The 144,179-nt window shown below is 39.8% G+C and overlaps 1 protein-coding gene across 1 annotated transcript; it reads right to left on the minus strand.

Annotated features, from left to right (window-relative positions):
- Positions 1–4,235: 4,235 nt before the first annotated feature.
- On the minus strand, positions 4,236–68,349 carry TRPA1 (transient receptor potential cation channel subfamily A member 1). Its single transcript, XM_066264688.1, has 29 exons — positions 68,243–68,349; positions 59,786–59,906; positions 56,277–56,434; positions 47,169–47,328; positions 43,970–44,145; positions 39,422–39,529; positions 36,492–36,600; positions 36,161–36,306; positions 34,306–34,442; positions 31,085–31,133; positions 29,949–30,048; positions 29,207–29,307; positions 27,933–28,102; positions 27,679–27,843; positions 26,014–26,131; positions 24,940–25,106; positions 23,312–23,405; positions 19,207–19,266; positions 18,369–18,464; positions 17,654–17,724; positions 16,779–16,941; positions 15,905–15,994; positions 14,114–14,283; positions 12,445–12,574; positions 11,847–12,029; positions 7,827–7,895; positions 7,261–7,374; positions 5,672–5,769; positions 4,236–5,088 (listed from the first exon to the last, which is right to left on the minus strand). The coding sequence occupies exons 2-29, from the start codon at positions 59,805–59,807 to the stop codon at positions 4,884–4,886; spliced, it is 3,429 nt and encodes a 1,142-aa protein (XP_066120785.1). The 5' UTR covers positions 59,808–59,906; positions 68,243–68,349; the 3' UTR covers positions 4,236–4,883.
- Between the last annotated feature and the right edge of the window lie 75,830 nt (positions 68,350–144,179).

The following is a 144,179-nucleotide window of genomic DNA, read 5'->3' on the forward strand; positions in this document are numbered from 1 at the left end:
ATGGAATTGTCACATATGTCAAATGGTGCTCATTAGGGTGAAAAATGAAACAGAAGAAATCCATGGGGGCTCCAGAAGGACAGAGTTTGCCTTTTTCTAACTTGTTTGAAAAGTACAGTGCAGGCAGCCCAAATCTAGCCGGGAGCTCTGCGGGTCACAAGTGTGGCAGTGTGGACTCGGAGCTTCTGTCCAGAGCTGGCTTTTTAGAATACTTACATGGTAAAGTTATGTTGGAGGTGTATTTTTTATTGTGTTGCCTTAAATCTTTTCTGTTTAAGGTTATGCTAGCTGCTTAGTGACTAAGGGGTTGTTTTCTTTACCTGTGATACATTTCTTCTTTAGTTCAAAAAGTGTCTGATATTGCTTTCCTTATCAAAAATTGCAATTACACACAAACCTCCAGATATGAACATGACAGAGCCAAAACGTGCAGCCTAGTTTGGTGTTTACCTATCCAATTTGTGTGACCAATATTAAACGGTCCTTTGAAATCTTATGTCTACATCCTTGTGAACTTAAATTCTGCAGCTAATGTTTTTGATACTTTGTGTGTATGTTCATGTAATATTTTTCTATGATAATATTTTCTCAAAATATTTAAAGAAAATAGTAACAATAAATAAAAATATTTTAAATTGTACTTATTTTCTCAGCTACCTTGCAAAATGTTTTCATCAAAATACCCATCCTTTTTTCCTCTCACTTATTCTGAGCAGAAAGGGACCTGAATCTTGGGGAAAATTCTACTCCAGCAATAAAGCTATGCCCAGCCCAAAAGTCCTATTAGCTCTGTAGCATGCTTTTCAAGTTAAACACTAAAAGTAGAACAGAATAACTAAGCAATTCAGCAATGTTGGACCCATTTTATTGTTTTCAAAGTGAATTATGTTAATTGCATTCCAACCTTGGAAAAACTCAAAGCAGCAATTCAGCTTTTACAGATACTCCTGTTGGCTGAGTCTCCATGTATAAAGCCTGTCTCTGAAGCCCTTGTGGTATTACCTTAACCACAAGGAAAATTGCCACATTTCAGTTGTTCTTATACATGCTAGAACTTAAAATGGCAGTATCACACATATCTCAAAATATTTTTACAGAATTTAGCTTTTTCTCTCACTGGTTGTTCTTTGTAGTTATAATAAATATATTAAAACTACTAAAAAATTAAAATTTTGAAAATTTGACCTGTCACAAAGGCAGAATACTTCCTATTATGAATTTAATGTATTCCACATTTCAAAGTTCTGTGGACTGCCATTCACCAGTTTATAGAAAGTTTCAAAATCCTTGATATAGTTGGTTGTCTCCTGGCAATATCATTGACCAGCTTGGGGTCAAATTCATTTCAAGACAAGATGTGGAAGAGGAGGAGCAACAGCCAGAAAAATAGTGGAAGCAGCAGGAGAATGCAGTGTTGGTGTTAAGAGGAGGAGAGAGTCCCTGCCAATTGGCTCAGTAGCAGAGCATCGGCCTGGTGTGTGTGGAAGTCCTGGCTTCGATTCCCAGTCAGGGCACACAAGAGAAGCACCCATCTGCTTCTCCACCCCTCCCCCTCTCGCTTCTCTCTCTCTCTCTCTATCTCTCTCTCTCTCTCTCCCCTCCTGCAACCATGGCTCCATTGGAGCGAGTTGGCTCTGCATGCTGAGGATGGCTTCATGGTCTCTGACTCAAGTGCTAAGAAGAGCTTGGTTGCTGGGCAATGAAGCAATGCCCCATATGAGCAGAATATTGCTCCCTAGTGGGCTTGCCAGTTGGATCCCAGTTGGGGCACATGTGGGAGTCTGTCTCTGCCTCCCTTCCTCTCACTGAATAAAAAAAAGAAAAAGAAAATAAGAGGGGGGGAGAGAATGTCAATGCTAGGCCCTTGTTGGGTAGCCCAGTTGGTTAGAATGTTGTCCTGACATGCCAAGGTTGCAAGTTAGATCCCTAGTCAAGGCACATACAAGAATCAACCAATGAATGCATGAATGGGTGAAACAACACATCAATGTTCTTCTCTCTTTTTCTGTCTCTCTCTCTTCCTCCCTCTCTCTAAAAATCAAATCATTAGAATAATATTTTTAATTGTTAAATGATAGCTCACTAAATTGTAAGATCCTTGAGAGAAGGTAAGATAGCTTATTTATATCAGTATTCCCCACAACAGGTGGTGCGCTATGTTTCACACATTCTTGGTGGTTGAATAAAGGTTTATCTTGTACGATGGCACCCAAGGTGTGAAGAATGTGAAGACTGTGAAAAGACATTTCATTGTCATGACATTCCTGGTTATTGCTCCTCCATTGTAAGTTTCCAAGTTTCCAGGCTTTCTATTTTGAAGAAATAAAGGACAAAGATCTTCCTAGTATCCAAGATGTAAGGCACATACAACATTGCCTCGAGGCCATATGCTCTGTGGGACCACAGATTAAAAAAAAGTCTGGTTTTCTTATGTTGCATGTACTCAACTCAGCAGTCTGCCTGTTTGTGCATGTTTGAGAATGTGTGTGACAGTAGGAGATGGAAGCCACCAAGGTGTCTGTCTTTGGAGAGATGATTCCACAGTGGGGTGTCCACATAATAGTAAGCAGTTGTTGGAAGCTTTATACTAGATGGGTGCTGCAGTCGTATCTTGTAGACCTAATGTCCATTGTAAAATGGTAAGAACAAGAATCATAGCTTAATAGCAACTACATTAACAAAAACACATGCAAAACAACATTGTTCAACATAACACAAGGATACATACATGGCCAAAGAGGTTTATGAGTGTGGTTGTCCTGGAGGTCATGAGGGAATCAACATGAGAACTGGGACACAGGGGAAAATAAATCAAGAGAAGCACCTTGAGTGGAATGAATGTAGGACACATCAGTTCCCCCACCCCTTATCCGTGGATCACAGTTCTGCCTGCCTTTTGGCCCAAATCAGTTGTTTCATATATCAATAGTTTGTCCAGCTTTGTAGTTGTACAATGGGGGGGGGGGCAGGGGGATTAAGTTAGCCCAAAGTTCATTATCATAGCTAGAGAAAGAAATGCCTTTTATCTTTTAAAAATTATTTCAATAAGTTTAACTTTTTTTTCATCTGTTTCTGTTGCAGTGTTTTATAGTTTTATCATTGTGACAGTTGGCTTATAAATGACAGGCAAGGGTCATAATCACAGAGAATGAAAAGGTAAATACCTTTTTCAAACTATTTATAACTTATTTGTCATTTTCTATTGCCTGAATATTTATGTCTTCCTAAAATTCATTGTTAAAATTCTAACGGTTGGCCCTGGCCGGTTGGCTCAGTGGTAGAGCGTCGGCCTGGCATGCAGGAGTCCCAGGTTCAATTCCCGGCCAGGGCACACAGGAGAAGCGCTCATCTGCTTCTCCACCCCTCCCCCCTCCTTCCTCTCTGTCTCTCTCTTCCCCTCCCGCAGCCAAGGCTCCATTGGAGCAAAGTTGGCCCCGGCGCTGAGGATGGCTCTATGGCCTCTGCCTCAGGTGCTAGAATGGCTCTGGTTGCTGCAGAGCGGCACCCAGATGGGCAGAGCATCGCCCCCTGGTGGGCATGCTGGGTGGATCCCGGTCGGGCACATGCAGGAGTCTGTCTGACTGCTTCCCTGTTTCCAACTTCAGAAAAATACAACAACAAAAAAAATACTAATGGTTAATAACCCCTAAAAATGACTATATTAAAAGGTGGGGTCTTTGGAAGGTAATTAGACCTTCACGTCTCTAGGGCAGCTGTGTTGGGCTTGCTCGCTGGTTTACCGGCTGCAAGCCCTTTGCCTGATTAATGCATGAGCACGTGGGAGTGCCACTGTGTATGGCCTATATAAGGCTATCGGTGCTTGTGCTCAGGGGTTGCAGATGTGCAGATTGTCTGCCCGCCACTGTGAGGGACCATTCTTGCTGTTTGTTTGCCTGAGAGGTGGTTTCCCCTGCCTGTGTGCTTGTCCGCCATTGTGAGACTTTATTAAACAGAATGGCCCAACCCTTTCTGGATCCACAGTTGTTCTACTGTCTGCTCAAATCCGATGTGAACCTACCTGGCCTTGGACACTCCCTTCCTGTCTGTCTGTTTCTCTCTCCCTCTCTCTCTTGCAAAATACAATAATAAAAAGTAAAAAAAATAAAAAGAGAGAGAAGTACCTTGAAAAGATGAAGAGGCATGTGACACACTAGTAGGCGATGGAGGCATTTTTGCAAATCTCACAAAACTAAATACAATGAACACTCTCACAATAATCACTGGACTGTCTATATAGGTTTTACATTTATTATGATGATTGGCAAACAAAAAGATAAAAATAGCACATGCTATCAGTAGTAGAATCATGCATATCATAAGGTCTGTTGATTTGAGCCTCCACTCAAAGTGACATGAGGTGTGCTGGGCACAGACGGGTGGGGCCACTTACTATGATTGGAACAGAGTACAAAGGTTCTGCCCACTGGATTCCCCAACACAAAAAGCATACCAAATGACAGAACCCAATGCAATTCTTTACCCTTCAAGGCATTGCATATTATATCATTATCAATCAGGAATCCAGTACTGACTTGGGCATTCTAGTTCAAGTTACATTTACTACTCCTTATCAAAAGTGTGTTCTGGCAAACTACTTTCTACCCATTCAAATATTGAGAGGTAAAGTCCAACTTGAACATAACAGCAAGGATATCACCGATACAGAGTGAACTGACAGACAATATAACTAGAAAGAGATAGTTTACTTTGACCTAGGATGCAGGAACTATGGTTTCAAATGGAGGGAAACAGAATCAATCAGCTTTCTGCTTTTTCTTTACTCCTGACAAATGGAAAATCAGATGCAATGTGCCTGTTTGGGTTGTGAGTGGGCTATACAAGAATACATAGACGAGAAGCCCTGCCACGTCCGGCGGCTGCCGCTAAGGGCTCTGTGCTTGGGCCCTGACTGCGCTCAGCACAGAATTCCACTTGCTACTCCTTTGTTCTAACTGCTCTCTTTTGTACTTGTCTTGAAAAGAACTGTGGTTATCTTCATCCTCCGTCTCTGAGATGATCTCCATCTTCTGAATGATGAGTTTAATAAGCTCATGCTGCTTCTCCAGAAGAGAAGTCACGTCCTTCAGCCTAAAAGAACACACAGCTTTCATGAATTGATGTCAGCCCTTTGAGTGCACAGAGGCCTCGGCGCTAGAGTTGTCCTGGGTCAGATTACCTGTGCTCAGGTTACAGCCTCACGGCAGTCAGAACACATCCAAGGAGTACAGATTTTTAAAGTTTAAGTGATTTTTCCTATGGCTACAGCATTGGTTCATGGCTTATTTAATTTCTGTTCCCATTTTAAAGATGAAAACACTATTGCACAGAAAAGGTTAAGTGGCTTGAACTCAGGTAATGAACCTTAAAATTCTCACACGCCACCACTGTACACTATATAACTTTTCTGGGGATCCTCAAAATCTTTCAGAACTTGGATGTGTGGATTCAGATGGCTCATGAGGAATGATCTCAAGATACTGATTGCCGAAGTGTAACAAATAAATTGGTGAGTCTAGAAACTCACGCTTCTCAATCTACTAGCAACTTCAGTAAGTTATGGCATGCCTTAGCACCAGGAGATAAGCACCAGTATACAGTATAACCTTATACTGTGCATCATTATTTAAGAGTTTTAGGTTTTCCAAATAAAGATAAAAGGAAAAATACATACCGGTATTTCTGCTTCAATATTTCTACTTCTAAAGATGTGTCGACATTTGGTATTTCTTGTCTTGCTTCTTGGGTGCAAAAGACAGAACGAAAAATACACTGTGGAATAAAAGATTAATAGTTAGTTATTCAAGTTAACCTCGATTCAGGAACTGTGTCTTGAAAGTGTGCCACAATTCAGCTACTGAACAGCGGCTGGCTTGCAGAGATGTCTGAGAGAGAGCCAGGCCCTCAATGAGCTCACAGGCTGTCAAGAGACACAGACCTGCAGAAGGCTATATAACAAAACCATACACATTGTGACAGACGGAAGTACAAGATGTATGCATATACAGAAGGAGGAGGACACTGGAGTGGAGGATTGCTCAGGAAGAGGTTTAAGTGAGTCATTTTGATAAGGAAATTCTCATGAAAAATGTCCATTGTAAAGTGGTATTTTGTACCGGGTTGGTTGTTATTCCTCTCACGCTACTCTGCACTCTTATCTGACACAACTGAATTAATATATTTTTTGAATTTAGAGTCTTTAAACCATTGGTGGACTGGAGAGGATTGAGGGCAGGTGTGAAATGACCAGAAAGGAGGTCACGGTAGGAGTCCAGGCCAGAGGGGAGGCCACTTGCATAGACCACCCAGAAAGTCAGATGGCCTACACAGGCGATGGAGGGGTCTGAGGGGACAGGAGGAGGGAGGGGGCGTGTCAAGGCTGACATCCTGCACAGGTGGATGAAGGGTGGGTACACTGATTGATAAAGGAATTATGTAGAAGGATGGGTTTTTCACCCTTTTCCTGTAGGGAATGTCGGGAGGGAGTGATACAGGGGAGGAGTGAAGGTCATGGGCTCTCTTTGCACAAGTTTCTTTTGAACTTTAAACATGACCTTTGAGACACACCAGGGCATCAAGTAGACAGTCAGAGATAGGAGCTCAGAAAGCAAAGGAGAGCTCTAGGCCAGAAAAATCAATTGCTTAACTTCTGTGTTAGGTGGTAACTGCAACTGTGGATATGAGTGAAATCAAACAGGGAGAGAATAGTCAGAAGAAAGCCTCAGCTGAGACTCAGGATGGCTTTATCATTGTTACACTATGCAATGGAAAATTAATCTACAAAGAACTCAAAGAATATTCGCAGAGTAGAAGCCCAGAGATAGAACTTCCATTACAATGCAACGGCCTGGCTTAATCTTCATGTATTTGTGCGTACCTGTGAATATGTACATGTGCACTCTACATATGCACACAAACACACACATCTGCACATATATGTAAGTGACATGGGATTTGGAAAAGCAAAGTGTGCCTACACCATTTAAAGGATGCTTAAATGGTCCACCCACCCGGTGCTCTCACGGGGACATGGCACACATTTAATACTGAAGCTGTGGCTGAGCCACTTGGAAACGGACAGAGGTGCCTCCCTCTGCACTGCCCATCACTTTCTCAACCTGCACATTTTTTAAAAAAAAGCACAATTATTTGTTTATCGCCGACAGAGCCAAAGTGTGTCAAAAGGCAGCCTAAGGGATAAACACTGAATGAACATCAAGCAGGGTCACGTTGTTAATGTCGATGTTTGTTACATATACTTACTAACAGCCCTCTCCTGTATCTGGGCTTGTTGGGGTACACGGTGGTGAATTTCTGATCCACTTTGCGTAGGAACCAGAGTGGCAGCTTCTTCTCTAAGTTGGTGTGAAGTTCCACCTAGAGTGCATTTGGATTTATTAATAGGGATCATTCGTTAGTGCCTGGAATTCTGACACTGCACCGAAGCAATTGTTAGTTCCACCAACTAAAAACTGACCGTGTCCTGCCTGACCTACACACGAGCAGCTCGGCGGGCCATGTCCCCTGGGCCCCCAGCAGCCAGTCACCCGCCCCTGTTTTCCACCTCATCCACTGACAGGATGGGCCAGCTACCCGGTTCAACACATGCTGACATAAAAAGAGGCTCAGGCAACTTCTCAATTTCTCTGCTGAAACTGCTGTAAAATTTTTTTGTTTTCATTTTTGATTCCTTGACTACCGCAGGTACATCAGGCACAGGATGGTGTTTCTCAGTGCTGAGAAAATTCCAATAGCTGTTCTCAAAACTCAGCTGTTCTCATGTGTGCATAGTTAGGATGGTGCTGATTTCAAATAAATATGACACTTACCTGCATAGCAATCCTCTTCAACAGTGCATGCTTCTGGACCTCGGCAATGTCACCAACTGCCAGGCCAATCTGGAGCACAACACAGTGTCGAGTTACTACCTGCTTACTGGCTCACGTAAAAATGCACATAAGCCTCTGGGGACTGTGGGAGTTGGCATGACATTTACTAGTACCCTTGAAACACTTTGCTTACACTCCTTACAGAAAACTGCAAAGCCTATGTAACTCCCTAACAATGATGGCCATGTTGGTGGGTCTGCTGATCTCAAGTGTTACTGTGAGAAGTCAAGACAGACAAATTAATCTAAAATACATTTTAACTTAAAGTAACAACACTATGTTCTTTTTTGGAGAGCACAGGAGTGACAGGATCTCAAATGTGGTCCAGCCACACAGCATGGCTGGAAAGACCAGGAGAAGCTTCTTTTATTTTTTTATTTTTTTGTATTTTTCTGAAGCTAGAAACGGGGAGAGACAGTCAGACAGACTCCCACATGCGCCCGACCAGGATCCACCCGGCACGCCCACCAGAGGGCGACACTCTGCCCACCAGGGGGCAATGCTCTGCCCCTCCGGGGCATCACTCTGTTGCGACCAGAGCCACTCTAGTGCCTGGGGCGGAGGCCAAGGAGCCATCCCCAGCACCCGGGCCATCTTTGCTCCAGTGGAGCCTCGGCTGCGGGAGGGGAAGAGAGAGACAGAGAGGAAGGAGAGAGGGAGGGGTGAAGAAGCAGATGGGCGCTTCTCCTGTGTGCCCTGGCCGGGAATCGAACCCGGGGCCTCTACACGCCAGGCCGACGCTCTACCACTGAGCCAACCAGCCAGGGCCCAGGAGTAGCTTCTAAGGTGAACAAGAGTGAGTGGACATAGGAATGTTAAAGCATTGAATTGAGGGAATGAAGGAATTTATCTCATATATGTTTGGCGGATACATGTTAGGAGGCTGCAATGCTCTGTGAGCAAATAACCATCTAGATTCCATGGCTGGATAAAATTAGGTGAGGAGATGGTGTCGGCTCCCTCCCACCCGGTGCAAATTAATGACTTCCATTCACTCTTTCACTGCTAGACACTCGGTACCTGTCTATGCTGAGCCAGCCCCCTGCTTGCTGTGGCCAGAGAGGAAAAGCCAGTCCCTGCTCTCATGGGGCTCAACATCAAGGAGATTCCAGAAAAGAAGGGCTCTGTCTGTCCAGGTCCCCACCATATGCCCAGTGCTTAGAATAGTGCAGGGCAGCCCTGGCCAGATAGCTCGGTCGGTTAGAGCATCGTCTGAGGTGCAGAGCTTGCCGGTTTGATCCTCAGGTCAGGGTACATACAGGAACAGATCGATGTTTCTCTCTCTCTCCCTCTCCCCCCTTCCTCTCTCACTAAAATAACTTAAAAAAATGGTGCAGGGCACAGAGTAGGCACACAAAATAGCCACTGAATGAATGAACAGTGGAAATATACTCCAGAGTGTGTGAGCTAGCATTGAGAATCTAATAGAACCAAATAGAGTCAGCAAATAGGTTTTATTTGACAAGACAATGTTTTTGTTTTGTTTTATTTTTAAAGGGAGATTTAAAAAAAATTATTTTTACAGATTTTAGCGAGAGAAGAGGAGTGGGTGGGTGGGAGAATATCGATCTGTTCCTGTATGTGCCCTGACTATCGATCTGTTCCTGTATGTGCCCTGACTAGTAATCGAATCGGCAATCTCTGTGCTTCAAGACAATGCTCTAACCAAACGAGCTATCCAGCCAGGGCTTTTTTTTGTTATTTAACTTGCAGATTTTGAGTGGGCATTCTCTCTGGTTTAGATCAGCCCCCATCAAAACCAACTGCCTCATAACTGCTCTTTCCTTAATATTTAATAATAGCTAACATTTACTGAATGAATATCATGTTTTAAATGCTTTGTGTTAGCTCACTTCATCATCACAATAACCTAGGAAGTAGGTTGTTTGTATTTTTATCTTTCACTGAGTTGTGTCCTCAAAACTAGGATAACACAAGGAAGGGGGACCCAATTCAGATTAGAGTTACTGGGTGGGGGAGTTGGTTAAGAAAGTCTGCCCAGGGCTCTGGCTGGGTAGCTCAGTTGGTTAGAGCATCATCCCAGTGTGCCAAGGTTGTGAGTTCAATCCCTGGTCAAGGCACATACAAGAATCAACCAATGAATGCATAAATAAGTGGAACAAAGTGTCAACGTTCCTCTCTCTCTTTACAATCAAGAAGGAAGGAAGGAAGAAAGGAAGAAAGAAAGAAAGGAGGAAAAAAAGAAAAAAAGGAAGGAAGGAAAGAAGGAAGGAGTGGAGGAGGGAGGGAGGGATGGAGTGAAGGGGAGAGGGAGGGAGGGAGGGGGAGAAGGAGGGAAGAAGGGAGGGAAGAAGGAGGGAAGGAGAGAGGGAGGGAGGGAGGGAAAGTCTGCCCAGGACAGCTGATCTGGAGCTGAATGTTGAAAACTTGGAAAGAGTTAACCTCAGGTGGGAAGTTTTCCAGGAAAAGGAAGAGCCAAGCCCCGAGGCAGAACAGAGAGCCTCTCACATCCACTGAACATGTGTGTGGTGCAGGTCTGGCTGAAACCGGTGAGCAGAGAGAAGCTGGGTAAGACTTGGGTAGGATCTAGAGCACGAGGACTGTCGCGTGTTATGCTCATGGGTTTAGACTAGATTGAAGCTTTAGAAGAGTCAGAGAAAAAAATCTGAAAGAGTCACTGACAGGCCCAGCTTTTCATGATCAGAACATCACTGTAGTGATAGATAATTTGAGGGAAGGACTGCACAGAAAAAATGAGATAAGACGGAGAAACTTCAGCGTGCTGCAGCGGTGCGGCTGAAGAACCATGAGGGTGCAAGCTGGCAGGAAGTAGGCACGAGAGGCAAACATTTCCTGGAAGAACTGAGGAAAGGGGGGTGGGTGGATGAAGACTATCTTCCAGTGATCCAAGTCAGTTTGAAGGAAGGGAAGAGCATTGGCAATCTGGGCTGTGCTGGGTGGATTTTGCTCTGGGATGTGTGGGGAGAGAAGTACAGTGGGTGCTGGCACGTGGGTCCTGAGTATGTCTTTGCCGGTGCTGCTGCTAAGCAGTTCCCTTCCAGATAATGACCTTCCTAAATCCAAGGGAGTCCAAGAGAAGAGCGTGGGCTCTATATCCTTCTTTATTATTCTTTTATCTTTCCAGGTCACCAAAATAAAACTCTGAGTTGTATCAAGTATTTGAATTGAAAACATTGAGTAGTTTGTATTATTTTTTCTTTCTAGGAACACTGCCTTGCACAGTCCGTAGTGCAGAGTCAGACTCAAAAAAAAAAAAAAGTGTGTTGAATGTGTGCATACCGGAGTGAATGAATAAGGGAAAAACATATGCTGTCATGTGGCTACAGCTGAACACGGGCCGGGGATATAGTCCTGCCTATATCGGCCAGAATGCTCGTGGCTTGACAGGTTCTCTGTGAAAGAGCATGGCCATGTTGGCTAGGGGTGGCCAGCCTTTGACTGCTGTAGTCGGGGCACCTGAACACTGCAGATGCCCTTCCCACTTAAGTCTCTGGTCTGTGAGAGATTGAAGAGATGAGTTCTTCCTCCTTTACTCCATGAAGGTCTCTGCCTAACCTCTGCCCCCCTCCCCGACTACCACAAAGCGGCACCCACCATTCACCTTTACTTCCTTATTCTGCCCTATAGTTCTTTATAGCACTTACCACACCAACAAGACATCATGCTGCAGATTTTTTTATTTACTAATTTATAATCATGTGGGGACTGGCTATTAACCTGTTTGGTCCACCACTGTTTCCCAGCATGTGGATCAGTGTCTGGCATGTAGAAGATTCTTGGTAAGTATTTGCCAAGTGAGTACATCTTTGCAACTCCTGGGCCCTTGCTGTGCTGGGCACACTCCAGGCACTAAATGAATGTTGAACAAATGAATTTCATATGTGTCTCCTTTTCCCTTCATGGAGGGAGATTAAGGCCAATTATTATTAAATGCCCCAAATGATCAACAAACAGGAAATGCAAGGATAGATTACTTACAAGTAAATTCATCAGGACAATTGGGACGAACATTGTGAAGGTAATAAGTTGTAAAAAGGACAGAAGTGGATATGCCAGTTCATTTCTCAAGAACGGCTCCAGGAAGGCATCGTGGTAATTAATGTCTCCTAGCATCATGCTGAAGGTCTGGACTATGGACAGCAGGGGCGAGCTGAAAGCATCCTGAGGAAAGACGGGCGGGTAAAAATGAAATGCAAAACTTATGCAGTGAAAAACTGTTTCCTGGAGAGTAAAATGATACAAATCATATTTAAAATATTTTTGAAGTTAGAAGACTACAGCTACTAAAATACAGTGATAAACACTACTAATAAAGTGGTGATAACATCATTAAAATGATCTTTTCTGAACATTTACAAATCGTCAGGCATTACACAGAGAGTGTTTGGCAATAGAAGGAGGCATTGAATAAAACTAGGCTTTGTCTTGCAATGAAGATCATCTGAATGCCAGTATATCAGATCAAATGAAAGTATCCCACTATTGTTATTGATTTTATGTACCATTAAGACTTAAGTATAAATATATACTCCCAATATTTACAGCAATAAAACAAATCACAGGCACAGCCCCTCACCTGCACACTCAGGAGAACATAAAAGCTGAGTCCAAAGGCCAGAAGCAGGAAGATAAACACGACTGTGGACCGCAACAGAGTCTTCATAATCACCTCCAGCATGACGATGAAAATGCCACAGTTTTCAAATCTAGAAAAATTTGAAGAATTATTCACTTTTCCGGTCCAATGTATTCTGCACACTGTCAGTTCTTATCATGCATTGGCACTAGTTTTCACAGATGAGATAACGAGGTCAGTTTCAACAAGGAGACATAAGAATTCATGAACAAGCCCTGGCTGGTTGGCTCAGTGGTAGAGCGTCGGCCTGGTGTGCAAGAGTCCCAGGTTCGATTCCCGGCCAGGGCACACAGGAGAAGCGCCCATCTGCTTCTCCACCCCTCCCCCTCTCCTTCCTCTCTGTCTCTCTCTTCCCCTCCCACAGCCAAGGCTCCATTGGAGCAGAGTTGGCCCGGGTGCCGGGAATGGCTCTGTGGCCTCTGCCTCAGGGGCTAGAATGGCTCTGGATGCAACAGAGCGACGCCCCAGAGGGGCAGAACATTGCCCCCTGGTGGGCATGCCAGGTGGTTCCCGGTCGGGAGCATGTGGGAGTCTGACTGCCTCCCCGTTTCCAACTTCGGGAAAAAAAAAAATTCATGAACAGTCAAGTCTTATTTTCAAGCTATTCATTCAACCTCCTTTGTTACTTCTTTTTTTCCTTATTGTTAATGTTTATCTTTCATTGTTTTACCACCTGACCAGAATAGGAGAGAGCAATCATAGTTCCTCAGTATCAAAGGTAGTGCTAGCAGACGATAAGGAGATTAAGAGGTGGGAGCCTGGTGCATCAGTGGGGAGAGCTGAAATGAGCTCATGCCTCTGAAGGCCCCATCACAGGGCACATGCACGTGCTACACATGGCCACCTTTCAGCTCCCTGAGCTGTCCTGTGGCTCCCCCAGCAACTTTCACTGTGAAATGTTTGCATAGATAAAGAGCGTCATCTGGTCACTAACTTGTACGTTCCGTTTGGCAAAGACACCTGTTAAAAGGGGAGTCACAAGATTTTTAAAGCTGAAAGGGACCTCAGAGATCTTAGAAACTTAAGTTCCCAGAGACATCCAATAACCTGCTTAGGTCACTGATTTTGACAAAGCCAAAGGAGAGGCACTGCCTGGACCTGTCTTGAAGCCTCCTGCCTTCCAGGCCATGGTTCTTCTCACCTGATCATGTTCCTTGCAGGGGGCGGGGCTCAGCCCTATGGTAGGCACTATAGTCCTGACAACAATGCAGACCATGTGGTGGGGAAAGCCTGTCCCCAAGGGTGGAAAGCCTTTGGTAAAATGCTGACATCTGACTAACCAGCTGAGGTCTTTGGCAAGTTACTAACTCAGTGCCTCAGTTTCTTCTTTTATAAACTGTGAGTAATAATATTTACCTGTTATTATCAGAAGAGTATGAGAAATAACATATTTAACTCAATGTTAGCAATTGTGAGAGGTAGCGAAGCTTAGCCCTGAACTCCAAACCTCCCTCCCCTAATTCCTTAATAAGTATATAAAAGACATCTTCACAGCCTACAATAATTGGAAAAGGAATAAGCCAGTTACACATTTATGGGACTGATAATAGTTCTTCTTTTGATATTAAACACACCTAAACGATGTAGAAATCATTCAAGCCAGTTTTACCTCTGAAGATACATTAAGAAGTTCATCCAAGAGAAGTAAATAGCAATTGCTCCACATTGCCACTGCACATGAGCTGGTATACCAACAAACAAAGGCAACACAAAAATGATGCTTGTTGTATAGATAACCCATTCAATTGCATTGCTGTTATCCAAAAAGTAATTTCTTTTCTGGGGTTGAAAAAAAATGAAGAATTACAACATGCAGAGATCAAGACCTGACATTTTACAGATGGTTACATATGTGTAACCAGTCACAACAGTTTTCTGGCTGCAGCTGGGGAGTTCAGGACCAAGGAGCCAGCTCCTGCCACCCGGGATTGAACTCAGAGTCCTGGGTACACATCATTGTTTGAGGTGGCCCAGCCTTTTCTGTTGACCTGGCACTTAGGGAGTCAGACATGTAAGGAGAGGCTACAAGTTTCTGGACTTCCCCCAAAGAGTTCATTCCATCTTAAGGAAAAATGCAGGGGGACTGTGGGTTGGTTTAGTAATTCCTTTTTGCCTGTATCTGAACAAGCACGTGGAGCTCTCAGGATGCAAAGCAACTAACACTACTTCTGAGGAGGTTTGAGATTGGTGCTGACTCAATCACCATAACTATATATTTGGTGTATTTTCTTAATGACGTCATGGAGAGTAAACCACTTAAATATCAAGAAGAAAATGTGGAGACCACATCTTTCATTCTCTCGTTTCAACAATAAAAATGACAAGAGATCGCATTTCCACAATGAAAATGATAGAAAGATACTAAATAATATGCCCTAAATCATTTAACATACAATGGAACAATACAGTCTTAACTTTCAGAACTGTGACAATTTACTGAAAGTATATACATAGAAAAGTACTTGCCATGTATATTGTAAGACAAATGCAAAGCACTATTATCATGCAAATACCCAAAGCTTATATTATGTAACAAGGTAAAGTATTACAGACAATGAGGTATTGTGGATAAGGCATTTAACATAAAAAATAACATTGACAAAAAGTATACCCCAAACATGAGTAATAGAAGACTTAGAAATTAAAGATTTGATGCCATTTATCAACCAAAGCAAGGATCTGCAGATAATTTATATCATTCCTGCATCTGATTTGAACTTGGTTCATCCATTTTAAAAAGGAAAGTAGTAAGTAACAGTTACGCTTTAAAAAGTTCACAAATGTTATTATAACTTGAAATTTTATCCAATAAAAAATATTTGTTTTAGGAAAGGAATTCAAAGAAAAACACATTTGAAATGGTGTCTTGGCCCAATTAAGTTCTTTATAAACATGTTCAAAAATATCAAATTCAAAATCTAATTTTTTTGCCTTTTTATTGAATTTATTGGGGTGACATTGGTTAGCAAAATTATACAGGCTTCAGGCGCACAGTTCTACAGCAGATCTCTGTACACTGTACTGTGTGTCCACGCCCCCCCCAAGTCAGGTCTCTGCTCATCACTATCTATCCCCCTACACCTACCTCCACCTTCCCTCGCCTCTTTCCCCCTTACAATGGCAAGTTCTTTGTAGCCAGACAGACCCACATGAACTTTGTCAGTCTGGAACATTTCTGCTTCAGGTGTGCCAGACAGGCCCATCCAGTGCAGGGAGTGTATCTAAAACCATATGATTTCTACAGTTTGAAAAGTTTAAGCTTGGTATTTCCCATCTATACATTTGTCAAGGTATGTGATTTTATTCTGACATACCCTGTTTCCATAATAGTCTAGCAATTCATTTATGTTCTAGATATTAAAATATTTTCAACTTTAGAGATATAAAATGCATTGTTTACCTGTTGGCAAATTTGGCCCACTTCTTTGCAATATCCAAATAAACTTGATAAAAAAACTAAAATCATACAAACTTTTATAGCATATGAATTCTGAAACAAAAAATAATGTGAGACAAGCACTTATAAGGATATACATTAAAACAACACTAATTTCTTAATAATTCCCACGATTAAGTATTTTCTTTTGCTCCACTTCTATATACTGTCCATATTTGCTTCAAACAGAATATTGTGATGCCAATGTAAAGATGGCATATATAAATTTCATAATGTCCTAATTAAGAGAGGTTCAAAAATTGCCAATTGAAAACTAAAGGCATATGAACCTAAAGACCTATATAAAAAATTATTATACTCTGGTAAAATACACATGCTATGAAATTTACCATTTTAAGAGTTTTACATTTTATATGTATATTATATTTACATTTTTAAGTGTACAACTCTGTGGGTTGAGTACATTCACAGGGTTATACACCATCACTGCCATCTAGTTCCATAACTTTTCATCACCCCAGATGGAAACCCTGTATCCACTAACGAACACTCCCCACAGTCCCTGGCGGCTACAAATCTGCTTTCTTGTACACCAAATTTAAAGTTTTGTACTTCAGCATTTAAGCTAGCATCTCATACATGTCAATCCCTTTAATTTCCAAACTCATTTACTGACCTATTTATTTATATTTGCTCTCATTCCACAAAGGATTTTAGGAGAAATTGCTACCCTATATGAATTTTATAGGCTATTTATAATCATCAAACTCCTGGTATTTCAAACTTATTATGGGGTTAGTATTTCTAAGGAATAAAACACACTTTTTATAATCTTTTCTTTTAAAAAGTTGAAATATGAAAAGCAGTGGAAAAATACCTTGGTGTCTAATATTTCTAAATGATCACTGGTTTCATTGATGATTCCGGTTGAGTTGAAAGCTGTGCCTGGCTTTATATTGACGACCAGAAAGGTCATAGGCAGGAGACCGAGGCAGTAAGATCCTAGGTTCAAAATATGGGCTCTGAACCCATAAGCCATCCTACAAAAAAATAGGTAAACCATAATTGAGATATTTCAACAAAAAATATTTCCTTAGGATACCTGTGGACAAGTAGTTATGATCCCTGTCAGAAGTCTACTTGATAAATCCACTGTACTTTGGAACCAAGAAGATCTTTGAATTCATCTTTATTTCTAAAAAAAAATGAATGTTAACTACTCAGTAAATAATGACTTACTTAAAATCTCCCCAATTAGTGGAAAAGCGGAGGCATTAGCTCATCTCTCTGACTATATGCTGATGGCTCTGCCAGGGACACACCTCTCACTTCATTCATGTCCTCTGAACCGAAGGGCCCAGGAACACCTCTCATTGTCTCATAAAATATATCATTTCATGTCAAATTAAACAATATCATCATTAAAATTTTTTCCATTGATGTGAGAGAGAGGTACAGGGGGAGAGAGAGAGAGAGAGAGAGAGAGAGAGAGAGAGAGAAGCATCAACTCATTGTTCCACTTAGTTGTTCCAAACCTGCCACCTCAGCACGCCGTGATGACATTCTATCCAGTGAGCCACTCAGCCAGAGCCAATATCATTTTAATACCAAAATATGCCTTCAACACATCTTCTTCAAAGTATAAAATATTAAAAATATGTAACATTAATATACCAGTAAAACATTTATTTAGAAGACTTTTAATAAATTTAATGGGCATATCATTAAAAAGAAATACTACCTAATACCCACCATTTCATAAGTAAATATTCTTTACACACAGGATGGTTGAGCAGCTCTATGCGGTTATGTTGTACCATTACCTGAGAAATAAGAAAAGATCAATAAAAATGCAATCATATTAAGCTATCAAGTATAAACTAAGCTTTTTGTTGGCTAGCTTTACAACTTTTTTTGATATTATACAAGTAACAATGGTTTGTTTTAGAAAAATTTGAGCCTGAAGTGTGGTGGTACTCTGGATAAAGTGTTGACCTGGAATGCTGAGATCTCTGGTTCAAAATCCCGGACTTGCCCGGTCAAGGCACATATGAGAAGCAACTACCATGAGATAATGCTTTCTGTTCCCCCTTCTCCTATCTCTAAAATCAATAAATAAAATATTTTTTAAAAAGAAAAGGAAATAAATTTTAAAAACCAAAAATTATATCAAGAATGTATTTAAAAGAAAAAAACAACACAAGCTAGAGAGAACCATTTTATAGTGATGCAAGTATTTGATCCAGTTTGTCTCCTTCAATTTCTCACTAGTTGAACTACCATAAGATTTTCAATCTTACACAAATTATAACAAGAAAGGGAATTAAAGATAAATATGCAAGAGCTACACCCTTGGTCTTTTCTTGAAGAAAGGTTAACTTTCTAGAAGGATTTTAAAGTACACATAATAGTGCGGGCACCCAGAGCCCTTGTAGAAACTAGCTGATAAGGAAAACACTGGACTTACATTGATGGTTGTGAGAGGCTCATATGTGATATCCTGCGTAGGGGACTTTTTTGTGAACTCTAGTGGACACTGAAGATATCTGAAATTATAGTCGATCTGTAGATGATATATTTTTTAAAATTGCAGTTTAGTATAGACCCCCAAACTGTTCTTGACAAATCACATACTCAAGCCTATAATTCTGCTGAAAATTTAGTGATTCAGGTAAGGTTGAATCATTTTATGCAAACAAAAGTAAATTAAGTTCTTGCATATTAGCCTGGCCTGTGTTGGTACAATGTATAGAATTTCAACCTGAACACTGAGGTGGCGGGTTCAAAACCCTGGGCACGCCCATTCAAAGCACATATAAGCAAGTGATCCATGAACAACTAAAGTGAAGCAACTATGAGTTGATTCTTTTCATTCCCCACCTCTCTCCCACTTCTCTCTATAAAATTAATAAATAAAATCTCTTTAAAAAGTTACTGCATATTAGTTTAAAAATATCAGTATTCTAGAAGGCTGTTATTCGATTGATTTTTAACTCATAGTCATGGAAAAAGATGAAATCTCAAAAGATCACTTAGACCTTTTAGAACTTCATTCTTCAGCAATACTATGTAAGAAAATAAAGACTAGAAGTAACCCTAAATAACGCTATTAGAAACAATTAAAACATGGAGGGGCCGAATAGCTAAGGGAGACATTGTCTCATAAATAGGTAATATAGTAATATGACAAAGGAAGACAATAATTACCATTGTTTGAGACTGTGGAACTTTACTAACATTTTTTAATATTCTTTAAAGAATTATAATAAAATAAACTTAAATTTATTATGATAAAATAAGCTTACGTGGTAGTCTAGGCGGGACTTGTCTTCCGTTGAGGGCGTCATGCAGCAATCTAAAAGTACCTTTGAGAGGAAAGACGGTTAAAACATTAGGCCGGAGAGGAGACGGGGGACAGGATTTGATCCCATTTCTAAGAACACCTGAGACATTCCCTTTCACTCCTCTACTTCCTGCACCTCCAAGATATGTTATTCAGAAACAAGTTTAGAAAATAAAATGTTGCATCTGCCACTGCAATGCCTCAGAAATACAAGAGGTTCAGAAAAATAACCATGTACTTGAGAAGCAAATCGCATTACTAAGATTTGAGTAAGAAATATTCCACTAGCTTTGCCTAAGATTTTATGTCTTTCTGGGCTTCTAGAGAATATACAGAGACCATTTAAGGATTCTTTTGCTCAACATCTTGTAGAGATAATTTATTGTCCCCAGTCAGCTTTCAACTGAGCCCTGGGGTCTTTCTTTGGCCAGTGTTCCATCTGCATTGCCCGAGCCTAAAGTACCTGTTGGCTTCCGAACCTCACTGCTGCGCAGCACTGGCCAAGTACCAGCCTAGAGCAGCACGGACAGGCTAGTGGGGGAAAGAAATTATGGGGAGAAGTACTGCAGGCCCTCCAGATGCTTTACAGAGGAAGAGACAATGCTTAAGGGGTCATTAGAGTCTCCCCTAGGGTGTGTGGGAATAAACTTTTTTGTGGGGTCCTTGGCTATATAAACTATTTAAGGCACTCCAAATCTGTTTGCTGGTACATTTCTGGTGTCCTAAGTTCACATCTCAAGAAAGAAATACTACCCAGTCAGGCTGCCCTCCTGACCTCATATTTGGACACAGGACCCCAGATGACCCCATCAGTGTGTCGCCCAGAACTCCTGAGGCATCTGGTTAACCCCACCTGAAGGACACAAGGGTGAAGGATTGGACAGCAGCCTGCAGAGGAAAGTCAGGGAGCCAGGCCCACTGGGCCTTAAGAAATTGCAAGGACATCTCCATTGGTGATGAAGTAGTGGTACTAGAGGTCATAACAGGCATCATAAAAAATAAAGACAAAACTAGTCAACAGTTCTGTGTAAGCCAGACTCAGAGAAGCAGGTCCAGCTGTTACGGTTTGAGAGCTTTGGGGAAATCAGCACAGGCACAGTAAAGGTGGGGCAGCCTGGGGAGGGGGGAGCACAAGGAGAGGTTGTGTAAGTTACTCAAATGTGTGCTGTGAGGCCAAACTAAAACACCTGGAAGTTTTCTTATTTAAAAAAAAATTTAGCCCTGGCCAGTTGGCTCAGTAGTGGAGCATCAGGCTGGCATCTGGATGTCCTGGGTTTGATTCCCAATCAGGGCACACAGAAGAAGCACCCATCTGCTTCTCCACCCCTCCCCTCCCCCTCTCGCTTCTCTCTCTCTCTCTCTCTCTCTCTCTCTCTCTCCCCTCCTGCAGCCATGGTTCCATTGGAACGAATTGGCTCTGTGTGCTGAGGATGGCTCCATGGCCTCCGCCTCAGGCACTAAGAAGAGCTCAGTTGCAGAGCAATGCAACAACGCCCCAGAAAGGCAAATCATTGCCCTCTAGCGAACTTGCCAGGTGGATCCAGGTCGGGATGCATGTGGAAGTCTGTCTCTCTGCCTCCCCTTCTCTCAATAAAAAAAAATTTACAATTCTAAAATACTACAAAGTCATTATAGAAAACTAACTAAAAAATATATGGGAGTATAAAGAAGAGAAAAAAAGCCAATAACCCCCAATCTGTAATAATTTTAAATATTTTAATATATTTTTTCAATTCTTTTCTATGTTTTCTATATGTGAATATTTCTAATACTTTATTATTAATAATACTGCAGAAAACATCATTATATATAAAACTGTCTGTCCCTCTTATTATTTATTGGGACAGATTCCAACAACTGGAATTACTGAGCAAGAAAGTCTGAGATCATTTTTAATCCCGAATATTTATATGCTATGCCCTTTGATGAAATTTATAAAACTAAAATGCTAATCTATGAACTGGACCTGCTCTCATATCCGTTGTATATTATGAAGAAAAAATGCACATGAGACACTCAGCAAATACTAAGAGCATACTGAATAAACAAACACAGTGTTAGTAGTGAGAGTACTAATAACCGCTAAGCAGTGTAAGAATAATAGAATGTGTAATATAGACTAAGCACTATCCCAAATACATTAACTATTTTACCTCTAACTTCTGTAATCACTTTGCAAGATCAGTGTCAGCACCATTGCTTTAGAGCTAACAAAAATAAAATCAAAACGAAGCTCAAAGAGGTGAAATATCTTGCCTAGAGCAGCACAGCAAGAGGCAAAGTCAGGACTAAACTCTAGGGCCACGGAGCTCTAAATCTACTTTGCTGACTCCTCTAGTATTTGAATTTATTTTCCCCAGTGGGTGACATTCAAAGTCGCTCCTCTTTTCTTAATTATTATCCGTCTGTTCCAGTTCTCAAGTCTCAGCTTTGCCAGGAGGTCTTATATATCTGCATCCTTTAACAGTCAGTGCTCAGCATTTGCAGGTGTTGCTCTCATAGTGGGCACCCAGCCATGTGCCGGGCCGAACCCAGCACCGCAGTCCCACATTCCCAGGCCCGTAGAGGCCAGGCTAGCAGTGTAAACAAAGGACTATGCCAGCCTCAGCGCTCTTTCCTATTGTTCTTGAAATGTTGGCTCTCCTTGGGCTGGCTTTTGTCTTCATGGTTTGGGTTTTTTTGTAATTTTATTTTTTTATTGAATTTATTGGGGTTATATTGATTATAAAATTATATAGGTTTCAGGTGTGCAGTTCTATAACCCATCATCTGTGTATTGCATTGTGTGTTCACCACCCCAAGCCAAGTATCCTTCCATCACCATCTATCCCCCTGGACCTTCTCCGACCTCCCATCTCTCAGACCCCCCTTTCCCTCTGGTAATCACCATACTGCTGTCTCTGGGTATAGTTGGTATTTTTTTTATTTTGCTTAATCCCTTCATCTTTTTTTTTTCTTTCAAGTTTTGTTTTTTTATTTTTTAGATTTTATTTATTCATTTCTTAGAGAGAGGAGACAGAGAGAGAAAGAGAGAGAGAGAGAGAGAGAGAGAGAAAGAGAAAAGGGGGGGGAGGAGCAGAAAGCATCAACTCCACATGTGCCTTGACCAGGCGAGCCCGGGGTTTCGAACTGGCGACCTCAGCGTTCCAGGTCGATGCTCTTACCCACTGCGCCACCGCAGGTCAGGCCCCCTTCACCTTTTTACCCAGCCTTCCAACTCCCAACCCCTCTAACAGCTGTGAGCCTGTTCTCTGTATTTATGAGTCTGTTTCTATTTCATGTTAGTTTGTTTTGTTCATTAGATTCCACATATAAGTGAAATCATATGGTACTTGTCTTTCTCTGACTGGCTTATTTCACTTAGCATAATACTCTCCAAGTTCATCTGTGCTGTTGCCAAAGGTAAGATTTCCTTCTTTTTCACTCTCCACAGCTTGGGTAGAGGCACATATAGAGAAATATCACTCTACTGCAAGGAAAGCAATTGCAGAAGAAAGACAATAATGGCAACCAACACCTGGTATTAGAGCTGCAATACAAAAGGAGGAAGCGGGGTGTGAGCGATGGGAGGGTGCTTGACCATCTGAAGGAAGCAGCTGCTACTCACTGCTCAGCAGTTTGTGCTGTGCACAGATAGGCAAAGTCACCAGATGTTCTGATTTGTACAGGATGCTAGATATCTGGATCCTTAAGGGAAGCCTCCTAGTTTTAAATGTTAGCAACTGATGCAAATTTGAAACAATTTAAACATGCATTTCGTTAAAAACACATCTAGAAGATCTGTGCAGCTAGCAACCACCATTTGTAGCCTCTGCTCTGACTTGGATTATTTGAGTAAAAAAATTGTTGCCTATACTTTCCATATTCCACATAACAACTAACAGGATTCTTTACTCCAAGTTGATTCTTAAATACTTGTTGGCTAACTTCTTTTATAGTGTATGGAAAACTAGAAACTAAAGATGGAAACTACTATTATTTAGGTTGTGATTACAATAATAAATCCTCACATTATATTCTATGCCAAGATATACCCAGAAGTTTTGTTTATTGTTTAGAGAGCTTACTTTCATGCATTCAGGGAGGTATTCTACCATTTCCATGACTGGACATTTATAACTTGGAGAATTATGACTAAAAACTGCAAGACAGTCTTCCCATCTGGAAAAAAATAAAATAACACAAATATTTATTCTTCTGTTCTTCACAACTACAAAGCTACCAGTTAATATATTCAAGATCCTATCTTTATGAGAAACCTAAGTTGGTTCCAGTGGAACCAATATTTGAAGCAAGATGAATCCATGAATAAAGCCCTTGTCCACTAATGGAAATTAGAAATGTGGGCAAATTCCAGGATGGCTGTTATCATTGCTGTTCTCTTTCTCTAAATGCCTTCTAAAGGAAGTAGACTTTTGTCTTCTTTTCCTTCAGAGCTCATAAGCTGGTCATGTTGGGTAGAGATATTCACACACATACAATAGGAACACAATACAATTCTGGGCATAGAATATTTTATTTTTAATCCATGTATACATCATGTATTGAACTGAACTACAAAATAAAGTGTCAAGTGTATGAACAAGCATGGGTTCTGCCAGAATACTGCAATCTGCCCCTTTCTTCATTTCTGTCTTATCATAAAGATAACAAGATACTTGTAATAGCAAGGAGGAAACAGATCTACAACAGGAAGTAAAGAAGAGCCTATTTTCCTCCAAGAGCCTATCTCTGTTATAGGAGACTATTTCTAAAAACTACTAAAATTTTCTGTTAACCCTATCAGTAAAATCCATCTATTGTAGAATATCTGCGTAATCAGTAGAAAACTTCTGACTGCACATGTGCACCAATGATGCTTCAGAAGAAAGATCAGCAGGGAATCTGCAGCCTGTCTGATGCTCAAATGCTAAAAAACACAGGCCTTGTGTGCCTTGAGCATGAGATCAGTCACCTCTGTGTCCACGACTGGGTGACATTGCACCCTTGCATATATCTGTCTGTGATTTACATAGAAAAACTTATGCCCAAGAAGTGGGACAGACTTCATCGTTACAACTTGTGGGAATCTGGTTCAAAAACCCACCACCGCAAATGATCACCCGTTAATGGAAATTTCCTTAAATGACACTGGTAACAACAACCATCTTGGAAAGTATTTTCACCAACATCCAGGTTGGGCGTTTCTGTTGGCAAGAGAGCATTGGGGAAGTTCAGATAGGGCAGGGCACTGTCATCTGCTTGACCATGACCATGGTGCCAGACACTAGACATGCCTGAACCCCCGAGTCTCCCAAGGCAGCATGAGGGCAGTCAAGCTCCCATGACTTAGAAATGGAAACTGGCGACCAGAAAGGTCAAGTAAAATGTCTGCTGTCACCCAAAGAGTTCATTACAAATTTTATGTAAACAACTGACATTTAAAAAATGTTGAGCCCTAGTCAGATAGCTCTGCTGGTTAGTGTCATCCCAAAATGCATCATTTATGGGTTCGATTCCTGGTCAGGGCACATACATGAACAGATTGATGTTTCTGTCTCTCTCTTCCTCTTCCTAAAATCAATAAATACATTTTTTTTAAAATGTTGATTAACAGCTGAAATATATTCTCTTTCTCCTTCTGTTTCCTCTCAGGTTGGGAACCATCCCTCATGAGAGCAGACACTTAATGACAGTGGACAGGAGGACAGCGTACCTTTTGTTTCTGATGGTCGTAAGAACCACGTCCTTCCTCTTGTTGTGAATGGCAACATGCAGAAAGGAGGCGTGCTGCTTGTTCAGGACAATGTCAGCGTCGTAGCTCAGAAGGAGGGCGACAGCTTTCGCGTGGCCTTCCCTCGCAGCAAAGTGAAGTGCTGTGTTCTTTTAGAGAAAACAGAACAGGGAAACCAGTACCAATGGTGAGTCATCCCTTGGCTATTTTAGTGCCAGGTTTCAACATTTAACTGCTTAAAAGAAATTACTAACAAAACTAACCATTTAATATCAATATACATAAAAATTAAAACTGGTGTTCAGAGTCAAGTTTCAAAATACAGTAAGGATTTTATAGTTCAGATACAGCGCTGTTTGTGAGCTGGGGGTGGGGTCTGTGTATGGAGGTGAATTCCAGGTGGTGGTTTTGCTTTGTTTTTGCAGTGGGATGAGTCTATGAGGTCAAAGGACAAGCTGTCAGGGTGAGGGTGCTGGGATGAACGCAGGAGAGAACACTTCCAGGAAATCTATCATTTTGTAGAGCAGCGGTTCCCAGATTTTACGTTTTTACAGATTTTTTTTTAATCAGAGCTTCTATAAAGTTGCCAATCTTTTGTTTTGCTATAATTTTAAAAAGCAATGACAGTCTTCTATCTCCAACATTTTGTGAAAGAATTTACATTTCACTACTTGCCCTCCAAAAAAAGGAGGAAGACCCTCACAGCATAAAGGACAATCCTTCAAATCAAATACACTGTGTTTTTTGAAGACTTTCCCTGCCCTCTTCATTTTTCTCAGTTCACCAGAGTGGTGGAAATTGCATCATCAATCTATACTGGCCCGTGAACCAGTGTCTGCGAGACTTAAGAGGTGTCCTCAACACGCCCCCAACCCTTCCTGTTCTCTGCATTCTGTTCCCCTGTCACACCTTCCACTCTGCATAGTAAGAACCCAATAAGAGCCTATGAACGGGGCAAAGAAGAAAAAAGGGTGGCAAAGAAAATGGTTTTCTTGCAATTTTAAAAGTTTCTTATATGCCAAGATTTGGGGTAGGTATTAGAAACAAAGTACGTACCCCTTCTTCATCTAGGTGATCTGTTGTGCACCTCAAATTAGTGTCAAGAATGACCTTCATGGTCTGAGTGTACCCGCCCAAGGAAGCGTGGTGCAAAGCAGTCCAGCCATTGTGGTCACTGTTAAAGAGTTAGGAAAAGACGTTGCAGATGAAACAAGGGATGGTGTGCCATCCATTTGAAAGGTAGGTCTTAGGACCCAAAAAAATGCAATCTAAGTTCTACCAACTAAATATTTATTTTGTATTTATAACAAATAAGCTAATTTCAAATCTAATGGTCTTAAATGATCTACCTATATTGTATTTCACACATATTTTTTAATTTAGCAGATTAAAATATAAAAGTATATAAATACAATACCACAAACTTGGGGATGAATGAAACTAAAGTTAGCATGCCTATGTCATGCATCTTTTTCCCACGCTATAAAGTACTTAACGCACACTTTTCTAGTCTTGTTTTGTTTTTTCATTGAGCGTTGTATCAAACATTTCTATGATGGTGGTATTAGTGTTCATGTTCACTAGTTATTACTAATAGTGATGATAATAATGATATCATCATTTTATAATATATGCATGACTATAGGCTACTTAGCTTAGTGCCACTTCATCTTCTACAAGTGCAGGTCCAAAGAGATCTTTCTTCTGTGCTGTCAAAGACCTTACTTAATCCCTTTGGAATATGTTGTTTTTTTCTCAGAGAAATTTAGTATTAAATACAAGGAAGGCTTGACATTTTCCCAAATTATATATAGAAAAAAAAAGTGTGAGATCCTAACACAATTTAATTTCAATGCTGGTGAGCAACTGTGTTAGGGTGCAAGAGTCACCTCGCTATTTCAGTTACAATGTAATTAAGTAAGAACTCTCTGGCCTAGGTCCACTGGGATCCCTCTGCAGGTGGCTGCCTGGTGTCCTCATGGGAGCAGGAAGGAAATGAACTGAGCATGCTGGGACTGGCAGCCTGATAAAGAAACGTGGTTTTGAGCATACGTCTAATGAGCTCTGCTCATTCACCCGGGTGACATTAGAACATAGCTCATTGTACATCTATAAAAATTTTCTGGGTTTTTATTTTCCTTTTACAAAGATATCACTTAATTATTCTTTTTATTAATTATCACTCTTTATTATGCATAATTATTTTAATTGGGTTTACTCCTTGTGTTAAGAGTTAAGTACAGTGAATTTCAGGAATATTTTATATTTCATGTTGTGGTTTAAAGGGCGCTTTTTGTGTCTACCTTTCATGAGATGGAATGGAAAGTGGAGTCTTTGCCTGTGTGTGGAGTATGTGTACACAGGCACACATAGTTCTGCACCTGCATTAAAAGATGGTAGTATGATGAAGTAAAATATAAGGAGCTGTACAAGCTATATTTCAAAGCTCCTGGGAGTTACACTGAACAAAACCATTTATCTGTGACCCTGAGCAAGGCCTTCAGTTTTCTAGACCTCCATGTCTTCATTCGTCAGTTGGAAATAACACTGACTTCTCTTTCAATATTTCAAAAGTCACATATGTTTCAAGGAGTAAATTAGATCCAAGTGCTAAGGGAGATAGAAAGTGAGATACCATAATTGAAACAACATAGAAAATCAGCCTGGAAATGGCTACCTAGTTAAAAAGGTCATATAAGTATTTTCATCATATACCCTCACCTGAGAACTAAGGCGCCTTTTTTCAGAAGAAGTTGAACTACTTTATCATGGCCATTTTGTGCAGCCAGGTGGAGTGGAGTCATTCCGTGCAGGTCACCTTCATTCAAAAGCCTCGTGTCGCTCATATCTTGCAGGAGCCTCTGACAGGTATTGATACGCCCATAACTTGAAAAAAAAAATTCGGTTCCATATGTTCAAAGCAAATATCAAACAGAAAGGTGACATGCTCATATGTTACATGAACTGACCCTTACCTGGCTGCAAAATGTAGGGGTGATTTTTTATCTTTGCTTTTGGAATGAATGGACACATTATAGCCGAGTAGGTTATTTACAGAGACAGGGACACCCTGTCTACATGCATAATGTAGAGGAGTACACCCATCATTGTCCTCATCCATTACCAGCTCTTTAATATTTTGCACCTATGGGAAAAATTAGTATTGTAATCATAACTGCTATCATGTTAATTATAGTGTTTTTCAAACTATCCTATAGGTTAGTATTTTCCAACAGTGGTCTTTATGTATACCTTGAGGAGAAAAATATAAATAAGCTGAAGGGTGGTAAAGTAAATATCGACAAGGGTGCGTGCTGCCTCCCTAATGCCCATCGTGTACCATGGCTCTGGGGAACCCGATGGGGAGGAAACATACTTAACACTTTTAGCCTAGCATTTCCCAAACATATTTGATCACGGACCACTCTCCAAACCACTCTCTTCACTTTTTTGCCATCTAATAACAATTAAGAACTTAATGCTAATGTATTCTGTTAGAAGAAATGGACAAAATATAAAAATTAGGTTCACTTTATCTTCCATATGATTAAATTTAAAACAAGCAGATTAATCCAATCAACAAACAAGCACAGGAAGCTTGATCCAATTAACAAACAAACATATACAAGGTGGGCCAAAGTAGGTTTACAGTTGTGAGTAACACTGAGTTAATAAAGCTATTGTAATAATAATCATAACCTGCATGTTTTTATGATACATGCACAACTGTAAACCTACTTTGGCCCACCCTTGTACATTTTCAAATCTTTATTAAAGATAGTGGCAATATTGAAATCTATTATAAAAATATGATGTACTTCAGATACAACTAGTAGTCACTCAATAAATATTACTCAGTGAATATAAATATGGAGGTAATGTTTTTACATGTCAACAAGTAAAGTATAATGAGCAATTTTTCTTAATTGATGATGGTGTACTGCTAACCCCTACCTGTGCTCGGCCTTTTCACTGATACCCAATCTGTAATGGTCAAAGAATGAAGCAAAGCTGAGTCAGTGTAGATGGGGATATACAGGAACCCTCTATAACTTGGAAAATTCAATCCCACTGTGATCTATCATCATCATAATTATCACCACTATGTTGTAAATTAATATTCAAATATGGCATCTTTATTTCTAAATAATTTTAAAATTCCAGATTAGCCTTCATAATAATGAAAATGATAATAATCTGTTGAGCTCAACTCAGTTTCTGGGAATCCATACATATACATATACATTACCTGCATAAACTCGGGTTGCAAATTTTTTAATCCATAAGGCTGCTGTACAGTCAAGTGCAAAAAATTACGCCCAAAATGATCTTTTATGTCTACACGGGCACCTAAAAGAGCACAAAATAATTATAACTTCTGCTCATTTCTTTAAAGGATGCTTATGGTGGAGTTTAATTTAAGAAAACAAAAAATGTTTTACTTAAATGTCTCCTAACTTTTAACTTACAGAAAACTTTATTCAGATTAGAAAACTAAATATAGTTTAAAACTGTTCACTTACTGTATATATTCTGTATGTGTGTGTGTATAAAGGAAGGGAGAGAACAGATGACTTATTACATTAATAAGTGAGCTCTTACCTTTGAAGGCATAAACTATAGGGATGGAAAGATTAGAGATCAGAAAGGAAGAGCGGATGATACCTCCTTTGTTACTACATCCAGTTAGTATCTACCATGGGGACAGTTATAGTACTTACCTTGCATAAAATTAACCATTGAGAGAATGTAGATAAAATGTTCAGTCAAATGCCTGGTATGTGATCATTGCTTTATAAGTAATATTGTTCTGAAATTAATTATCTTTTTAAGTACTGATTTTACTGGACTGAATATTATTTTAGACATGGGAAAGCTCTATCTTTGTATTCAAGCCCCTGACCTAATGTCTGGCACACAATAAATGGTTAATAAATATTTAACCCAATTGAGTAGTAGTTCTAGAGGTTTGGCTTGGTCCATTGGGATACCTTTAGAGAGTAGCAAATTAACAATATTCCACGATGCAGAAGCAGTTGCTAGTAAAAGTGGAGAGCGTCCTTCAGAATCAGTGTGATTAATATCTGCTCCCTAAAATAAAACAAGTATTAAGCAAAACGTTTATAAACAGACAAATCAGTAAGTACATTACAATCTGTAAGTAATATTAATTCATTGGAATAGAGTGCCCACAATATAGCTAGCACCCACGCGTATGACTAACTACAGAACTGCTTGCAATTTCCCTATAATTCATATGTTGTAATATCAGAAATCAAGGCATTCTTTCATAATTTCAACAAAAATTATCCTCCCATGTTCATCTTTTGACAGACATCTGGAAGTAGATATGTGTTACTATTTAAACCACAAAAATAAAATTCTTTGACCTTTAGCAATAGTTGAGATCCCACTTTAAGATTTTTAAATGTCTGTAATAAAAATAAATCTTCCAAATTTATTGCATACATGACTTTACTGTAAAACATTCACAAGATATTGTTCACTTTTTAAAAAATCTACTTCATCTGAAATTGATGTAATTATTCACCGTATCAAGAGTTGCTATTGACAGCAAACACATGTTAAATACTACAAACAAAACTATACTTGTTGCTGATATGGTAGGATTTAAATAAATACATCATTTATTCCACTGTATACATGACTTGTTAAAATTTAACTCAGACTTAATTCCTCAGTTTTTCATTACTTGAAAGAAAGCCCAGACGCAGCTGGTAGAAGCTTAGTGAATGGTGACGTGACAGGTGTCCCGCCCCTACCTCCAAGCTTCTTGCATTGAAGAAGGGTCAGCAGAGTCACCAAGCCTAGCACCACAGAGTTCTTCCTGCCATGTGCCCACCCACTCCCCACACTAAACACAGTGACACAGGCATCAAAGTTTCCCATGCATGTCTGACTTCATGGTAATGGAGTTTGGATGTTATCTATTCATGCAAAATATACTCTATTTGCTAATAATGTTGTCAGTCATCTTTTTGTAAACTCTTCTAGCTGATAAGCAAGAAATTAAAATTTAGCTTATTTTTGAAAATTCATATCATGTAACTGTATGATTTTCAACTGTAAATAGTTTTTAACAAAAAACTGTCAATGGGATAGTTACCACTGAAATTAAGTAGTCCGCTAGTTCATGGTGATCAAATAACGAAGCCCTGCAAAAAAGAGACTTATAAGTGTATGAAGCTACTATTGATATAAATAAAGCTACTACCCTGGCTGGTTGGCTCAGTGGTAGAGCGTCAGCCTGGCGTGCAGGAGTCCAGGGTTTGATTCCTGGCCAGGGTACACAGGAGAGGCGCCCATCTCTGCTTCTCCACCCCTCCCCCTCTCCTTCCTCTCTGCCTCTCTCTTCCCCTCCCACAGCCAAGGCTCCATTGGAGCAAAGTTGTCCTGGGCACTGAGGATGGCTCCATGGCCTCTGCCTCAGGCGCTAGAATGGCTCTGATTGCAACAGAGCAACGCCCCGGATGGGCAAAGCATCCCCCCCTGGTGGGCATGCAGGCTGGTGGGCATGCCGGGTGGATCCCAGTTGGGCGCATGCAGGAGTCTGTCTGACTGCCTCCCCGTTTCCAACTTTAGAAAAAAAAAGTAATAAAATAAAGCTACTATATTCAGAAAGTCAATTTAAATGATCATTTAATAACATTATAAAATGCTAGAGAATCAAGAACCTTTCAAAATCTATAATTGGTTCTGATCAGGCTAATATTTTCAAAATAACAGTAATAGAGAAACATCAAACACATCTCAAGATTTTCTTCCTCATCTTTTAGAAAACCTGTTTCCTCCAAATAAAATCATCACGTAGATGTTCTGAAGTGAGTAGTGATATCTGTCCTAAGAGCTTAAAGTAAAAGATAACAGAACTGATTGTTACCACTGTTGACCCCAGAGAATAACAACAGTTCATGCACCGAAAAATCATCTGCAGGGTTTAGAATGCCCCCTCTTTGGCAAAAGTTAACAAGACAGAGTTAGCTTTCCCAAGGTTTTAAGAAACCAAAAAATTACAGTGAGAATTGAAGTCAATTTGGTTATTATCTCACAGTTAGTTGTAAGGATAATGTTAATAAAGCAAATAGAAGCTTTTAATCTATTTCAAAGCACCACCATAACAAATGTTAACGATTTAAAACTTTGTTTCCTGTGGCAAATCTTATTTCCTTGTTCCTTTTCAAGATTATTTTAGCTCTTTTTGGTTGTTTGTATATTAATCTCAGAATCAGATGGCTAATTTTGACCTCGGATTTACAACAGGTTATATTTCATTTAAATTATATTAAATGCATTTAGTGATTTTAAGAAATAAATAATGACATGAAGGCCCCATTGGATTCCTTCTTCTATCTCCCCAGTCTGGAGGACTGCTAGTTAGCGTGGGCTGCAGATCAGCAGTAGCGGCACCACCCGGGAGTCCATTAGAAATGAACATTCTCAGTAGAGCGGAATGCTGAAGCTTGGACAAGGCAAACAAATTGCCAAAGGTTACATAGCAGGTAGGGATAGGATCCATTCCTGACCCCAGAGTTCATGTTTCAGCCAGATCAATGGACTGAGGTCTTTGCACTGCAAAAGCTAGAAAAGGAATTCCAGCCCAGAGAGCAAATTTTCCTTTGAAGTTCAATATAAACTCCAAATGTCACCACTGGCTATTAGTTCATGACAGGATCCTAGATCAATATTTGGTTAATCAGATTTGGACTGAACTGGTCCAAGAAATCTTGAGTCAGTCCAAGTTGAGTATGACTAGCTAGTTTAAGAATATTTAAGGTCCTATTTTGATAAAATAATTCTTTATGCATGTTTACTTATGTATTAATTTTATATAGTAAAGCTATGTTCTAAATGGACACTTTGTAACTATACCCAGATTATTGCATTTCTAAATTGACTAAACACTGGAATCACTTAAGGAGTTTTAAAAATTCCTGATGCCCAATCCAAAGATTCCAATGTAATCTAGAATATGAATTGACATTGGGATTTTATATAAGCTCCTAGCTCCTATGGTTCTAATGCTCAGCAGTTTGAGAATCTCCAGGCTAGAGGTTAGTCTATCTATTATTTTAGTTCAAAGGCTTTATTTTTCATTTCTAGGGTTTCTAACTGGAGCTTTTTCAAATATCAATCTTTGATTCATACGTGCCTATTTGTTTCTTATAATCTGTTATCTTAATCTATTTTTATATAACCGATAATTCTTTTCTTTAAATTTCTGAGACTTAAATAACGTTATTTTAAAATTATTTTCAGGTGACCATATTATTTACATTTCCTTAGAAGGAAAGTAATCTCTCATTGATTCTGTTGTCTTTTATAAGTTTTCCTTTATGCTAGGAAATTTTAGTTAGCAAACACCCACCCCGAGTGCGAGTTCCTTGGAGCTGCTCTCGACCCAGGCAGATCCCACTGTGCCTGGTGCCTTCGCTAGCATGCTCTCTTCTCCGCTTTGACCAGATCTTATATCGGGAGCTAAAGTTTCTTTTTCCCTGAAGGATACTGTAGATTTACAACATGTGTATGTCCCCTCTCTTCTGCCATTCCAGGCTTTCAGCATGCTCACAGGTCTGTTATGTTTTTGTTTTTTATTTTGTGCATGTGTGTGTGTGAAAGAGAGAGAGGCAGAGGCAGACAGAGAGACAAAGAGATGGGCAAGGCTCACCTCAGCACCTCACTCACCCCCATGGGAAGCATTAAGTCTTGTCTCCTTGAACTCCCAGTCTGCAGAGCCTGTCCCCTGTCCTAACATCTAGTATGCCTACAAGTTTCAGAGGCTGTGTTCTCTGATGTGCATTTCTGTTAAACTCCACAGAAATAATTTTTTTGTTTGGAGCTTGGCTATCATTTCCTAAAACAATATTATAAAAACCTTTATCTATAATTTGGGGAGGGGGGTGTGGAAGGGGGAATAGAGTAGAAAAACTGGAACATCTGTACATATCTGCTAAATTATCTTCACTAAAAAATGAGGTTAAGACACAGGAGGAACTGCAACAGATTAGAAAGGCTGTGGAAAGCCATGTTTGTTTACCTTCTGAGCATATGGGAAATTAACCTTGAGCCTATATCCGCTGGACTAAGAACTGACCCAGAATATGCCACTGGTGATTTTATTCCTTCAAAGTCTATTGAAGGTTCTACTTTTATTCTAGAGTAGCGTGTAGTTTCCAGTCAGACCCCAGGATTGTTGTTATCTCTGTTCTTTTTGTTTGTTTTTGAACTGTAGAATCCCTGGTGTGGAAGTGCTAACTTCTTGCCTGTGTACAATGAGTTATCACCTGACGACTAAAACTCTGTACACAGAATGGTGAATAGGAAACTTGCCTGTGAAGCAGTGTCTCCTGATTTCCGTCCACGATGTTAACAATGTCGCCACTGCCTGAGTAGGAACTTATCATCAGCTTTACGATCTCAGTGGCTCCCTGAGTGGCCGCAAAGTGAAGGGCTGTGCACTTCCCATTCTGGAATGAGTTGTGATATGAGAATCAATGGCTAAGTCCCAATTGAAGGATATAATCTAAATTCAGCTGTGAGTTTCTTTCTTCCCAGGTCAGCAAAATCAAGGAATATGGAATTTAAGATGGTGAATAATCATCAGCTTCATCTTTTGAAAAGCATCAGTATAAAAATCAAAGCTTGCAATTTTGCTTCCTTGTAATCGGACCACTTTTTTTTCTAATTGAATTACTGTATTGGGGTAACATTGGTCTGCAAAACCATACAGATTTCAAGCATTCAACTGAACAAAACATCATCTGCACACTATCTCATGCACCCATGGGTCCAAGAAAAATCTCTTTCCATCCCTATTTGTCCACCTCCCCCTCCCCCCAGCCCCCTTTCCCTCTGGCTATCGCCACACTGTTGTCTGTGACTATATGTTATATATATTTGTTTTTTGATTAATCCCTTTACCTTCCTTCCTCCAGGCCCCCTCCCGCTCCCTTCTAACAGCTGTCCATCTGTTCCATGTATCCATGCCTCTGTTTCTACTTCGTTCATCAGTTTATTTTGTTTATTGGATTCTACATATAAGTGAGATCATATGGTATTTGTCTCTGCCCGGCTTATTTAATTTAGTATAATAATCTCTAGGTCTGCCATGCTGTTGCAAAAGGTGAGATTTCCTTCTTTTTTATGGCTGAGTAGTATTCTATTGTATAATGTACCACAGATTTTTTTATCCAATCATATACTTATAAGTACTTGGGCTACATCTGCATCTTAGCTACTGTATGATGCTAAGCTCCAATAAAATATTATTACTACTATAAATAATACTGCAATGAGCATAGGGATGCATATAGTTTTTTAAATACTGTTTCGAGATTCTTATGATAGATTCCCAAAAGTAAGATCACTTGGTCAAAAGGCAATTCTACTTTCACTTTTTTTAAGTACTGTAATTCATACTGTTTTCTATAGTGGCTGCACCAAACTGAATTCCCAACAACAGTATAAGAGGGTTCCCTTTTCTCCACATCCTCATGAGGACTTCTTGTTTGCTGATTTATTGATGATAGTCATTCTGGCAGGTGTGAAGTGATAGCTCATTGCAGTTTTAATTTGCATTTCTCTGATCATTAGAAACTCTGAGTATTTTTTCATATGCTCATTGGCCATTTGTACGTCCTCTTAGGAGAAGCGTCTATTCAAGTCCTTTGCCCATTTTTAATTGGACTGTTTGTCTTCCTGGTGTTGAGTTGTAACAAGTTCTTAATATATTTTGGAAATTAACCTCTTATTAGATGTATTGGTAAAAATACTCTCCCATTCGGTGGGTTGTCTTTTCATTTTGTTAATGGTGTCTTTTGCTGTGCAAAAGCTTTTTAGTTTGATGAAGTCCCCTTTGTTTATTTTTCCTTTGTTTCCCTTGCCCAAGGAGATCTAGCAACCTGACAGCACCTGATAGCTCTGACAGTACCCCCATCATTAACAGTATCATCATCTTTACTGGAGCTGTCTTTGTATTTGCACTTTTATTTTTTTGCTAGCTCTCAAAATTCTTTACTTAGATTGAAATTTGAGTGATTCTCTTGTTCTGCTTCTACAAAAACAGCAGGAAATATTTGTTTCAATCTAATTAACTGTAAAAGCTATAAAACATTTTGGAAAATAACTTATGACAGTTCTAAAAAGAAAAAAGTCTCATATAGGATATAAGGATATAAACAGTTACCTCCATCAGTTCCAACTGTGCTCCATTGTCCAGGCACATTTTAATCATTTCCAAGTCACCACTTTGAACTGCCATGTGGAGAGGGCTCGAATTCCCATTATTCACAAAGTTAACATGAGACTGTCTCTTATATCCATGTTCTTCACCTTTAGAAGAAAATAAAATTCAAGATAACAAATACTATAAATAAGTAAAAGAATATGTTTTTTTAAAAGAACATTTTGACTTACTTAAAAGCCCATATATAAATTCTATTAAATACTTTTCAAAGTATTAGCACACACCAGCGTAGATTTCTCTATAGTAATCATGTGGGAAAACCTGTACTCACCGAACTTTAATATTATTTCCATGCATTTTTTGGCACCTGAAAAGGCAGCCTGGTGAATAGGAAAACATCCCCATTTATTTGATTTACAAGGCTTAGCTCCATTGTTCAACTGGAGGAAAAGAAAGAACAACAACAAGAATAAAGTCAAAGGACACACTTGAACCTCACAAGGCAAGGATGGGCAAGGATTTATATGCCTCTCCCAGATCATTTCATTGTTCTGTAATTATCTAAAACCACATAGAAAAGCTTCAAATAATATGAGATCTAGGAAAGAAGTTAACTTTGAAACTAAGCTAAAATTCTGAAACAGAGACACTCTATATGTTCCAAAGATGAGGTAACAAAATAGACACAAACCATCTGTCTTGATAGCCCAGAAAACAAAAGTGAACACATTTTTTCAATGAGATATTTTAAAGCATTAACATGAGTCATCGCATACCCATTCTCAATTCTTTATACAAATGAAGTGATATGATAATATTTCCCAGATTCTTTTGCTGTTATCTAGGTAAAATTAAGAAATGATTAGATCAGCATTCTTGTTAACTATGAAAATCAGATATTTTCACTAACAGAAATTCTCCACTAAAAAAGATATTAAAACTGAATCATGCCTGATCAGGCGTTGGCACAGAGGATAGAGCGTCAACGTGGGACTCTGAGAACCCTGTTTTGAAACCCCTTGGGTCACTGGCTTAAGCACAGGCTCATCCTGCTTGAGCATGGGCTCACCAGCTTGAGCCTAGGGTCACAGACTGAGGCAGATTTTAAGGGTGGGTGCACTGGGCGTGCACCCTAGGCCCTGACTTCTGAATGACCCCACAAAACCCCAACTTTACACTTTTTTCTAAAGATACCAAGTTTGGTTTCATATGTGCAATTTTAACATTAATAGTACATAATATTTTTATTTATTTAAAAATATGGTTAAAATGTATTTTTATTTTCCCTGTCTCTTTTTTTTAAGGGGCCTCAATTGACCTTAATCAGCCTCTGGTCACAGGCTTGTGACCACAGCCTGGGATCATAAACATGACCCCATGGTTGCTGGCTTGAAGCTCAAGGTCACCACCTTGAACCCAAGGACTCTGGCTTGAGCATGGGGTCACTGGCTCAACTGGAGCCCCCGTTCCCCTGGTCAAGGCACATATGAGAAGCAATCAGTGAATAACTAAAATGCCACAATTATGAGTTGATGCTTCTCATCTTTCTTCCTTTTTGTCTGTCTCTGTTTGTCTGTCTCTCTCTTTTTCTCTCTCTCTCTCTCTCACACACACACACACACACACATATACACACATACACAAAAATAACTTGATTTATCAAACAATTTCAAAATTGTTATTTGTTTTCAACTATACAATTTATTTAGTCTAATTTCTTTTGGTTTATATGAGGCTCTTCTAAATTCTTGATTTGAGTGTTAATTTATTTTTATTCACTTTTTAGTTTAATCATGACAGATTATAAGAATATGCATTTTTCTCTAAGACATCCAGTAATTATGTTAGAACATGTTTGTAGACTGAAATATTAGAAAGATATTTTAAAATTACTTTATTTCATCTTGCTACTCTCTGGGAAGGCAGAAAGGGAAATCTAGTGGTAAAAATATAGAGCATGGATTGAATAACTTACACGTGATTTAGGACTATTGGGAAGAAAGCTATTCACTGGAATTCTAGCACCGCACTGGAAGGGGCACTAGGTGGAGCAGGAGTCTGTCACTTCCATGGGCATGCCCAGTTTCTGTGGACTACCCCAGAGAGAAGGCAGCTCTCCTTCAGTGTGGTGGCCAAGGACCTTAGTCATTATTGTCGCACAGGGCTCCCTGTTTGAGAACCCATGGCAGTAATTCTTCTCGTCTTGGTAACATGAATTGTTACATTTCTCTTGGCTTTTATTTCAAGAGCTCATCACCAGTTTCATCTTAATTCTTAATTTCTTTCTCTCTCTCTCTCATTTAAGTGAGAGGAGAGGAGATAAAGACAGACTCCCACAGGTGCTACAACCAGAATCCACCCAGCAACCCCTGTCTGGGGCCGAAGCTCAGACCAGCTGAGCTATCCTCCGTGCCTGGGGCTGACACTTGAACTAATCAAGCCACTGGGTGCATGAGAGGAAGATCGAGAGAAGGGGGAGAGAGAGGGACAGAGAAGCAAATGACTACTTTTCATGTGTGCCCTGATTGGGATCAAACCTGGGATGTCCATATGCTGGGCCAATGTTCTATCCACTTAGCAAACCAGCCAGGGCCTATATTTTCTTTTCACTTTGATCTTCTCACATTTTCTTAAATGCTTTCCTATTAGTCTTCTGTAAGCAATATCAGATCCACACCAGGTGGTGTGGTGCAGTGGATAAAGCATCGGATTGGGATGCAAAGGACCCAGGTTCGAAATCCCAAGGTCGCTGGCTTGAGTATGGGCTCACCAGCTTGAGCACAGGGTTGCTGGCTTGAGCATGAGATCATAGACATGACCCCATGGTCGCTGGCTTGAGCCCAAGGTCACTGGCTTGAAGCCCAAGGTCACTGGCTTGAGCCCGAGGTTGCTGGCTTGAGCAAGGGGTTACTCATTCTGCTTGAGCCCCCCAGTCAAGGCACATATGAGAAGGCAATCAATGAACAACTAAGGAGCTTCAATAAAAAATTGATGCTTCTCATCTCTCTCCTTTCCTGACTGCCTTTCCCTATCTGCCCCTCTCTCTGTCTCTCTGTCTCCATCACAAAAAAAAAAAAAATTAAAAAAAAAAAATTAAGGTGTGTGCATGCACATAAAAAGGCAAAGAACTATTTTTATGACATTTTTTGTATTTCATATTTTGGTCACAAGAGAAACTAAGAATCATTGCATAGAATAATAATTCATGTTGCACTAAAGAAAAGGAAAGACAACAGAAAAATGTAAGAGGAAAGTACAAACCAACAGCTGGAGTGCTTCACTGTTGTCTTTGGAGCACGCAATCATCACAGCCGTGTTCCCGTTTTCTCCTTCCAAATTAACATCAGTACGGCTGTGCTCAAGCAAGACCTGCACGAAAGAGAGGAGCGACTGTCAAAAGTTGACCTGCAGGTTTCCCAACAGGGTGTGAGAGTCTGAACTCTCGATGCCAGGGACCCCGTCCTTATTCATCGTTTCCATCCCTCTCCCAGGGAATCTTGCACAAAACCTCACACACAGTGGGTACCAAATGCATTTCTCAAACAGATGAATAGTGGCGACTTCTACATCGACCGAGGCGAAGTGCAATTGTGGAGCTGGACAGAGAGGAAGAATTGTGGAGACGAGTTAACACAGTTCTCTTAATAGTTCTCACTCATATGAAGTAAACCACATTAATGAAAATCTTCAAGAAAATAAATCTGTTGCAATGTGTGGGTTGGCAATGAGAAAAGGGAAAAAGGGAAAGAAGAAGGGAGGTGGAAGAAAGAAGAGAAAAAAGGAGGAAGAGATGTGCTTTTTTCCTCTAGTCATTTTTATTTTACCTAGATTGCAAATATTCTGGGAAATGTCAATTAAAACTGCATTTTCTTCAGTAGAGAAAAGAGAGTTAGTCTGGAACAGAAAATTTTCTACGATGTAAGAGATTAGCATTCCTGACAAAATGGCTAAGCAATTTTTCTAATGGAATTTGACAAAAGACCTGTTACCCCCTCACCTGGTTGACTTCCAGCTGATCATTAGCCAAGGTCTTCAGATCTTTAACCAATCTTAATTTTATATTAAATCTAACAACAGTACTTACCTCATATAAATGTCTCTCCCAAGAGAGAAATCTTGGGATTGGCCTACAAGGGGCTTTTCTCTTATAGTAAGCCTAAGATAAAATTATAATGTGCTTATAATTAAATTTTTTTAAAGAATCTATTAGGCCCTGACCCAGGCATCCCCAAACTACGGCCCGAGGGCCGCATGTAGCCACCTGAGGCCATTTATCCAGCCCCCTGCAGCACTTCCAGAATGAGCACCTCTTTCATTGGTGGTCAGTGAGAGGAGCACTATATGTGGCGGCCTTCCAACGGTCTGAGGGACAGTGAACTGGAACCCTGTGTAAAAAGTTTGGGGACCCCTGCGGAGCGTCAGCCTGGCATGCAGGAGTCTCAGGTTCGATTCTCGGCCAGGGCACACAGGAGAAGCGCCCATCTGCTTCTCCACCCCTCCCCCTCTCCTTCCTCTCTGTCTCTCTCTTCCCCTCCCACAGCCAAGACTCCATTGGAGCGAAGTTGGCCTGGGCGCTGAGGATGGCTCTATGGCCTCTGCCTCAGGCACTAGAATGGCTCTGGTTGCAACAGAGCGACGCTCCAGATGGGCAGAGCATTGCCCCCTGGTGGTCATGCCGGGTGGATCCTGGTCGGGCACATGCGGGAGTCTGTCTGACTGCCTCCCCATTTCCAACTTCAGAAAAATACAAAAAAAAAAAAAAAAGAATCTATTAAAACGAGCTTTTTCCTAAAAACTTTGATTTTTTTTTAAAGCACACAACCTCCTACCAGAGTCCCCTGTTAATGGAATGTGTGCTGATATGTACGGAAATACATTAAGCTTACCAAAGTGCTTCTAAAAGACAAGTACACTGAGATTTTAGTTCATAAGAACATAGAAATTGTTGATGAATGAAAGACAGTGAGACACGAGTTCACTCAATGGACTTCAGGCACTTTCATATTCTGTTCTTAACAAATGGTAGGTTCACATGCAAAGTAACCTATAAGAGGAGACTTATAGTCTATAAGAAGAGATTTTTCTCTCTTTACACTCTTAGAACCATAGATGATAGATTTGCAGCATGTATTAGGGTGTTATTGTGCCATTACCATAGCACACTCTTTCATAAAGCTGTGTTTAATTACATGTGGCAGGGGTCCCAGGGACAGCAACTAAACTGAGCATGCCCTTCAGATTTACTCATGACCAGGCAAGTCTGCAGGTCCTCAGGTGAGGCCTCCAGGTGTCCCTTTGATGAGAATCCAGGAAGCCTCATGGGAGGGTGAAGCCACTGGATATTTCGAGGTGAAGCTTCAAGGACTAAAGCCTTCAGGCAAGTGAGAAACAAAGCCCCCTCCTAACAGCCTGGTCCCCAGGGAACACTGTGTGTGCCAGCAGAGTCTGTAAGAACTAGAGGTGACCCTGGGTAAAAAAAAATTTAGTTTGCAACTAGATGGGCCACAGTGAAAGGTCTAGGCAAGGCTGGCAGACCAGACAATGGAGAAGCATTCCAAACTGGCAAGACTGGTGGGCACAGGCCTGACCCATGGGAGTAACCAAGAGATGAGAAGAAAACCATTTACAAGTACATGAGACCCTCCAATTCCTCCTTCTTCTATGCTCATCTTGAGTGAAGCAGAGGCATCTGAAAACATTTTTTAGAAGCCGTGACGCCTGGTAAGACCAAGTGAAGGAAAGATGATGTCACTCACTGTACCCCTGTTTCTCTTCTTGTTCGGTGACACCCAGGAAAATCTGTTATAGCCACCATTCTAATGTACAAATCACTTACAGGCTTATTTCTAAACTTTATTTTCTATTTCTGTGTGATACCTACCTTTCTGTATTTGTTGGCCTGAAGAGTTTTGATTTCTAATTAACAATAGCCTTTCACCTGTTACCTGCCTTTGAATTCCCCATTCACACTTTCAGAACCAAGATCAGTTAAGTCAATGGGTGTTAGTTCTGAAAAGAGCCTTCAGAGGAAGCCCAAGGCTTCCTTAGGGAAATTACTGTGTGGCATCTCTGCGGTTCAGGATGGGGTCCCTGCAGTCACTAGTGGCCCTACTCAAATGCTATTGAAGCATCATCTGGTCCATGAATGATGCAGACATTTAAGAACAAAAAGGCAAAAGCCTTTCCAAAAGCCTCCTTAAGGGGCTGCCCTGACTCCTCTTCTTAGGTACGGATACCTAAGCTCTTCCTGTCAGCTTCAGCCAGAACCCCTCCTTACTCGTTTGAATGAGTCAATTTATTCAAGTCATTTATCAGCAGTGCTGAGGACCTGCGGTATTGAGATGAGTCACACACAGTTCCTCCTTCAAGAATAACCAGCCAGAGAGGGAGAGAAGCACATGCACATGTGATTACAACACCCTGTGCTAAGAATCAGGACAGACCTCTACACGAGGTACAATGGGAAAGTGGAAAGGAGGCTCCTCACACCCACTATGCCTGGAGTAAAGGGACCAATGACTCAGGGGGCTGAGAGGACAGTTTTTGGGCTAAAGGGAGCATAGAGCTCATGGACAACCTGAGATCTCTTTGGTGATTTATAGACAAAGTAGGTTCTGGTGTGGTGTGATTAAACCAAACGTTTTGTCCCTCAAAATTGAAATCCTAATCCCTAAGGTAATGGTCTAAGGAGGCGAGGCTTTTGGTAGCTGATTAAGTGTTGAGAGCAGGGCCTTCATGAGGGAGATCTGTGTCCTTATAAAGAGACCCAGAGAACTGTCTTGCCCCCTCTGACATGTGGTACTAATGACCCAGGAAGCAGGTCCGGCCAGACGTGAAATCTGCCTGTGCCTCGCTCTTGGGCTTCCAGCCTCCAGAACTGTGAGAGGTAAGTGTTCATTGTTTCAGCTGCTCAGCCTGTGGTATTGTGTCACGGCAGCTCAAAATGACAAAGATGTGTCATTAGCACAACAGCCAAGTCACTTTCTATATTGTTTCTACAGAAAAATTTATTCTAAGTTCCAAATTGCCTACCTTAGAAATGCATTTCTGGAACATGTTCCATTTGTAAACTGCATTTCTTTTTAAGTAAGCATGTGTGTCTCCTAGTGTGTCTCCTAGTGTGTCTGTAAAACTCGGAGCTGTAGTCTGAAAGCCAGGGCCTAACCCTTACCATTTAGGCATTTGCCAGGGTTTCCTCTGGTCGATTTAACTTACTCTCTTAAAAGGGGGGGGGGGAGAAAGAAAACTTTGAAAAAAAGTGAGAAATTTCCCAATAGTATTGTAATGTCTCTGCTAAGATTATCACATGCCATCTACTTGAACCAAAACAATAAGTTATAATTCTGTTTTCTGTCTTCAGTGAGGTACCATCACCTTCTTCCATTTAATCATTAAATCAGACAGGCCAAAGCACCAAACGTTAACTTGCCAACATAACGGGAAGAACAGCAGTCCCAATTCTTGCTTGCACCTGTTATCTGACATTAGGCAAGTGATTTCATTCTCTTTGTGCCAGTTTCCTCAGCGATGACATGGGAATAATAACAGTCTTACTTCATAGTTTTTGTTTTTATAATGAGGAGTTAAAAAATTAAACATATAAAAAACCTTAGAAAAATGATTAGTAAATAAGAACTATTTGATAAAAAGAAGACCATATCATCATCATCACCACCACTAGCATGATCACCGGTTGGTCAAAAGTAAAGCCACCAGTATAATCATTACGTTCTATTTGCCCTGGCAGCTGAGGTCGGCCATTCAGGCCCAGGCAGAGATGGCTGGCCGAGGGTCCCAGCCCAGGCTTACCTTCACCACATTGTTGTGCATGCGCTGCACGGCCAGGTGGAGAGGGGCCATCATGTTGCTGTTTCGGAGGTTTGGGTTGGCTCCTTTGCTAAGTAGCAACTTAACACTTTCAACTTGGTTTCTTTCTGCAGCCCAATGCATAGGGGTATTTCCATAATTATCCATCACATTCAGCACTAGATCAAGGTACCAAAATATGGGTTAGGTTTTGCTTGGACATGATTGAATACCTACTGCATCCCTATTCACTTCAAAGCTCAGTGCTGGGTGCTACTGTGACAGACTTCACCTTCAATCAGAAAAACAAAAGGACAGCTTCAGATCTTGGCTACTGTAAATAACGAGCAATGAACATTGCCCAATTTCCCTCAAAAAATGAGTGCATAAAAAGCTGTGGTACATTTACACGATGGACTACTTACACAGCCCATAAAAAAGGAAATCTTACCCTTTGTGACAACATGGATGGACCTGGAGAGCATTATGCTAAGTGAAATAAGCCAGGCAGAGAAAGACAAGTACCAAGTAACTTTACCCATATGTGGAATCTAGTGAACAAAATAAACTAACCAACAAAATAGAAACAGATTCTTAGATATAGAAAATAGACTGACAGCTGTCCAAGGTCGGTCATTGGTGGGTGAGGGAGGTAGCAAAAAAAAAAAAAAAGGACTCTGTACAAAAAAACATCTCATGGACACAGACAACAGTGTGGTTATGGCTGAGGAAGTGAGGGAGGCGGAGGAGGGTAAGGGGGAATAAGTTGTGATGGACGAAGACTTGACGTCGCTATGTGAACACACGTTATGGTGTACAGAGATGTTTTGTAGAATTGGGTATCCGAAACCTGGGTGATTATGTTAAAAAATGTCACCCCAATAAATTCAATTAAAAAATACAGCTTCAGTTCTCCAGAAACATCTAATGGACACCTGGACAGGATGCATAGAATTACGCTACTGACTCTGTCAAATGAGTTGGATGTCCATCTATGGCAATGATAAGAAACTGACCCTCCTACTGCTACATATCTTTATCTGTGCTATGAATTTGGGGATTGTTATAATATATTGTGCCAATAAAAGCAATAATTATATGCCAGGTGCTCTACTAGGCTCCATATAACCATTGTGGTGTTGTACCCTCCAACAGCCCACAAGGAACCTTGACCATGGTTCTATAAAGATGAGGATGCTGAGGCCTGGAGAGGTTCCAAGTCTTACCAACATTACATCACTAATAAGGAGTTTGGTAAGTTGCCCTACTTCTTTGAACTTCATTTTTCTCATATTCAAAGTTGGTTATAAGAAAAGAAATACACACATAGACTTGCAATGTTTTGGGGAGAATATAAAATCATGTCTTGATGCACAGTGCTTAGCCCATAGCAATGCTTCAAAAAATCTTAATGAGAAAAAAGACACATGACTGATAAACCATAAAACTGGAATTAGCCTGACCGGGTGGTGGCGCAGTGGATAGAGCATCAGAATGGGATGTGAGGACCCAGGTTTGAGACCCTGAGGTCGCCAGCTTGAGTGTGGGTTCATCTGGTTTGAGCAAAGCTCACCAGCTTGGACCCAAGGTCGCTGCCTTGAGCAAGGGGTTACTCGGTCTGCTGCAGCCCCACGGTCAAGGCACATGTGAGAAAGCAATCAATGAACAACAACTAAGGTGTCGCAACAAAAAACTGATGATTGATGCTACTCATCTCTCTCCATTCCTGTCTGTCCGTCCCTGCCTGTCCCTCTCTCTGACTCTCTGTCACTGTAAAAACAAAACAAAACAAAACAAAACAAAAAACTGGAATTAGAGCCTCTGATGCCACATGTGACTTCCATGTGTTTCTACAGTATGATATATTGTACTGTTTACCCTGTGAGCCCAGCATAGGGATGGGCAGCATCTTATATCTATTCTAAAACAGACATGACCATTTTCTTTATCAGTGTTTTTAATTAATGACAGTATACTTTTATGTTTGAGGAGGGGAAAAAGTATTCAGGAAAGTAATTTTGAGACCATCTGCAATACACAGAACCATGCTGTAGCCACATATATTCTTTTAAAATTTATCTCTGCTCTATTTCCTTTCATTCATCCAAAAGCCCCATTCACCAAAAAAACAAACAAACAAACATACACATACACTCACAGACTCACATAACCCAAGTCTCTCAGTCTGTCTCTCTCTCACATACACCTCTTGATCATTTCATCTGATCAAGACTGAGCACTTCAGTCAGCACCAAACTTGGTTAAACAGAAGCCTAAACTTACACATGTCCATGCATTAACTAAATAAACTGAATTTGGCTTTTATCTCCACACTCCTCAGAAATCATTTTGACAAAGATCCCGAGGCTTTCTAATGTAAGGGTGACTGTGTGTGTGATCTTTTTACTTCATGTCTTTGTGGCAAAGGTCTTGTCACTCATCCCTCCGTCCCTTCCCTCCTGGTGTGTGCATCATCAGTCTCTTACCCCCGTTTTCAGCATCCTGCTTCTGGCTTCTCCCCTGCCATCTGACGCTTAACATTAGTGCTCTCCCAGTAGCTACCTTTATGAGCAATTTTATTGTCTCCTAAAGGATTTCCATGCATTTACACAGTCTCAGCTACTGTTTATACAGTAGTGGCTTTGTAGGGCTGGCTCCATTCCTTCTATATTTCTAGTTGTCTATAGGATATTTCCAAGTGGATATCCCTGGGCCTTTCAAACTCAGTATGGCCATATCATACCACCTCACTGCTTACATCTCTGAGGCATCACTGTACTTGTTTGACTACAGCTGAGTTTCTCAAACAAGGCTGGGTATTTGGGGCTGAGATTGTGGGAATATGTTACATCTTCGAGTGTCAGTTTTATTCCATGATAAGCAATGTAAATGTAGAATCCTCAACGGAAATAGTGTAGAAGGATGCATACAATGTATATGAATTTTTATGTCCTATCTATCAGAAAAATCTGAAGAAAAGTCGGGGCTTTCTATGCAGTGTCCCAGATCTCTGCACTATCTTTGACAGTGTTCCAGTGGGAAACATTGAGGAACAATGACCTATAGAAAAATCACACTCCGACTGAGCTATTCAGGCCCTTATAATCTGGAACTAATCTACCAGCAGAGTACCTTCAAAGCACTTTTTCAATGACTCTAACAGGATAATGGATAGGCAGTGATCATTGAAACACCCTGTTACCTTCACAAGAGGAGTCCTTAATGATCATCTCCATCAGCTCCAGCTGCCCTTCCTCGGCAGCATAATGCAGAGAGGAGGCACACACATAGTCGTACTTGAGCAACTTCTTTTGTTTCTTCACACAGCTTTCTAATTCACGTGGGCTTCCTTCAAAAACCACCTAGAAATATATTTTTTTAAATGTTACCTTAAACAAACTATGTAAAAATTATTAATATAAGTTTAATCCTTAAAAGTTATCATCCAAAACTATTTATCATGGTTATAATAAGGTAATATTTTTTGAAGAACACTAAATGCTCACAGACATAAAGAAAGTGTGAGCAAATGCCTAAACATGGATATGCACATTAAATAAATGATTTGATTTCTGCATTATAAATGTGTATATACTGAGAAATAAAGGCCCTGAGAGAAGTTTTGAAGCAAGTAAAGGATATTATCTGAGAAATAAGAAGTATAGTGATGCCTGACCAGGCGGTGGCGCAGTGGATAGAGCATCAGACTGGCATGCAGAGGACCCAGGGTTGAAAACCCGAGTTCGTCAGCTTGAGTGTGGGCTCATCTGGTTTGAGCAAAGCTCATCAGCTTGAGTCCAAGGTCGCTGCCTTGAGCAAGGGGTCACTCGGTTTGCTATAGCCCCCCCCCCCCCGGTCAAGGCACATATCAGAAAGCAGTCAATGAACAACTAAGGTGTCACAGAATTGATACTTCTCATCTCTTTTCCTTCGTGTCTGTCTGTCCCTATCTGTCTCTCTGTCTCTGTCACACACACACACACACACACACACACACACACACAGTATAGTGAAACTATAGAGAAATTATCTTTGCTAGGTGACTATGTAAATTACAGCATGAGGAATTTTGGTGAGATAGAAAGGTCTTCATGAATGCAAGAATTAAGTCTAGGAATCTAAACTGCTGTCCTCTCTTTGGCCTTCCTACCTACAGTCAATTCTCATTCAATGTTTCCTTTCTTATACACCAGAGCTGGAATCATTGAGCATTGTCAAGGCATTCACTTGGTCAGTAGTCTGCAATGGCTTCCTGCTCACCCCGGGGAATGAATATTCCTATCACTGGGTCCTGTAGCAGCCAAGTCAGGTGAGGTACACCTCCTTGTTCTCTGCACACAGGAAGAGCTAGTATTATTTGCATTTCTTTAGGGGCATAAATCAGGGCATTAAGAGATTATGTCATTTGCACAAAGGTACAGTAAGTGGCATGGTCAGAATTTGAACAGGACATGCATGAAATATATATTCTGGCTAATGATGAATGCTAAAAATCAACACACACTGGAAGCTGAGGTCAAAACCACCATCATACAATGAACGGTATGATACAGAAGATGGTAGAAAGCTGAGGAAAGGATTCTGTAGAGCAGGCTCAGTAAGTTTGGCATCATTGGCTACTGTAACTGGTTTGTAAATGTGTAATTCCAAACAAATGCTAATGTCCAGTGATGTCAGGGGAAGAGCAAGAGCTTTTTTGAATATCTCACTTTTCTCTAACACTTCCTTCACACTTTTTATTGTCTTTAATATGACTGGACTGAAGATGATTTATGACAGATGTTATTATATATTTCCTCCTTGTTCAATTTTAAGGTAACAGTGTTGACATTCTGATTTTGATTCATTCTCACAAAATATTAAGAAAAATTCCCAGATATGTCTTTTTTTTAAAGCTCATGACATATATAGAATTAACTTATTAAAAATTTACAAAAGCCTCCATGTCATAAACTTGCTTCTATGATCCTGCCTTGCATTATAATTTAAAATTTTATAAATATTTTGGATTAAAAAATTATTAGGCCCTGGTCAGTTTGCTCAGTAGATAGAAAATTGTCCCGACACACCAAGGTCGCAGATTCAATCCCTGGTCAGGGCATATATGAGAAGCAATCAATGCGTGCACAACTAAATGGAACTAAGTGAACGAGTTGATGCTTCTCTCTTTCTTTCAAATTAATGGGGGGAAATGTTATCTTCCTAAAATTAATGCATCATTTCTTAATATCTATATTAACTGACAATCTATTTCCCTATTCAACTACTTGAAAATTCTTAATGTCTGTGTGATATAGAAAATTAAGAATTTTCAAAGTCTTTAACTGTAATCATATTTAAGTATATTTCAGTTGATAAGATTTTAATTCCAAGTTGCTTCTGAATTCCTGCCTCTGTTTAAAAGTAAATAATATAAGGTGACAGAAAATGATTTGACTTTGGGTGATGAATATACAACATAATCAACAGTTCAAATGCTACAGAAATGTTTACCTAAAACCTATGTAGTCTTATTGATCAATGTCACTGTTAAAAGTTTGTTTTGTAAATAAAATTTAAAAATTAAAAATAAACAAATAAAAGTGAATACTTAGGTACTACTAATCAATATGGGTGGCATGCCTTATTCTGTTGCAAGCATTTTTACATTATGTAGATATGATGGTATCATTGATTACATACCAGTTCAGACACATCAGAAAAGACATCAAACTAGCTATTCTGATATTTGGTGCCAAAGGCAAGGCCAATGCCAAAATTAAATTGCAGGTTTTGACTCCAATTTGAGGCTGAAAGAGCCCATCTCAAACATAACTCTGCACTGCATGCAGTGGTCCGACCCAGAAGCCAGGTTTGTCCAGCACCATGTTGTGCTGCCCTGTGCATGCTGGCCTGACCTTGACCAGGCCAGCATGCACAGGGCAGCCTGGATGGTGCACCCTCCTCTCTGTCCTTTCTTCCAATCCACCCATCAGAGCCCTACTAACTCTTCCTTCCTCCTCCAGGCCTCCAAGAGAGCTCTAGGATCCTGCCGCCAGCCTCTCTCTCAGTCTCCTGCATGCTCAGGGAGTTTTCCAGAGGCCACAGATGTGTGGTCACATCACCGAACTGACAGTTACTGGAATACTACAGTGTATCCTCATGTTCTAAATGTTTTTAATATAGCAAATTTGGTAGCTATAACCTCACTGTGAATCCTCATATTGTTTAAGCGTAAAAGTGTTCTGAGACACACACACAAAAATAAGTTTGAAAAACTCTAGTTCTTTCCTAACACTGTCTCTGCTAAATGTATACTACATATTTGTATGCTTGTTTTCCATGATACTTTAGTATGTAAATAATTTTTCATTTACATACTAAATGAAAGGGAAGGAAGAAAAACCCAAAGCTCTCACAGAGCAGCAGGTGAACCATGTGGACCATTAGACACACTAGAACTTTCCTTGACTACTTGGTGAATTTCAACTCCCTAGAGCAGGGGTCGGGAACCTATGGCTTGCGAGCCAGATGTGGCTCTTTTGATGGCTGCATTTGGCTCACAGACAAATCTTTAATAAAAAAATAATAACGTTAAAAATATAAAACATTATCATGTATTACAATCCATTCATTTCCCACCGCTCATGTTCATGGTTGCAGGTGGCTGAAGCCAATCACAGCTGTCCTCCAGGACAACAACAAATTTTTGTTGGATAATGCATAACGTACATGGGTCATTGAGGTCAGGAAGTAAACTTCCCTCCTTTTAATCAAGTAGTCAGCTAGCTAATTGCAGAAACCTTTTTGATGAAAAAGATGGATAAAAGAAAAAAAGATGAGGAGTATCGTACTTTTCAGCAGGAATGGACAGAGGAATTTGCTTTTGTGGAGAGAGCAGATTCTGCAGTGTGTCTAATATGCAATGATAAAATTGCATCGATGAAACAGTCAAATATAAAGCGGCACTTCAACACACGCCATACTACATTTGCATCGAAATATCCCGCCGGGGACAGCAGGAAGAAAGCATGTCAAGAGCTACTGTGCAGAGTGCAAGCTAGTCAGCAGCAACTCCGTGTTTGGACCCAACAAGGTGACTGGAATTCGGCTAGATTTGCCGGTGCTTTAGCAATTGTGAGAAACGGAAAGCCATTCACAGATGAGGAGTATGCCAAAACATTCATGCTTGATGTTGCCAATGAACTTTTTGATGACTTTTCGGATAAAGACAAGATAATCAAACGAATAAAAGACATGCCTCTGTCAGCAAGAACTGTTCACGATCGTACCATCATGACGGCAAATCAAACTGAGGCAATACAAGTGAAGGACATAAATGAAGCACCATTCTTTTCTCTCGCTTTGGATGAGTCAACAGACATAAGCAATTTATCCCAGTTCAGTGTGATTGCAAGGTATGCTGTCGGTGACACACTACATGAGGAAAGTCTTGCTGTTTTGCCTATGAAAGAGACAACAAGGGGAGGATTTATTCAAGTCTTTCACTGAGCTTGCTAAAGAAAAAAATCTACCGATGGATAAACTTATTTCAGTGTGTCTACTGATGGTGCTCCGTGCATGGTAGGGGAAAACAGAGGATTCATAGCGCTTCTTTGTGAACATGAAAAGAGACCCATCCTAAGTTTTCACTGCATCCTACAATCAGGAGGCGCTTTGTGATCAGATGTGTGGTGAGCAGCTTGGTGAGGTGATGTTGCTGGTCATTCGGGTGGTCAACTTTATTGTTGCCCAAGCTTTAAATGATCGCCAGTTTAAAACACTGCTGGATGAAGTTGAGAATAATTATCCTGGTCTGCTTCTACACAGCAATGTGCATTGGTTGTCAAGAGAGAAGGTGCTCAGCCATTTTGCGGCTTGTCTGAGTGAAGTCCGGACTTTTCTTGAAATGAAAAACGTCGAGCATCCTGAGTTAACTAACACTGAGTGGCTCCTGAAGTTCTACTATCTCATGGACATGACTGAACATCTGAACCAGATCAATGTGAAAATGCAAGGCGTTGGAAATACAGTCTTATCCCTTGAACAAGCAGTGTTTGCATTTGAAAACAAGCTGGAACTCTTCATCACCAATATTGAAAAAGGTCATTTACTACACTTTGAAAAACTGGGAAAGTTTAAAGATGCATGCACAGCAAGTGACCCTGCTCAACATCTTGATCTCCAGCAGCTAGCAGGCTTCACATCTAATGTCCTGCAGTCATTCAAAGCACACTCTGGAGAATTTCGTGAGCACACTCGTCTTTTTAAGTTCATCACCCATCCACACGAGTGTGCAGTGGACAGCGCTGACCTGAGTTACATCACTGGTGTCTCTGTCAGAGATTTTGAACTACAAGCTGCTGACCTGAAGGCCTCAGATATGTGGGTGAATAAGTTCAAGTCACTGAATGAAGATTTGGAAAGACTTGCATGACAAGTTGAGTTGGCAAGCAAACACAAGTGGGGAGAAATGAAAAAACTTTAACCCGTAGACCAGCTGATTGTTAAAACGTGGAACGTTCTTCCTGTCACATACCAGACACTGCAGCATGTGAGTATTGCTGTACTGACAATGTTTGGCTCTACGTATGCATGTGAGCAGTCTTTCTCACATCTAAAGAATGTTAATACCAACCTACAGTCACGTTTAAAGGATAGAAGTCTCAATGCCTGCATGAAGCTTAACCTCACCATGTATCAACCAGACTACAAAGCCATCAGCAAAACCATACAGCACCAGAAGTCGCATTAATGGTAAGAAGTACTTTATTCATCATTGGTTAGCAACAGTATAAGAACATTATTAAAAAGAATTCAGAGACTTATTGTACTTATTACATTTTATGTAAGTGTTGGTCTTACATAAAATGCACACATTTACTTGTATTATGTTAAACATATTGTATGGCTCTCATGGAATTACATTTTAAAATATGTTGCATTCATGGCTCTCTCAGCCAAAAAGGTTCCCGACCCTGCCCTAGAGGCTCAAAAATCAATGAGAAAAATTATTGGAAGCTCATTCTAGTCCTTTGACAATGTAAAAACTAAAATTTTTTTCAATGTTCCTTTAAGCTTGCAAATATGTGACCAAACAATACATTTGTCTGAAATTTTTCCAAAGCTGTTTCTTAGCAAATATTACATCACATGAACCAAAAGCAAAATGTTCTACAAGACAGTTGCTTTTTATGAAACCCACCATAAAATGACTATTTTCTGAAAACACAGTAACCTCCCTAAACAAATGATCCAGGCACTTGCTTTAATTTTAGTTTTGACTGTGAGTGGTCACATCTGACACATAATAATATGTGTCAAACCCATGATTTGTTATCTTAAAGATAACCAGACTATTTCTTACTATTAAAATGAAAACTATTATGAGAGGCCCTGGCTGGTTGGCTCAGTGGTAGAGTGTCGGCCCAGCATGTGGAAGTCCTGGGTTTGATTCCCAGCCAGGGCACACAGAAGAAGCACCCATCTGCTTCTTCACTCCTCCCCATCTCATTTTTCTCTCTCTCTTTCTCTCTGTCTCTCTCTCTCTTCTCCTCCCCTCTTGCAGCTATGGTTCTTAGAGCAAGTGGGCTTCAGGTGCTGAGAATGACTCCAGGGCCTCCACCTCAGGCACTGAAATAAAAATAGCTCTGGTTGCAAAGGAGCAAGGGCCCCAGATGGGCAGCGCACTTGCCTCCTAGTGGGCTTGCTGAGTGGATCCTGGTCTGGGTGCATGCCGGAGTCTATCTTTGCCTCCCCTCCTCTCACTAAACAATAAAAAAAATAATTAAAAAATAAAAGTTGCTGGAAGTTGAAAAGAAAAATTAAAACCTATCATGAAATCAAATTGTCTTAAAGTACTTAATGTAGTTTAATATAGTTAATAAAGAATCAAACATTTCAGATTCATATAATAAACGTCAGGTTGAAATAAAATCTCTTAAAATTTTAATCTTTGATTTTTTTGCTCTGTTAACACAGACTAGTACCTAAAGACTCACTCTTCCATTGTAGCCCCTTAAATAGAGATGTCACTTCTCAGTTACAAAATTCTACATAAGCCACATATACCTTTAGTGAATACATATGACAATGGGTATCCAACCATTTTCAAATTCACATATATTCAACAATAAGTTTAAAAATGAGCTTCTTACAGAAATAGGCTATTTCTTACTGTCTTCCCCATCAAAAAGTGTTTACTTAAGACCATTTGGAAGCATCTGAATTTGATATGTTCTTCTAGTGATAATAAATGGCTTATATTGATCACCCACTCTACAGAGCCAAAAAGAGCAATTTATAAGTCTGTTCAGCTATGTGCTATCAACATAATCCCAGTTATACACTGGTGATACTGGTTAATAGGATCAGATAGGGTTCAAGTATACATTTCTTTGATACATGATCTGTATATTACATTGTGTGCCCACCACCCCACGTCAAACCATCTTCCATCTTTTTAATTAGGAAATCCTTAGAATTCAGAACTATTGGGATTGTTATATGTATTGATTTCTAACTCGTCTCACCATTGACAATTGTACAGAATAATCTGGAATCACCGCAGGTGGTAATAAAACAAAATATATAAATCCCTCCATCTATAAGCTCCACTGTGCCTTCTAAAACAACATAAATGGCTCTACTTGACTTAGGTAAGCAAAGGAAATATTTCTGGTGTGATATTCAAAATGTTATCATTTCTTCCTGTCCCATATTTATTCCACAGGCACTCTCCTAATGCCTGAAATTCACTCATGGCCTCAGCAGTAGGGATTAAGTCAAAAGACCTTGGTTAACATGCTAATATTGAAGAAGAGAAAAAGAGTCAGTGTTCAGTCTGGGTGTGCAAATAGACTCAGCCTGGGAAGCCTGGTTTGTGGGGTTATGTGTTTTACATTCATGATTGGCAAGTGTTAATTCATGCAACCTGTTTAGAGGGCAATTTGGCAATTTCTACCAAAATTAAAGTTATGCATAGCTCTCGATCCTTCTATGACTTTAATATATAGTCATTCCCAATAAGGTACCATTAGACAGACAGATAAAGCCACATCTCCCCTCACAGATACATACAATGAATAAAATAACAAAACAAAACCAGACACAAATGAAGTGTCTGGGGATGCAGAACTGGTTAAAAAAATCATGACACATTCGGATGAGGGAGTACTGCAAAGCTGTTAAAAAGAGTGGGAGTGGGGTATATCTCCAGATGCTGATTTGAAAAGCATTCTGAAATATGTTTCTTGAGGAAATCAAAGTGCAAACATCTGTGACATCTACTTTTGTAAATAAAAAAAACTATATGCTATTAACGTGTGTATTTGAATAAGCATTCCCCCCCTCCACCAAACACACACACCTGGAGAATACATAGGAATTGTTAATATTCCATTGTGGAAAGGGATTTGTGATGGGGGTTGGAGAGACATTTGTAAAGAGTATTAACATCTAAAAAGAGACCCTTCCTCCTGCTTACAATTTGAGGAAACCCAGTGGTGGGTTTCTGAGGACAAACAGTCTGGGCCCTCAGACTGCACCATCAAGAAGTATTGATAGTTGTAGCTAATGCAGCCTTCAGAGCAGATGTCCAGGGAACTGCTAGAGAGACAGTAGCCCATCCTAGTCCTGGGAACCCCCCGGAACCACCTACTTGTCTTCAAATGGTCTCCCTTTTCACAAAGCCTATCTTCTCTTCCTCTTCCCTCAACACACACACACACACACACACACACACACACACACACACACACACACACACACACGAGGATTCTCCAGTCCTGCCACTCTTGTAACGCTTCCCCTGCAGGCGCTGGTTTCTCTGCTTGACTCTGTGGGACAAGAACGCTTCTCACCGCCAACGCAATTCTGTAAATCTTTCAGGTACAGCCATTTAGCTTTGTGGTTTAAAATAAAATCTACAAAAAGTTCTAGCGAAACAGCATACGCTCTAAAACTGTCCCGATTTTAGTCAGTTGCCTGATTTTGCCAAATGCAAAGAATATTGGGGGGGGGGGTCGGTCTCCCCAGACTGCCGTTGGCCATCCACCCGCAAGAAGAGGTTGAACAAGCATGCAGCCGGGACGGAGCAGCCACAAAGTGGTCGCCTTAGGAACGCGGCCCTCCGGACCCCCGCAGCCCCAGAAGGTCCCCGCAGGCACTGTCCGCGCCCCAAGCCGGCAGCCCACACCCGCCGCGCTCTCCGCGCTCCCGTCCCGGGGCTGCCCGCTAGGAAACTGCGAACCCAGGAGGGCAGAGCCGAGAGCCGACGCCCGCCCGGACCGCGCCGTCCCGACCGCCAATCGCCCGCCGATCGCCGGGGTACCTTAAATGAGTCCTTGCTGTCGTCCATGTCGTCCTCCACGCCCTGGTAGCACACGCCCTGGGGCTCCTTCTTCCCCTCAGTGCGCAGCATCCTCCTCAGGCTGCGCCTCATGGACCCCACCCCGGATGCCACCTGCTGCGGCTGCTCTGCGTGGGCACCTATGGGGCGACAGATCGCGGTGAGCCGAACAGGGCAGAGGCCCGGGTCCGCGGGCAGGCCCAGGACTGCGGAGAACTTGCTCCGCGCGAGGCCGGGAAGTCCTGCGAGAAGTTCTCGGGCCTCGGCTACTTGTAGCGCAGGAGGAAGGGGCGCGGACCTTGTGGTCCCGCGCGCGGAGTGGGCGGCCTCGCGGAGTGGCTCACTGGCTCACTGTGTTAGGCAGAAAGCACGAATTTTGTCCCTCCCACGGCATCTCCACCACCACCACCACCACCACCCTAGTCTGGATGTCAGGTCAGGGTGGATCCAGCTTATAAAATCACTAACACTAAAAGCCCCCAGTCCCATCCCCGCCCTGCCCCACAACCCTGGTGGTGGTGGGGCGCTATGAGGGTATAACTGGGTAGGTTGGAAAGATTTTTATATTTTTGAATTTTTTTTCTAAAAGCCATTAGGCCTGGTTTTTCCCTGTCCATTTCATTTTGGAAGCCTCTTTGATTTAAAGATAAGTTTTTAGAAAGACTTCTCTTTTCTAATAGAAGTTCCCATTTCCTCCCGGTAACAGGTTCACAGGTCCCATTTCCTGTGGATAACAATACTAATCCATTTAGGGTTTGGTTTTTCAGAATGGCTAATAAAATGATTGTTAGGTTAATGTAAGTCAACTTGACTTGTTGTTGACCGAAGTTCTAAATAAAAGAAAAGAAAAAAAGGAAGGTTTGTCTTCAGGGGCCTTCACTGCCTCTGTTTATCAACAGCACAGGTGTCAAGTGCAGAGTAGAAAGAGTGTCCGAGACTCTCAGTTGGAGGGGCTAGTTCTTCATTCAGGGCAGACAGTGGAACCTCCTAAACGGTTGCCACTGTGTTTACATCACAAGGTTAGAGAGCAACAAACTTCCTTCCAAAGCCGATTACACTGTGCAAAGGAGAAAATATGGCCAATCTTTTATTTGAACACTCTGTGTGCTCCTTTGAGACCTTGGATTGTCATATTCACGTGGTGACCTCCAGCACTTGAACACAAACCCCCATGGATCCAGGATTCAGCACAGAGCCTCCACTTGTAATAACCTTGGGCTGAATCAAGGACAATGTTCATGATGATATTGAGGCACTTTGGGAAGGTTTCCCCAAAGCTTCCAATAAAGATGACAGGTTGTCACCAATTCCACCCCTGGACTGGAATTCCTTAGAAGGTCAATGTCGAAGTTATCACTAGTCATCAACCCATGTGACCTGCTGAAGACTGGTGAAGGATACAGCATTCAGCTTGAATGCCTGCAGTTTTCCCATCAGCACCTATGTTCAGGAAGTACAGACCAGGGATCAGCTGTATTCCTGGCTGTTACTAGGTTGAAGTGGGTAATGAATGTATTTGGAGGAAAATTATTTTAAAGATTCAGGATTATAGGGAAAGAATAACTTAAAGTCACTTCTCTCTGCTGGCATTTTATATCTAGTAGGTCTTTCTCATTTTAAAAAGGAAACACCTCCGAGGAGTATTAAGCCTTTTTATTTGTTAGTGTCCATTTACTTTGATCAATTGCTTTTTTCCTAACACTTAGCTGAAAAGGGTCATTAAGACAAAAAGAGAATAGAGTCTGAAAGGGGTCATTCTTGAAGCCTGGCAGAGGGCAGGTCATGGTAGTAAGCAGAAGTTAACCTTGAGAGAGGATTGTGGGGGCCAGAGAACTCTAGCTTTAGTTGGGTGCTGGGAGGAGGGTCCCAGGACGCCAACACCCTCCTTCCTCCTTTTTAATTTGCTGGCTTCAGCTGCCAGCATAGAATCCCTACAGAATGATTCCAGCTACATTCTTGCTTCTGAATAAAACACATACAGGGAGGGTGGTGCTTCCTAGCCTCTCTCTGATGCAGTTCCCCAGTTAGTACTTGCAGACCATCCCTGTATACCTGTGGTCACTAGTTCCCCATCATTCTTCCCATTACAGTGTGCCTTTGCCCTTGTTTAACCTGAGTCCTTCATTTTTGGATTTTTGGTTTTGGGGTTTTTTGTGTTTGTTTGTTTGTCTGGTATCCCTGTACAGCTGGTCCTGTCTGCCTTCCTTTTTCCAGAAATCTTTAATATTTCCAGACTAGGGATGGCATTGTTCTTTGTTTTTCTGCTTTGGTTTGGATTTACTCTTTATTCCAAAAGCATTTTTGTTTTTTGGCCATTTCATAGGATCTCAAATGGGAAAGTAGGTGTGTATACTCAGACAACTGTCTTAATCAGATATCTTTCTCTTATTTTCTAGGTAATATTAACAAAAATTCTACCTTGTTTCTTCTGCCAAAATGTATGAAAAGGAAAATATTTTTTATACAGTATGTTTTGAAATATTTAAGTTATATAAATTAGAAAATATTTTGAGTGTGGAAGAAGGGAGGAAACTAATAATGTTCCCTAGGCCATGTTGTTTGTTTGCTGAGAACTGAATCCCAGATGGAAAATTCTTATCAATATGGATAAATCAGAAGATAAATCACACACACGCGCATTTCTTTTTTCTACCAGGGAACCAGAGGTACTCAGTGCACTTGGCTGCGAGAAGCCTGAAGTAGTTTCTGTCCTGTCTACTTCCCACAAGACCAGCTGATATCTATATAGCACCACCCGCCCAGTCCTTAGCAACCATGGTCTAAGAGAGACTATGGAAAGAATTAATAAAAATCCAAATCTGATAAGATTATTTAAAATGTCAAATATTTAAAGAGCTAATTAAGTTGGCGCATAGGTAAAGAAAACCTTGCTAAGAGTTCATTGTGTCATGGCCAATAATATTTCAAAATTTAGAAAAAATGAGGCTTATAAATTTATTTTATTCATATTAAATTCTTATAAATTAGCACTTATTTTATTCCTCAACTTAATCAGATGATGGAATTAATATTTAGGTTTGTAAATTTCTAACTATTTAACCTGAAGCAACAGCCAGAATTGTATGATGGAATTAATCTCTACCTTGTGAATTTTTTTATTTCTAGATTATTTAACTAGAAGCAGTAGCCAAATTTTAATATTTGGTTCTAAACTACCTGCCAAGCCTCTCCATGAATTCTGAATAATCACAGCTCAAACAATTCAAACAGAATTAGATATAAAATAAAGTTGTATTTCATCCAATTCATAATGGGAACGTGGTCAGGCTGCAACTAGACAACATCAAATATAAAAAGAGAATCTACATTCCTTACAGTTGTAATCCAAACTGGCATTTCAGATATATAATCAATATTACAATTAAACTATTTCTTACATCAGAAACCTTGACTCATCTAAAATCTGAAATATATTTATTATTCCTTAAAAATGTGAAAGTTATAAGATATTGAATAAAAATTATGCTTACCTTTATTCCTGGAAATTGACATCTTGTTCCTGAAGTTACACAGGCAAAACTACCCCGAGTCTCACAGCAAATGAGGCTGCTTCTTTCTCACAGTCAGTAGGTGGCTCCCACTTTTATAGTCCTATATAATTATACAAGGGGTGGTACATTCTAAGAGTCAATATTATGCCTTTTTATTTGACTGCCTAATATAAATGATGAGTGAACATTAAGTTTTCATAACGAGCTCTAAAATTTGATTACTGCCTGCTGAAAAGGAATCACCTAATTTAATAATTGCTTGTAAGCTTATCTCACATTTGTGCCCCTTTATAATGCAATACTACAAATCAAAATTGTTAATAGGTAGCCTTAGAAAAATTTTCTAGCTTTTACAGAAAACCAAATAAAAGTCAGAATACCAAGAAAAATAAATGAAGGATTACAACATTGCCATTTATGTGTTTAAATCTGTTACATACTAGTAAATTGGAGACAAAATTGACTGACCCAACATAAAATTATCATGACCAATGTCTTGTATCATAAGCATGTATCTGTGTCTACAGCACAGACAAAATTTGAAGGAAAATAAATTTCTCAAAAGAGGAGTTAACAAAGTACCTTGTGAAAGCTGGAATGTTTTAAAAATTAATCTAACTTTGGACGTCAAATATGATAGCTTGATTGAAGATGCCTCATCTAATGCTTCCTGTTTCCTGTCCCAAAGCATTTTTATTTACTCGTTCAGTTATTAATTCAGAAACACGTATTGAGAAGTGACTACATAGTAGGCAGGCTAATTCCTGTAATAAGAATTGGTACTCTTAACATGAAAAGTCCAAAACAGGTCTTCATGATCATCCAGGAACTTTTCTTCAAGTGGTAGCTCAGAGGCCAAGGGCCCTATCACACAGTGACTCTGTCTTCATTGCACACTTCCCATGTTGTCATGTTCATTTGTGCTGAGCCGTGGAAGAGGAAGATCTGGGAGTAGCTGGAGGGGTATTGTTTGGGCCAGCAAGGGGAGCTGGGAAGTGTAGGGCTCGGGAGGAAGAGGAGATGTGTTTGTTGATAGTCCCTTCTGTGGGTGTTGTGGGACCACAGCTGTGGATGGGAGGTTGGTCAGGGAAGGCTTCTTGAAGGAAGCAAAGCTCATCTTACTTGATGAGTAGCAGTTAACCAGGAGACAACTGGGGTGGTGAAGGAAGCTGCATGGCACTGAGGACGGAAGGAAGAGTGAGGGCAACAGTGGACAAGTGAGGACAGTGAAATGAAGGAATTACAACATGGGTTCTCCTGAGGAGCAGCAGGAAAAGACTGTGGATGCTGTTTGTAATTGGGTTTGTGGTAAAGGGTTTTAAACTCCTTTTTTTTCCCTTCTTATTTTGAACTCCCTCCAACAGCACTGTAGGGGATAAAGCAAAGCAGGCCAACAGTGGGGTCAGTAAATCAATACAGATGGCAACATAGTCATTAAGTCAGGCAGGATCAAGTCCTGAACCATGGCAATGGAAATAAGAAGGAGGAAGGTTTCACTGGACCTCTGGCACAGAGACACAGAGAACATTAGGACTGTTGCCAGATGAAACAAGGGTTTGAGAGACTGGGCGAAAAAGGTGAGGGGACTAAGAAGTACAAATTTGTTGTTACAGAACTGTCATGGGGATGGAAACTACAGCGTAGGGAATATAGTCAATAATATTCTAATAAGTATGTATGATGTCATATGGGTGTGAGATTTATTGGGATGATCACTTAGTAATTTATGTATGCAATATCTAATCACTGGGGCTTGCACCTGATACTAATAGTAATGTATGTCAGCTATAATGAAAAATTTTTAATTAATTTTAATTTATTATGTTAACAAGGATTCAAGTGTCCCACTCAATATAACTCCCTCACCTCCACCCTCTTGTCCCCCATTACCACTCCTTTCCGCATCTCCCCCTAACTCCTTACCCCCTTCTCTTTGGAATTTGTTGTCCTGTTATCTGTATCTATATGTTATGTATATATAATTTCACTACTCCTTTCACCTTCTCTGATCCCATTCCCTCACCCCCCTTCCCTCTGACAGCTGTCCCTCTGCTCCCTGTGACCCCGTCTCTGTCTCTATTCCATTCCTCAGTTCATTTTGTTCATTAGATTCCACATATAAATGAGATCATATGATACTTGTCTTTCTCTGTCTGGCTTATTTCACTTAGTAGAATAATCTCCAGGTCCATCCATGCCATCGCAAAAGGTAAGATTTTCTTTTTCATGACTGTAGTAGTCCATTGTGTATATGTACCACCGCTTTTTAATCCACTCATCTACTGACAGACACTTGGGCTGTTTCCAGATCTTGGCTATTGTAAACAATGCTGCAATAAACATGGGGGTGTATATCTTCTTTTGAATCAGTGATTTGGTATTCTTAGGATATATTCCTAAAAGTGGGATAGCTGGGTCAAAAGGCAGTTCCATTTTTAATTTTTTGAGGAAACTTCATACTATTTTCCACAGTGGCTGCACAAGTCTGCATTCCCACCAGCAGTGCAGGAGGGTTCTCTTCCCCCATACCGTTGCCAACACCTATTGTGTCTTGATTTGTTAATGAGCACCATTCTAACAGTTGTGGGTGGTATCTCATTGTGGTTTTAATTTACATTTCTCTGATGATTGATTATGTTGAACATTTTTTCATATGCCTATTGACCATCTTGGAGAAGTGTCTATTCAGTTCTTTTGCCTATTTTTTAATTGGATTGTTTATCTTCCTAGCATTGAGTTTTAGAAGTTCTTTATAAATTTTGGTTATTAACCCCTTATCAGATGTATTGGCAAATATGTTCTCCTATTGTGTGGATTGTCTTTTTATTTTGTTCATTGTGTCTTTTGCTGTGCAAAAACTTTTTAGTTTGATATAGACCCATTTGTTTATTTTGTCCTTTATTTCACTTACCCTTGGCGATAAATTGGCAAAAATATTGCTACGAGAGATATTGAAGAGTTTACTGCCTATGTTTTCTTCCAAGATGTTTATGGTTTCACAACTTACATTTTAAGTCTTTTAACCATTTTGAGTTTATTTTTGTGAATGGTGTAAGTTGGTGGTATAGTTTCATTTTTTTGCATGTACCTGTCCAGTTTTCTCAACACCATTTATTAAAGACACTGTCTTTACTCCATTGTATGCTCTTACCTCCTTTGTCAAATATCAATTGACCATAAAGGCATGGGTTTATTTCTGGGTTCTCTATTCTGTTCCATTGATCTGTATCAATGTATGCCTATTCTTATGCCAGTACCAAGCTGTTTTGATTACTATGGCCTTGTAGTATAACTTGGTATCAGGAAGTCTGATACCTCCAACTTTATTCTTCATTTTCAAGATTGCTGAGGCTATTCATATTCTTTTTTGGTTCCATATAAATTTTTGGAATATTTGTTCTATACTTTTGAAGTATGCCTTTGGTATTTGAATAGAGATTGCATTGAATCTATAGATTGCTTTGGGTAATATAGACATTTTAATGATGTATATTCTTCCTATCCATGAACATGATATATGCTTCCACTTGTTTGTATCTTCCTTGGTTTATTTCAATGTCTTATAATTTTCTGAGTACAAGTGTTTAATTTCCTTGATTAAATTTACTCCTAGGTACTTTATTCTTTTTGTTGCAGTAGTGAAGGGAATTGTTACCTTAATTTCTTTTTCAGATAGTTTATTGTTGTATATAAAAATACCAATGATTTCTGAATATTAATTTTATATTTTTCCACCTTGCTGAATTCATTTATCAGGTTTAGTAGTCTTTTGACTGAGACTTTAGGGTTTTCTATGTACAGTATCATGTCATCAGCAAATAATGATAATTTTACTTCTTTTCCAATTTGAATGTCTTTTATTTTTTCTTGTCTGATTGCTGTGGCTAGGACTTCCAGAACTATGTTGAATAAAAGTGGTTTGTTCCTGATATCAAGGGGATTGCTTTTCATTTTTGCCCATTGAGTATAATGTTGGCTTTGGGTTTGTCATACATGGCCTTTATCATGTTGAGTTATGTTCCTTGTATTCCCACTTTGCTGAGAGTTTTTATCATAAATGGGTGCTAAATTTTATCAAATGCTTTTTTCTGCATCTATTGATATAATCATGGGATTTTTATCCTTTGTTTGCTTTATGTTGTGAATCACATTGATTGATTTGCGAATATTGTACCAGCCTTGCCACCCCAGAATAAATTCCACTTGATCATAATGTATGACTTTTTTAAATGTATTGCTGGATCCAGTTTGCTAATATTTTGTTGAAAATTTCAGCGTCTATGTTCATCAGGGATATTGTAGTGTCTTTATCTGGTTTTGGAATGAGAATAATGTTTGCCTCATAAAAAGAGCTTGGAAGTGTTTCTTTCTCTTGAATTTTTTGAATTAGCTTGAGAAGGATAGGAGTTAGTTCTTCTTTGAATATTTGATAAAATTCACCTGTGAAGCCATCTGGTCCAGGACTTTTGTGTGTTGGGAATTTTTTGATAACTGTTTTAATTTCATTTGTTGTAATCGGTCTGTTTAGTTTTTCTGATTCTTCTAGATTGAGTCTTGAAAGATTGGATGTTTCTAAGAACTTACTCATTTCACTTAGGTTGTCCAATTTTTTGGCACATAGATCTTCATAGTATTTTCTTACAACCCTTTGTATTTCCACAGTGTCAGTTGTTACTTCTCCATTTTTATTTCTAATTTTATTTATTTGAGTCCTCTCTTTTTTTTTCTTGATGAGTCTAGTTAAAGGTTTGTCAATCTTGTTTACCTTTTCAAAGAACCAGCTGTTGGTTTCATTGATCTTTTAGGTTTTTGGGTTGTTTTTTTTTTAGCCTCTAAGTTATTTATTTTCACTCTAATCTTTATTTTTCCTTCCTTATACTTCCTCTGGGTTTACTTGTTGTTCTTTTTCTAGTTCTTTTATATGCAGGGTTCAGTTGTTTATTTGAGCTTTTTCTTGGCTTCTTAAGGAATGCCTGTAATGCTATGAACTTCCCTCTTAGGACTGCTTTTGCTGTGTCCCATAACTTTTGAGTTATTGTATGTTCATTTTGTTTTGTTTCAAGTAAATTTTTTATTTCTTCCTTGTTCTCACTGTTAACCCAACATTATTTAGTAACATACTATTTAGCCTCCAAGTGTTTGAATGTTTTTCAGTTTTTCTATTATAGTTGATTTCTAGTTTTATGCCATGTGATCAAAGAAGATGCTTGATATGATTTCAGTCTTATTAAATTTATTAAGACTTGTTTTATGTCCTAACATGTGGTCTATCCTAGAGAACGTACCATGAGCACTTGTAAAGAATGTATATTCTACCACTTTGGGGTGAATGTTCTGAAGATATATATTAAATCCAGTTGATCTAGTGTGTCTTTTAAGGTCACTGTTTCTTTGTTAATTTTCTGTCTGGAGGGGCTATCCATTGATATTTTTGGGGTATTAAAATCCCCTGCTATTATAATATTGCTGTTGATCTCGCCCTTTATGTCCATCAAAATCTGCTTTATGTATTTAAGAGCTCCTGTATTAAGCACATAAATATTTACAATGGTTATATCTTCCTGTTGGATTGCTCCCTTTATCATTATGTAGTGACCTTGTTTATCTCTTCCTATAGCCTTTGTTTTAAAGTCTATTTTGTCAGATATAAGTATTGCTACCCCAGCCTTTTTAAATTGTAATTTGCGTGAAATACTTTCTTCCATCCCTTCACTTTCAATATATCTATGTGTACCTTTTGTTCTGAGGTGGATCCCTTGTAGGCAACATATGTACAGATCCAGTTTTCTTATCCATGAATTTACCTTATATCTTCTGATTGGAACATTTAATCCATTTACATTTGAGATTATTATTGATATGTATTTATTTATTGCCATTTTATTCTTTATATCTACAATCCTCTTTTCCTAGATTTTTTTTTCCCTTTGCTCTTTTTATAGCAGGACCCTTAACGTTTCTTGCCATACTGGTTTGATTGTAATAAATTTCTTGAGGGTTTTTTTTTTTTGTGTGTGTGTGTGTGTGTGTGTGTGTGTGTGTGTGTGTCTGGGAAGCTTTTTATTTCTCCTTCAATTTTAAATGATAGTCTTTGCTGGATAAAGAAGTCTTGTTTGTAGGTTCTTGTTTTGCATCATGTTAAATATTTCTTGCCAATTCCTTCTGGCCTCAAGTGTTTCTGTTGAGAAGTCAGATATCATTCTTATGTGTGGACAAGACCCTCGGGGGGGTGAGGATGATGGAGATGCAGAGACCTGACTCTGGGGACCAGGTCCAGTGATGCAGATCCACTTTATTTAGGAAGCAAGCTAGCTTATATACACAAGTTCAGCCTATAAGGTGTTACAGTGTGTTCTTCAAAGCCAATAGCTTGAAAGATCAGGGATCTTCCTGGTTGGTGCTGAGTCACTTCCTTATAGCAGGCAAGCTCCCTTCTGGGTGTGCCTAGGAGGGTTTCAGGTGCTGGAGTGTTCTCACAGCATTGCATCAGCCACAGCTACTAGGAATGTGCTCTGTACTCTACCCACACTATGGGGCTCCCCTGTAGGTAATTAACTGCTTTTCTCTTGCAGCTTTTAGTATTCTTTCTTTGTTAACTTTTTGCAGGTTAATTATGATGTATCTTGATGTAGGCCTCCTTGAGTTCCTCTTTAATGGGACTCTCTGTGCTTCTTGAACTTGTATGACTTTTTCTTTTATCAATTTAGGGAAGTTTTCAGCTATGACTTCTTTAAACAGGTTCTCTATCCCTTGCTCTTTCTCTTCTCCTTCAGGAAACTCTATGATACAGATGTTATTTCTCTTCATGTTGTCACAGAGCTCTCTTAGAGTTTCCTCAGTCTTTTTGAGCCTGTTTTCTTTTTGCTGCTCTGTTTCAGTGCTTTTGTTTATCTTGTCCTCTAAATTGCTGATTTGATCCTCTCCTTCATACAGCCTGCTGTTGATTTCTTCTAGTGCAATCTTCATTTCTGATATTGTATTTGTCATTTCTGACTGGTTCTTTTTTATGATTTCAATGTCATTTTTTTATGTTTACCATCTCTTTATTTAGGTGTCATTATGTCTATCTATTATTTCTCTAAGATCCTTGAGCATCCTAAAAATTATTATTTGAAACTCTGCATTTGATAGTTTGATTACTTCCATCTCATTCAGTTCTTCCTCTGGGGATTTCTCTTGTTTATTCATTTGGGTTGCATTTCTCTGTCTGCCCATTTGTCTGTGCATTAGATAGTGCTGTCTGACTTTGAAATTTTTGTGGTGTCTTTATGAAGAAGATGGGTTCAGTGTTACTGTCCTCCAGGCCACTTGTTTCTTTTGTTTTAGGAATGTTTCTTGAAAGTACTATTTTCCCTCTTGTTGTATGTATTAGATGCAGTTGGTCCTTTTGTGGGTATGGTTATCCCTTCAGGCTGGCTGGCTCTAAGGGTCAACCTTGGTCATGTGTATTACACACTGTGCAATGTCTGTCCTGTTGGGCATATTTATTCTCCACAGTGTCCAGTGCCTGCTAGATTCCACTTTTAGGCATGCTGCTTGTGTCAGCAGCTGAGTCTAGGGTTGGTGCTGTCTGCCACACACTAGCAGTTATATTGGCTCTAGTTCTTATTGGGTTGGTGTCAGCTGTTGTTTGTAACCTGCTATGGGCTACCTGTCTGTAGCTACTGCACTTTTTGCTGTTTGTGTCTGCATTTTCTGTGCCTGGGTAGTATGGGAGGGGCCAACCTTTGTATAAGGATCAGCTTCCTCCTGCTTAGAGATGACAGCAGCTCCATAAAAGTCCCAAGCTCTATAAGATTTGTTTCCACTTTTCAACTGCTCCTCCTCCTCTTGCAGCTGCCTAGTCTTCCCATGGAGTCTTCTGTAGCAAAATTGTAGTATGGGCTCAGATTGGCTGCACTCAACTAACCCCTTTACAGGTTGCACACTTGGTGAGTTAGGGCAACTGAGGTTGTGAATACAATGTTAGTGAGACCCCCTACTTCAGAGGTCTCTTGGTCAGGAGCTCAGTATGAGGAATGTGGCCCCTAATCAAGAGTTGAATCCCTCAACCATGGCTGGATATTCAAATTTTATTTCTCCCCAATAAGGTGAGCAGCAGATTCAGACCTAGTGTGGCTGAGAGTCCCCTCTGCAGAAGTTCTTTCAGCTGGTGAGAGACTGGTCTCAAGGAGAAAGACTGAGAGAGTCCTCTCCTGGGGCTCACTGTGCCCTCTTCACTCAAAGGTGGCTAAGCCCCTCAACCAGATCCAACAATAGACTTACAGGAATCCACACGTTAAATGTCCATGCTCCAAGTCTCTCCCTTTTCACCTTGAGGAATCTAGCCCTGCATGACATGATATACAGTGCCCAGGCCAGCTGACTGTGAAGCTCCACCCTATCAAATGCACATAAACTGCTGTGCCAGTGCTGATCACAGAGAGTGGAACTTACCTCAGCGGGGCCAGGTGTGAGGAGCTTTTCCTTAGGATATGACTTTAGCAAGACTTGTTCAGTCCTAAACTAATGTTTCTGCAGCTGGCCCTTGAATATGCCAGCCCTGGGCCTCTCTGGAAGGAACCTGGTACAGACCAGTAGGAAACACTGCCCGTGACTGGCCCTCAGCAACCTTCTTGGAGCTACAAGCAATCCAAAGTTTGTGACTGCCTCTGCTGGGCCCAGGTATGTGGACATACCAAGCTTCACTCCTAGGCTGGCTTTTACACATAGTGGGCCTGGGGGGAAATCTGCTTAAAAGGCCAAGGTTCCCTGAGTCCCACCTCCTGCAGCCTTTGTCTGCTGGCTGCTTATTGGGTTCAGCTACTGAAAAAAATTCTGCTGGAGTCCAACACCTGCAGCAATTCAGGGAGTAGGAAGGGTAATGAGTATGGCTCTGACCTTTGGCCCCAGCTCTCAGTCTTTCCAGACTTATTTCACAGACCTCATTAGGGTATGGCCCCAGGAGTCCAGTGGGTATGGCCTCTGAGACCCAAAGGTGTGGTCTGCCTGCTCTCTGGACAGTTTCCACTGAGTCTCCTACGAGGCAAAAGCACCAGTCATAGATGGGAGAGTACGGGCGGTAGCTCCAGGCTCAACACCAGAAAACTGAGAGTCATTGATGTGCCCCTCATGCTTCCTGGCCTCTCAGAATGACCCAGTCTCCATGACTAGAGTAAGAGAGACTCCCGAGGGCTGAGCAGTTGCTTTGCCCCAGGTTGATGCAGCATAGAGGGGATGCTCTGCCCAAAATGATGGCGACTGCAGTACTGGAGAATGACTCAGCACAGGGCTTCTGGTGGCCGTCCCCCACAATGTCTCTCCCTGGGCCTCCAACTTTAAACTCTCCTCACATAACTTCAGTCCTCTCAGCTCTCCCTTCACCAGAGTCCTGAGTATGGCTGTGAATGAGATTTTCTGCATGGGCCCTTTAAGACAGAGCCTGCATCTCTAAGAGCTCTGTCTCTTTCTTGCACACAGAAACCCTGCTCTTTTCACCATCAAATGCTGTTTGGATACCTCTTCTAGGCTCTGGGGCTGTAGGCTGGGGTTCCAGACCTGGGGCTGAGCACCCACTTCTCTCAGGGAGACCTTCCTTACAGTGAAAGTTCCTTCAGACCCTCAGCTGCCCCTCGCTCCTAGGAGGAGGGTAGCCCTTTCTGTGTCTTTGCCCTTCCTACTAGTCTCAGTGTGGTTTCTTTTGTGACCCTTGGTTATAGACTCTTCTTTGTTTAGTCCAAAATTGGTTTTTCAAGATGATTTATCTTAAATTAAGTTGTAATCTAATTTGGTCCTGGGAGGTAGCAGTTAAAATGTCTGCCTACTTCATCATCATCTTGGGATCTCTGGAAAAAAGAATATAAATGATTACAATTTTTTTTAAGTGAAGTATGTTCATAGAGGAAAGAGGAAGAAAAGATTCCATCACTCAGAAAGCCATGAAATGAGTTTCAAGAAGGGTAGAAAATATAAACTTTTCTGCAAAATCTGTGAAAAGGTAAAGAAAATGAGAACGAAAAAGTATCCTTTTAATATGGAAACTAGAATCTCACTGGTGACCTGGCTAAGAGCAGTATGAGAATTTGAATTTACAAAATTAATAAGCATTTTAATAATATTGAAAATAATATAACATCATGTTTGTTATGATAAATAATAGTACAGTTTACTTCAGTGTTTAAGCAACTCAGTTATAGATAAAAGGGGCTTTGATGGTTATCACAACGATATTAGGCAGTTTAAAATGAATCTAACTACTTCTGTATATAAAAAATTATCTCTAGTTTATAACCAGATATTTCTCTATGTGAAGACTTTCATCTCTGCCTAAATTTGTTCAGAAATTTGGTGATAATACACATGATTATTATTACTAAAACATTATAATGAGTGTTGCAGTTTGCAATGTGTTCAACAATTCAATATCAGAATGATAGAAAATGATGGTTTAAGCAAGAGCAATGATTTGTGGAGTTTATAACAACAAAATTTCAAAGTATGCTGAATATGAAAGGATTTTTCAAACCTTCATACTGAATAATAATATGCTTAGTTATTATTTAGTTGTCAAAAATAAACATTTTAATAACATTTCATGTGCAATACAAAATCTCTGAAGGAGAAAGAACAGCTTATAGAAAATTAGTAAAACTGGAATTGGAAGAAAGAAAATTGTGGTTTTACCAAGAAAATACCTCTCAAAAGTTAAAGTGAAATACTACATTAACTGCAATAACAAAATCTCAAGGAAATAAAAGTAATGCAGAAATTCAACTATTAAGTATATTTGGTCATGCAGTTATTGATACATTTAAAAATTGAAATAGTGTTCTTTTTTCACTAACTATTCTATGAAAAGTTCAAAAGCTTAAGTGAGAAATGAGCTGCATTTATTTTAAATGTATAACATAGTGGGTTATTACAAAGAAGAAGAAAGGAAGCAACCTTTCTTTTATATTTGGTTGTTTTTTTGTTTTGTTTTGTTGGCTCAATCAGGATGAAGTAAATACAATAGGCCTGTATTACAAAGTAAAACAATGATAGACCAAGATAGAGAGCATCACAAAAGCTGATTTATCACTCCAGTAAGAAATAAAAATCAGCAAACCCACTTCCAAATTACCATCTATCCACAAAGATTTTGCAAATGCTCTACTGAGTCAGACTTTTTCCAACTAAGAGACCAACAGGTCAGACAAGGACATAGAATATAAAATAAGGAGACCAAGGTTTGAGTCCCTACCTGTCATCTGGTAGTAACCTTAGGTTGGTCATTTAATTATTCCAAATTTCTGATCTCTTATACACAAAATAGAAATAATAAAACCAGCATCGCCCTGGCCGGTTGGCTCAGTGGTAGAGCGTCGGCCTGGCGTGCAGAAGTCCCGGGTTTGATTCCCGGCCAGGGCACACAGGAGAAGCGCCCATCTGCTTCTCCACCCCTCCCCCTCTCCTTCCTCTCTGTCTCTCTCTTCCCCTCCCACAGCGAGGCTCCATTGGAGCAAGGATGGCCCGGGCGCTGGGGATGGCTCCTTGGCCTCTGCCTCAGGCGCTAGAGTGGCTCTGGTCGCAACAGAGCGACGCCCGGAGGGGCAGAGCATCGCCCCTGATGGGCGTGCCGGGTGGATCCCAGTAGGGTGCATGCGGGAGTCTGTCTGACTGTCTCTCCCCGTTTCCAGCTTCAGAAAAATACAAAAAAATAAAAAAATAAAAAAAATAAATAAAAAATAAAAACCAGCATCATTAAGGTGACATTAGAACAAATTAAATAATGTAAGAGAAAACTTTATTAAACTATAAAGTGCTGTACAGCATAGCCATCTGGGTTTTACCAGCAGCATTACAAAATGCTTATTTATTATGCGATGACCATTAGTAATACGAGAAAGCATCAAGAGCATAATACAAGACAGAGCATTTATGGATCTTTCAGGTGGAGAAACATTAAATCTTGAACTCCCCTAAAGTCAAAGGTGCTTTATTATGGTTCTCAGGAATAAGATAAACCTCTAGGGAAATAACTATGGGGTAATTTTTTAATTGAGTCACTGTAATAAAAGGGAAATAATGCTTTAGGCTTCTTCTTCGTTCCAGAGTCACCAAGATACTTACAGTAATTACTGAACACTGTTTACTATATTGATGGCTAACATTTATTGATACTCACAGTGAGCCAGGATTCATACCTACTATCTCATTTAAGTGCTTTACATTTATTATCTCATTGAATTGTCATGGCAACATATGAGGTAGATCTTTTCTTTTTCCTTATCTGTAGAAATGAGGAGATTGAGGCATCCAATGGCAGTGTGCAGAAGTCCCTCCTTATTTGAGGTTTTGTTTTTTGTGGTTTCAGTTACTTGCAGTTACCTGCAGTCTAAAAATATGAAATGGAAAATTCCAGAAACAAACAATCTGTACGTTTTTAATTGCATGCCCTTCTGAGTAGTGTGATGAACTCTCACATTATCTTGCTCCCTCCCACCCTGGACACAACGCATCCCGTTACCCAGCATCTTCACACAGTGTGTGCTCCCTGCCCTCTCGGTTACAGCAGGGACTGTCAGTTAATGGGTAGGCAGCGCATGTGCTCAGGTCGCCCCCATGGCACCCGGACGCTACGTCACAGTGTTTGCATCATCCACCTAACTTTAACTCAGCTCATCATTTTATCATCTTGTGTCGTCATGATAAAGGTGGGTACAGTATAATGCTTTTGAGAGAGAGAGATGGCGTTCTCATAACTACACTGCTCACAAAAATTAAGGGATATTTTATCGCTTCATATTCATTTTGAAATATCCCCTAATTTTTGTAAGCAGTATTTATTATAGTATATTGTTATAATTATTATATTGTTTTGTTAGTTATTGTCATTAATAGCTCATTGTGCCTAATTTATAAATTAAACTTTACAATAGGCATGTGTGTATAGGAAAACACATAGTATAATGGGGTTTGGTACTATCTATGGTTTCAGGCATCTACTAGGGGTCTTGGAACATGTTCTGGTAGGATAAGGGATGACTACTGTGTGTGGCTTTCAAGAACTGTTAAGGATAGAGATTCTGTAACATCTTGGTTGTCAATTCTAATATTTAATCATCTTTGTGCATCAACAAGTTGTTCACTTACTCCCTTCACTACTCTACTCGTGTAATTATTATTTTCATATGTAAACACTGAGACTTGATAGTATGATTCATTCTGATTGTGCTTACTAGATGCTTCCAGACAAACTGCCTGCCAGAGAAGAATCTTTCCAGATATAAATTTCCTGTGTTGTGGATAAAGAAAGCAAAAACAAATTAGAATTACTCGATTGCTCAATAAGGTACAAAATTAATCCAAACTCGTGTTAATACTGGACAGATTGTTTATCATCCCCATTGGGAGCTAATCCAAGCACAGAACCAAGGGAGACAACCAGTTAATCTTTAATAAAGGCCAAATTGAGAGCCTGAGTGAACATAATCTTTCTTTAAAATTTGTTTCACTACTCTTGAAAATACCAGCCTGACCTGTGGTGGCGCAGTGGATAAAGCGTCGACCTGGAAATGCTGAGGTCGCTGGTTGGAAACCCTGGGATTGCCTGGTCAAGGCACATATGGGAATTGATGCTTCCAGCTCCTCCCCCCTTCTCTCTCTGTCTCTCTCTTCTCTCTGTCTCTCTTTCTCTCTCTCTCCCTCTCTCTCTCCTCTCTAAAAATGAATAAATAAAAATAAAAAAATAAAAAAGAGTTGAAAGTAAAAAGAAATCATTTTTTTTAAAAAAGAAAATACCAAGGAAAATACCAGGTTTCCTTTATAATCAACAACATTTAAAATACATCTCAGTGCGCATGTTGAAATAAAATAGTCCAGTGAATACATGGCCAAACATTAATCTCCTATTTTAAATGATACCTTCATCCAGGTAACATTTACTGAAGACCATCAGGGCTAACTGCTGGAGATATTAAAAGAAAGATGTGGTTTTTGACCTGAAGACCTTCTTTGAGAGGGAGAAGCACTTAAGTGTGATTACAGGAGTCAAGAGAAATGGAGAAGGCATTTAAGAGAGTAGAAACAGTAGAAAAGACTCAAGGACCTGAGTCTGATGGACCTTTTGCAATGCTCTTGGAGCATAAAACTGATTAGGTGAGTGGTTGCATAGGTAGGTAGAAGTGAGATCATTAAATGTGTTTTATCATTCATCTTGTAGGTGTGAGGCACCGGAAGAGTAGAGCAACATTTGATTTGCTGCTGAGAAAAATTAGTTTGGTGTTGGTGGAAGGAATAGGTTGAAAGCACAAAATACTAACAGTAGGGAGACATTGAGAAGGTCCTACTCAGTTTGGGACACTAAAGTTTGGGATGCACTAGTCTAAAGTTATCATTGTTTTTCTGCTGTAGGTAATTGTTTTGATGTAAGAATATAAATATTATCAAGTCTTCCAATTTTTCAAGAGAGTGGTTTCTAATTTTGGGAATCTATTGTGATCAACAGATTATCAGATGCTGTCTGGTTTTCTGTAAATTTGCCTCATCACTATTTTAGTGTTGTGTCCTAGTCACAAGGGTGTGTAGCTGCATGAGAATTTTAAAACATCAGAACTGTCTTCACAAATGCAATAAATATTTGGGGAGAAGATAAACTCAGATGTGTTTGTTCTGAAATAGTAACCACTGTATAATCTCTATATTTCTCTGTTGATTTTTTTGTTCTTTTGGTGGACTTTTGTGCTATCCTTTGGAATGCTTTGATGCACATTCACAGTGTTATTTTAACTTAAGGAAAATAACTTGATGATCTGGTATACAAAGGCGAAATAGCATCAGAAGTACATATGCTTTTAATGATTTTTGTGTGGTGGTGATGAACCTGCATTCAACTATTCATACTCCTTTCTAGTGATTTCTTATAGAATTATTGCAGGACTGAAAATGTCTTCTCAAATATTATTCTCATTTTCATTTATTAATTTAGCTAGAGCAAGTTTACTACAGTGATCTGACTTATGAGCCTTCTGTTAAAAATACATATATAATATATGCGTATATATATATATAGAACATTGTTATGGCTTTGCACCAGAAGTATTAAAAAATAAGTTATTTTTCATGTTCATATCTGTTGGCCTACATCTGGCTAGCCCTGTATAATACATCAGAGAATGCAATGTTGGAAAATTTGTGTGAGGACTTTTGTTGACAATGATGCTTGGCAGGCAACCACTGTGCATCCATTTCATTGTTTTCTTTGATAACAGCTGAGAATTGTTGGCTGAGCCTCAGTAACTAATCCATACCAGGTCTAAACTGATCATGGTAACCCCATTCCACTTTGTCAGGGATTGGTTTGATTGTAAACATCTAAAACTTGAGACATGAGAGTTTGTCTGGGAAGCAATGGGCTTCTGAGAATAATTTTTTTCCTTGATTGAAGGAGAGGACCATTTGATGAAAGGCCCCTTTCTACCTGCCTACCTCCTTTTTTTGTATCTTTGGACATTGCCAAGTGAAGATTTCATGTCTGGATCTGCAGCAACTATTTTGTGACATGAGGCAAACAACGTGAGAATGGGAGCGCATACGCTAAGAGTGGTACAGGAGGATGAACAGAATCTGTGTCAGTGACACTGCCATTGAGCTTTTGAACAAACTCTGAAACTGTTTTACTCTGTACTTTTTGTTAATAACGTATTAAAGCTTCTCACCTCCCTTACAGTTAAAAACATTCCTTCTCTTTATGTTCTAGGACCCAAGAGTAATGTGTGTGTTGGGGGGAATTTTCACCAAACCAACAAACAATTCTCTGGACACCATCTGGTTGTCCTATAATTCTGCTCCATTCTGACACTAGAGATAGCATCAGATTCCACAAGATTAAGGGTTTAGTCCCACAAGATGGCCCCCTCCCTCTTCAGACACCAGTAGAAAGTTCCTGCTGTTACCCACACTTCAGACTGGTTGGCTATAAATCAGAGGTTTCCACTACCTCCTCCTTGGGTTTGATTAATTTGCTAGAATGATTCAGAAGTCCAGGAAACATTTGCTTTACTAGATTACCAGTTTATTATAAAAGGACAGAACTCAGGAGCATCCAGATGAAAGAGATGCATAGGGCAAGGTATGGAGAGATGTCACAGAGCTTCCATACACAGACCCGTCAATCTCCCCAAATCTCTGTGGGTTTACCAACCCAGAAGCTCTCAGAACCCAATCCTGTAGGGTTTTATGGAGGCCAGTTATGGTGCAGGAATAACTAGTATTGATAACTTTGCTGCCTGACCAAGCGGTGGCGCAGTGGATAGAGCGTTGGACTGGGATGCGGAAGACCCAGGTTCGAGACCCCAAGGTCGCCAGCTTGAGCGCGGGCTCATCTGGATTGAGCAAAAAGCTCACCAGCTTGGACCTAAGGTTGCTGGCTCAAGCATGGGGTTGCTCGGTCTTCTGAAGGCCCGCGGTCAAGGCACATATGAGAGAGCAATCAATGAACAACTTCGCAATGAGAAACTGATGATTGATGCTTCTCATCTCTCTCCGTTCCTGCCTGTCCCTATCTATCCCTCTCTCTGACTCTCTCTCTCTGTCCCTGTAAAAAAAAAAAAAAAAAAAAAAGTGGATAACTTTGCCAATGTGTGCATGTTTATATCACCATAAATATTTATTTATTGAAAAGTTTTTTCCAGAAAAACACCTTCGTATTTCAAGAGCTTAGGCTAACTTCCGCAGTGATGACTCAAGGTTCCTAACATTAAGCCATGTTGAGTAAATATAGGTCACGGTGATGGAAATTCCTTTTGCCATCATAAAAGAGTGTATCATCAGTTTAAACATCCTGTGCTCAAGAAGCACCATAATTTCTTTATGTAAATATCCAAACCACAGCGATAACGTGGCCAGTGTATTATTATAGGTCATGGAAACCACAAAGCTATAATTATAATCATTGCAGAAAGCTAAATTTTCTTTTTCTTCCACTTGAATAATCTCATGAACCTTCTCATAATTATAAATAAAAATATCAAAATTTTTAAAAGCAATTTTATCAAATGTATTTGCTTATTCAGAAAACAAAATATAGTAAAATACATTTAATAAAACTATAAAACTTTATCATAGAGATCTATAAGAAAGGGGGGCATTTTAAAGATAGAGTTTAAGAGTGAGACTGTGTGTGTGTGTGTGTGTGTGTGTGTGTGTGTGCACGCCATTCAAGGAATATTGTTATTTATTCAATAAAGAAACCATTAGTAACTAAGTAAAGTTGCTTATATCTATATAGATGCTCATAGGGTTAAACTACCAGATGAAAAAAATAAGTCAGGAAAACAATAAAAACAATACAGGAATTAGATTCCATACTGGGTGAACATCAACTAGAGTGAGCTTCTCTTGCATTAAAAAACTACACGTGTATATGTTCTGTTTGGAAACTTGAATACTAACTGTATTTTTTATAATATTAGGGGATTATTATCCATTTTTAGGATAATATTGTGGCTATGTTTTTAAAAGAGTTCTTATAATTTAATGATACTGACTAATATATTTACAGATAAAATGAATGATGTGGTGTCTGGAATTTGCCTCTAAGTAGTAAGGGTAGTGGGAGGGTATATTGAAAACAGTATTAGTCATAAACTGATTATTGTAGTTGAGTGTTGTTACATGGATACGTGATGGTTCATGGTACTATTTTGTCTACATTTTAAAGACCTTTGTAAGAAAAATCTCAACTAGTTTTCACAAATTGAACACACCTGTGTAAATGGCACCCAAATAAAAAAATTATTACCAGAACCTCAGAAGACCCCACTTGTGCATCTTGTCAAAGTACCCCCACTTTCCCAAGGGTGATCACCATCCTGGCCTCTCACATTACATCTTTGACTATTTATGTAATCTTTACAAATACAACATGGCTTTGTAGTTTGGGTTTTCATTCAACATTGGGGTGAGATATTTTGGAATTGTTTTATATAGTTGTAAATCATTCATTCTCACTGATGCATATATTCCAGAGGGTGAACCTACCACCATTCACATTTGGAATTCTCAGCTTTTTTGCTTTATAAACAGTGCTGCTATGAAAATTCTATTTCGTGTCCTTTAGCAAATGAATATTCATGGGGTTTTTGTTGTTGTTGTTTAGTATATACCTAGAATTATTGGATCACAGGGTATGTATATGTGCAGTTACAATAGATGCTACTAAACTACTTTCCAAAGGGGTTATACCAATTTGTATTCTCACCTGCTTTGTATAAGAGTTCCCATTTATCCGTTACCTTTGCCAACACTTGGTATTTTTCACCTTTTTCATTTTTTCTTTCTGGCAGGAGAATTGGGGTATCATGCTGTGGTTTAAATATACAATTCCCTGATAACAATAAAGTTGAGCATCTCATTGCAGGTTTACTGACTATTTGGATATCTTCTTTGGTGATGTATATGTAAAAATATTTTATCAATATATTTGAGCTGTCTGTGTTTTTCGCTTGGTTGGTAAAAGTTCTTGATATGTCCTAGCAGGGAGTCTCTCTCTGTATATGAAGAGAATATCTTTTACTATGAGTTGTCTTTATTTTCTTAATTTTAACATACTCTTGTTCACCTAGTCCTTTTATCTGTAATGCATCCTGAGTTAAGTATTTTAAAGTCTTTGCCTACTTCATGTCACAAAGATGACTTCTTGCATTTCTTTCTAAAAGCTCTGATATCTTATCAGTCATCTATAGATTTACAGTCTATTTGGAATTGATTTTTTTTTTTACAGGGACAGAGAGAGAATAAGAGAGAGGGATAGATAGGGACAGACAGGCAGGAATGAGAGAGATGAGAAACATCAATCATCAGTTTTTCATTGCAACACCTTAGTTGTTCATTGATTGCTTTCTCACATGTGCCTTGACCATGGCCCTTCAGCAGACTGAGTAACCCCTTGCTTGAGCCAGCGACCTTGGGTCCAAGCTGGTGAGCTTTTGCTCAAACCAGATGAGCCCACACTCAAGCTGACGTCCTCGGGGTCTTGACCTGGGTCCTTGGCATCCCAGTCTGACACTCTATCCACTGCGCCACTGCCTGATCAGGCTGGAATTGATTTTTATATGTCATGTGAAGTGAGGAGTCAAAGTACACTTGTCCCTTATGTGAACATCTCAAAAGCCCAGCACCAGTACTAAAAAGCTGTTTTTGTCTAGTCAGTTAGACTCTCTAGATCAGCTTTGGCATAAAGCAGATGTCTAAATATCTAGGTTTGTTTCTGGAGTGTCTATTCTGTCCTTATGTTTAGTTTGCCTATTGTTGCTCTGGTGAAACACTGTCTTAATGCTACAAAAAATAGATTTCCCCCCCATTGATTTAAGAGAGAGAAAGAGAGGTGTCAACTTCTTATTCTACTTAGTTGTTCCAATTAATTATGTATTCATTGGTTACTTCTGTATGTTCCCTAACCAGGGATCAAACCCACAACCTTGGCACACTGGGATGAAGCTCTATCCACTGAACCATATGGCCAGGGCACATAGATTTTTTTAATGTTTTTATCGGTAAACCCCAATATCTAGGTCATTCATGAGTCAGTTCTTGGTCTAGTAATTGTTGATTATATGTGAGACATAAAATACTGTAAAGAACAATTTGGACTCTAGTTAAAAGGCTATAGTCAATGTAATTTCCCACCAGAGAGGTTTTCATATTTCCTTTCTTAGAAAGGGAAAAAAAAATGAACACTTCAATTCAGTCAAGGATTGTGCTGAGTCAGGGCTGGGTTGCAGTTTTAATAAGACTCATTCTAAGTCTCATTTATGTATATTTTTAAAGACATGTCCTTTTGGAAATTTTAATTGAGATGTTTTTGGTGCTTGCCTCCTTAGTCTTGAAACATTGTAGGAGATTGTTTTGCGTTTGGAGGTTCTCAGGAGATCTTTTTAGATTCTTACCCCACCACATATATAACTTTACATCCTGCCAAGGATCTTGAGGAATGCTGGCTGTGTTTTTAGGTAGTGAAACTACCCAGGATCACACTCTTCCCCTTAGAAGTGTTTTATATTCTGCCTCAGCTTCCTCGACAGACCTGGAACTCAGAAAATGCCCCGTGGGGACATTTACTATGCATTCAAATCTCTGAAGTCTCAAATTTATTACTCTAGTCCCATATAATCACTAAAAGCTGTTCTGGTTTCCTTTCTCCTGTAAAATCCTTCTATGTGTTCTAAAGTCAACCTTCAGTCCGGGCTCAGAATTTTTAAATTCTGCCAGAGGAAAAACGTCTGACTATCATCAGTTTACTTTGGAAGGGTATCATCTTTCTATAACTTCAGTTCATTTCATCCTTGTTGCTTCCATCATTATACAATTTGAGGAGTCATTGCCTCATGGATTCACGGGACCAAAAAGGATTTCAGGGAGTCTGGAAATCACCAAAAACAGTATATTTTATTCATGTATTTATGTATAATTTTTAACCTAGGGAAATATAAGTTTTATCAGGTTCTCAGGGGAGTCTGTGACTGTAATTGAAAAATAAAGTCTATACAGCAGAAGTTGAATTGCAGAATCCTTGTTTAAGAATCTTCCCTACCTAGCCTGAACAGGCGGTGGTGGTGCAGTGGATAGAGCATTGAACTGGGATGCCGAGGAACCAGGTTCGAGACCCCGAGGTCACCAGCTTGAGCATGAGCTCATCTGGTTTGAGCAAAAGCTCACCAGCTTGGACCCAAGGTAAGTTCAAAATAACCGCTTTAGCCATTGTTCAGTTACACTTTTTTTATACATATTTTGAGTTGGACATTTGTGATTGGTGTTTCAACCATTCACCTTTCCCCATGTCAGGAATAGCCACAATTTTTTTTGAATGTTTATTTTATTGATTTTAGAGAGAGAGGAAGGGAGATATAGAGAGAGGAACACTGATCTATTTCTATATGTGCCCTGACTGGGGATCAAACCAGCAACCTCTGTGCTTTGGAACAATGCTCTAACCAACTTAGCTATCTAGTCAGGGCTAAGGAATAGCCTCAATTTTTATTTGAGGATCCATCCTCCACTATTCTTCACCCATACTTAAAACAGTTTCCCCTTTGATAACAGCCTGTATAGTTTCTTTTTCCTGAAGAGACTTTATGTTGGAGTTTCAGCAACCTGCAAGAAAAACCTTCCAATGACTCCTTAATCATACATTCTTTGCCCTCCATTACTTGGCTTTGTTTTTTCAGACAAGACCAACTATTGGCTGAAGACTAAACCCCGCTTGGGCTATAGAAGTTGCTGTCATTTGTCGGGACAGACTGTAAGGGGGAAACTCCCACACTGGGCTAGTTTGGAGTCTCCATCAGTTGGTTTTGTTATCATCAGCATTTCGCCTTTTTTGCTGCTCTCGTAACTGTTACCTTCCCTGCTGCTGTTTCCTGCCACTGCTTCCTGCCCTCAGTGGCCATGCTGACTTTCACTGCAGACTTAAGTGTCCCTTCCTGGAGAGTAGGAGATGTCATTCTTTGCCTTCCTTTTTAGTACAATACATTCTTCTAGATACCATCATTGTTTTATCTTCTGGTGTCTTGCGCTAGGTAGGGAAGATTCTTTTTTTCTTTTTCTTTTTTCAGAGAGAGAGTCAGAGAGAGGGATAGACAGGGACAGACAGAGAGGAACAGAGAGATGAAAAGCATCAATATTAGTTTTTCGTTGCGCACTGCAACACCTTAGTTGTTCATTGATTGCTTTCTCATATGTGCCTTGACTGCGGGCCTTCAGCAGACCGAGTAACCCCTTGCTTGAGCCAGCGACCTTGGGTCCAAGCTGGTGAGCTTTTGCTCAAACCAGATGAGCCCGTGCTCAAGCTGGTGACTTCGGGGTCTCGAACCTAGGTCCTTAGTATCCCAGTCCGATGCTCTATCCACTGCGCCACCGCCTGTTCAGGCTAGGTAAGGAAGATTCTTAAACAAGGATTCTGCAATTCAACTTCTGCTCTATAGACTTTATTTTTCAATTACAGTTAACATACAATATTATATTTTTTTCAGGTGTACAACATAATAATTAGACATTTATATACACCTTATGGAGCAGACTGGTTTTTCATTAATGCTTCTTGGGAGATCTAGAAGTCATTCCCAAAAACTATATACTAAAGCACTGGATATTCACCCATCAACCACATTACTTAAACTTTATGAGAATACCGTATTTCCCCATGTATAAGACGCACCCTTTTACAAAAAAATTAGGATCTAAAAACTTAGATGTGTGTCTTATACAGTGGTTATAGATTTTTTACTTGCATTTTCTGCTTTTTTGTCCAGATGAAGAGTTGTATAAATTTTATAATGAATAAAACTTGAGTTTAATAACATTATGTAATACATTATTTTTCAAATTTCAGGTCCCAAACTTAAGGTACATTTTACACATGGGATCGTCTTATATATGGGGAAACATGGTACTCCAAACCTAGTTGAAGTCAGCCGAAGGGTTATACTTTATTAAGAGAAATTATATACACCAAAATGTAGATGTACTGGGCATGTGGTTACTATATTGTAACCGCAGACTGACCCTCCTACTGAAAAACCAGAAAAGTCAAATGGATTATGCAAACCAGATTTTTAAAGGTAGCAACAAGGATGTTTCTTTAAACTTTTTCAATGTGGTTCTCCTATTTCTGTTAGGCATTGTTGGATTCGAGTTACAAATTGATAAACATAGCTACAATGAAGTTTTCCAATTTTCTTGAACTAGTTATTTAACCTCTTTAGAACTACAGATGAAGGTAGAATAAAAGGCTGTTACAAACAGATTGAAGCCAGCTTGGTGTTGCATGAATGTCAGGTCCTTTTCGATAGATAACAGTGATTACAAATATATTGATATATATACTTTTAACCAAGTATAATTCAGGTAAGTCTCAGACCAAATGCTGCCTACAGACATTCATTAACAAATCCTTGAAGCTCTATAAAATCCAGCTCTGTCTACCATTTCCATATCAGCATCCTTGAGACAGACACGAGACATTGCAGAGGCAAGGTTCAGTGAACACTAAGAAGACAGAAATCCTCCTAGTGAATGGTTAGTCACAGGACACTCTGCTAAAGATCTCCATTCAGTCTACGTATGTGCTTTCACTGGGTCATGCCACAAATCAGTTCCTAGTGCACTTACAGAATAAAATGTACACATTGATCTCGTGTCTTGGAGACACCACAGTGTGGGGAAAGAGGATTAACACCCGTGAACTGTCACAGAGTTCTCAGGGTGTGCCTTGAGTTGGTGATGGACTGGCTCATTTCCTGGGGCTCCAGGGTGTCAACCTTGACGTCCTGTAAGTGGACACAGGTAGGAATCTGGAACTGGGGGCCAGGGGCTTGGGGAGGAGGGGTCTTAGAAGTTTGAAACAAGAGAGTTTGATTATTTTGTTTGATTAGACTTAAGTTCTAAATGGGGATTTTTAATGTTTTCCAAGGGAAGGACACACAAAATCCGACTAACCATCAAAATAATGACACAAATAAGAGCTAGCCCAGGAGTCAGGAATCCAAATGAAGAATCTATGTCAGTTATGCTTGCCTTGGTCTTGCATTGAAATAGCTCACATAAGATATGTATTCTTAAATATGTCTTTTTACCGAGCCACTTTTCCATATTATTCTTTGTGAAAAGGTTGAACTCCTTCATGGGCTTTGGGAAAACAAGAGAAAGGATTTGGTGTTCTGGGGCTAGTACTTTAAAGGAGAGACAGGAAATTTTGAGGAGCCAGGCCTAGAAGGCAGTGTGGGAATAACAAGACAATCTCTTCGGCTGGGAATAAAAAAGACAGAGACCGGAAGTTTCAGAATATCACAATGAAGGAAGCCAGGTCTGCAGTTGTGACTGCCACCTTCCATCCAGGGACTCTCTCCAGTACCCTGGCCTCGTCAAACTACAAGAATCATTGTACTTCGCCTGGATGAGAAATGTCCTTGTCTAACACCATTGAAGGATACCTCCGGTAGGAGTGCTTTTTTATGAAAGTAAATACACTTTCTTCTACAGCAGTGGTAGTCAACCTGGTCCCTACCGCCCACTAGTGGGCATTCCAGATTTCATTATGGGCGGTAGTGGAGCAACCAAAATATAAATAAAAAGATAGATTTAACTATAGTAAGTTGTTTTATAAAGATTTATTCTGCCAAACTTAGCAAAAATATGACATAAAGTACTTGGTAAGTAATTATTATTATATGCTTTAACTTGCTGTAACTCTGCTTTATAAATTTATAAAGTAAAGTTACTTCCCTACTTTATAAATCACCATTACTGTGGAACCAGTGGGCGGTTAGAAAATTTTACTACTAACAGAGATATAAAAGTGGGCAGTAGGTATAAAAAGATTGACTACCCCTGTAAAGCATTGGAAGTTAATTTAATATATTGAGAAGGTACTTTTGATTCTAGTGTCTTACAAGACCTGATTTGCTTCTAAGGACAAAATGTACCAATAGTAGCTCACAGTAGCTTAATTACTACTGTTATAGGCATCAGTCAAACAACTTTTGAGAATTCTGTTCTCATCTGAACTGACTTTTTGAAATCTCTTCTAGATCATTATTGTTGGACTCTGTAAGGTGAATCCTTTCCTATGTTTCTGCTGCATCAGCTTCTGATTTGGGCTGCTGTCCCTCTCTGTGACCCCTCTCCCCTGGCCATTTGGTTTTGACATTATTATAACTCTGCAGGGCTGAGGTTTCTTCTCTGAACAAGAAACTTCAAGTCACTATGAGAAGCTTAATAATATTAAAACTGTACTCTCGGAGAGCACTTTCCCTCTTCCAGATACTTAATGCTGCCCATCAGGGTACTCACTCAAGGAAGACGACGCGGCTTTTAAAACCCATTAGCTTTCCCGGAGCATCCATCCCCTTCCTTCCCTGGGTCCAGATCAGTTTCATGCCGCTTTCTCCCGGGAAAAACACCAGTAACAGTTAAGCCCATTAGAAATTGTGTTCTCTAAGTCCACCTTGACCTCAGGTCCAACTCTTTACAGAAATCTCAATTTAAGGTTTTCTCAGATATAATTTCTATCATATTTTAGCTAGAAAGACACCTCATTCAGACGTTCAGTCACATAAATTAGATTATTTTACAAAAGGTTGAGACTAAAAGGGTTTTCCTCCCTTTTTGCAGAAGTTAAAGCTATGTTTTTAGGACAGAGTTTCAGAATATCACAATAAAGGAAATAGATTATTTTTAAAGATTATAACTAAAAATTTTTATAAAATCTGAATTAAGGATTTTGTTGTACTTTCAGATATCTTTCACATTCATACGTTATGCTAGTACTGTGTAGAGAGGTCATGCTGTCATGCTAAATGGCTGAGGGATGAATTATATTAAACAGACTGGGAAGGTTCCCCATTGCTCTAGAAAAATGTACACTACTCCTAACTCAGGTGATTCTATCATATGTAAAGAATTCTAAGATTTTTTTTTAAGATTTTCAATGTTTTATTTTAATGCCCAAATAAGAGTTAATTGGAATAACTATCCTCTATTAACATCTCTTCATAAAACAATTTTTAGCATCAAAATTAATATTAGTAAATAATAGAATGGAATAGATTTTATTATTTATTTTAAACCCTGATCACATTGTCCTTTTCTTGTTTTGCAGAAGATGAGTGAAAACTTCATCACACCTCAGCAAGGCTGTTGTTTAGAAACCCCAGGAGACCTGTTCTGTAAGGTCCCTCTGTTTCTGACATTCTAGGATTAAAACAGGGATTTCTAGGGCCTACTTTCCATCTCAGCGCAATACTCTGCCAAACATCCCACTATTGGGGCCTCGAGAACAGCTCTTCTTGGGCACTGTGAGCACCAGTGTTGGTCTCCTACTAGGGCAGCTCTTGGATTTTTCCAAATTTGTCTTTCCTTCTCATCCTGCCTCCCAGTTTTCCACATCATCCTACTCCAAAAACACACATTTACAATTTGCCAGAATCACACAAAAAAATCAAGGAATTCTTTTTATTAATTTCATGCTAGACCTTTATTTGCTTAATGAGTTGTATGTTGAGTTGCAAATTTAGAACTCACGAAAACATTCTTGTCAAAGAATTGCATCTTTAGTGGTCATTTCCCACAGAGTCAGAAAATCTAATATTTTTAAGTTCAGTAGAAGACTGCTAATGACTTAGAACTCTAGTCTTTTTCAGAGTGAAAATGAAGCTAGCTGCTATAATGATGTCCATTCCCCCGATCCTTTGGACTCTACCCTTAAAATCCACTTGAATAAAGAAACACTAGGCCCTGGCCAGCTGGATCAGTGGTAGAGCATCAGCCAGGCATACAGAAGTCCTGGGTTCGATTCCTGGCCAGGGCACACAGGAGAAGCATCCATGTGCTTCTCCACCCTTCCCCCTCTCTTTTCTCTCTGTCTCTCTCTTCCTCTCCTGCAGCCAGGCTCCATTGGAGCAAAGTTGGTCTGGGTGCTGAGGATTGCTCCATGGCCTCTGTCTCAGGTGCTAGAATGGCTCCGGTTGCAATGGAGCATCACCCCCTAGTGGGCATGCTGGGTGGATCCCAGTGGAGCACATGTGAGAGTCTGTTTCTCTGACTCCCCGCTTCTCACTTCAGGGGAAAAAAAAGAAAAGAAACACTAAACTCTAGGTTAGGACATTGAGGAGATGCAATGCAGGAGGGGAACTAGAGCCAGAGAACCTCAGGGAATGGGTGGGACGAGGAAAAAATCAGATGCCAAACTGGCCCCGCCCCTTGCACTAACCTCTGTGCAGCTTGAGTCTTAGCCACTGCTTGTTGTCAATGGTTAACAGTAGAATGTCAGAGTTGGTGCATTTTGCGGTTCCCACTAAGAGTGACAAACACTTATTGTTGTGGGAGCTGAGCCTTGGACCCACTCCAAAGCCTTGCACATGAGCCAGGCCAGGGTGGAGGGAGGGATAGAGGAAGCTGCCTCCCCAATGATTGGTAGGCTCCAAGTCCATCCTTAGCACCTCAATGACCTTGTCTCTTCTCAGAGGGATCTTAGTTCTACAGGATCTTAGGGAACCTCAGCAGCCAACAAGCACAAGGCTAAGAGGACAAGTTTTCCACTGATCCCTCTTCCATTCCAGTTTTACAAGCACCAGTTTTTCTTTTAATTTATCAGGCATATACCTAATTTAGAATTATTTTTTCTAAGGGAGACAATAGTAGCCTCTTGATTTCACTTAGAGCTCTTAAAGCACCAGTTTTTATTTTTATATTTTAAAGGCTTCCCATTATTTCCAGAAAGTACAGTATTGTCTTTGTTATAACTGAGCATGCAAATAAACAAGCTTTGAGGTTGCCAAAGGACCCCATCTTGGCCAGAAAAGTTTGAGACCATTTTCTGTGATTTTCTTCCACAGTGCTAGCCAATTGTAATTTTCAGGGCTAGAATTTTGGCACATGCAATCAGCCAAAGTCCCAAACAGTGGCTGATTAGCATGTGAAAATTTAGAGTATGAGTTTACCATTTTGCACTCCTCCTTATGGGTGGTGACCCTGCCCCACCAAGGACCCAGTATAGTGAATGTCCTCACAAAATTATGGACAAGGCCTAGTCCCAACTAGAGGGCACCCTCCCTGGGTACCAAACTGATGGAAGAAAACCCTCCCTGGAGGGTACCTCCCTGGTACTAAATGTGATCGAGTGTTCCCCCTTCTAGGTGACAAACCTGAATAGTATGGTGGAGAGGTGCTCGCAGTCCAAACATCCAAACCAAGATCACTAAATGAGGGTCCCATACTTAAACCAAATAAAGTCTCCTAGACCTCAGCCTCAACCATGGGAGGTCTTGGATCTGAGTGGACTTACCGGAGACTCTTAGGTGCCCCAGAAAGACAACTCAAGCACAAGGAAGGTTGTTCCAGCACCAGATGAATTGGTCTCAGGATAGTGTCAGGAGATTGGGTCCTTGCTTTAGAGCTCCATGTTGAGCACTGTGGAATAGCAACCAAAGGTCACTGATGCCAATTCAGTGCCAACAGGAATCTCTAATATTTTGGGCGTGGTTAAGAAGGAAACTTTAACAGTCCAAACGGCTCAGTGATAACACAGCAGCTGTGAAAACAGCACAGCCATGAGGTGTCCTGGGGCCTGGTAGCCCTGGAGCCTGGGGCCTTGTAAACTGGGAAGCTCTACCCCTCCCTCAGCTCTGTCTGCTTTGCCCAACAAGACGTCTTCAGGTCTTAGCTCCAGCCAGGGCATCGCAGTCTTCTGTCTTTGGTAGAAGATGTGCTCTGAGATTCATTCTGAAATGGATATTTTAAAAATATTAGTTGATGGAATCAAAGGTTAAAATGAAAAGTTTATGAAGGGGCTTCCTCCCCATCCCATAATCCAGTGTTTTTCTTGCCTTTTGGTGCATTCTGCTTCTGTACCAGAGCGGTCATAATACCAACATGAGAATCACACAATTATGACTCTCAAGACAGCGTGTATGTGATTTCGGCAGGTTATGTAATCTTTCTGAGTCTAGGTCTTCCCATCAGAGGAATCAGAGTGATCACACTCACCTCATAGTTTCATTATGACATAGCAGAATATTTAGTGCATGTATTAATATATAGTTGCATTTATTATATTCAGTGCCTAAAATATTTTACTTACTTAAAAGTGTTCAGAAACTTGAAGTGTAGATCTGAAGATAGCATTCACTTCATTTTATGTCCATATAATTTTGTTACTCTATAGCAAACACTATCTAGAATGTTTTGTTTCTACAGTGTCACTAATATACAGATTACTTATAGATTGCATCTGTACATTCACACAGAAATTTAATACAACTTATGGTTAAGTTTCTAGGATAGGCTATATAAAACTATCTCCCATAAAATAGCTGAAATCATATTAATTTATTTATATATACCAAATCCCTTAATCTTAGCAGCCATAGGTAATCCTGAACATGAGTTACTATGAGGCTTAGCTAAACCCTACTGACTGTAGAGCTTTCATGGACTTTATTTATTGTCCTTTTAAAACAGAGTGCCATAAAAGCTACCGAGAAATTTTGAGGAGAGAATGGGAAAGAAAGAAAATTTTAATAATGCACTGACAGGAAAATATTCAGAGACCTTAGAAGAAGGTCCAGAGCAAACACAGTATTAATTAAAAAGGCTTATATTGTCCACCCATGTTTGTGTTCATAGCAGCATTATTCACAATAGTCAAAAAGTATTCATTGGTAGATGAATGCATAATGAAAATGTGGTGCATACATACAATGAAATATCATTAAACCTTCAAAAACAAGGACATGCTCACATATCTATACTATTGATTAACCTTGCAGATGTGGTATTAAGTGAAATAAACCAGTCACATAAAGGTAAATATTGAACAATTCCACTTACGTGAGGTACCTAGAGTAATTGAATTCATGGAGATAGAAAGTAGAATGAGGTGGGCTGAAGGAAGAGAGATCGGGGTGTTTTTTTTTCATGGGAGCAGAGTTTCAGTTTTGCAAGATAAAAAGAGTTCAGAAGATTGGTTGCACCATAATGTGAATGCACTTAACATCGCTGAACTGTAAACACAAAAGTGGTTAAGATGATACATTTTATGTCATGTATATTTTACCATCTGTTTTTGAAGTATAAGAAATGGAGTACACTATTAAGAAAACCTAAGGGATTATATAAACAGGTTGTTTATTTTGGTTGTTAGCATGCTTTGAGGCCCCTGGGAAATATTAAATGTTCCCTTGGCCCCATCATGGGATTTACTCTTTAAGGCTTTCTAGTGAGTAATTGTATTACTCAACAAGCCTTCCAGCATGCACTCAGCTTCAGTCAGCTGTTTAGTGAGCTACTTTTCAATATCAGTGGATGGCTAAGAACTACCAAACTATTAAAAGTATATTGTATATTCTAAATTGAAAGGAGGAAAATGAACAAATAGGACAAAAAAGTGAGGCACAGAGATATAGAGGGAAGATCTTTTAAAAATGAAAGAAGGCTAACATTAATATTATAAAGGGAAAAGAAAAGCTATCACATCCTTGAAAAAAGAGTATTCAGAGAAAAAAATCTTAGAATAATATATAAAAGATAATTTCAGAAATTTTAAAAGTTCAACAAACATTTAGAAAATAAGGTTGAAAAATGTTTACAGAAAGTAAGTGAAGCAGAGAAATAGATGGAAAATAGAAAGAAAATAGGGTAACTAGAGGACATCCATATATTTGAACTTCCAGAAAAAAAGAAAAAAGAGAAAATGTAAGAAAGTATTTCAAGAAAATTTCTGAGAACAGAAGATAAAAGGATCCACCAAGTGCCCAAGATAATATGTAAAAGTGAACAAAACTTCAAAAAAAAAACAAACTTCCAGAAGAGATAAAAGTCAAAGTGATTTTTATAGAAAGAAAAATAATTTTTAAAAATTAAAAAGGACTTTAGCACCACTAGAAGACAAAAGATAATGGACTAACATCTCCAAAATGCTGAAAGTTACCACTAAACTAAAATTTTATACCCAGAACAACTATCTATGAATTGTTCAGATGGAATAGCAAGCTCTCAAAAGGTTACCCCCACCCTGTGTTTTCTATTTAAAGAAGCTAAAAGAGGATATGCTGCATCATATCAAGGGATTACAGAGAAAAGGAAGACATGAAACCCAGGATGCAAGAGATTTGTGACAAGAAGGGAGATAAAGGTAACCACCAAGATGATGGTGAAAGGAGATTTTAAAACAACACTTTACTGTAGGACCAAGAAAAACCCATTCAGACTAAAGAAGGTCAGAAAGCTGTGAGAGAGACTTATTCAAGAAGATCAAAGTGATAGAATTTCTGAAGTGTTTGAACATACTGAGAAGAGATTTATGTAACTGAAGGAGGGTAAATAAGTAATCCATACACAGAAAAATTAGCAAACAAAAATTGAACAGTTGTTAATTTCAGTGAAAATAAAGCATACAGAACTGTATATTAAATGCTCAGTTTTCAAGAGCATTTGTCATCACACTAACATAAATTATGATAAATTGAAGTTTTAGGAAGCATATTGTGTGAGTGTGATAGTGAGAAAGTGAAAAAGAGCTTATGCCTACTTTCTATTTTCAACAGAGGACTAAAACTGAAAAATTAAGAAATACAATCAAGAAGGATGTTATTTTGAGATTTGGAGATAAACACCAAAATAATTAGATTTAAAAATTAAAAGTCTTCTTTATGGATTGAAAAATGTATGTATGACTATTTTTAAGGCACTTAAAATTATTTGATTGTTTAAAGCATGTACAGCTTTGATAAAATTAATGATAGAATTTAAAAAATATTAGAATATATTAGAATACACTGTTGAACTCTGCCAAAATGACAGCCCTCTTACAATAATTAGCATGGTCCTTCCTTTCCATTGTGGAAAACAGACATCTCCACCAGCTTCTGGAGCCAGTGGTGGTTGCCACCCAACTGGCTTCTAAATCCTCTGTCTCTCCTCATAGCAAATTTTCTTTATGTAAGAAGACAGAAAACAGTAAACATGGGTAATTTCAAATACTGTAGAAGTAATGTAATCACCTGCACATAACTAATGTTAATAACACAGTGCCAACTGAAATTCCCTGAGAAATTTGAACACATAAGAACATACATCATAGATCCTGTCCTGACAAAGAGAGAAAATTTTATTAACACTCCTCCCTCTGTAGGGAAAGGAGAGAGGAGAAAAAAAAAGAAAGAATAGCTAACTAAGCCTTGAGCTGGGAACAGTGATAAGTTTTATACCTCAATAAATTGGTATGTATAGATGTGGAAGATTTCAAGCTACAAGGATCCTGAGATACTACCTGGTATAAAGAAAGCATTGTGAATTTTTCGCTCTGATATATGGAAGGACTCTAAAACACAGAGTAGTTGACTGACCGGCATTAAAAGGACAAAACACTAATTTAATAAAGTACACTTATTATAAAGAGGTACAATTTACAGAGTAGGCATGAAACCACAGGCAAGCTTTCATTTTGGCTTCTGGCCTCCCAGAACCCAATAGTAGGGAGAGAGAATTCCTAGATAAAGGAGAAGGGAGAAGGAATGGCTCCTCACTAGGCTCAGTGCCTGTCCATAGAAGAGAAAGGGGTGATGGTGGTAGATATAGGCAAGCCAGATTTCCCCAACAAGTATAGGTTCTTGAAGATTCTGTTATTTTGGCCAGAAGGACAGATCTTTCCCAGAGAGGCAGGGCAGCACAAGCCTCTGGATCCCAGGGAGTTGGCTCTTGGGCTTCTCTTACGACCCACCAGGCTGTCACCCTGCCTCCTCTCTGCAGTGCCTGGGCCAAGAGTAGGCTACCTACCAACACAAAGTGGGGCCAGACAACGAAAGTCAGGAGCAGTCTCTGTGAAATATAACTAATTTTTTAAAACAACATATGTAAAATCAACCACAGCACTTATATTTTAAACATACATTAGAGCTAAAAACTCACATGCTGTATTTTGAAGTTTCATCAGTTCACTTTGTATCTCAAACTTAAAGTCTCAGAATGAGTCTGCTGGCCAAAAGGTGTTTTGTTACACAGTGAAGTTGGCTTGGAAGGGCATATATGACTGCAAGTCGTTGTGTTCCAGGAGCTCCACTCCAAGACATTGCCCGAAGTCAGGAGAGTCAGGATTCAAATCCAGACCTGATTACAGATGATCTGTCCCTTCCTCTTGATGAGTTTGTATGTTCTTTACCGAAAGACATTTGCATAGGCCAGAAGTATAAACACAGACTCAATTCCTGGTCCTGGTACAGCCTCCATCTCTTCTTTCAATTTTAAAATTTGTCATAGACACCTAGCATACAGCTCCACAGCACCTGTGTCTGTGCTTCCCAGTGAGATGTTTACTTTGTTGAGTCACAGGTCTTTTAACCCCAAGCTGTCTCTCCAGGTGCAGGTTCTGCCTCTCACCACCACCCCCCGGCCCTAGTCATAGACAGCCACCCCTGCATCCCACAGCGTCTGCTCTGCTCCCTGCTTCTGATGCCCCTGTGTCCCCTGCCATGTCTGGCCACCCCAGTTGTCACTGAAGATAAAATGGATTAGCCTCCAGAAGCATTCCTTCACCAGCCAACACCACCCATCTCTTCACCTTCAAGCCCACTCAGGCTAAAGATTGTTTTTTCTCTGTTTCCCTAGAACCCTGTCCACCTCTATTATCTCACTCTATTCAATTATTGTAACCTCCTTGAGGGCAAGGAATAAATAATTTTGCAATACTGTACAGCATGAGTGTCATTCCTTGAGGTCACAAACCGGGACCCATAGTCTGTATTGAGCCCATAATATGTTTTGCAACCTGCACAGGTGTATAGTTTGGCGTTAAAATCAGGACATCGAACCTGGGCCAGCATTCCTGCCTGGTAACGCCCTAGGCCAGGGGTCAGGAACCTATGGCTCGCAAGCCAGATGTGGCTCTTTTGATGGCTGCATCTGGCTCGCAGACAAATCTTTAATAAAAAAAAATAATAACATTAAAAATAGAAAACATTATCATGTTTACAATCCATTCATTTCCTACCGCTCATGTTCATGGTTGTGGGAGGCTGGAGCCAATCCCAGCTGTCTTCCGGGACAACACCAAATTTTTATTGGATAATGTGTAACGTACATGGGTTGTTGTATGGCTCTCACGGAATTACATTTTAAAATTTGTGGCATTCATGGCTGTCTTGCCAAAAAGATTCCCGACCCCTGCCCTAGGCAGTGGTCAGCAAACTCATTAGTCAACAGAGGCAAATATCAACAGTACATGATTGAAATTTCTTTTGAGAGCCAAATTTTTTAAACTTAAACTATATGGATACATACATTGTTATTAACTTAGAGTATTCCTAAACTGGCCTTTGCTAAAAATGTCCTCAATCTGATTGAGCCACATGTGGCTCGCAAGCCTCGGTTTGCCGACCACTGCCCTAGAGCCATCAGCACCCTTAGAGATTCCAGCTCACCCTATCCCTCATGCTCTGTGGCTCCCTGCCAGTCGCCATGTTTCTTTGGCTTCTCAGCCCTGTTTTCCAGCTATAAGATTTCCTGGCTACTATGGGCATTTGATCTGAATCCATGTTAAATGAGCACTAAATGTTTTTGGAATGAATAAAGACATGTCAAGATTAAAATAAATGACTTCAAAAGAGGGATTTTCAAAAGGGAGAGAATTTGTGCCTTTTATGGGAAGAGAGTGGGATAAGGTGAATTTTAAAAATTCTACAATAGTTAAGATATACTAAGCCAGAGACAATTATTGTCATGCTCTTAAATGTCTCCAGGGGTTCTCTACTTTTTCCCAAGGCAAAGATAATGATGTGGTTCATATGAGTCATTTCAGGTCGGTTCCATGAATGTAGAGTAACTAGTTGTATCCTGTTGAAGAGATCAGAACTATAACTTACAGGGGCCAAGGTTATGTTTTCAGTTTATACAAAGCAAATTTCAGATACATCCAAAGAAAGGGCTCCCATTAATTTGAAAACGTTCTATCGTAACCCATTTGTAACAAAATCCTGCATTCTCATGAAAAGACTCAGACTTCATAATCCTCTTTTCATCAGAATCTTAATTGTATTAGCTCACTGTCTCTATGATTGCTATTTGGCGTCTCTTCCCATCCTATCTATAAGGCAAATTATTTCCTGAAGTAGTTTTTATTGCCATGAGTCAGGAAACCACTTCTAATTGTAGTGAAATGATGCTTTTACAAGAGCCACTGTCCCCAGAGGGCTGTCCTGCAGCAGAGAGGTAAGTCCCTTTTCTCTTGTAAGGTGCAAGCAGCACATTGGGGACATTTTCATTATCCATGTGCTTCTTGGACACAGGTGAATGGATATGGCATTTAAAGTGTTTCATAAAACATCTTTCAGAAAGTCACTGAGAAAAATAGAAGCACATAAAATAGGAAAAAATATCTCAAAATAAAATCCCTAAATACATAAGTATTTTTCTACAGTACCTATGGTGTTAAGCAGTACAGTCGTTTCCCCCTTATCTACGGGGTGGGGAGGTGTACATTCCAAGACCTCCAGGAAAGGCTTGAAACCAAGGATAGCAGGACCCCACAGATACTGCGTTTTCACCACGCATGCGTACACTCTCGGGCTTCTCTGTGGCAAGTCTGAGTTGCCAGCATCACTGTTCCTGCCCTGGGGGCCATCATGCAGTAAGGTAAAGGGTGACTGAACACAAGCCCTGGGGTTTCAGGGGAGCTGACCTGATGACCTAGCAGCTACTAAGTGGCTACGGAGAGGGAAGCGTCTACAACGTGGAGAAAGGGGACAAAAGGGTAATTCCTGTTTGGGATAGGACAGAGCAGGTCATCCTAAGATAGCAGCATGCTCCTCAGAACAGCATGTGATTTAAAACTTTTGGATTGCTTTTTTCCGAAATTTCCCATTTAGTATTTGTGGTAACTAAAACTGTGGAAAGGGAAACTATGGGTAAAGGTGGGGGGACTACTGTATACATGTGAGAGATTATGAGAAAATTGCTCTTTTTAAGTGGGAAGGGTATATACCAATGATTTATTGTAATCAGACAATAATAAATTATCTTTGACTTTATTTACCATTATATTTCTAGGTGGCAAGGTTTCACTCTGTGAATGTCCAGAAGTAGGGACCTTTTCATGAGGGGGAGGGAAGTGTCATTGCATCTTGACAGACCTTGGAGGTGTAAAACCTATCATGAATTCAAGGGAGTCCTGTGATTTGGCTCTTCAATCTATGGTCTTTGTTCTGTCCAGGGCATTATTAATGAAAAGCTACACACATTTTATATTAATATATGTTTTCCTGTTTAGGAGTTCATTATTAATGTTATTATTCTGATATTAATTAATTACTAATGTATGTGTTGTTCCCATATGTCTCACATTGAGCCTTGTACATAGTGGTTGCTTAAGACAGTGATTTTCAACCTTTTTTTGAGCCGTGGCACATTTTTTACATTTACAAAATCCTGGGGTACACCACCTACCAAAATGACACAAAATGATACTCTAACACAGTATATATTATACATATAGTTAATAATATAGTTTCTAAATGTATTTATACTCACTTAGTGTGAAACCTGGGCCTGTTTCAATGAACACAAAAGGGATATCCTGGCAGGAATGGTAGAAAGACACACACGAAGCTCTTCCTCAATAGTTCTCAGTCTCTGTTTTTAGTTTTTAGCATAGTCAAGCTTGAGAAGCTCAGCTCACATAGATATGTGGTTGAAAATGGGAGTAATGTCAAAATAGCTTTGTTGGCCAGAATGGCGAACTCCTTGGCAACAGATAACCAAAACCTGTCCAAAGGAAGATCAGCAAACTTTAGCTTTAAAGTTAGATAACATTGTGATGCATTGTGGTGCATTGTATATCATCCTTTGTGGGGGCCTCTTTTAAAAAGAAAAAGGTCAAATATCTATATATACCATCAGGATAGACATAACCAGCTGAGGCTGAGGCTGAGGCTAGTGGTAGCAACATTTACCTCCAGTCCTGACCAGGATTAGAAATCGGGACCATGGGGAGGAGTAGCAGCTTCAACTACTCACCACGGCCACACAATGACAAGTGCATGGCAGCCCAAGCGGGGACCTTCCTGGGTGTGGATGAGAGGCGGCCTACTATTGGTTCATCGCTAGTGGTCGGGATGAATCCTAGAAGGTGATTGGTCAGTGAGCGTTCCCTGTGCCTCCACTCTTCCTGTCGCTGATAGCTGGAGGGATTGTGAGGGGAATGTTTATGTTCGGATGGAGGTGGCTGGTGGCAGACTGGATAAATAGCCTCCACAGGCTGTATCCAGCATGCAGGCCGTAGTTTGGGGACCCATGTTTAATTTCCCCACGGCACACCTGACCATGTCTCATGGCACACTGGTTGAAAAACACTGGCTTACGAGATAGTTGGTTAGTTTCCTGTGGCACCCCCTGCAGGAGTGGGGCTGAAGCGCCACTTTATGAGCAGGGCCGTGTAATTGGTCGGGCCCCAGGTTAGCAGACTCTTGAATGGCAGTATCTCTAGTGCTTAGAACGTACCACCACAACAGCAACAAGAGCTGCGAATGACTGGCCCGCTGCGAGGAATGAGACTAATGGGCAGTTTATTGTGTAAAATAAATTATATAGAGAGAGTAGGTAGCTAGATAGACATGTAGAAATAAAACTGGAATTAATTAAAATTTATTCCTTTTTCCTTCTCCCCATCTATCTGTTCATCTGCTATACAAATACAATCATTTCAAATGCTATATATATATGGTGATTTTTTTTGTAGTTAGCATTTTATTCTCCCTAAAGAACTGATTTAACAGTGCATTCGTCTGCTAAGGCCACCATAACCAAGTGCCACAAACTGGGTGGCTTAGACAACAGAAATGTATTCCATCATAGTTCTGGAGGCTACAAGTCCAGGATCAAGGTGTCAGCAGGGCTGGTTTCTTCTGAAGGTTGTGAGGGAGAATCTGTCCTGTACCTCTGCCCTGGATTCTGTCACAGTTTGGCATTCCTTAGCTTGTAGATAACCTCACTCTGATCTCTGCCTTCCTTGCCACATGGTGTTCTGGTTCTCCCTGTGTGTGTGTCCCTGGGTCCAAATTTCTCCCTGTTTATAAAGACACCACTCATTGAATTAGGGGCTCACTCTACTCCGGTATGATCTCATCTTGACTAATTATAGCTGTAGTGACTTATTTCCCAATAAGGCTGCATTCTGAGGTCTGGAGGTCAGGCCTTAAACATAGCAGGTTTTTTATTGTTGGGGGTGAGGTGTGGGTGGTGAGGAAGGAAGGAACACAATTCAACCCCTAACACCAGGGATGTTTAAGAAAGGTGTCTGTGTTCTCCTTTCCTATACTTCCCAGATTCCAGCGCCCCCTCTCCATTTGTCTGCAGTTCTTGTCTCACGGAAAGGAGCCCTGAGGCAGTCGCTGCTTTGCATCAGGTGTCAGAGTCCTTTTTGAAAATATAATTCTAGCCTGGCTTCCAGGGCAGTCTTCACCAGCTCTGGGTTCCCCTGGCAGTCCCTCAGCCGTGATGTCTCAGCCGTGTGCTGGGCGGCTGGCTGCTCTGGGTGGCCGTGTGTTGATGCCCTGCCCGCTGTTTGCCTCCACTCTGCTGCCCAACACTGGGCAGGGTGGCAGACATGCCAGAGGGCACAGGCTACCCTGAGCTCCTTCACTGCCCAGAAACACACTCTGCCCCGTAAACTTCATCACAGGACAGCCTCACACCCACAGCCACACAGTGTGCATGGATATTATTTGGGAAAATCTCCAGGTTCATCATTATGCTTTGGATTAGATATGCAAGAGTAAGTTTCTCGTTGACTGTACAGAGGGACCACATGTGCCAGCCAGTCATTATGAATGGAAAGGGGAAGAGATATTGGGAGGTTTTACCGAAATGAGGTCAAATTATATTACTGGATTTCCCTTTATTTTTGCAACCTATGACCCTGTCACAATTAAAAGTAAAATTTCTCCTACTTCACATCTTTCCATAAAGGTTAGGCTAACTAGAGGTCATGGCAGTGTATTTCACATTTGTCATTTAGATAATAATCAATAGCACTTATTAAGCTCACACTGAACAAGTTAATCATTAAATGGCAGAATTTCAGTTATCTAGAACCCTTGGGGGCTAAATCGATGTAAAGGGCTGACTTTCTGGATGGCTGAATGTTGTCGCTTTCAGCTGTAAAACATATAAATCAATAAGTAAATAAGTTTTGTATACAATGTTTTTCCTCACTAAAATCTTTGTTTTGCTTCTTACCTTAAAATCTGTTTACTCTTACATTCTGTTGAACATATGTTCATTTGTATGAAAATAAATACTGATCTAAATCTTATTTATTAGAGCCATTACCCTACAATCAGTAGAAAAATAGGCGACTATTTGTTTCTACACTAAATCACCCAAAATTGCTCTTTGACTTTTTATATTAGTTTCTGTTTTTTCCTGCCCATACATTCAATGTTGAGTCTTTGTATATAGCTGTATTAGCGCTTCTGTTTCATACCTTCTTATATAATCCTTTTATTGCTTCTAATGTACTTGGAAACCAGGTCCTGTTTGACTCCCATGCAAAGTAAACAGAAATGTGTTTGGATTAGACACCACGTGAAACATTTATGAACATTAGTGTCTGTGTACTATGATACCAGAGAACAAAGCTAGTAAGAGCAAGAGCACAAAATGAGAAAAGGTGCAGTGTGCTGTGAAATGTTGCATTTCGGTGTTGCCGGACCGTCGTGTCTGAGGCACTTACTAGTGAGAGACAGGGAGGGCTGTGTGCCTCCTATGTCCTGCTCAGGAATTGAACGCTGTCTTAAGGAACAGAGGTTTACCTGTAAATGAGATAGTAAGACTTGAGGTTGGACAAATTTCCCTTTTGGCTCTCTAGAGGATATACTTGAGAGACACTGGTTTGGAAAATAGATTCGGCTGGGTTGAAGAGTGAATGAGAGATGAGAAAGTAGAAATAAGAAAGTTTGACAGTGATTTTAAGAAGTTTGGATTCTAAGAAGAGGAATAAAATGGAATGGTGGCCATTGGCAGCAATGTGGAAAGAGATTTGGAGGGTTTTGTTTATTTATATATGTATGTATTTATTTATTTTATTTTAGAGAGAGAGGGATAGACAGGGACAAACAGACAGGAAGAGAGATGAGAAGCATCAATTCTTTGTTGTAACACCTTAGTTGTTCATTGATTGCTTTCTCATATGTGCCTTAACCAGGGGGCCTCCAGCCGACCAAGTGACCCCTTGCTCAAACCAGAGACCTTGGGATCAAGCCAGCGACCATGGGGTCATGTCTATGATTGCACGCTCAAGCCAGCAACCTTGGGATTTCGAACCTGGGTTGTCTGCATCCCAGGCCAATGCTCTATCCACTGTTATACCACCTGGTCAGGCAAGGGTTTTGTTTTGTTTTGTTTTGTCTTTTGATATTTTTAGGATGGAATAATATTTCTCTCCATACCTACTAATAGAAAAGGGAGGCTTGGAGAGAAAGGGAAGAGATGGGTTTGAGCAAGGTACTGGAGGAGGTCAAAGGATTAGAGTCAAGGTCATGAGTGGAATCAAGAGCACAGGTGGAAGGAATGGTCTTAGACAGGAGTAGAGGCCCCTCATTTGCTGTGCAGAGGGGCTAGAATCTACCTCAATAAATTGTCAGCTTTCTGAGGGTTCAGATAACTGAATGTTAGCAAATGGTAAACACTACGTTTCTTGTTGATGAATGAAAGAATAAAAGAGTGGGATGAAGGTAAGCAGTGCCGGTAGGGATGAATGAAAGGTGTGAGTCCTGTAAGCCAAGAGTGTATATATTTGTTCAGCATTTCTTATTCCTTCAGTGGAGGCATCATAAGCTTTCTTTACCCTGGGTCTCCACACTTCCACTGCAGCCTCTGCTCATTCTGGTCTGTTGACTAGGTTTTATTGGACCCTAGTAATGAGTCGGTACTTTTCCAGACTGTGGCCGGAGTGGATCCCTTCCCTCATGACCAGCTGAAAATGCCCTCAACGAGGACTGCTCATGAAATCGTAAACAGCCCCACCCCATTTAAATTACTTTTCTATCATTTAAACTCCAAGATCAAATGAGTGTTGTTAGCCTGTCCAGGATGCTCAGAACTAGCCTGGGATACCCATTCAGCATCCTCACTATGCAGCAATGGTTTCCTGGCTCCCAACAGCGTGCTCCTCATGAGTTTACAAAGCCTGAACTGTGTGCTCCTGATGGCTAGGCCCCAGTTGTATTTACTTGTATATACTCACAGCTTAATACATGTTGGGTATAATGCAATTGAATCAATCAGTCCCTGAATGAATGAATAATCAACTTTATTTTTTAAAATTATACCTTCCCCAAATGCCAACTGACCAGCCTGAATGGTCTTATCTGATTCCTACCTGGCCTCATGCCCTCCTCTACTACTATTTCTTAGATTTCAACCCCAAGCCTCTGGTTCTTAACCTTGTCTACACTTGGTATCACCTGGTGATTTAAAAACATTGGTATCACCTGGTGACTTAAAAACATGGACGCCTCGGTCCTACTTCAGGAGCTTTGGATTTGATTGGTCTGAGATTTTAAAACAGCCAGGGGACCCTCTTGTACAGCCAGAGTGAGAATTAATGCCTTCTTCTCACTGACCATGCAGCCTCAGCTCCAGACCTAAGAGACTTGTCTCAGCACCTGCATCCCTGTAGCCCACCTGCTCTTCATCCTGTCATCCTCCAGCACTTCCCATTGTAGCCTAGAAGCAGGCTGCCCGTGTGTGCATTAGTGACATGCACCAAGAGTGACAGATTTGCTGGGTCTCTTCCCATTGGCTGAGATATGCTTCCAAGTTGCCACGTGTAGGTTTTATGAAGCCATAGGAAACAGGGAGCTGTACATTTTTTTTTCAGGGGGAGTTCATTAAAATGTGCATAAGGCACTGGCTGGTTGGCTCAGTGGTAGACCGTTGGCCTGGCATATGGAAGTCCCAGGTTCAATTCCTGGCCAGGGCACACAGGAGAAGTGTCTATCTGCTTCTTCACCTTTCCCCTTCTCCTTTCTCTCTATCTCTCTTTTCCCCTCCCACAGCCAAGGCTCCGTTGGAGCAAAGTTGGCCTGGGCACTGAGGATGGCTCCATGGCCTCCACCTCAGGAGCTAGAATGGCTCTGGTTTCAACAAAGCAACGCCCCAGATGGGCAAAGTATCGCCCCCTGGTGGGCATGCTGGGTGGATCCTGGATGGTTGCATATGGAAGTCTGTTTCTCTGTCTCCCCACTTCTCACTTCAGAAAATTTTTTTTAAAATGTGGATATTTAGCTTTCTCATTCTTTGTATACAATTTATTAAGTGCATTTTAAAATAAACTGATCCTGCAATAATTTGATTTAACGTAGGATAACATAGCTTTTTGTTTTTAAATATAAACATACAATTTTTATTTCAAAAACTCACATGTTGTTTGAACAGAAAGATGTTTTTTCCAGATGGCCTCTGCCCCAGGGGAAAGTGGCAGCCACTAATCTCATGTTTAGATGGTTCTTATCTGGGCCCTGCCCATACCACTTTCAACGCCTTTGAAGCTGATGCTACATGGAAGCTCTCTGTAAATGATGTTTAAAATCAGCCATTCCCAGGATGAAAGCAGATTTCTCCTGAAGATACAGATATTTAGGTTAAGCTCCTGACTTGCTGTCATAAAGAGAAATGGTTAGTTTAGATTGATCACAAATGACTCGGAGTTGAATTTACAAAGAGCAGCATGCCCATGTTAGCTGTGGCATGGCTGCCACCTGCTGGACATGCTCAGAACCAGGTTTTTAGCACCACATTATTTTCCTTCTGTATTTCTTATGCAACAAGACCAATTATTTGGTGTCTCTGTCTCTCAAAAGGACAATTAGCCAATAGGGTTATTTTATTTTATTTTATTATTGATTTTTATATAAAGAGCAGAAGAGAGAGGGGGGAGAAAGAGAGAGAGAGAAACATCAATTTGTTACTCTACTCATCCATGTACTCACTGGTTGATTCTTGTATGTACTCTGACTGGAGATTGAACTCACAATCTTGGTGTATTGGGATGATGCTCTAAACAACTGAGCTACCCAACAAGGGCTGAACAAGTAGCCATTTGTACTTTTCTGTCTGTTCAGCAGGCCATCTGTATCTATGGGCAGTGCACCATGCAGTCAACTAGACTGGCCAGTGTTTCTTGGGTAACCATGTTTGATTATTAAAAGTAGTATTAAAAAACTCATTGGAGGTGACATCAGAGAAATGACGCCATGAGGAGTGCTCCCGATACCTCTCCCCAAAAATTTCAACAAGTTCTACAACCAGAGACAGAAAAATTTATCCTTAGAGTGTTTGGAAGTCCCACACACTGAACAAGAAGTGGTATTAGGAAAACCACCCTCACATGCCATTAAGGAAAAGGAAGTCAAATATCATGGATACAAAAGACAGAGATGTAGCACAGATAGATGAGGAAAAATTTATAGAAAAAAAATTTAACAGATTGGGAACCTTGTAGTTAAATGACAAAGAATTTAAAATAGAAATCCTAAAAATACTTAGAGATATACAAGAAAACACAGAAAGGCAATTTAGGGAGCTCAAAAAACAACTCAACGAACACAAAGAATATATTATCAAAGAAATTGAAACTATGACAACAAATCAAACAGAGATGAAAAACTCAATTCATGAACTGAAAAACGAGGTAACAAGCTTAGCTAATAGAACAGGCCAGATAGGAGAGAGGATTAGTGACATAGAAGACAAGCAACTTGAGGCACAACAGAGAAAAGAGAGAGACTCAAGAATTTAAATAAATGAGAAAGCCCTACAAGAATTGTCTGACTCCATCAAAAAGAGTAACATAAAATAATAGGTATATCAGAAGGAGAAGAGAGAGAAAATGGAATGGAGAACATATTCAAACAAATAATAGATGAGAACTTCCCAAGCCTGTGGAAAGAACTAAAGCCTCAAATTCAAGAAGCAAACAGAACACCAAGTTATCTTAACCCCAACAAACCTACTCCAAGGCACATCATAATGAAATTGGCACAAACCAATGACAAAGAAAGAATTCTCAAGGCAGTCAGGGAAAAGAAGAATACAACATATAAAGGAAAGCCTATTAGATTATCATCGGATTTCTCAGCAGAAACTCTACAAGCTAGAAGAGAGTGGACCCCAATATTTAAAGTACTGAAAGAGAGGAACTTCCAGTCAAGAATACTATACCCATCAAAGCTATCCTTCAAATACGGAGAAATAAAAACATTCACAGATACAGAAAAGATGAGGGAATTTATCATCAGAAAACCTCCACTTTAGGAAATACTAAAGGGGGTTTTCCAACCAGATACAAAGAACAAAAAAAACAAAACCACAGATAAAAGCTCCACCAAGAACACAATAAAACCAAATTTAAACTGTGACAACAAAAACAAAAAAAGGGGGGGGGAGAGGACGAAGATTAATGGTAGCAAAGGACAATGAAGTGCAGAAGCACTCATAAGATAGTTTACTACAATGAACAGGATAGGTACCCTTTTCATTACTTAATGGCAACCACCCCTGAAAAAACCACCACAGAAGCACATGACTTAAAAAAGGTAGTAACAGAGAAAAGAAGTATGGATTACAACTAAAAAACAAATGATAAAAAACAAAAGAGAAGAATCAAACAAGATACAAAACTAACAGAAAGCAATATATAAAATGGCAATAGAGAACCCTCAAGTGGCAATAATTACACTAAATGTAAATGGATTAAACTCACCAATAAAAAGACACAGAGTATCAGAATGGATTAAAAAGAAATCCAATTGTATGCTGCCTACAAGAAACACATCTAAGCAACAAGGATAAAAACAAATTCAAAGTGAAAAGCTGGAAAACAATACTCCAAGCAAATAACATCCAAATAAAAGCAGGTGTAACAATACTCAATACTCATATCTAACAATGCTGCCTACAAGACAGCAAAAGTAATCAGAGACAAAAATGGTCATTTCATAATGATTAAGGGGACACTGAATCAAGAAAACATAACACTTCTTAATATATATGCACCAAATCAAGAAGCACCAAAATATATAAGACAGCTACTGACTGACCTAAAAACAAAAACTGACAAAAATAAAATCATACTTGGAGACCTCAATACGCTGCTGACGGCTCTAGATTGTTCATCCAAACAGAAAATCAATAAAAAATATTGGCCTTAAACAAAGCACTAGAGCAATTGCATATGATAGACATCTACAGGACATTTCACCCCAAAGTGACAGAGTACATATTTTTCTCTAGTGTACATGGAACATTCTTAAGAATTGACCATATGTAGGGCCACAAAAATAACATCAGCTAATTCAGAAAAATTGAAATTGTACCAGGCTTATTTTCTGATCATAAAGCCTTGAAACTAAAATTCAATTGCAAAAAGAGGTAAAAAAAAAAACAACACAAAAATGTGGAAACTAAACAACATACTTTCAAAAAATGTGTGGGTCAAAGAATAAATAAGCACAGAGATCAAAAGATATATACAGACAAATGAAAATCACAATACGACATACCAGAATCTCTGGGATGCAGCAAAAGCAGTAATAAGAGGAAAGTTCATATCACTTCAGGCCTATATGAACAAACAAGAGAGAGCCCAAGTAAACCACTTAACTTCACACCTTAAGGAACTAGAAAAATAAGAACAAAGACAACCCAAAACCAGCCGAAGACAGGACATAATAAAAATCAGAGCAGAAATAAATGAAATAGAGAACAGAAAAACTATAGAAAAAAATTAATAAAACAAGGAGCTGGTTCTTTGGAAAGATCAACAAAATTGACAAATCCTTGGCAAGACTCACCAAGGAAAAAAGAGAAAACTCATATAAACAAAATCCAAAATGAAAGAGGAGAAATCACCACAGATATTAAAGATATACAAAGAATTATTGAGAATACTATGAAAAACTATATGCCACCAAATTCAACAATCTAGAAGAAATGGATAAATTCCCAGAAAAATACAACCTTCCTAGACTGAGTTATGAAGAAGCAGAAAGCCTAAACAGACCCATAAGCAGGGAGGAAATAGAAAAAACTATTAAAAACCTCCCCCAAAATAAAAGTTCAGGCCCAGATGGCTATACTAGTGAATTCTATCAAATATTCAAAGAAGACTTGGTTCCTATTCTACTGAAAGTCTTCCAAAAAATTGAAGAAGAAGCAATACTTCCAAACACATTTTATGAGGCCAACATAACCCTCATACCAAAACCAGGCAAGGACCACACCAAAAAAGAAAGCCACAGACCAATATCTCTAATAAATACAGATGCTAAAATACTAAACAAATACTAGCAAATCAAATACAATAACATATTAAAAAAATAATACATCATGATCAAGTGGGATTTATCCCAGAATCACAAGGGTGGTTCAACATACATAAAATTGTAATGTGATACACCATATCAACAAAACAAAGAACAAAAACCACATGATCCTATCAATAGATACAGAAAAGGCATTCGATAAAATACAACACAATTTTATGTTTAAGACACTCAACAAAATGGGTATAGAAGGAAAATATCTCAACATGATAAAGGCCATATATGATAAACAATCAGCTAACATCATATTAAATGGCATAAAACGGAGGACTTTCCCCCTTAAATCAGGAACAAGACAGGGTTATCCATTCTCTCCACTCTTATTTAACGTGGTGCTAGAAGCTCTAGCTCTAGCAATCAGACATGATAAAGAAATAAAAGGCATCCATATTGGAACAGAAGAAGTAAAGGTTTCACTTTTTGCAGATGATATGATCCTATACATAGAAAACCCCAAAGACTCCACAAAAAGATTGCTATAAACCAATAAACCAATATAGTAAGGTCGCAGGATACAAAATTAATATTCAAAAGTCCATAGCCTTTCTATATGCCAACAACAAAACATTAGAAAACAAACTAAAAAAAAAATCCCCTTAGAGTTTCAACAAAAAAATAAAATACCTAGTAATAAACATAATAATGTAAAGGACCTATATAACAAAAACTACAAAGCATTGTTAAGGGAAATTGAAAAAGATACAATGAAATGGAAAAACATTCCCTGTTCTTGGATAGGAAGAATAAATATAATCAAAATGACCATATTACTTAAAGCAATATACAAATTTAATGCAATTACCATCAAAATTCCAATGACATTTTTTAAAGAAATGGAACATCAGATTTATATGGAACTATAAAAACCCTGAATAGCCAAAGCAATCCTAAGGAAAAAGAACAAAGCTGGGGGCATTACAATACCTGACTTCAAATTATATTATAGAGCCACGACAATCAAAACAGCATGGTATTGGCAGAAAAATAGACACTCAGACCAATGGAACAGAATAGAAAGTCCAGAAATAAAACCACATATATATGGTCAAATAATTTTCAATAAAGGGGTCAACAACACACAATGGAGAAAAGAAAGCCTCTTCAACAAATGGTGCTGGGAAAACTGGAAAGCCACATGCAAAAGAATGAAACTCGACTACAGTTTGTCCTCTTATACTAAAATTAATTCAAAATGGATCAAAGACCTAAATATAAGACCTGAAACAATAAAGTACATAGAAGAAAACATAGGTACTAAACTCATGGACCTTGGTTTTAAAGAGCAGTTTATGAATTTGACTCCAAAGGCAAGAGAAGTGAAGGCAAAGATAAATGAATGGGACTACATCAGACTAAGAAGTTTTTGCACAGCAAGAGAAACTGACAACAAAATAAACAGACAGTCAACTAAATGAGAAATATTTTCAAACAACAGCTCAGATAAGGGCCTAATATCCAAAATATACAAAGAACTCATAAAACTCAACAACAAACAAACAAACAATCCAATAAAAAAATGGGAAGAGAACATGAACACACACTTCTCCCAGGAAGAAATACAAACGGCCAACAGATAATAAAAAGATGCTCATCTTCGTTAGTTATTAGAGAAATGCAAATCAAAACTCAATGAGATAGCACCTCACACCTGTTAGACTAGCTGTTATCAACAAGACAGGTAATAGCAAGTGTTGGCGAGGCTGTGGAGAAAAAGGAGCCCTCATTCACTGCTGGTGGGAATGTAAAGTAATACAAGCATTATGGAAGAAAGTATGGTTGTTTCTCAAAAAACTGAAAATAGAACTACCATATGACCCAGCAATCCCTCTACTGGGTATATACCCCCAAAACTCAAAAACATTTGTATGTAAAGACACATGCAGCCCCATGTTCATTACAGCATTGTTCACAGTGGCCAAGACATGGAAACAACCAAAAAGCCCTTCAACAGTTGACTGGATAAAGAAGATGTGGCACATATACACTATGGAATACTACTCAGCCATAAGAAACAACGACATCGGATCATTTACAACAAAATGGTGGGATCTTGATAACATTATACAGAGTGAAATAAGTAAATCAGAAAAAACTAAGAACTGCATGATTCCATACATAGGTGGGACATAAAAACGAGACTAAGAGACATAGACAAGAGTGTGGTGGTTACTGGGGGAGGGGGGGAGGAGAGCGAAAGAGAGGGGGTAGGGGAAGGGGCACAAAGAAAACCAGATAGATGGTGACAGAGGACAACTTGACTTTGGGTGACAGGTATGCAACATAATTGAATGACAAGATAACCTGGAGATGTTTTCTTTGAACATATGTACCCTGATTTATTAATGTCACCCCATTAAAATTAATAAAAAAAATTATTTTAAAAAAAGTAGTATCAGCCTGACCTGTGATGGTACAGTGGATAAAGCATCAACCTGGAATGCTGAAGCTACCAGTTTGAAACCTGGGGCTTACCTGGTCAAGGCACATATGGAAGTTCATACTTCCTGCTCCTCCCCCCTTCTCTACCTCTTTCTCCTCTCTAAAATGAATTAATAAATAAATCAAAAAAGGCAGTGTCAATACCATAGCAAGTGATCTGTTTTGTGAATTCCTGCCTTCATTCTCTAAGTCATTTTCATGATAGATATTAATCCCATTTTAATGTGTTTTGGTTATTACTGATGATTGCTTATCAGTAGAGGCTAGCATTACTATTCTCCAATATGAAGAATAATTTATAAGGAAATAAACATTTAAGGAGATATGTTAACTTTTTAACTTATGATTTTCCCCAGTGAAGCAATATTATAAAGCCCTTTAACCTCTCACTTTATAATATTGAATAATTTAAATGGTTTAGCTCATTGATTTAGATTAGAGGTGGTAAAAGATTTTTTTCCTAAAAGCAATGTATCCCTGGATACACAAAAGGCATTCACTGTTGTATGTCATTTGGAAGATTTGAGGAAAGGAAATGCAAACTTCAAATGCTTAGACTTAGTTCAGTTTTCCTAATCACCCAGATGATGGCAGCATTTCCAAACTCTATTGAATCTGAACACAGAAGGGAAAAGAATTCACCTCCATTTAATCATTACTGTGAAATACTACTTTCCTATAATTAGCTCCTTGTAACTTCCATACTCAAAGTCTTTTGATACCAATACTGTACTGTTTTCTACTTGTAACATAGGACTGCATAATTACTGTGACCACTTCTATAATTTTCCTACTGGTGAATTGCATTTTGGTTAGCACGTGGCTCTTTTCTTGGGCAATGACTAATCAATTATCTAGTAGGTCAGTAATGCCAAACAGAACTTTCTGCCATGATGGTAATATTGTATCTGTGCTGTCAGATAGCAGCTAGTAGCCACGTGCTACCTGCTCGTGCTACTAGAACTGTTCATATGTACTGCTACTAGAAAATCTAGTGCTGCTAAAGAGCTGCATTCTTACTTTATGAACTTGGAGTTCATTTAAATGTACATAGCCACATTGGTAGTAGTTACAGTGCTGGAGGAAACAGTTTTGGATGGTACACATGACCTGGCTGACAGATCAGAATGTTTCTCATATCAAATTGACTAATGTTGCCTCGTGGATTAAAACTTGCTCAACTGCTTCGAGTGCATTTGCTCGGAGGAGGCTATCTCAGAACTAGCCTTTCAATGGGAGTTCAGTCTTTTTCCTGATGAAACTCTTTACTAGATTCTCTCTAACCCCCCTGGTCCTTTCTGAAGCTCCCCCGCCCCAGCCCACAGGTTCCTGCTCCTGCCTTTCACTGAGCATTCTCCTTCAGTTGCTTACGAGATTCCTGTTTATTTGCTGCTTGTGACCGTCGACCTCTGCTTTCTCCACATTCTCCCTGGGTTCCCCCATTCATTTCATGGTGTTAATTCCTATATATACCCTGCTGATTTCCTAACCTGTAGAGACAGCCCTGACCTTGGCTCCGCCCCTTAGCACATATCTGGTTGCCTAGTGGGTACCTCCACCCACAGAGCTCCAACATAAAACACTCAAAACTAAACTGAAGTTTCTCTGTGTCTGCTCCCGAATAAACTCTTTCCATGGTGGCTCGTCAGTGACCACACTGATTCACCATTTCAAGCTTTTTTCTCCTTCACCCTGCCCTGTGTTCTACTACTTTTAGCTCCCAATCATTTTCAAATTCCTCCCCCTTCTCTCCGTCCTCATGGTTACGTTACTAACATCTCTCTCCTAATGCCGCAGCCTCTCAATGGTTTTCTCATTTTCTTGTCTGCCTCAAACCCTCCCTCCACACAGCCACATCTTTCTAAAGACCTATTCTCCACCTAACACCCTCTAACGGCTCCCACATTGCCTAAGAGTCAAGTCTGAGCCTCTTCATATGTCCTGCAGTGTTCACCATGACCTCTTCCAGGTACGCATCCAGCCCTGATGCCCACCCCTCTGGGCTCACGCTTTGCTCTGCTTGTCCCTCTGTGCACTCCACTGTCTTTCCCACCCCTCTTTCCGAGCACACTTCAGGCTTTACTCATTCTGCTGCCTCCACTGGAAGCACTGTCTGCCCACCAACCCCCGGCCCTTTTTCTGGTTAAAGTTTCCCTTTTCAGGCACAACTCAAACAGCATTTTCTTTAGGAAGGCTTCTTTCCACTCCCAGGCTAGATGAAATCACCCTGCCCATTGGTGGGGGGAGGGGGTTGCATATCTTTATCATTGCAATTATAATTGTTGGTTTTCTCACTCAGCTTCCAGAATGCAAGGATTTTGTCTAATTCAACGACGCTCAAAATTTTATCAGACTTCTGAATGAAACTCACAATCAAATTGTAAGAACTGGATCTCCCATTGTAGTAAATGTACAGTGTGAGTTTAGAAGAAAATAGTGGGGAAAAAAAGAAAAGAAAATTATTCCGCAGCTCTGGATATGTCTTTCCTATATCTAAACTGTCCCAGCCTCTCTACACTAGCTTCCCAGGTATGAGAGCTTTCTTTACAAAATCATCTCAAGTAACCCGTAGCTCATTACAGATGTCTTCTGCCAAAATGACCACTCAATGTTGATTCTATCAAATACTGCAGGAGAGGAATCATCAAGTACTCTCACTATAGGAAATAAATTTGCAAAGTTTGCCTTTATCAATGTTGTTCAAAACCTGACTTTGAGGACTTCACCTAGGCCTTGCCTGTACCTTGCCTGCACTTAACCCAGTACATGGATCCTAGTGCTGGCCCAGCATCTCGAAGCTTACTAGCCTGTTTGCACTCTGCACCCTTTGCCCTCAGTGCTAAATATCACATCTGAGCCCCAAAGTCCGCACTCTGTGCACCAATCTCCAGCTCCATGGACCACTTGCACAATTCACAAATCATCACTATCAAGAATGCCAAACTTCTCTTCTAGATCAGAAGTCAAACAGGTAACTTTGCTAACCCTAATACCTGGGAGGGAGGGATACTGACTAAAAGAGGGTTGTGATTTCCCATTCATTTCATTAAGGTTAGTTTTCCTTCAGGCATGGGGGCTTTCAAATTTGCAAACTCTTAGGCGTATTTAGATTTCAAATCCTTAAGTCCATTCCTTAAACTAAACTAAAAACTTTCAGAGTTAGAATCGCACTACACTTGTGAGATAGCACATTGCTCACTGATGTTTCCCTGTTGCTTTCTTTATCTCCATCAGCTTGGAGAAAGTTTGGGGTGAATCACTGACATTTTAAAAAGTCATTCCAGAGTGAGAGAGATATACATAAACACAACAAACAATTATAGATTGCTTTGAATCAACAGCTTGTCAAAAAGTCATAATCCGATCAACTTCCAAAGTATTCTCTTTTATTATAAAAAGTAAATTGCTTAAAAAATTGCATTCTGGCCTGACCAGGTGGTGGTGTAGTGGACAGAGCATTGGACTGGGGCTCAGAGGACCCAGGTTCAAAGCTCTGTGGTCACCAGCTTGAGCGCAGGCTCATCTGGTTTGAGCAAGGCTCACCAGCTTGAGTCCAAGGTCGCTGGCTTGAGCACAGGGTCAGTCAGTCTACTGTAGCTCCCTGGTCAAGGCACATATGAGAAAGCAATCAATGAACAACTAAGGTGCCGCAATGAAGAATTGATGCTTCTCATCTCTCTCCCTTCCTGTCTGTCTGTCCCTCTTTCTGTCTCTCTCTGTCTCTGTCACCAAAAAAATTAAAAAAATGCATTTTGAAACCTGTTTCAGCTCTGGCCAGTTGGCTCGGTGGGAGAGCATTGGCTGGGCATGTAGATGTCCCAGGTTCAATTCCCAATCAGGGAACACAAGAGAAGTGACCATCTGCTTCTCCACCCCTCCCTGCCCCCTCTCTCTCTCTCTCTCTCTCTCTCTCTCTCTCTTTCTCTCTCTCTCTCTCTCTTCTTTTCTCACACCCATGGCTTGATTAGTTCAAGCGACTTGGCCCCAGGCACTAAGGATGGCTCCATGGCTTCCGCCTCAGGCACTAAAAATAACTCAGTTGCTGAGCAAAGGCCCCAGATGGGCAGAGCATTGTCCTGTAGGGGGCTTGCCAGATGAATCCTGGTTAGGGTGCATGCAGGAGTCTGTCTCCATGCCTCACCTCCTCTCACTTAATAAAAAAAGAAAAGACGAAAAGGGGAAAAAAAGAAACCTGTTTTCTTCTTACTCCTACTAAGAAGTTTTTATTATTTAGTTCTACAAAATTGGAATACCTTAAAGCAGAACTCACAAAATAATTCCTTTTAAATGTAGATATATTTAAGGAAGACTGGTTACAGTTGGTGAATTTGCAATATTAAACTCATTTAAAAACTCAGTAACTAAGCACAAGAAGTTACTTAGCATAAGTACTCAATGAAGTTATTATTTTTCAAGAGAAAAAAACTAGATTAAGCTCCAAGCACCTTTGCTTTGGTTGTAAAATATTGCTCTAAAATAGAAAGGCACAAAACAGAATCAACTTCTTAATTATTACTCCTTTTCCAATTAGGAAAATAGAGATTCTCTCCACTGGACCCACTTATCCCACTCATTGAAATTGAACTTTTAACCTGACAGGTGGTGGTGCAATGTATAAAGCATTGGACTGGACGCAGAGGACCGAGATTCAAAACCTCGAGGTCACTGGCTTGAGCACAAGCTCACCAGCTTGAGTGAGGGGTCGCTGACTTGAGCATGGAATCACAGACATGACCTCATGGTTGCTGGCTTGAGCTTAAAGGTCACTGACTTGAGCAGGGGGTCACTTACTCTGCTGTAGGCCCCTGGTCAAGGCACATATGAGAAAGCAATCAATGAACAACTAAGGAGTCACAACAAAGAATTGACATTTTTCATCTCTTCCCCTTCCTGTCTGTCCCTATCTATCCTTCTCTCTGTCTCTGTCTCACACACACATATACACAAAGAAATTAAACTTTTGAAAAACTTTTTTTTTAATCTGAAGGTTTCTCTGCAGTTTTAGGAATCAATCTATATGATACTGTTACTGAGGAGTTTGAGTTCTTGTCTGCTGATATAAAAGAGTTTAGACCAGAGGCACTGATGAAAGCAAAGGCAGGTTTACTGAGGCTCTGCAGAGGGTGAGGACATGGAGACAGGGTCCCAGGCTCTACACCTGGAATGTGGAGCTCAGGGGTGTTTGTGGCTTGAGGGCATGGAAGTTGCTGGAATTAACCAATCAGGGAGTAGGTTAGCAAGCTTCTCCCTTTTTGGAACACAGACGTCCGGTATATGAACAATGATGTCCAATATATATCAGCAAAGCAAAGCATTCTGGGATTGTGCAGCACTTATTATGGGATACAGAAAGAATCTTTCCCAATCAGGTACTGAATTTGTCTCTGTGATTTGTAGCTTGGCTTTAGATATGAAAAAGAAACTTAAAAGGAGTCAGGTTATTTCCTGAACCATTGTTTTATAGCAACCTATTGAGAATCGCCATAGTTCAGGTAGGGCTTGACTAGGTGGAGCAATTTTGGGGAACATTTTATTCTCCCTGTTTCAATACAAGTTTTGGCTCAGAAAGATCCTGCTTCTTAAAGTGGTTGGCCTTTAAATTCTGAATACAACTGAAAAGCATATTTTCATCGTTCTTAGGTAGCTTGTACACACAGCTCCTCCGCTCATTATGGAAATAGCCTGCAGAAGTCATGGGAACAAATTTTCTAAAATATTTTGTTCACTGTAGGGGAAGGTCAGTGCCACTGTTTCCTCCCCCTTGAAGGAGCTTATTTATCACTCGTGGCACTTCCCTGTCCCTCCCCTGGGAGGTAAAGGATTCATCTGGCTAATAAGTATAACTAACTCCACGATGAGTACTGCCCTCGAACCTGGCTTCCCTGAGCTGTTCCTTTGGCCACCAAAGTAAGCTACACCCCCAACTTCACCTTTGTCATGATGTTTTATGTCTCACTTTTATTTCTGAGCTGATTCAGCTCTCGAGCTGAGATAGAGTCTGTGTTTTTATTTCGGGTCCCATTGAATACTCCCAATACTTGGTGCTTGAAACAAAAACATTGACACGTACAAAAACAAGAGGCGAATTTGGGAAAGAAAGGTTGTTAGAGGAGGAAGGGGTTTATGGCTTTGGACTTTAGATGGCAGCATGTAAGCAGGTGTGTTGACTTCCACAGTTTTTCTGGGCTTACCTCAAGCCAGACGGGATTTTAGAATTGTGCAGTTGACTGTGCGGGAATTATCATACTGGAGAACCTCCATTTATGACAGCATTATGCACACACACAAAAATTGTTGTATAGAAGTAAGATTGTACTTTGTAGATTCAAGAAAATGGTGCCCGGACCCCGCTGCTCTTACAGAAGCTTGGGAGGTGAGAGGGACATGGTAAGGGCTCCAGCTTGAGCAGATGCTTACACATGTGCAGGAAACTAGGGGTATAGCCTGTAGCAGCTCACTGTGCAGGTAGAGTCTCCAGAGAAGTCGTTGCCCAGGTGAAGGAGCGACTGGAGAGAAAAGCAGCTTTGTCTTTTGGGGACTTTTCTCTTGAGAAGAAAAGTTTATACTGGTTTTACCATCTTTTTACCTGGGCCCACTGAGGCAGGGCAGTCATGCCCGTGTCCTAGGGCTACCTTTCCGTGATTCATACCAGGCGCCTAGGTGAAAAGGGCTTAACCTACTCACCCAAATCCCATCTGCAAGCAGGGGGCTGAATTGGAAACTGGAGACTGTCTTAGAGTTCAGGGACCTTATCACAGACTCCAGAGTTTAAAAATGTCAGATACCTTCCAGGCGGTGATAGAATTCACAGGTGTTGTGCAGGTACGCCAGGAGGAAAAGCTGGTGATAAATACACGGGATTCAAAAATGGTGGGAGCACACAGTATTGAGGGACCAAATCTGAGGGATGGTCCTCACTCGCTGCCCTGCCCCCCTCTGCCCCGTGCAGTGGTTCCCAAACATTCAGCTGCATCAGAACGATGAAACCACGGGTGGCTGGGCCCCACCCCCTGAGATTCTGATTGGTTAGGTCTGGGCAGGCCTGAGAATAAGCATCTCTAAGAAGTCCCCAGTGCACCTAAGAGTGCTGGTCTGGGGTCCACACTTTGGGAACCACTGCCCCAGGGGAAGAGGCTTCAGAGCACCAGTTTGCTTCAGGTCAGGGGTCTGCCAGAGGTGGTTTCCAGCAGCAGCCCCCCTGGGTTGGCAGGGGAAATGTTCTCTAGGCGGAGGGGTTCTTAGGGTTAAGCAAATATCATTTTAAGTCCGTTAAAAACCTGGGGGGAAAAAAGGGTGATAGTTACTGGTCCCCTGAAAGACCTCACCATTCCTTTTCCAATTAAAATAGAAAATGAATTACCATTCTTTCTATTTTATGAAAAATAAAATGAACAGAGGGTTGGGATCCTGGATGTTGCCTCAGGTGAGAACAGTCTTTGCTCAGTTATTCTCTCTCCACCTTCCCTGAGTACCACCAGTCATAATCAACAGGTTATTTACAAAAGTTCACCTTCTTTTAGGCCCTGTCACTATTGCCTGGGTTCAGCTGTTTACCATTTGTCCTGCAGAACTATTCAAATTCTCATGCCTCTGTTTTCTCACTTGTCAACCAACTGCAATGCTGTCAGACTTTAAAAAGAGTCGAAATACGTTAAGGAGCTTAGCAGAGTGTCTGCCACATAGCAAGTGTGTTGTAGTTTCATTACCTGTTACCTAGTGTTCTAGGGTAGAAATACAAGCTACCGGAGGAGTGCCTGACCTGGGCAGGAAAGCCACAGGGATGGTGAACCCCCAACCTCAAAGAAGCAGGAGTATGAGCTGGCAAAGGAGCAGCGGGATCCGGGTGGGAGCAGGCTCATTCCATGAAGGAGATGCTCTGACCCCCCTGAAAAAGGACAAAGTGGTCAGACTGGAGGGACTGGTGGACGGCCAGGAAAGCTGGAACATGAGAGTGGCTGGAGTGGGACTGCAGGAGCCTAGAAAGGGCTAAGTTGTTCCAGAATTTCTGGAGCACACACGATTCGTGTCCGTTAATGCCATATAACTGAGCTGGGGGAATAAGCTTACACAGATAATCTTAAATGCAGGGCAGCACGTGACAAGGAGTGCAGTGAACTGCTGGTACCAGGAGTCTGCCAAGAGGCATCCATCATCCCTTCTGCTGCTATTTCCAGTTAAACTGTTTGACACCCACGTCCTGAGTTTTACGTGTGCTTTGGCCCTATGTGCCCTGTTCTTGCTGGGCTGCACTGTCCTCGCTGTAAGATACTCTTCACTGCATGTGAACCCTGTGACCCAAGCTGTCTCCAGGTCTCAATGGTGTTTCCTGGGGCCTTCAGGATCTTCCTGGTATACCAGACTCAGGCACCTGGCATGCCAGCTGCATCCACCCCGTGTCCACGCTGCGCTTCCAGTTGTGGACATGGACCCAGCCTGAACACAGGGCAGCTATTAGACCTGGCCTGGTGCCCACACATGCCAACCTGTCCTGCCCTTCTGTCTCAGCAGCTTCTCTGATTCTACAGGGCAAAGTCCTACTTTCTACTCATCCCTAGCCCCAGAGATGATGGACACTGGGCTTTTGAAAGGGGGAGAGTCAGTGTGCATTGGAATGGTGGGTACGTAGTTTTTGTATAAGATGTGGAACTCAAGTTGGTGTGACAGGGAAGAGCTGAACATAATGAAGGAAGGAAAAGTTGGGGTGGGTGTTTAATGTGAGGAAGAATACAATGAGAGGGTCTCTGCCAGGGACTGAGAGGAAAAATCAGGGAGTGAGACCAGGAAGGCACAGAAACTGAAACCCAGACAAGTGTTTACGAAAGTGGTGATCTATGATGTTTTACGAGTTGTTAGACTGTTAGAGATCTGATGCATTTTCACATTTGTTATTATTACTTATAGGGAAATCTCCTTTAAGCAATGGAGTGCTCCACCAGTGACCACCACAAAGTCGACATTCATCCTGTTCCATGATGCACAGACAGGTACAGCTTACGCAGAGTCAGCTGACGGTCCCTGGGGTCCAGCTTCTTGAATTCTGGAATCATACTACCTATGTGGCCTTGAGCAAGTTACTCAGCTTCCTCATTTTTCCCATCTGTCATATGTATTAAAATAGAACCTGTTTCATGGAGTTGTTAAGAGGGTCAGATAATTTAATATGTATGATTAAAATAGGTCCACTTACATAGTAAGTTAGCAAATCACTGTTTCAATATTATTATATATAATTGTTATTATACAACTATTACTTATGAATTATTATATGACTGGTATTAGTCAATATTTTGAATGCTGCTTTAGACATGAGTTCACATCTCTCATATAATTGTTTCTTTTTTAAATCATTTTTTACTGTGACTTTCACTGCATACCAAGACAAGTGCTTAAGATTTATATGAACATTTTCATTCACATGACCATATAATTTATCCTTCAAAATGGGATACTGAGAGAGATTTGAGCTGCTATGAACAGTGACACTAAGTCAACCAGCATGGGCTGGCGCCTGTTGTCTCCTAAATCAGTGAATAAGAAATGGTGGCTCCCGGGTAATGCCACCCTGATCAAGAAACAGGAATGTCACTAGACTCTCAGCAGCTTCCCCCATATCTCCTGTAGGTCAAAACCTCTCCCCAGACCCATCATGTAATAGCTAGCCTCTCCTTTAAAGTAACAGTTCACATGCTTTCATTTGTGTTGTACACCTAAATTTGTACTCTTAAAAAATATAACGTATTTTTTATGTTTTTATTTTTTATTGATTTTAATTTATTGTGTTTACATAGATTCTACTGTTGCCCCAAATGCATCCCCCCACCCCATATTCCCCTCAACATCTCCCTTGCCCTCCTCCCAACAGCGCCCTCCCCCTTCCCTTCAGGTTTATCCCATCCTATCATCCTCTTTCCTTCTGTCCTCTTTTCCTCTGGTCCCTTTGATCTCTCCTCTGTTTCAATTCTGTTTCTCAGTTCACATTGTTCATTGGATTTCTCAAATGAGTGAGGTCATATGATATTTTTCTTTTTCTGCCTTGTTTATTTCACTTAACATAATAGTTTTCAGGTCCATGCATGTTGTCACAAAAGGTAAGATTTCCTTCTTTTTCATGGTCCCATAGTATTCCATTGTATATATGCACCACCGCTTTTTAATCTGATTGTCTACTGATGGACACTTAGGCTGTTTCCAGATCTTCACTATTGTGAACAATGCTGCCATAAACATGGGGATGCATTTCTCCTTTTAAAACAGTTCTATGGTGTTCTTGGGGTATATTCCTAAAAGTGGGATAACTGGGTCAAAGGCAGTTCAATTTTTAATTTTTTGAGGAATCTCCAAACTTTTTCACAGTGGCTGCACCAGTCTACATTCCCACCAGCAGTGCAGGAGGGTTCCCTTTTCTCCACATCCTCGCCAGCACTTATTCTGTGTTGTTTTGTTGATGAGCACCATTCTGACTGGTGTGAGGTGATATCTCATTGTGGTTTTAATTTGCATTTCTCTAATGATTTACACTGGGGAACAGATTTTTTTTTTCATTTTCTGTTGGATGAGATTTTAGAACTGTTTCTATATGTTTCTGCAATGCTAATTCCAAATCTGAAATCTGTTTCTTGGTACGTGTTCTAGTTTTTATGCAATTTTAGTTTCTTTTTGTTACAGTTAATGGCGTGCATTAGTTTTTAAATTAGAGTTAAAGGTCAATGACTCTTCCATTGAACATAACCACAAGGCAATTAATGTTTTACAAACATCACTTTTACATAATTGTGGTTGTTTTTAAATGTAAAAATTATCTGATAAAAACACCCTCTTATTTTGTTTTAAGATGGAATCCTGGCTTCTTCGAGTAGGCATAAATGTAAGAATAGTCCTGACACTTTCTGTTATATATGTGGCTGTTACACACTTCAATGTAAAAGGTGAAATATTTCATTATTTGTGACACGTGCATATATTGCCTATTTTCAAGTTCCCCTTGGTGATCAAGACAAGAATTGGGCTCCTCATATTGTGTGTCATAATTCTAATGAAATGCTTCGTGACTGGACAAAAGGAAAAAGCAAAGGAATGTCATTTGGTATTCCCATGGTTTGGCATGAACCTAAGGACCACAGCAGTGACTGTTATTTCTGTCTGATCCACACAAAGGGCATTGGCAAGAAAAAACAGCATATGATCACATATCCTAATATTCCTTCAGCAATACGACCTATCCCACACTCTGAGACACTCCTGGTTCCAGTTTTCATTGGTTTTCTTTCTTCTCAGAATGAAGAAAGTAAACATGGTGATCAAGTGTATTTTGATAAGATGCATGAGGAAATGGTTGTATAATCTGAAGTGTCTTCTTCTGATGCCAAGCAGTCATTAACCTCTCAGCAGTTTAGTCAACCTGAATTGAATGACTTAGTAAGAGATTTGGGCCTATCAAAGAAAGCAGCTGAGTTATTAGCCTCCAGACTTCAAGAAAAAAAAATGTACTTCACTATTCAGCTAAAGTATCCCATTTCAGGAAGCGTGAACAAATTTTTATGGACTTTTTTTCCAAAGACAAACACTTTGTTTACTGTCATGATATTAATAGTCTTCTCAGCCAGCTAGGTGATACCACTTACAGTCCAACAGAATGGCAGCTATTTCTTAACAGCTCTAAACGGAGTCTGAAATGTGTTCTCCTACACAATGGTAATGTTTATGCAGCGGTTCCAATTGGTTATTCAACTCATCTGCAAGAAGATTATAATGACATAAAAATTGTCCTCAACTTTCTGAAGTATGAGGGCCATAACTGGATCATTTGTGTGGATCTTAAAATGGTAAATTTCCTACTAGGACAGCAGAGAAGTTTCACAAAGTATCCTTGCATTCTGTGTTTGTGGGACAGCCGAGCTTGGGAGAAACACTGGACACAGAAGGAGTGGCCGAAATGTGAAACTCTGGAAGTAGGGATGCAAAATATTGTGAATGAACCTGTAGTTAATCGAGACAGGATCTTTCCCCCCCCAACACTACACATCAAACTTGGCTTAATGAAGCAGTTTGTTCAGGCTTTGAACAGAGAAAGTGAATGCTTTCAACATGTTATTTCTGCTTTTCCTGGATTGTCTTTCGAGAAGATAAAATTAGGTGTATTTAATGGACCTCAAATTCAAACCCTCATATGTGATGAAGAATTTGCCAGAAGATGAATAAGGAGGAGAAAGCAGCATGGCAGTCTTTTGTGACAGTTACAAAAAACTTCCTTGGCAACAAAAAATACAGAAAACTATTAACTTCTGCCTCAAAAGATGCTGTTGTCTTTCTGAGACATTGGATGTAACATGAGCATTAAGATTCATTTCCTGAACAGTCACCTTGATAAGTTTCCCAAAAATCTTGGAGCTGTTAGTGATGAGCAGACCACTGCTGGAGTATCAAACGAGATTGTCCTTAACAAGTACACAAATGCAAGAGCTACAAACGCAAATTTTTGCCTGAATAGAATTTAAATAAGTTTTGCACAATTTTATAATTAAAATAAGTGTTTTAATATGTTCTATTTCGAAATTGTAGACAAATTCTGATGCAATTATATCTTTTAGTGTACTAGTGTATTTATTGCATTATATAAATTATTATATTTTCACAAAGATGATGCCCAAGAAGACATTCTACTTCATTATGTTAAACTAAATGTTGAAAATTTTACAATAAGATGAAAACCTAAAATCTTGAATTGCAAAAAAAATTGTAGCTTACAGAGAAAAACTAATATCAGATTTGAGATCAGCATACACGAATTAGGTAAGAACAAGTGTATTTGTGGATGCAACAAAAATTTTGTTCCCCAGTGTTAGTGATATTGAGCATTTTTTCATATGCCTATTGGCCATCTGTATGTCCTCTTTGGAGAAGTGCCTATTCATTTCTTTTGCCCATTTTTGATTGGATTGTTTATCTTCCTGGTGTTGAGTTTTACAAGTTCTTTATAAATTTTGGTTATTAACCCCTTATCAGACGTGTTGTCAAACATATTCTCCCAATGTGTAGTTTGTCTTTATTCTGTTCTTATTGTCTTTGGCTATGTAAAAGCTTTTTAGTTTGATATAGTCCCATTTGTTTATCTTGTCTTTTATTTCACTTGCCCTTGGAGATAAATCAGCAAATATATTGCTGCGAGAGATGCAATAGAGCTTACTGCCTATGTTTTCTTCTAAGATGCTTATGGTTTCATGGCTTACATTTAAGTCTTTTATCCATTTTGAGTTTATTTTTGTGAATGGTGTAAGTTGGTGGTCTAGTTTCATTTTTTTGTAGGTAGCTGTCCAATTTTTCCAACACCATTTGTTAAAGAGGTTGTCTTTATTACATTGTATGCCTTTACCTCCTTTGTCAAATATCAGTTGTCCATAAAGGTGTGGATTTATTTCTGGGTTCTCTGTTCTGTTCCATTGATCTATATGCCTGTTCTTATGCCAGTACCAAGCTGTTTTGAGTACAATGGCCTTGTAGTATAGCTTGATATCAGGAAGTGTAATACCTCCCACTTTATTCTTCCTTTTAAAGACTGCTGAGGCTATTCGTGTTCTTTTTTGGTTCCATATAAGTTTTTGGAATATGTGTTCTATATCTTTGAAGTATGTCATTGGTATTTTAATTGGTATTGCATTGAATTTATAAATTGCTTTGGGTAATATAGACATTTTAATGATGTTTATTCTTCCTAACCATGAGCATGGTATATGCTTCTACTTGTTTGTATCTTCCTTGATTTCTCTTATCAATGTTTTATAATTTTTCTAATACAAGTCTTTAATCTCCTTGGTTAAATTTAGAACCATATAAAAACAATGACAAAAAAAGAAAAGAGAAGAACCAAACAAGATACAGAGCTATCAGAAAACAATATATAAAATGGCATTAGAAAAGCTCAAGTGTCAATAATTGTATTAAATGTAAATGTATTGGACTCACCAATAAAAAGACACAAAGTAGCAGAGTGGATCAAAAAAGAAAATCCAATGATATGTGGCCTTCATGAAACACATTTAAGCTACAAGGATAAAAAACAAATTCAAAGTGAAAGGTTGGAAAACAATTCTCCAAGCAAATAATATCCAAAGAAAAGCAAGTGTAGCCAGTCTCATTCATATTTAACAATGCTGACTACAAGACAGCAAAGGTAATCAGAGACAAAGATGGCCATTTCATAATGATAAAGGGGACATTGAATCAAGAAGACGTAACACTTCTTAATATATATGCACCAAACCAAGGAGCACCAAAGTATAAAAGACATCTACTAACTGATCTAAAATAAAACTAACAAAAATACAAGCATACTTGGAGACCTCAATATACTGCTGATGGCTCTAGATCATTCATGCAAACAGAAAATCAATAAAGAAATATTGGCCTTAACCAAAAGACTACAACAATTGGATATGGTAGACATCTACAGGACATTTCACTCCAAAACACCAAAGTATACATTTTTCTCCAGTGTATGTGGAACATTCTCAAGAATTGACCATATGTTGAGAAACAAAACTAACATCAACAAATTCAGAAAGATTGAAATTATACCAAGCATATTTTCTGACCACAAAGCTTTGAAAGTAGAATTCAACTGCAAAAAAGAAGTAAACAAACGCACAAAAATGTGGAAATTAAACAACATACTTCTAAAATATAAGTGGGCCAATGAAGAATTAAAAGCAGAGAAAAAAAAAGATATATACAGACACACCAAAATGACAATACAAATTATCAGAATCTTTGATATGCTGCAAAAGTAGTAATAAGAAGGAAGTTCATATCATTACAGGATTATATGAAAAATAAGAGAAAGCTCAAGTAAACAACTTAACATCACATCTTAAGGAACTAGAAAAAGAAGAACAAAGGCAACCCAAATCAGCAGAAGAAAGGAAATAATAAAAATCAGAGCAGAAATAAATGAAGTAGAGAACAGAAATACTACAGAAAAAGGTCAATAAAACAAGGAGCGGGTTTTTTGAAAAGATCAAGAAAACAACTAAACCCTTGGCAAGACTCACTAAGGAGAACAGACAAAGGACTCATATAAACAAAATCCAAAATGAAAAAGGGAAAATCACCACAGATATCATAGATATACAAAGAACTATTGAGAATACTATGAAAAACTATATGCCACCAAATTTAACAATGTAGAAGAAATGGATAAATTCCTAGAATAATACAATCTTCCTAGACTCATTCATGAAGAAGTAGAAAACCTAAACAGACCCATAAGCAGGGAAAAAATAGAAACAACTATGAAAATCCTCCCCCAAAAATAAAATTCCAGGGCCAGACAGGTATACTAGAGAATTCTATCAAACATTCAAAGAAGATTTGGTTTCTATTTTACTCAAAGTCTTCCCAAATATTGAAAAAGCAAGACTTCCAAATACATTTTGTGAAGTCAACATACATACCCTCATACTAAAACCTGGCAAGGACAACACAAAAAAAGAAAACTGCAGACCAATATCTCTAATGATTACAGATGCAAAAATCCTAAACAAAATACTAGCAAATCGGATACAACAACACATTAAAAAAATAATTCATTATGATCAAGTGGGATTCATCCCAGAATCACAAGAATGGTTCAACATACATAAAACAGTTAACATAATACACCATATCAACAAAACAAAGAACAAAAACCATCTGATCATATTAATAGATGCAGAAAAGGCATTCGATTAAATACTACACCATTTTATGTTTAAAACACTCAACAAAACAGGTATAGAAGGAAAATATCTCAACATAATAAAGGCCATTTATGAAAGCTATCAGCTAACATAATATTAAATGGCAAAAAACTGAGGACTTTTCCTCTAAAATCAGGAACAGGACAAGGTTGTCCACTCTCTCCACTCTTATTCAACATAGGGTTTCACTTTTTGCAAATGATATGATCCTATACATCGAAAACCCCAAAGACTCCACAAAAAGACTATTAGAAATAATAAACCAATACAGTAAGGTCACAGGATACAAAATTAATATACAGAAGTCTATTGCCTTTTTATATGCAACAATGAAACTTCAGAAAATAAACTAAAAAAAAATCTCTTTTGCGGTTGCAACAAAAAAATAAAATACCTAGGAATAAACATAACAAAGAATGTAAAGGACCTATATAATAAAAAGTACAAAGCATTGTTAAGGGAAATCGAAAAAGATACAATGAAATGAAAAAATATTCCTTGTTCTTGGATAGAAAAAATAAATATAGTTAAAATGACCATTTTACCCAAACCAATATACAAATATAATGCAATTCCCATCAAAATTCCAATGTCATTTTTTAAAGAAATGGAACAAAAATCATCAGGTTTATATGGAAATATAAAAAAACCTTGAGTAGCCAAAATAATCCTAAGGAAAAAGAACAAAGCTGGGGGCATTACAATACCTGATTTCCAATTGTATTATAGAGCCACGATAATCAAAACAGCATGGTATGGCAGAAAAATAGACACTCAGACCAGAGGAACAGAATAGAGAGCCCAGAAATAAAACCACATATATATGGTCAAGTCATCTTTGATAAAGGAGCCAAAAGCACACAATGGAGAAAAGAAAGCCTCTTCAATACATGTTGCTGGGAAAATTGGAGAACCACATGCAAAAGAATGAAACTTGACTACAGTTTGTCCTCTTGTACCAAAATTAATTCAAAATGGATGGCCTAAATATAAGATTTTTTTTTTCATTTTTCCGAAGCTGGAAACGGGGAGGCAGTCAGACAGACTCCCGCATGCACCCGACTGGGATCCACCTGGCATGCCCACCAGGGGGCAATGCTTTGCCCCTCTGGGGTGTTGCTCTGTTGCCAGAGCCATTCTAGCACCTGAGGCAGAGGCCACAGAACCATCCCCAGCGCCTGGGCCATCTTTACTCCAATGGAGCGTCGCTGCGGGAGAGGAAGAGAGAGAGAGACAGAGAAGAAGGAGAGGGGGAGGAGTGGAGAAGAAAATGGGCACCTCTCCTGTGTGCCCTGGCTGGGAATCGAACCCGGGACTCCTGCACACCAGGCCGACGCTCTATTGCTAAGCCAACTGGCCAGGGCCCTAAATATAAGATCTTAAACAATAAATTACATAGACGAAAACATAGGTACTAAACTCATGAACCTTGGCCATAGAGAACATTTTATGAATTTGACTCCAAATGCAAGGGAAGTGAAGGCAAAGATAAGTGAATGAGACTACATCAGAACAAGAAGCTTTTGCACAGCAAAAAAACAAACAAACTGACAACAAAACAGTCAACTAAATGGGAGATGATATTTTCAAACAACAGCTCAGATAAGGGCCTAATATCCAAAATATACAAAGAACACACAAAACTCAACAACAAACAAGCAAACAATCCAATTAAAAAATGGAAAGAAGATATGAACAGACAATTCTCCCAGGAAGAAATTTAAATGGCCAATATAAAAAGATGCTCGTCTTCACTACCTATTAGAAAATGCAAATCAAAACTACAATGAGATACCACCTCACACCTGTTAGATTAGCTATTATCAACAAGAAAGGTAACAAGTGTTGGAGAGGCTGTGGAGAAAAAGGAACCCTCATTCACTATTGATGGGAATGTAAAGTAGTACAACCATTATGGAAGAAAGTATGGTGGTTCTTCAAAAAATTAAGAATAGAACTACCATATGACCCAGCAATCCCTCTACTGGGTATATACCCCCAAAACTCAAAAACATTGGTACGTAAAGACACATGCAGCCCCATGCTCATTGCAGCATTGTTCACAGTGGCCAAGACATGGAAACAACCAAAAAGCTCTTCAATAGATGACTGGATAAAGAAGATGTGGTACATATATACTATGGAATACTACTCAGCCCTACGAAATGATGACATAGGATCATTTACGACAACATGGATGGACCTTGATGACATTATACGGAGTGAAATAAGTAAATCAGAAAAAAACTAAAAACTGTATGATTCCATACATAGGTAGGACACAAAATTGAGACTCATGGACATAGATTAGAGTGCTGTGGTTACCAGTGAGAGGGGATTGGAAGAGAGGGGGGAAGGGAGGGGCATAAAGAAAACCAAATAAAAGGTGACAGAGGGAAAAAAATGGTGCTGGGCAGCTAAGTGTGTGCTTGCGCTCAGGGTAGGGCAGTTGATTGCAAATTGTAGATTGCATTCCTGCTTGGCAGGAGCTATTGTTTTGTTAATGTATGCTGGAGGAGGGGTCTTTGTGGGCCCAGGTAGTTTTGTAGGGAGAGCAGAGAGAATGCAGAGTGCTGAAGAAGCCAGTTTTGCAGAGAGTGCGGATGGGGAATCAGAGCTGAGGGGTTTTGGGAGCCCTACTGAGGCTTGTGAAGGCCTTCGATTCTAGGAGGAACCGGAGAGGATCCTCCTGGTTCTGGAACCAGAGAATGCATTAGGGGCTTTGGGAGCCCTGAATGAAAGGGAAGTATTTTCCCTGTGTGTTTGCTCGTCAGCTGATGCGAGACTTTAATAAAGGAATGGCACACTATTTTTTGGCTCTATTGTTTCTTCATCATCTGCCTGAATTCAGTGAGAACCTGCATGGCCATGATGGTGGCGGCCACTGGCCATACAGTAGCCCTGGCCCATTTCTAGTCAGAAGAAACCTGGATTTGGTAAGCAACACATCCAGCTTTTCAGTATGACCATATTCATATATAATGTTCACATATTTGTTAACTATATAGTTCAAGGAGAGTGAAAAGAACAGAATACTAGGGATATAGCTCTGACCCTTAGAGCTGCCTATAAACTCAGCTATGGCCCCAGTACGTGGGCCATACCTATGCCTATGTTGATCTGAATGCATATACATGCTATAACATGGATGTAATCTAAAGTTCTCTGATATATTTTGCCTGATGCAAACAAAATCTTCAGTCTTAAAGCTAAATTTAGCATTCTAGGCTTCATTCACCTTTTCAATCTTAAAGAGTTAATACATCTCCCTAGGTTACATGGTTTACAAGAGAACGAGGCTTTCAGAAAATATGGTTTGTCATGTACAATGAGGAATAAATGTGTGAGTCCTAGGTCAGTCCTCACATGCAAGAATATCAAAGAAAAAAATGAATAAACTAAATTTTTGCTTAAATTAGGGCTGATTTCTAAATCATAGCAGATGGTTAACTAAGGAGAAGAGATGACTCACCGTATCTATTTAGAGAAAACCAGCGAACAGACTGTTATCCATACTCTTATGAGTTTGTTTGCTTATGAACTCCAGCCTGAAACATTTACCAAATTTATTAAATCGTCCCACTGTAAAATTGGCTTAGTACAAAAACATGCAGGAAATCACTATTAACCAGTCTTTATAATAGAGAGATACATGCACCTACTAAACTAAGGTCCCCAAAACAACATGTTTCCAAGTGGGTTCTCTTCCATGGTACCAGTTGCCCAAGTCTGCTTTTGTGACTGTGATTTGTCTGTAGTGTCCTCACACCCAAAGGCTGATTTCAGCCCCATGTCAATCAACACAAGGCCCACCTCTATATCAATGTCTACTGCAACCCAAGCACACTAAATTCATAAGCAAGTAAGAATGCAGAGCCTGTTGCCCCCAAATTCCTTACCCCCCAGTTCCCCACTTCATATGCTAATGTGTGCATTTCACCTTGAAGCCCATCTCCCACGGGGTGGGTCAGCCTACCTTGCATTCTTTGTTCCCTCTTCTCAGTTCTCAGGCAGTTACTTTGCAAAACAATTCATCTTTCTCAAGTTCTACCTCAGACCTAAGTGCCAGCACTCACTGAGGCAGTTAGCACTCAGAGATTTCCAGTCATTGTGCACATTTTAAATTCCAAAACATTTTTGATGATGTTTACTCTAAAGGAGTTCCAGTTGTAGAGGCTGAAGAACTGTCACTTAGAATACAAAAGTCAATTGTGTGTTTTCCTCCATTTTCCTACACCTAACAGGAGTCTAAAATACCTATTCTCTGTATTCTCTATTCTATGCTAACTAGGTATTCACTGGAGTTTAAGAGACTAAATCACAACTCATTCTCCTCCAGCTGCCTTGTATTTTATTTCTATAGTTTTGTTGATTATAAGTCAGAATCTAAGAAAAAGAAAGAAGTAGTATGTCAGTTAAAACTTGTTTTTGCTCTGCCTTTGCAATTGACCTTGACAACACTGTCTTTATATCTATTTTCTTGATGCAACAGAGGCTAATCACTGTCCTCTCTACATCTTCAGTGTCTGCCGGTACACAATAAATACTCAGCAATGATTTCTGATTGCAGCACAGTTGATTTTTAAAATTTTTTATTGATTGATTTTTAGAGAGAGGAGAAGGAAGTGAGAGAAAGAGAGAAACATCAGTTTTGTTCCACTTATTTATGCCATCATAGGTTGATTCTTGTACATGCCTTGACTGGAGATTGAACCCTCAGCCTTGGCAGATCGGGATGATGCTCTAACCAACTGAGTTACCCAGCCAGGGCCAACAGTACAGCAACATGAGGATCGGGGCACTGACATCCTGCATAGACAAAAATCCATATACAATTTTAATTCCCTCCAAAATTAACTACTATAGCCAACTGTTTTTGTATGTTGTGGATACTAGATACCGTATTCTTACAATAAAGGAAGTTAGAGAAAATGATATGTTACTAAAAATCATAAGGAAGAGTGTAAAGCCAGGAGGCAGGGCCAGGGCCACTATCACAGCAGCCTTCTGGCCTATGCAGGTTCGCATTGGATTCGGACAGTCGGTAAGGAAACAACGAAGCCAAAAGCAGATGGGCCATAGTCTTTAATCCTAGGTTGCACCCAGCGGGCAAGTAAAAACACACACTGGGCTCCAAAACCCAATCACATTCAGTGCTCACAAAGCCACTGACTTATCCGAGTTTCCTAGAATCAAAGGTTTCTAGCTCACCAGCCTTATTCTCCTCAGTTCCCCATCTCCTTCCTTATCCCAGATACAAACTCTGCACAAACTGGCATCTCACTCAGCACTCTGCCATCTTGGCTGCTTTTCCTGGCCTCCTCCACATGGCCTCCTTCCGCTGCTGGCTCTACTTTCTCTGCTCTCTCATGCTAACCTCAGGAACCAAGAGCCAAGTCCCGTTCTGCCTCCATTTTATAGTGTAGAAATCCAAACCCCTAATCCAATATACATAATAGGGAAGTCTCTAATACAAAGTCACTTCTCTGAGGCATGATAGGACTGTACCACCTCACACCAAAAAGGGTGGGACAGGCTTAATCCCAAAACCAAGCCTCAGGCTACAATTTTCCACACATTAATATCACCTGGGCAACGGCCTCTCCAACAAAGTGAGCATAATACATTTTATCTGCCCAACAAAGAGAAAATACATGTAGAGTATTTACTGAAAAAAAAAAATCTGTGTGTAAGTGGACCCGTGTAGTTCAAATCCTTGTTGTTTGGGGGTCAGTTCTAATTTTTATTTTAAATAATAATAATCACACTGTCAATGCCTTAGAAAAGTGTAAGCAGGCAAATATGGGCATGGATTTGACTTGCCTGCCACAAGTTATAGTATTTTGAATAGTTCTTGTTTTGTGCCTGTGGGTCCCTGTGAGTTTTGTTGCATGTTTGCAGAGAAGGTATACTCCCTCCCTCCCCTAGTCCCCACAGTCACCTAGATGGCTGCATTTTTACACTGATGCTCCTATCTCATTTGGAGGGAGTAAAGCCAGGAGCCACGGCCACCACTATCAAAGCAGCCTGGTCCATGCAGGTTCGCATTGGATTCGGACAGTCGGTAAAGAAACAACGGAGCCACAAACTGGTGGGCCATAGTCTTTAATTCTAGCTTGCACCCGGCAGGCAAGTAAAAACATACACTGGGCTCCAAAACCCACTCACATTCAGTGCTCACAAAGCCACTGACTTATCCGAGTTTCCTAGAATCAAAGGTTTCTAGCTCACCAGACTTATTCTCCTCAGTTCCCCATCTCCTTCCTTATCCCAGATACAAACTCTACACAAACTGGCATCTCACTCAGCACTCCGCCATCTTGGCTGCTTCTCCTGGCCTACTCCACGTGGCCTCCTTCTGCTCTCTGCTCTGCTCTCTCTGCTCTCTCATGCTAATCATCCCAGGAACCAAGAGAGCAAGCTCTCGTTCTGCCCCCATTTTATAGTGTAGATTCAAAACCTTTAATCCAATATACAAAATAGGGAAGTCTCTAATACAAAGTCACTTCTCTGAGGCATAATTGGATTGTACCACCCCACATCAAAAAGGGTAGGAAAGGCTTAATCCCAAAACCAAGCCCCAGGCTACAAGGATTCTGCCTGCCTTTAGCCCACCCCCAACACACATTAATATCACCTGGGCGACGGCCTCCTCGTGGGCAGTGTAATCTTTAACAAAGTGAGCATAATACATTTTATCTGCCCAACAGAGGGATTGAGCTAACTTGCCAGCGTGTGGGCTCATCCACATGACTCCCCTGCAGAAAAACATAAAGCAGATTGTTCTGTTTTTTAACAGTGTTTGAGATGAGCTTGTCTTTCTCTTCTCTTTTCCAATTCCTTGATGACTTCCATTAATCCCAATTAACATTATGTATAACATACAATTTCCAAGATCTCAGAGGTAGTCCTATCACATGTTACGGCCTCTGTCCCTACTTCTTTATGTGAGTGTGGGGATGTTGGGCAGATAAAATGTATTATGCTCACTTTGTTAAAAATAGGCGCTGCCCACGTGAGGCTGTCGCCCAGGTGATATTAATGTGTGTTGAGACTCCTTGTAGCCTGGGGCTTGGTTTTGGGATTAAGCCTTTCCCACCCTTTTTTGATGTGGGGTGGTACAATCCAATCATGCCTCAGAGAAGTGACTTTGTATTAGAGACTTCCCTATTTTGTATATTGGATTAAGAGTTTGGATTTCTACACTATAAAATAGGGAAGGAGCGGGAGCTTGCGCTTGGTTCCTGAGATTAGCAAGAGAGAGCAGAGGAGAACAGAGAAAGGCCACGTGGAGGAGGCCAGGAGAAGCAGCCAAGATGGCGGAGTACTGAGTGAGAAGCCAGTTCGTGTAGAGTTTGTATCTGGGATAAGGAAGGAGATGGGGAACTGAGGAGAATAAGTCTGGTGAGCTAGAAACCTTTGATTCTAGGAAACTCAGATAAGTCAGTGGCTTTGTGAGCACTGAATGTGATTGGGTTTTGGAGCCCAGTGTGTATGTTTTTACTTGCCCGCCGGGTGCAAGCTAGAATTAAAGACTATGGCCCATCAGTTTTTGGCTCCGTTGTTTCTTTATCGACTGTCCGAATCCAATGCGAACCTGCATAGGCCAGAAGGCTGCTGTGATAGTGGCCCTGGCCTTGCCTCCTGGCTTTACAGGGGACCTGGAAGTGTCCTCCCTAATGTGAATTTCATGGGTCCATCAGCTTGAGCAGGTAGGTAGATGTTTGCTGTTTCTACAGTTTAGAGAGAAAGGACATTATCAAGAAAATTGAAAGACATTTAGGTTGAAGAATTGAATTAAAAGATAACTTGTATCGTGGTGAAATTTCTGATTAAAGTCAAAAGAGTCTTGAGCCAGGTACCGTAACAAATCAAAGACTGGGGAGCAGAGATATTTGAGAGCAGGAAGGTATTGATTTAAGATAAAAATCACAGAAAAATATTAATAAAGAGAGGACCAATGTAAAGAAGGTATGAACACAATTACCAATTATAGTGAAGTCATGCTGAGAACAATGCCAAATATATCAAGTTACCTGGTTAATGTAGATGATGAGCCAGATAGTAAATAATCCAGATAAAATGTACACTTCAGCATTTTAAATTTTAAGCTGTTGTCTCCCAAGGGGAGAACTAAACAATCATCACTAACATGAATTAATATGAATAGGAATGTTACAGTATGAAAAACAGTTCTGATATTATAAGGAACATGGTTTATAAGAGATGGGTTTTAATGGAATTAAATTTCAAGTGTTCCCCAGAAAGGTAATTTTTAAAAAGTTGTTCTTTCAAGCAAGTCAAGTGTATCATGAGTAAAATAAACTCACCCTAAAAGGAATGGCAATACTGATTGATTAGTAAACTTTACTTCTCTGGTCCTTGTCCAATTGCCAGAGAGGCTCATTCTCATAATCTCACCCGCAAAGGAGAAAAGGATTAGGAAATAATTTGATGTATGCTTTGCTGAAAAGAACCATTTCCCTTAAGAAGTACCTTGAAGAATTCATAGAAAGAAGACAGACTGTCCATCTGACAAGGGGTTAGGGCAAAGACTCTCTCTGTAAAACTAAAGGTATATTTCTAATAACAGTATACTGGTCAACATTCTATACCATGCAGTGATTAGATAAACATTGTTTTTGTTCATTTATAAATCTTGATCCTGTCAGGTGCCAAGTCACTGGTGACTGTCTATAGGAATTATATGCACTTACGAAGATTTATTTGTCTAATCTTTTGAAAATCAAGCTAAATTTTTATATCACATCAACTAGTTCAAACTTAAGTAGTTGCTTATAAAAACTGCATATGCACCCAAGTATTTATCAATCTAAACAGAGTTTTAAGACGTGTAGAAATGGTTGAAGCTTGGATTATAATTCTGGGGAAACATAGAAGAAATACTAATAATATATTAGAGCTATCTAGATATCCAGTGAGCAGCAAGACCAAAATGAACCTGTATGAACCTCTCTGGATCTTCCATAGAGAACCCTGAAGACCAGATGAAAACCTGGAAATCAGAAGAGCAAATTTAACCATATAGAATTACAAGATAAGAATAATCGCCTAACTGTAATGAATATGGGAGAATTATAAAAGAAACACGATATAGCCATGAGCACAGCCATGTAGGCATGAAATATATCAACCTAGCCAGTTATAATGCCTGTATATATGTATCAAGATTTGTTACAAGTGTAAATGTTTTAAAAGGCTTAGTTTTTATTGTATTAGGTATTATCAAGGATTTAATTTTTGGTGGTTTGTAGTTATAAAAATTTGATTATGTTTTTACTATTTGTTATTTGGAGGCATGGTCTTCCTTGTATTCAATGAAATGCCACATTCTCCCACCTGATGGCAGCCATGGCTTAGAAACCACAGGAGTATTGAAAATAGTGCCTTCCAGTGCTGTGAATCTCAAAGGACAAGTGCAACAACGCAAGCTTCGGAACAGATAACTGGTAAACCACAGCAGTCTAGTTTTGTAATACATGGTACCAAATCTGGGATTTCATGAAACTATGTAAGACGTAGAGATGAGCAATGTAAAAAGAAAAGTACTGATTTTTGTCTTATGTTTTATTGGGAATACTGATTACTGTTTCTTTTCTTTTCTTTTCTTTTTTTTTACAGAGACAGAGGGAGTCAGAGAGGGGGATAAATAGGGACAGACAGACAGGAACAAAGAGAGATGAGAAGCATCAATCATTAATTTTTCATTGCGACACCTTAGTTGTTCATTGATTGCTTTCTCATATCTGCCTTGACCATGGGCCTTCAGCAGACCGAGTAACCCCTTGCTCAAGCCAGCGACCTTGGGTCCAAGCTGGTGAGCTTTGCTCCAACCAGATAAGCCTGTGCTCAAGCTGGCGACCTCGGGGTCTTGAACCTGGGTCCTCTGCATCCCAGTCCAATGCTCTATCCCAGGGGTCCCCAAACTATGGCCTACGAGCCGCATGCAGCTCCCTAAGGCCATTTACCTGGCCCCTGCTGCACTTCCAGAAGGGGCCCCTTTTTCATTGGTGGTCAGTAAGAGGAGCACAGGATGCATCCTGTGCTCCTGGAGTATTGTATGTGGCGGCGCCACAAAGCACTGCGTGGCTCATGTACAATACTGCTTCCGGTAATGCAGGATGCAGGCGTCATGGCTCCAGAAGCGCATCATATGACGCACATCCGGTCTGCGGCTGCAGCGCCCCACATTTTTTTTTCTTTTTTTTTACAGAGACAGGAGAGAGTCGGAGAGAGTCAGAGAGAGGGATAGACAGCGACAGACAGACAGGAACGGAGAGATGAGAAGCATCAATCATTAGTTTTTCGTTGCGCATTACAACACCTTAGTTGTTCATTGATTGCTTTCTCATATGTGCTTTGACTGCGGGCCTTCAGCAGACCGAGTGACCACTTGCTTGAGCCAGTGACCGGCTCAAGCTGGTGAGCTTTTGCTCAAACCAGATGAGCCCGTGCTCAAGCTGGTGATCTCAGGGTCTCAAACCAGGATCTTCCGCATCCCAGTCCGATGTTCTAACCACTGTGTCACCGCCTGGTCAAGCCCCACTTTTTTTTTTTTATAGTCCAGCCCTCCAACGGTCTGAGGGACAGTGAACTGGCCCCCTGTGTAAAAAGTTTGGGGATGCCTGCTTATCCACTGCACCACTGCCTGGTCAGGCCTGATTACTGTTTCTAAAGTTAAAGAAAATCATTTAAAATGGGATCATACTCACAAATGGATTAATTGTCATCAAATATGCAAATAAGGAACAGAAGAATTTCAAGGCATTTCTCTGGAATCAAGTTTTAAATTGATCATTTTTTTTTGAACTGCTTAAAAATAAGAATAAGCCTGGCCTGTGGTGGCGCAGTGGATGGAGCGTCGACCTGGAAATGCTGAGGTTGCCGGTTTGAAACCCTGGGCTTGCCTGGTCAAGGCACATATGGGAGTTGATGCTTCCAGCTCCTCCCCCACTTCTCTCTCTCTGTCTCTCCTCTCTGTCTCTCCCTCTCCTCTCTAAAATGAATAAATAAAAAATAAAAAAAAAATAAAGATTAAAAAAAAATAAGAATAATATCGTAATCATTTTGGTTCCCCTACCCCCCAAACATTGCCTAGTACCTATAGATAGTCAATAAGTATTTCTTCAGCAAAAACAAGCTGAAGATGCATTCAGTTTTTCATGGATATGAAAATTATGTAAAATTCCAATCACCTCTATCCTCCCATCTTTGCAATTGTTGTAAATGAATGTTAGCATTTATTTACCCACTCAACAAAAGTATTAAAGACTTATCACATGTCAGTCACTTGTTAGGTTTAAGGATGAACAATACCAGGTTCCTGCCCTCAGGGAATTAATGTGTGAATGGAGAAGAGACTTGTACGCAAATAATTTGTTTCTAAATAAATAAAAATTTGTAAATACTTATAGATACACACTTATATAAACTGCTGTGGGAGCAGAGACACTGGGGCGATCAAGTTTAACCAGGGGCAGGTTTTAAGAGTCTTCATAAAAAAAGTACCATTGAGCCATTTTGCAACCTGTTCACCTAACCATCAAAATACATGCCTCTCTCAGCAATGTAAAATATCAGAACCATGGCACTCAACAGAGAAAATATTGAATTTGAAGTCAGCTAGCTCCTGTTAAAATTCAGACTAACAAAAGTGAGATTCAGCGGAGATGCCAAGTGTGTGGAAGATATGATCTCTTTTACTGGACTAGGGAATGGTGCAGGTGTGGGTCAGGTGCAGAATGGATTTGTCTCCCACATGCCTCTCAGTCCAGATCAACAGCTGCACAGGTAGGATGTCCTCAACCCACGTGGGTCATTAAGGAGAGCCGACCTAGAGTCCCCCAGAGCCCTCATAGAAGCTGCTCCTCCTCAGGGATCCCTCTGCTTCCAATCCTTCCCTCATCACCTCCTCAGTCAAGGCTGCTCCTGAAAAGCTCTAACAGGGATCAGCATCTTGTCTCTCACTCCTGGGCCCCGAGACTTCCAGCTTCTACCCTCCTCTCTGCACTGTTTACGTGGAGTTGATGGAAGAGAGATTTAAGGATGGTCTGTATCTCTTCTCCAAGTCAGAGTCCAGTTCTCTGACACACAGATTTCAGTGGCTTGACTTCTGTGAATACAGCTTTCTGTCTGACCCTTACATTGTTTATTTAGTTCTGTTGGTAAATACTGGGGCTAGCGCTCACAGTCATCCCCCAAACTTAGCACTCTCAGCTACCAGGAGCTAAAAATAAGATGGCCTCGCAGGCGTTTCAACAAATGCTGACATTTAAACAGACTCTCTCTTCCTTTATTCTAAAAATTCAAAAATAAGGTCCAGGCAATTCGTTTTCACATAGTTAAGTACACTTCAGCTAAAAATAATATGATGTTTTAATATCTATAGCTTAGGTTTCTCTCCCAAGTGAAAATATTCTGACTTCTTGTGGCCCCATTGTGATAAACATCCCTTAGGGACATTGATCCATAGATATATGAGTACTTTATTTTAAATGTGAATCCTCCTCATGAAAAAAAAAAAACACGTATTTTTATTGGCCAATAAAATTCTCTTACGCTCTCAATGATCTTCCCCTCTCCAGTGTAAGTCCTTATTAGGAAAAGTGAGAAGAGAACTGACATTATTTGGTCTCTGTTCTGTTACAGCCATCAGCCAAGCAATTTCCACACATCGCCTCCTCCAGGCCTCATAACAAATCTCTTAGAAAGAGGTTAATTATCTCCACTTCCCCGAGGAGAAAACAGACTTGGTGGATTAAATAACATTTCAGAGATCCCAGAGCTGAGACAGAGTCAATGCTGGGATTTGAGCCCTGGCTGATCTGATTTTAAAGCTTAACTCTAGGTTTGTAAAACTTAATCTCTTCTTAACACATGTATGGAATAATAAACTCTTCCTCTAGCCCTGCTTTTGAAGGGAAAGGTTGGAGTAAAGAGATAATTTTCTACAGTGTACAAGACCATGTATGCCCAATATCACATTGATAATTAAATGTTTTGGTACAGGTGAGACTCAAAATTCAACAGCAACAGTGAGAATGAACTCATATTTAGACGATAAAGTTCTGGTTATACACATTATCTTCTTTATTTTCACTGAATATATTGAAGTAAAACCACTGCCATGTTAAGTGTCTCAATGATGAACTAAAGTGATGTTTTCTAGTTCTGGGTGTGTGTTTGGGTCTTCCTGGTGTTCCAACAGTGTTCTAGACCAGACGATTACAACCTGCCCCCACTCAACCCCCCCCCCCCCAAAAAAAAAACTCTGCAGGCAGATGTTCTTCTGATGTAATGGCATTTGTTCTCCAGCTAAGAGAGTAGAACTTTCCAGGTTTTTCCTGGTTCAACAACTTCTCTATGTTGACATTTAGGCTTTCACGTCTCTGTGTCACTTATTAAGGATTTTGTTGTGGTCTGAGGTCATCTTTCTTTAATGTGCAAAAAAATAAACCACTACTTCAAATTTCTGACTCCATTTGTGTTTCTTGAATCCTTGTTTCTGTTCCGGCTCATTTGGTATCTTGGTTTCAGATTAATGCTTTCATAAAACCTAATCTGGAGGTAGATATTTTTCTCCTTTCTAAATGTGTTCTTATAATTGTCTTATATTTCCTGATTTTTCTTTCTGGGTATGCCTTCATAAGTTCCACTATAAACAGTCCTTTTTTACCTTAATATGTCATTGGTGCTCAAAACATGTTGCAATAGAATTGTATTTTTTCTGCAAGTAATAAATATGTGAATTCCAAAAGTGATGTCTTCGAGGACGCAGGATCTTCCCAGCTCTTCTCAGGCATTCCCAGGTTTGGCTCTGTCTTTGGGCTGGTAGCAACGCAGCCACAGCAGTTCTACTTTGTTTATTCTAACACAATATCTAGGAAAGAAGATGCTGTTTTTCCCCTGTGGTCTCTCTTTGGAGCCAGGAAAATGTTTCCAGAAGTCCCTGCAGACCTCCCCTCATGTCTCATTGGCTATGTGCCCATTCTTGAGCCACTTATTGGCAAGGGAATCCTGCTATGATGAGCTTAGGCCAGCCACCTTGGCTGGAATGAATGTTAGGGAATCAATTACAATAGTCACGTGTAGGGAATTTTTTCCAAACATGTTAGTAGATAATGATGATGCTATTCTACTCTTATTGTGTGCATAATGTCCTAACATTAGAGTCTGTTGAAAACAAAGAAATATTTTGTATTGTGTAATATTATTGTTGGCTTAGAACTATAAAATACGTGTAGTGCAATGTTCCTGTTACCTTTACAAGTCCTACTACATGCTGGAACTCTCTCGTAATATGCTGATAAAATGCGTCCAAAGCTAAAATCTGAATAAATCATATACTTCATCCTTATAGGACAAAAATGCATCCTTAAAAATGCAAGATTAGTGGTTCCTGTTACTGCTGCTTAATTTCAGCAGAGCCTCCTGGGGCTGAAAAAAAGTGTAGGGGTCAGTCTGGCTTTGCCGGACTTACTAAGACATGGTGATACTGATTTTGCCAGCAAAGGTGGATCATCCAACCTCCACACTCTCCTAAAAGAAGAAGTTTGAAGGCACTGCTATTTGGTGAGGGTCGTCACTGATTGTGTGCTCCCTTCCATTGCTGTGGGTGAATAGGGATGGGTGCTTACTCCAGTGAGATGAGCTGCACTAATACCACTCAGAGAGCTTGGCATATGCCTATTAGTATTTGGAGGAGGTAGAGACTGATACCCGGTGAACATCAAAGGGTCCAAGGGGAAGGGGCTGCCTGACCACTCTGAAAACAGAGCAAGAGGAGATTAATAGAAAAAGAAGGAGCTACTTCCCCTCCGAGTGCAAGGATGAGGTGTTTCCCATGTTGACCAAAGCCCACAGGAGGAAGGTGGTCTTGAACCTTCTTCAAAGTGATCTGAGGAGTCCTAAGCTTTAGGAATGTGAAGAAAACCAGTCAAGTAGAATTGAGTGGAAGCCAAAAAAAAAATGTTTAATAACCATTGGATTTTGCATGAAGCTCATTGGTACTTTTGGTGGTGAGGGAACAAGCCAGGCTATAGTAGGTTGTATTTTCATGGTGGTCAGTAAGCAGTTTGTTGAAGAATACCAATTTATCTTTCTCAGTTCTGCAGATCAGGATCCAGAGGGCTTGACTGGGCTCCTTGCTTTGGGCCTCCAAGACTAAAGTCAGTATACCAGTCAACCTGGGCTCTTGTTTGGAATATCTGGGGGGAAATCCATTTTCAAGCTCATTCAGGTTGTTGGAAGAATCCAGTTTCTTGTGGTTGTAGGACTGGGGTTCCATGTTTCCTTGCCAGCCATCAGTTATAGGCTGATCTTTGCTCCTAGAAGTTTCCTGGATTCCTTATCATGGGTCCCTTCCATCCCTAAAGTCAGCAGTGGCACAGTGAACCTCCTCATGCCTCCAGTCTCTCTTACTTTTTGCTTTTGCCAACAGCCAGAGAAAACTCATTGCTTTAAAGTAGTGGTCCCCAACCCCCGGGCCGCAGACCAGTACCGGTCTGTGGGCCATTTGGTACCGGTCCACAGAGAAAGAATAAATAACTTACATTACTTCCATTTTATTTATATTTAAGTCTGAATGATGTTTTATTTTTTAAAAATGACCAGATTCCCTCTGTTACATCCGTCTAAGACTCACTCTTGACGCTGTTGCTGTCACGTTATACATTTATCCATCCCACCCTAAAGGCCGGTCTATGAAAATATTTTCTGACATTAAACTGGTCCATGGCCCAAAACAGGTTGGGGGCCACTGCTTTAAAGGGTTTATGTGATTAGACTATCTCCCTATCCTGAGGTCAACAGTGCCATATAACATAACATCATCATAAGAGGGATATCTTTTATATCATAGGTTCTGGGGGTTTAGAGCATAACATCTTTGGTGGGCCCCTCTAGAAATTTTACCTAACTCTGGCACTTTGATTCATTGGGTGTGGTCACTGAGAAAGCAAGACAACTTGCCAGCAAGATGCTAGACAACAGGCAACCATGGGCCCCAAAAGATCTTCTACCCAAAGTCCACAGATTCACATTTGTGTGCATGTTTGTTTTAAGGGGAAATAATCAAAAAGTTAGTTAATGTGATAGTGTAATGAGAATGTGAAATCATTACTAAAAAATGCAAGGCATAATCAGATGAATGTTTAATGTTAAAACAATTGAGCTAATATCGAGTTGTCAACTTATAGTCTGATTTCAAAGTTTTTGTCAGGATTCTCCATCCTTGAACAATTTGAACAACTTGCACAGAGCAAAGCTATTGAAAGAAAATAACATACAATAAGCAGATGAACACTATGTGATTTCATAACTCTTGTGCGCATTGCTAGGCAGCAGGATATCGTTCTGACCTTGAACAAGGTACTTAACCTCTCCAAGCCCCAGTTTCTTTATCTGAGATATTGGAACCATACTATCTCTCTCACAGATTAATTATAGGTACAGTACTAAATGAGACAACATCTGTAGTAAGAACGGAGTGAACAATATACACTCACTTATTATAAATGCATATTAATCATTCAGTTTACTCTAAAAAGAATTATTAATCTGAAGTAATCATTCTAACCTAAGTCATTGCAAAATCAAATCAATGCCCAACATCTATTATGAGACCCTAAAGACCTGAAATCAGTCTTGTTTTTTTTTGTTGTTGTTTGTTTCTTTTTCCTTGTTGGGAGGGGAGTCTAACAAGGGATTTGTTATTATGCAAACCTCTTTTTAATTATAGACAATTATCTTAATTTACAATCACTCATTGTGTTCTGATGTTGGCAAAGAATCCAATTATTTCTCTAACAGAATTGATCTATAAATATTCATACTTTGAAAGCCTTAGTAAATAAATATTAATAAAGAATCTTACATAAACTATGACTGGAAAATGTACATATGAGTTCAACTAAGAAATGAGTGTAATCAGAGTGCTACTCAATTTTGAAATTGGAGAACAAAGAACGTGAGTGGTAACTTAATAGCAAATGGGAATTTACTCATTGCCAAAATATAATGGATGGTTTGTTGTAATATGAATTGAATTTTAATTATATTAGCCTTTCCAGTGGCCTTTTTTGTTCACATAAAACTTAAATTTGTAATGCAATTGACCTGGAATTTGAAAAGGAGTGAAGTGTATTTCAATATAATATCTTTGACTTTTGCTAAATTAATCCATCACTGATAATCAAGAAATATATGTTCCTGGTTACTTATATCACAAGCCACATTATTGCTTCATTCAAACTACTTTAATAATACATATACAAAACTTAAAAGCTGGAGTGATCACATAAATTTCTAATCACTTTTGCTAACTTGGTCTTATTTGTCTAAGGAGCAACATTTACTTCCAACATTCATTCTCACAATGTGATTTATCTGGATAAGTTGGAACCATTAGCTATAACATGGAACTACCAAGGCGCACACCAAATAAAATCACACACACAGCTTTGCTACCATACATATATATTTAGTGACTATATTCTACTCATTCATTAATTCAATGAGCAAACATAATTGAGCTCCACATCATGGTGACAGGTATTGATCTATGTTCTATAGGTACAGTATTAAGGATGATGTGGTCACTTCTCTAAAAATAAATAAATAAATAGCTCACAGTTCAGAGAATAAAATGGTCAATTATCATGATCTGTCATAAGTGTTCCAAATAGTAAAAGGTATCATGGGTTTATACAGGAAGTCCAACTTCTATTCCCTTCTCCCAACCAGTAGACCTCTTCCAGGTAGGCAACATTGACTAGGTGGAGACAGAAAATAGGGATGACTTTGTACATAGGCACAGGTACCCCTAGAAAATCTAGTTAATCCACAAGTGCCATTGACAATAGGCTTCTAGTCATGACTATATTTAAACCACAACACATTTTTTCAGATATTTAGGTTGCTGTAGGAACTTTCAGTTTCACCTATATCCTACCACTTTAATTTTTTATCCCCAGGTATTATCATGGCTATACTTACATGAATAATATATACATAAACTGGAAGAATTTATATTCACTCTTAATTTCTTTCTTGGTATTGAAAGTTAGGGGAATGTCTCCTTGTTCATCATGTATTACTGTATCTTGAATTTTTAAATATACCCATATTACTTCCATGATCAGAAAACAATAAGAATAAATATAGTCACTGTTTTTATGACCTCAAGAACTTTCCTGGCCATGCCCTCTTTCTCCTTTGCTTCATAGCCAAATATACTTAAAGAATTTTCAATAACCTTCAGTTTTTCACTGCTCCCCCCACCCCCATTTCTTCCACAAACCAGTGAAGTGTGCTTTCTCTTCCTAGTTTCCCTTACCTTCTGGTGTGAACTGCCAGAGAGGACTATTTCACCTCTTTTATTTTTCATATAGAATCAAATGAACATGTTCCAGGCTTTTTCTTGCACTCCTCTCCCTTGGGCCACTGCACTCGATCATTCATTTTCCCCTTTCCTGTCATGTCCACTTTTCTTTCTTGACTCCTTTTCTACTTTGATAGTTTTGGGACATTGGGAAAATATGTGTGCTTATTTCTGCTTTTTTTTTTTTATTAAAGTCTTTTTGGTCTCATGCCATCCCAGTTCTCTAATGGTTATTACTGATGTCTTCCTCCATCCTTTAAATCTAATCAGCCACTTGATCTCATTGGGTGCTAATATAATCAGTCTCCCTAATCTGCTCTGCTGCTTAATTTAATTACCACAGACATCATAAATATACAAAGGATCATACTAGAATACTACGAAAGATTATATCCCACCAAGTTTAACAATCTAGAAGAAATGGATAAGTTGCCTAGAACTATACAATCTTCCTAGACTGAGTCACAAAGAAGTGGAAAACCTAAATAGACTCATAAGCAGAGAGGAAATAGAAACAACTATCAAAAACCTATTCCAAAATAAAAGTCCAGGACCAGATGGCTACACTAGTGAATTCTACCAAACATTCAAAGATTTGGTACCTATCTTTCTCAAAGTCTTCCAAATGATAGAAGAAGAAGCAATACTCCCTAACATACTTTATGAGGCCAACATAACCCTGATACCAAAACCTGGTAAGAACACACAAAAAAGAAAACTACAGACCAGTATCTCTAATGATTATAGATGCAAAAATCCTAAATAAAATACTAGCAAATCAAATACAATAATACACTAAAAAAATAATGCATCATGATCAAATGGGATTCATTTCAGGAGCACAAGGATGGTTTAGCATACATAAGTTAATCAATATATATAATACACCACATCAACAAAACAAAGGACAACATTTATATGATTTTATCAATAGATGCAGAGAAAGCATTCAATAAGATACAACATCCATTTATGTTTAAAACACTCAATAAAGGCCTGACCTGTGATGGCTCAGTGGATCAAGTGTTGACCTGGAACGCTGAGATTGCCGGTTCGAAACTCTGGGCTTGCCAGTCAAGGCACATATGAGAGTTGATGCTTCCTGCTCCTCCCCCTTATCTCTCTCTCTCTCTTTCTCTCTTTCTTCTGTAAAATGGATAAATAAAAATAATTTTTAAAAAATGTTCAAACACCATAAAAAATACTCAATAAAATGGTTATAGAAGGAAAGTATCTCAACATAATAAAGGCCATATATGACAAACCATCAACTAAATGGACAAACAATTCATTGTTATAATTTTATTTTACATTTTAAATTTTATTTATTTATTTATTTTTAGTGAGAGAGGAGGAAGAAAGAGAGACGGAGACAAAGAGAGACAGGACAGACAAGAAGTATGAGAGAGGAGAAGCATCAACTCGTAGTTGTGTCATTTTTTTTTCTGTTCATTGATTAACAATCTAGAAGAAATGGATAAATTGCCTAGAACTATACAATCTTGTACATGCCTTGACTGGGGGACTCCAGCTGAGCCAGTAACCCCTTGCTCAAGCCAGCGAGCTGGGGCTCAAGTCAGTGACTTTGGGCTTCAAACCAATGACCTTTGGGCTCAAGCCAGCAACCATGGGATCATGGATCCCACTTAAGCCACTGACCCTGCACTCAAGCTGTTGAGCCTGTGCTCAAGCCAGATAAGCTCATGCTCAAGCTGAGAGACCTCAGGTCCTCAACGTCCCAGATTGACACTCCATCTACTACACCACAGCCTGGTCAGGCTACATTTTTAATTTTAAAGAAGCTGAGAGAAGAAAGGGAAAACATATATATTTATAAAGTTTGTTGGGTTTTTTTTGTTTGTTTTTGTTTTTTTGTATTTTTTTTTTGAAGCTGGAAACGGGGAGAGACAGTCAGA

The sequence above is a fragment of the Saccopteryx bilineata genome, chromosome 3 (genome assembly GCF_036850765.1).
Source record: "Saccopteryx bilineata isolate mSacBil1 chromosome 3, mSacBil1_pri_phased_curated, whole genome shotgun sequence".
Taxonomy (NCBI): Eukaryota; Metazoa; Chordata; class Mammalia; order Chiroptera; family Emballonuridae; genus Saccopteryx; species Saccopteryx bilineata.

Bases quoted from the DNA above. Each gene is read 5' to 3' on its own strand.
- TRPA1 (XM_066264688.1), bottom strand. From the start codon at position 59,807: ATGTCAATTTCCAGGAATAAAG. The intron at 27,844-27,932 runs GTAAGGGTCAGT...TTTTTTTTCAAG, and splicing joins CCCCTACATTTTGCAGCCAG to TTATGGGCGTATCAATACCT. The intron at 14,284-15,904 runs GTAAACAATGCA...TTTCAACCCCAG, and splicing joins TGGGCCAAATTTGCCAACAG to AAAAGAAATTACTTTTTGGA.